The following is a 144,179-nucleotide window of genomic DNA, read 5'->3' as shown; positions in this document are numbered from 1 at the left end:
TAATTAAGAAAATGTATAACTTTTTATTGAATTTGAAAATGGAAAATGAACAAGTAAAAGAAACAATGATAACATGAGCAAAGAATTTTGGATACAATATAAACTTAGAGAAATGGCAAAACTTGTGGGAAAGAAATTATAAATTGACAATGTCAACCTCTTACAAAGAAAACCTATATAAAATGTTTTATAGATGGCACTTGCCACCAGCAAGACTAGCAAAAATGTTTAAAAATATGTCAGATAGATGTTGGAAATGTAATCACAAGTCAGGTACCTATTACCATGTATGGTGGACATGTATTAAAGCAAAGAGATTTGGACAAAAATACATACTTGGCTAGAAAAGATGCTGGGAAAACATGTAGATTTTAAACCTGAACTTTGTTTAGTAGTATAATGCCAGAAAAGTTTGGCAAACAAAGTATATATTTGATTTTACATGTGATAACAGCAGCAAGAATCACATTCACACAATATTGGAAAAATGAAGAAATACCACCAGAGGAAGAAATAATTAAAAAAAAATACTAGATTGTGCAGAAATGGACAGACTTACTCTGAAGTTGAAAGAAAAAGAAGAAACAGAATACTTTCAAACTTGGGACTTACTCTATCAATGGCTGGACAAAAGAATAAGGGATTAGGAATTCAATTTGTATTAGTGAATGATAAACTCAGACAACACGTTTGTTGAATAAGTACTTTTGAATTGTATTAATACACACACACACACACACACACACACAAGATTTAATATTTTTAACTGTTTTTGTTTGCTCTACTTTTGCATGCCACCCAGACTCCAATGGATAAATTTGAATAAATAAAACAATGTATGTGTTTATGTTTCCGCTTTTTCCTTATATTGCCTCATGTGTGCTTCTGCTTATGTGTGTACTGGGAAGCAAAGGACACATTGTGGTCTTCTCTAGGTTACATGACCAGAAGGGACTGGAGCTTAGAATGGAACAGTCACCAACATTCCAAGCCATTGGCCAAACGCTTTGGGGATTTTTGTTTCACTGCAGCCCCCTACTGTATGATTCTCAGTTGCTCTCTTCTTCTCTTGAGTTTGTTTTTGCTGATTAGATAGGTTTGTTGCTATAGAAATGGCTAATATATACTGATTTGTAAAAGTAAAAAGTTGAGGTTGTAATGTTGTTACCCTCTACTGTGCTAAAGAGTGTTGAAAGTCGGTGCCTTTTTCTTTCCTTTTCCCTCTAACACTATATTTTCTCTTTTTTCTCCCCTCACTCAGTTTTCTATTACTTTTTAAATTTTCTTTCTGTATTTTATATTTTGATAAACTAATAAAAATGAAAAAAAAGGTTGCTCTCTTCTTTACCAGCAGCAGAGAGTCTGTCTTTTCAAGTCTCAACAGTTACTCTGCTGACAAAGAGAGATGGAGAGAGTCACTTCCCCCTTCGCATAACTTCTTTCCAATATTCTATTAGGTTGAAAAAAATAATAAGGTTGGGGAAATTTGCAGAGCATGGCTTCTGGAATGCTTTCCTCTCCAAAATTTGTGATGCCCATATTCTCCTCTGTACATGGAGATCATGTTTTACATCTCTCTGTGTGAGTTTCTCCTTTTCCCTTGTGTTGCATCTATGTGTGCTTGTGCCTATATGTGGGAGGCCGTGGGAAGCATGGAGAAAACTGCATATATTCTGCTTTGGGGTTTCCCAGGGAGTTCATAGATGGGCAAATGATAAAAGAAGCTCTGTCTCTTTTGTATGTGAGTGGTGATGGCTGCTTTTATGTAAAAGATGGAGGGAGCTTGCATCATCAGCATAATGCTGCTTTCTTCATTTTGTTGAGGATACTAGATTCTACATATACATTTGCTTTCACCACCTAAATTTAATCCACTTCTGATCATTTTTGGATATTTATCCTGCCAACAGCCAGAAAAATAGACAGAGCTCTCCGCTCTTTTACATAATTTGTTTTGAGTATTTCGGTTGAAAAGATTTTTTTTAAAGGGTGGGGAGTGGAATCATGTGTCTTTGGATTGTTCATCCTATAAGCAAATTAAGTATCCAAGAATTTTCTCCCTTTGAAAAAAGTCTCTGCAGAACAAATACCACTTGTGATGTGGTTTTTAGTCTTGTCATGCTCTGCATGCTTTCCCTATTTTGTTACCTTCTGGAGGGAGATGCATTTTGATTTTTAAAAGGAAAGAAAAGGAAAGAAAAAAACTTGGACAGTAGAGCAAGCTCTGAATTCAAAATAGTGTGTGCAGTAGAGTATCATTAGAAGTTCATTCCCATCTCTTTCCCATTAGTTTCTCAAATCAAATATAAGTTTTATAAAGCTGTTATAAAACTGCAAATGAGCAGATACACCAAATGCAGTGTTGGCTCCACCATATCCCTTGAAATATTTCAAACCAGATCAGTTACAGTGACAGGGAAAATCATAGAAAGCACAAAAAAAAACAACAAAGTGGGCAAGTGCCAAACACAAAGACAGGGCCAACCACGGGTATGGTCAAAAAGACTGAGATGGTGACATTCCTTAAATTCTTTATTCATCTGCTCAGACATATCGGCCATGTCTTTAGTTACTCCCATAGCATGTTTATCCCATTCTGCCTACAATTCTTTTTTAAGTTGTTTATTAATTGTCCAGTTACCTCCATATCAGATGTCTGTGTTTGTGGACAGTGCTTTCTCCATTGGTTACTTCATTGCTGGGAAGTGGTAGCTCCTCAAAAAACCCCTCCTTTGAGTTTTCCAAATAAGCTTTCATCCCCTTTTCTTTGCATAGAGCAGTGGTTCTCAACCTTTTTTTTCTGGCGACTCCGGCCATAAGGAAGCAGCCCGCATGCACGATGGCGCCCCCATGTGCGGCATGCATGCATGGCGGTGTCCCCATGTGTGGCGCGCATGTGCGGCGCAGCGCACATGCGCAGTGCCACCAGCTGAGAAAAAATGGCGGATTGCGTTGTTTGGCAACCCCCGTGAAATGGTCGTTTGACCCCAAATGGGGTCGCGACCCACAGGTTGAGAACCGCTGGCATAGAGTCTCTTTCCTGAACATCTTGATTAAAGTATTTTACCATCTGATAAGATATTTAATAAAATAAACTGGCTATATTGAAAAAAAAATAGCTAGACTGGGGGAAGAGTGGAGAAGTCACCTCGCCATCTTTTTCTGTGGCTAGCTATCTCCCCATACTGTGTTCCTCTGATGATATGAAAAGAGCATTTTGTGTAAGTTAATTTTAGTGTCCACTATGTTTGTTGAAACTGTAGAAATTTTTGTCCAGATAGTTAAAGGATTTCAGTACTCCAGCCTGTTTTCCTTCAGGCATGCAATTTTGGTCTCTTTGCAAAGATCGAGATCTAAGTTTTGTTATAATTGATCTTGAGTGCTTCCTCAGAGGAATAATTGGCCAGAACATTCAGTGTTTATTTAAATCCCATTGCAATTGAAACATATTATAAAAAGAGATATTCCAATTATGTTTAGCAGGTTGAGGAGTGGTGATGGGGTGTTACAAAGATTGGATTGCATTACTGGTAATATTCAGACTGCTTGAATATTGTCGGTGAGGTTAGAACAAACAAACAAACAAAAAAGGAAATGTCCAATGTATTCCATGTCTCAAAACAGATAATACTTGCACAAAGGATTACTGTATTATTTCATCTAATAATCTTTTCTAGTAATATTTGTTTATCTAGCGATAAAAGGTGAAATAAGCCATGCTAAATCAGTCCTAAGTTTTACTTGGATGTCTTTCTGATTTAATAGGGGCCAGCCAGATGCCTGTGAAAAATCCACAACAGGGCATGGAAGCAATTGCAGTCTTCAGCTAGGTTAGGATTGAAAAACTAGCACAAGGACAGAAGGAAAGGCTGACAGCACATAAAGTTATAGAGCACCTGAAGCTGCAGGAATACATTTTTGAGAATTGCATCGTGCATCAAGAAGAAGGATAGCTTGGAGAGCCTTTAGCCATAGCAAAACCTAGGTTTCAGCTATGAACATAATAAAGACAACAAAAACCTTTTTATGATCCAATATGGAAATCATTGGTATAAATCAATGATTTCCAATCCTGGTGACTTTATGACACATTAATGTCCATTCTGTGCTTGTGGGCTATGCTTTCTGGTTGAATTCTGGGAGTTGAAGTTCATGCATCTTAAAGTTGCCAAATTTGGGAAGCGCTGGTATAAATAACTGTCTATCTCATGATCATGTAAAAGGAGGCAAAATGCTTGGTGAAAGAAAAAAATAATGTTTATTTGATTGATATACATGGATAGACAAAGCATGTTTGGTAACTTAAATAAAAACCTCAATCTACCAAATAGAATTTGTTGGTCCTGTGTTGTACTTTATTAAAGTATAGTTCCCAAGCTTTGTTTCAAAATGCTTGCCTCAATAAAAATAAAGCTCTGCATTTTGGAGTTAGCTCCTCAGCTTCCACAATAATAGTAATTATTAATTTTATGTTAATTTTCTTCTTCAGCATGTAAATATGACAGTGGTCCATCCAGTCCGATTTGGTTCAGCCACTTATTAAGAAAAGGGAAATTACTGTAGGGTCGTAGTTTGTTAATGTTTGCAGCAGTTAATTTTAATATACTGCATTATGTATTAAGCAATTCAAAGGGCCTGTTATAAAGAAACAGTTAACTGATAGTTTTATTTAAAAGATAGATTGTCTGTATAACTTTAAGCCTGTTGTTTTTGGCGCGAATGAGTACTTTAAACTGATTGGCCGCCGCTTAGTGGCGGTCCATATAAATATAAGTCAGGCAGCTGCTAGAGCTTGCTTCTGTGAGAGCCTAATAAAGAGCTGTTAATCCTACTATGTGTCTTCAATGCCTCGCTGTTCCCACTACACAATATACTATATCACCTATTTACCGTCCAAACTATTGTGAGAGTAGATATACATCTGTGAAATATTTGTGCCATTTTAGAATCCCAGTTGATTGACTGATTATTTGCATGAAGTCAGCGTTGATTCTTAGCCACCATATATGTAGATTTTGTCCATGATTTATATTTTCAATCCATATAGTTTTGATAAAAATACAGGAGTGGTCTACCATTGCCTTCCCCTGCACAGTACAGTATGAACTGATGTCTTCTCCATTGTCACTAAAGTGATCATCTGCCTCTAGCATTTTCCTGTTCAACTGTTGCCCTTTATAAGTTCTGGTGGCTTTAGGGGGCCAGCTGAGAAGACCTTCATCTTTTGAGTGACCAGACATCTGGGGGGTAGCCATCAGGGTTAGTTATTACATATTGCAAATGTGGATTAGTTATAACACGAACTGACTTATAAAGACTGAAAACAAAAGACACGGTGGCTGCAAGAGTCTTATGACTAAAAGAGTGTGAAATTTGGGGATTTGAATAACCAAGGGAATGGGTTGTACATTTACTTTTTTTTTTACACTGGCATCACAACACTGTTTATGCTTCTACCACTTTTATTCCCTTTTGTGTCACATTTAGCAGAGAAATGTCATTTTCCAGTTGATTCACCTCATTTTAGCAGCTCCCAACACTTCTTTCTTTGTCATAAAGAATATTAACAGATTTTTTTTTCTGTATTTGAGGTCATGTATCACAAAGTTACCCATGATATTTACATAGCAGATACAGTTTTACAGACTATTCCTGGAAATAAGGAAGCCATCTAAAATCTGGAGATGTTTTCAACCCCTTTTTAACTACTACAAAAATTGTTCAGATATTATATGACATTAAGCAATCAGGAAGATGGGAAGAAATGGTAAAGTTGTACATTTAAAATATTATGTAATATTATATTATGTTTCTTACCTGCTAGAAACTATAATGTGTTTCACTTGGATCAAAAGTAAGAAGTTACTTGCACAATATCAGCAAAGAGGTATAAAGCAACAGTATGCAGACAGTTGAGGAAGAAAATGCTATATCTGCATTGCATGCAATTGTACAAAATCTATTTGAGGAGAATGACATTCCATCTTGAACACTTATAGTAGCTGCAGAAAGTAGAGGTGTAAGAAAAAAATGAAGTTGCTAGTCTAAAGATTCTGTAGGTTTTGGTTGACATTTGAAAAGAAACATGGGTGAGATTTCATGCACATGAGAAAGCATGAGGCTTGGAGGACATATATAAAGAAAGGAAATAATTGTGCTGGAAAATACTTTGCTTGGCTGAGGGGTTAAAATAAGAAACAAAAGCACCTAGGTTGCAGATTATAAGATGAATGAGCAGCAAACAAAAAATCAGAACAGCAAAAAAATAAAGTTTTCTGATATCTTAGTTCAACTACAAATATTAAAAAATAAACAATTGCTTGAGAAAAAAATCTTTAGTCCACTTTTTTTTGCTTGCAGTTTTATGAAGCAGATGAAAATCTTACCTTGCAGGCATGGATGCTGAAAGTTCCCAGAAATGCTATCACAAATTATAGTTAATTAAATTCAGAGGGAACATCACACCTGGGGAAATCAATTCAATAGAAGACAATCTCTGAAGATTCTTGTTACAAATCTGTCACTGTGGCAGCACATTGGCTAACACCAGTAGTGTTAGAAGAAAGTATATAAAATTGCACTGTAGTAACTTAAAAGCCAAGGATCATTATCCATAGATGCATGGAATGTATCTGCTCGACATTTCAGACCTGTATTGAGATGTATGTTAGATCTTGTACTTTTAGAAAAAGCTCTTCACTATATGCACAAAACTTAATTAGGTCTGACAGTAGCTTTCTACTGATCATTCATAGTGGATGGTAGTATATAGAAAGCATTTCCCTATGTAATTTTTATTTATACTGAGGTGAACATTACTAATTATATTAGTCAGGCTCTAATATATTACAATGCTACCATTTGCAACATTAGCTGTTTATTTATTATCTATCTATCATGTTTTCCCGAAAGTAAGAACTACCCCGAAAATAAGCCCTAGCTTTTTAGGGGTCGGCCTAATATAAGCCTTACCGCCAAAATAAGCCCTAGTTTTTGGGTGAGGCACACACATAAAAATCAAGCTAGGGAGAGGGTAGGGGTATGGAGCTGCCCCACATATCCCGCACCCATTTACCTTTCAGCCAGGCCTCTCCTTGCCGGTCAATTTCTCCTGTGGCATCCCCAGGCCTGCATTTCATAGTCAGAGGCCTTTCTGGAAGGCCACTGCAGCCAAGAAGCTTGGTACTCAGCTGCAGAGGCCTTCCAGAAAGGCCTTTGACTGTGAAATGCAGGCCTCAGCTCCATTCTGAGCTGCAGAATGAAGCTGCTTCTTTGGCTGCAGAAGAAGTGGGCTGGCTGGGCGGGACTGTTGGTGCCAGAGGTGAGTGGAAAAGATACCCTCTCCCTGTAAATAAGACCTGGTGCCTCTTTTGGAGGCAAAAAAAAAAAAAGACTAGGTCTTATTTTTGGGAAAACATGATTATCTATCTATCTATCTATCTATCATCTAATTTAGAGGCTCCACAAGATTCTGACTTGTGGATTCATACAAGCAAGAAAACAACAATGAGAACAAAGATTATGTACATCCAGAAGAAAGAAATTAGTAGGGTCTCAGGAGCTGGGGCTAGAAGACCTCCAAGATCCTTTCCAATAACTCTATGATTCTGTTATTCAGGGAAGACGTTCTGGAGGGCAGACACTGCAGCAGAGAAGTCATGTTTTCTAGGTTGCAATATAGATGGCATTTTTTGCTTGAAGGAACTTGGGGTGCACCAATTCTGTTCAATACTATAATTTATATAATTTTAGGATAAGCACAAGAATATGGAAGCTATGATGATGACTCAGCATCTGCTCAATATCAAAAAATCATTGTTTTCTATTCAAAATCCAATTGCAGCGGGATATCACTGAATGATGGATGTGGAGCAAACTATAGCAAAGACAGAAGCCCTTGAACATTGCTCACTTCCCAATCAAGTAGTCAGTGCTGCAACTTACCTCTTTTCACAATGACTTTACTGTATATCAGGAGATCTCATTGAAAATGTTTTGTATTCCCATGACCTACATCTTCTATTAATGAGACTCTAAGGTCCTAGCTTAGCCCCGCCAGTAAATAAGAGAGTTGAATGATAGAACAGACATGATATTGGGATTATAAATCTATACTTCATTGAGAAATGTTGGCACAAAATTGGTATGGGAGATAAAGCTAAGGCCTTGTATTTAAATGCAAAAATCTACAAGATCTCCACCTCCCAAGCATCCAGGAATGTTATTTCATATGTCAGGGTGATAAAATTGCCATTTTACATTTCAATCAAGAATGGTTCTTTGTCAAGGAAAGGAGTCTAATTGCTTAGTACTAGGTGAACGTGCAAATCTCACCTCAAGTCAGTGTTTCTCAACCTTGGCAACTTTCAGATATGTGGACTTCAACTCCCAGAATTCCCCAGCCAGCCCTGCCTCAAGAACTGATTTAAAAACCAGTAAATAAAAAAGTAAAATTGACTGCATTTGAATCTGAAATGCTACCAGTGTGCCGCAAAGATTGTGGACTAGATAGAACAAATTATGAATCATTAGTTCCTTAAAGAGGCTGTCAGAGTAGGTGATGCTACCTTCAATGTGCAAACATTATTTGTATAGTTTAGTTAATACATTGCCGCTGCAAGTGAATGAAAATCCTCTGCTTGGCGATTTGATAAAATACGGAGCTGAATGGGAACAAAGATATCACGAACAAAGCTATGAATAGACTGCAGAATTAGACTTATGAGCCACAGTACATGAATATTTTAGCACAGAGAATCATAAAATTATGAAATTTTAGAAGAAGAAGGACTATTCAGCTCACCATATCCACCCCTATACAGAGCAGGAATCCATATTAAACATTCCTCAACAGATAGCCATCTGGCTTTTCTTTGAATACAAAGAAAATGGAGCTCACCATTTCTCTACATAGGTGGTTCTACTCTCAAATAGGTGTGCAATGGCTGAGCAGTTAAAGATGCTGAGCTTGTCAGCTGAAAAGCTGACAGCCTGGGTTCGAGACCAGAGGCTGTGCAATGAGGTGAGCTCCCATTACTTGCTTCAGTTCCTGCCTATCTAGCAGTTCGAAAGCATGCAAATGCAGGTAGATGAATAGGTACCAGTTTGCTGGGAAAATGACTGTGTTCCATGCACCTCGGAGTATAGTCATGCTGGCTGGCCACATGACCACAGAGGTGTCTTTGGACAATGCTGGCTCCCTTGGCTAAGAAACAGAAATGAGCACTGCCCCCTAGAGTCAGACATAACTGGACAGAGGATACCTTTACTTTACCTTTACTCTCAAATTGCTCTTAATGTTAGGAGAGTTTTTCAGACATTCCATTAGAATCTGATTTTCTGCAGCATAGGTTCATTATTTTGTTCAAAAAGACCTTGAACATCAGTGTAACATTCCTTCAAGTTGGAATGTGATGACATCCATACTCACTTTTCTCTTTTCAGAAGTAAACATTAAGTCTCTAAAGTGCTCTGGATTGATATTTGGAGCATACAGAAATGTAAATGTGTCATCTCTCTGCAGACACATCTTTAATTCACAGACAAGTGCTGTGCTCATGCTTAACATGTTCTGAAGCACTTATTCCAAACTGAATACCAAGCACTGCACTATACTAGTAAATGTGCCCAGTTCTTACAATCTCTATTCGTAGAAAATCATTCCTGATCTGAACATCCTTGTTGACTTTCTTAGAACATGCTTTAGTTCATGCTCAGGGTGATGCTACCTAAATTCTTGTTTGCCTTTTTTGCTGTTTTAACAGCTGCATCATGCTGCCATTTCATATCAGTTTGCAATCACCTATTATTCCAAGATCTTTTACAAGTACTGCTAGCAAGCCAAGTCTCCTCATCATTTATCTTTGCACTTGATTTTAGTTAAGTGAAGAATTTAATATTGTTCTCTATTGGTTTTATTCTTGTTCTTAAGAACATATTCTTATTTTTAGCTTGTTTCTCTAACTCTTTAGCATTTCAGTTGAATTTTATTTTTGTGCTTTGCATAATAAGCTGTTCTTCCCAACTTTCAAGACTGAAGCGTAAGGGAGCCACAATTGGATCTTTTGACATCCCATCCAATATCTTGCTCTAATGTGGTGAAAACGAAGTGAATTGTTGATGAAAATTCTTCTTCATCATACAGTTTTGAGCTACATTTCATTTAATGTTCATGCCCTCAAGCCAAAACTCTATAGTCTACAGCAGTGTTTCTCAACCTTGACAATTTTAAGGCAGGTGGACTTCAACTCCCAGAATTCCACAGCCAGCAATGCTGGCTGTGGAATTCTGGGAGTTGAAGTCCACTTGCCTTAAAATTGTCAAGTTTGAGAAACACTGGTCTACAGTATTCTACACTGCTGCTACAAGTTCATCTCCCATAGGTAAACAGCTGGCAATGAAGCTGGTTTAAGAAGCCCCTTTCTGGATTGCAAACACTTTCTCAGCTTTGACTATTAAACCATGTTTGCCACAGCCTCTGACTGATGAATTCCTTTATCGTTTACCCATTCTAGCTGGAAAAGAAAGAGAATGAAAAAGAAACATCAGTTTAAGGTTAACATTTTTCCTAATTCTTGACTTAATAGAGGAAAGTGTCAGAACCCTTATCAATTTGACATGATTACACTATGAGAAGGGGACCAGTTGTCAATGTTCCATGAGCAAACTTGTTTTGTTATTTGTTTGTTTTTTAAAGTCCAGCTTTTCTCTGTTCCATTGATGGATGGACATATAAATAATGGCATGGTCATCACAATTCAATGACTTGGGAGAGCAAGAGAATTCCAGCTATAGTACACAGTAGCTAATTATAATGGAGGCAATGAAGGTTTTGCAAACACTGGATGGAAGCAAAGTGTCAAGGTTCCGACTGATGGGATCAAATAAATCACAACTCCAAGGCTTGAGATTTCCTCAAAGAACATGTTTATTGGATACATAGTGTCGGCCCGGTCAAAAGGGATGGGTGTCACCCTTCACTAGAATGGGCCTGGTGCTTTTCAAGATATTGTTTTCAATGTTGACTCTGTAACTGGCTTTAACAAACTGCAATGGAATACCGGATGTACTTTTCCTAGAGCCGAGGAAGTTTAAGCGCAACTGTGTCAGGATTTATGATTTTTACTATGGGGAAAGGACCAATAAATTTAGGTCCTAGCTTTTTACAGGGTAGTTACAACCTTAGGTACTCAGTTGAGAGATAAACTTTTTCTCCTACATAAAATAGTTTTTGAGGGGATCGCCGCTTATCGGCTTGCTCTTTATAGACCTTAGCAGCTTGGTTAAAAGCTCGTTTGACGTTTGCCCAAGTGCTGTGCAGTGATGTCACCCACTCAATGTTTGTGAGGAAGGGGGTTCTTGAGGATACTCAGGCATAGGAACAAATTCCCTGCCAATAGCCACTTTAAAAGGAGTAAGTCCAGTGCTGCTATGCACGGCATTGTTGTATGCTACTTCAGCAAAAGGCAGGAGGTCTGCCCAGTTAGTCTGCTGATACCGTGTTTCCCTGAAAATAAGCCCCTCCCCTAAAGTAAGACCTACTCTTATTTTTGGGGGGCTAATATAAGCCCTACCCAAAAATAAGCCCTAGTTAGGACCCTGCCCACTCTGTCCCACCTCGCTGCCACGATGGGGCAGGAGGCCACATGGCACATCACACCGCTGCCACCACAATGAAGCGAGGCAGGTGGGGGAGGGGTGGAGTTGCCCCATGCACCCTGCACCCACTTACCGGTAGGCTAAGTGGGCTAACTAAGTGGGCTAACATGTCTTTCCTCAGGGGAGACGGTATATATTCCATGCTGACAGTGTTTAAGCCTTTAAAATCCACACACAAACTTAAAGTTCCATCTTTTTTTTTCTTTGAATAATACAGAGGCAGCCACACATGACTTTGCTGGCTGAATAAACTCCTAGCCAAGTTTTTGTCAATGTATTCTCTTAGCTCATTCATCTCCTTGGAGTACATCTTTGGCTTTGGGAGTTTTGCACCTGACAGTATTTCTATTGCACAATCAGTGGCTCGGTGAAAGGGAAGCACATGACATTATTTCACACTGAACGCTTCCGCTAGATCCTGGTATTCCTTAGCAACGAGCTGGACACTGGGTAATCATTCAGCTGTGATTTTCAATGGCTGGGTTGGTTCCCACCTCATCTCCCTCCTGCACTACCAGCTTGTCAGATTGGATCGCACAGGTTTTTGGCTGACTCCCAGCCAATGGAACTCCACTCCCAGCTTGGGCAATCATTTGCATTCTGGTTGTAGGAGTCGTGCCAAGATCAGCAATTCCTCTTTCTTCTCCATCCTGGAATCTTCCCTGAGTCTTTACTACCCTCCCAAAGGCAGTGAGTAGGTAGCCAGGGCTCAGGACCCTGGGGGAGAAAATTCTTTATGAGAGTTGGTTTAGTGTCAAGGTTCTGACTGATGGGGCCAAATAAATCAGAACTCTGAGGTTTGAGATTTCCTCAAAGAACATGTTTATTGGATACATAGTGTTGGCATGGTCAAAAGTGAAACCAACACTCTAAAAATTCCCTCCAGGGATTCAATGTGATTAAATGTAACAATTCCCTCCCCTCTGCTATGCTAGTGATCACATTACTCAATGAGACTAATTGGCAGGCTCTTGACAGATCTTCCCTCCACCTTCTGAGTCTGGTGAGAATGACCTTGGTTCCAACAGGACATGCTATGTTTAGTCTAGCAAAAGCATGCTCCCCCCCCCCCTTTTCTGTGGCAATTTAGAACAACAAAGATGGCTTCAGCCAGGTTCATTTCAGAAGTTGACACAAAGAAGATGAACCAGACAGCATCACCTGAACTAGCACAAGGGAGAAAACCCTACTTTGGATGGAGGTTGCCTTCCTGGTAGCCTGGGACATGTAGAAGATGATGTGTACTCCAGTCCTTCATAATAGTCAGTTGAGTGGTTTACAAGCCAGCAGTGGATCCAATGCATAGAGATAGCGTATATCCAGGGTAAGGCTCAGGAATTGCCATTGTCTGTCAGTGACTTTCATAAATTGTAGATCAGTATTAGTAGAAGAAACCTCCACCAATTTTTGTCACTGTTACAAAAGCCTTATTTTGCTTTGGTAACAAACCTTTATCCACCTTCCCAAAATTCAAGTATAAATTTCATACACAATAAGAGATACATATAAAGAATGTTAAGCAAAAATCAAAATAATACTGTTTTTAAAGCTAGTAATATAATATGAGAAAGCTTTCAAAAGATGCAACAAAACCTGCTCAATCAGAGCAATTTTTTGTTTAAAAAGCTACTAATGCATGTTACTTATTATATAACTCCATGCTTAGGAAATAAATACATTCTCCTAAAACTAATAATACAGTGAAGCTCGGTATTATATTGATTCTTCGCATGTAAATGAAATGAAAAACAAAAGAAATGTATTTAGAACAGAAATATCCCTTATGAAAAAGATTCCTTTTTTCTGACAGATCCCTTAAATCTGCTGCTGCAGTCGTGAAAAATATAAAAGCACAGTCTCCATTTTCAAAATTTATCATCAATATTTCAGAAGCTACTCAGCTGGAAGGAACACACAGAGGGTTGCTTTTTGAATTTTGATACAAGGTCCTTTTAGCAACATTGGGAGATGGTGTTCTTGGAACTAGTCAAGAGCAAAATTAAAATGTTGTCTCAATGCAACAATATAGCACCACAAATTTTTGAGAAGGCCAATATCCCCGTATAAAGTTTATTAGATATAAATTCCATTCAGTAAATTTCTTATACAATCACTACTAAAATAGGATTATTTGAATTTAATACATATTCAAGATCTAACTTTATTGCATTATTCTGACAGTTTTTATAAGACATTGTATATAAGAAGTTTTTCAATTTTATTATCGTGTATCTACTAAGGATCTTCCTATTCAATCTTGAGTTTATTTACTCATAAATTAAGTCTTACTACAGCTCTTATTTTTGTTTCTTTGGAGATTTTGTTTGGTTTGATTTGGCTTCCTACTATGTTTAAAGCTTAGGAAGATGTGGAGAAACCTGGCCCATAGAATCACCAGGAGTCAGACATGACTGAGTGGATATCATCATCATCATCATTTTTAAAGCCCTAGGATTTCCTAATGGCTCCCATTCAAGAATTATCCAGGACCAACCCAGGTGAACTTTTTTAAGATGTGTGCTGTCGCCTATTATGGATTCCTAAATTCACCCCATATTTCTGTTTGAAAACAAGCAATAGTAATAGCAATAGCACTTAGACTTATATACCACTTCACAGTGCTTTACAGCCCTCTCTGAGCAGTTTACAGAGTCGGCATATTGCTCCCAACAATCTGGGTCCTCATTTTACTGACTTGAGTCAACCTTGAGCCCTATCAGGATTGAACACTTGGCTGTGGGCAGAGTTTGCCTGCAATACTGCATTCTAACCACTGCACCACCAGGGCTCATTAAAGCACCTTTCAGAATTTAAAAGTACAAAAGTACAAAAAAAATGTAAGTGTGACCCCAATCTAAAGCATGTCCACATCAACAAATCTTACCTTTATTTTTCTTCTTTTCCGAATATACAGGTATCCCAACTTCATCAACTTCCCAACTCCTTCTTGTAAACTTTGCTCATAGAATCTCCCTAGACTTATTTAATCAACTGGATAAATTTCTTTATACCTTGCACCGGCTCACTTCATACTCTGTGTTAAGCTCCCCTGATTGAATTCCTGCCTTCTGGGGATCCTGTAATGAGTGTTTATCTACTGGCCAAAGAAACCATTTAAAAGGTCTCATGAATTTATATGTGTGTGTGTGTGTTCAAAAAATGTATTACTTGCCTGAAGATAAACTGTTGTGTATGTAATACTGTGGAGATACTCCAAGATAAACTAATGGGAAAACTTCCAGATCCCTCTTATTTATTTATTATATTTTTTATCCTGCAATTACTTTTTAAAATAAATAATTCAAGGCATTGAACATGCCATATATTCCTTTCTCCTCCTCTTTTCCCCACAACAACCTGTGAGATGGGTTAGGCTGAGAGAGGGATTGACTGGCCCAAATTCACCCAACCTGTTTTCATGCCTAAGGCAGGGCTAAAACTCACAGTCTTCTGGTTTCAAGCTTAGTGCCTTACCATTATACCAAACTGACTATCTGTTATATATGAACCAGAATGGTGTGTATGTATGCAGATCCCACTGGTGATGCTTTCTAATATATCCATAACCTTAAAATGTGATCTGAGATGCAGTCAGAGCAGTCCGAATCATCAGAACTTATACAACTGTAGTTATCTTTGACTCCAATCATTTGAGTGCATTCATTTACCTATTTATCGTGACTCTCAAAAGTCATTTTAAGAAAAGTAGGGGGAGGGACAACTTGGCAAACCAATAACTAACAGCAGCAGGAAGGCTTAGACCTTCTCAGCAGACACTGCTGGAGGTTCTTTTTTACAGAGTTCATTGTATAATAAGGAGGGCAAAAGAACAATAACTTTGCAGGAATATTAAAATCATAGTCCAACAGAGTTTGCTGAATCAATGGTCCCAGGCATCAGCTATCCTATTCCTCATATGGTTAAAAACAGAAAATGGAACTTCATGATTATTATTGATGGAAAGAATAGAAGAAATATGCCAATATAAAAAGATTATCTTTCTTGCAATTTTACTAATGCTGAATTTCACAGGGCTTTTTTAAAATCCTCCAGTAGAATGTTTAAATCATTCCTTTTGCTCTTTTAATCTCACACCTTGTTGGAAAAAAATGACTAAAATGAACATATTTTCTTACCCTAAAAATAGATAAGCAGTGGAATCAAAATTTCACCAAAAGATCGGGGACAGACAATATTTATATAAAATGTCATGGTAAAAAGAAGGCAAAGAGGGGGAGAACTAGAGTTAACAATCAATATTTTCAACTCTGAATGACCTTTGTGATCAGACCACATTAGTCACTCCAATCACAGCATTATGGATGACCAGGAACAGCATCTCTTGACATTAATTAGGTAATGTAAGGCCAGCTGAGAAAGGGCAGGGCAATAGTGGATCTCAGCCGAATTGTGAGCTCAATGCTTTACTGGAAATTGAGAGAATGTAATGGAAACAGTTGCTAAAATCTAAAGATTGAGGCAAATCATAAATGCTTTAGACATATTTTACAGGACTCAGAAAAAAATGTAGAGGAAAAAAACTGTAGGTGTTAGAAACAAATAAGCAGGAATAGGAGTTGTGTTCAGAGAACTAAAGGTTTATTTTTGCCACCTATACACAAGAATGTGAGCAACTAACAGTCCAAGTTAAATTGGCGCTAGATAAGTGTTGACAGAATTTGCCAGAGACTGGACTTGGGCCTCTTGTGACTGTGCAATGATTCCAAACTGATGACATGTGTAACTCCACCCTATAGCTCAGCCTGCTCATCTCCTAAATCAGGTCAAAACTGGATCTGGTTATGAAGAGACAAAGCCATAATAAAAGAACCTGGTGGGAAAAGCATCAAATGTCTCAGCACCCCATCCTCTAAAGAACACAGGAAATCAAACCTATGCATCACCCCAGAATTCTCTCATTATTGAAGGGAGCAGTAAAAATGCATAAGCACAATAAATAAGCATTAATGTATTATAAGTTGTCTTCAGAGATGTGCTGACTCTACAAATGGAAAGCTGACCTATCTACCTATTACCTATCTCTATCCCTATCCCTATTTCCAACTCTATCATCTCTAACTCTATTATCTGTAACTATCATCTGTTGATCATCTATCTATCTATCTATCTATCTATCTATCTATCTATCTATCTATCTATCTATCTATCTATCTATCTATCTATCACCTCCCCCAATACAAAATACATCTTTTAATTTTTCTACCTGAATTAAATATACAGGCAGATATCCTGGAAACAAAATAAAACACAATTGTAGTACTTTTTTTTTCTCCAAATACATCAACCACATTGTTAATATCTAGTCTAAGAAGATAAAAGAGCAACAATAAAACATTTCAACTTTCTATTTTGGGGCAAGGAACTTTTTAATAGCTGGAAGCTAGAAAAATACATTATTATTATGGTTGGTTGCACAATCAGCCAATGTTTAGACTGGATTTGGTATTGTCATTCAGCTACTGAGTCCTTCCCAAAGTAAAGTGTTGTTTGATAGTGTCACAGGATATGAGCTGTTCCAAATAAAGCTGCATTTGCAACTGGCTGATGGTGATTTCTTCAATGATAATGAAGATTTTTAACTGCCAAGGGAGGGCAAGGATCGTGATGATGATTCTACTAAAGCAGGGGTCCCCAACCTCCAGGCTGCAGTCCAGTACTGGGCTGTAGCCTGTTTGGAAATGGACTTTGGAGCAGTGCAGCTCCACTTACATGAGCAGCGGGGGAGCGTGCGTTCACACAAATCTCCATTTGCACTTGCACAAATAGAGCTGCTGGTGCACACTCACCCACCACTCATACAGAACCATCCCCTCTCCCTGCCCCCACCAGTCCGTAAAGCCAGAAAGATTGGGAACCGCTGTACTAAAGGAAGAGAGATGCAATTTTCAGCCCATTTTTCAGTTTGATGGGGGGAAGTGCAGGGAAAACTTTTATAGGTGCAAGAAGAAAACGTACCCTCAGTTTTAGTGATGCAATCTGTGGAGGATAAGGAGACTGTATAAAAGGAGTCATGGAAGTGCAGACCTCTTATTCTCTTTGGAATATCACAGAGAAACATCCTCTATCCATACCTCTTTCCCTTTCTTCCTTCTTCCCTTTCTCTCCTTATGTAATGCAATGCTTTGCTGCTTACCCAAACTTCATTTAATAGCTCTTGAATATAACAACAGAAATTGGGGAGATCAGCACTTTTTCTTGAACAACAAAATAGGAAGAACAAAACCATTCTTAATTTAAAGAAATCTGCTGATTATTTACTCCACACCCTTTAAACAAAGGAGCTGAATACAAGCTTGATCAAATAAATAAGAATGAATGAGAAAGGGCTGTGTCTGTGACTGCTTATTAAAGATGCATGCAATTATATCATTTTAGCAAATATTAAGGTGACCAACTTTTTTACAATGAAAAGGAGGACACAAATAAATTGAAGAAAAAAATATCGTAAATAAAAAAACATTTTATTCATTGTAACAATAATACAGAATACACTATAATATGATAAATGCATAATAAAAAAAATTTGTAACAATAACATTTTATATTGTAATTATGCTTACATGTCGTGCCCCTGCCCGCAGCCTCCCTGCCAGCACTGCTTCCCTGCCGTGTAGAGCGGGACCCACGGCTCCCAAAGCACCAGCTGCGCCGGCTCCAGCCCTGGGGGGCAGCCTGCTGTCAACACACCCCACCTGTAGCTGCCCCGCCAGCACCACCGCCCACCCTGCACAGCCCTGTGTAGAGCAGGCCCCGCGGCTCCCACAGTATGGGAGGCAGCCAACCACCACTGCCCCTCACACTTCCGCCTACAGCAGCCCCACTGCCCCTTCCTCTTGCGCCCGCAGCCATTATTGCCCTAGCAGGGCCGAAGATCAAGAGAAAGTTACCGTGGCGTCGCCGCTCCAGTCTCCTCCAGGTATCTTCGGGACTAACAAGGAGATGGTGTAGTTGGGTAGCAGGGAGGGGTGCAATGTTCCTGCCAATTCACCTTCGCTGCAGACAACTTACATGTGCAAAGTTTGCCAGCCAGGTGTTTTGGCGCACTCAGCAGCAATTCCTATTGACTTTCAAAAGCCAATAGGGGGAGTAGCACAGCTCATGCAAAAGTTGAAAAAAAAACCATCAAAAAAAGGTGCCGGAACGCTGTTCTGAGCATTCTATGAGAGAGAAAAAAAACCCTACAGATTAGTTTTCAAATATTGAAAAGGAGGACATGTAGGAGGACACTTTTTGAGGGAGGACAGAACTCACAAAAGGAGGACTGTCCTCCCTAAAGGAGGACAGTTGGTCACCTTACAAATATGCCAGTCAGAAAAAAGGAAGAAAGACTGTCCAAGAAGCTGGCATCTTTCTGATTTGGTCTTCTTCCTCTGCTAACAATCTTACTTGGAAATTTTGGAGCAAATTTTGCAAAGTTAATATATTAAATCATCTCTTTGCTGAATAAGTCAGTAGCCAGTTTTTGGCCTGAAGCATGAGAGATTGCATCCTTTATTTATACTATATAGTTTACTTTTTCTTCAACAAATACAAATGTCTAACTTTCTTGTTAATAGTTAGAGAATTTTTAGTGTGTATTACATATTTTTCATTTTGTGTTCAATTCTGTAATAACCAAGTTAACAAGAAGCAAGGACAGATCTTTACTATGTCTAAATACTCTCTTCCCTGTGAGTTATTTAGGAAAACAAAGATCATGGATTAATAGAGACTTGGCCGTATTTCCTTACAATAATTGGCTAATCAATGTATCTGTAGAGTACAGTCTAAGTTGCATTGGTCTTATTGGATCATACTTTATGCAGGCTAGCTGGAGTCCAGATAACATTTTTCATATGCTGTGACTTCAGTCTGTCAGAATTAAAGATATTGACAAAATCTTGAGTAAGCCCTATGGAACAGCATTGCTCATATATTTAAATAAGATCATTGAAATTACTAGACTTTTTAAGATAATTAAGTTTGGGAGTGGACTTCAAAAGGATATAATTCTGAATATGTGGCATTATAGGGTGAAATTTTAAATATTTGTAAATGTTTCCAATTACTCTATATATTCATATAGTTATATTGCTGGACATATAGTTTCTGGCTGAAAAAAGAAAGATGGCCTTAGACAGCAGCAAAAAAATATAAAAGCCAGGCAGGAAAGTATAATTATTTCCTATATCTTTTTGCAGCCATCTAGTGGCTATGTGAAACTTTCCATTCAAGAAACAGTAGGCCTATATCACTATATATCGCATCCTACTAGGCTGTCAGAAGCCTAGCAAATATTTTTAATATAAAAAAATTCTACACTCATATACTGTAGGCATGCTTTAATCTCAATGTACTTCATGCAGCTTTTGATATTACTTCTTCAATATCTGCTTTAAAATGTCATTTTTCTAAAACTAGGCTGTGTTTTTGTACCTCATAACTGCTTTTCCTTTCAGTATATAATAAAATAAAGAAGTAAGGGACACTGAGAAAAACAGTCTTGTAACTTTTTATTCTGTGTACAATCCTTAGCTCTTAGAATACATTTTGACAATCCCAAGCTTTGTCCTAAGAACTATGATATTCAGAAATTGTGGTTCAATTTGTGTCTGAACAACTATATGGAAAAAAAGCTCACTTATTAGATTGAATTGTGATTATAAGCATGTTCAGATATATCTCTGTAGCTTTATTTGCACAGTTTGTTTAGTGAAGATACTGAAGAATAAATTTTAAATTTAGTTTCTTCTCTCCCAGTCATCCATTATGCATTTGTTTTTATCACACTTTTAGAAAATTCCTTTTCTATTTGAGGAAAAGCAAGAGAAAGAAGGAAAGAACTAGTAATAAAATTGATGGGGAGGGGGTGTGCCTGCATTAGCAAGTCTTTTAATCCTCCTGAGAGCCCATCCTCTTTAAATTTATAAGAGCACGACATTTCTCAAGTGAATTCAAATCTTTAGCATATCGTTTTATACAAGCAAGGAACTAAGGACTGGACGAAGAGCATCTATTCTGGCAGAATGCAGCAAAGTAAACAACAGCTCACTGATACAAAGAACCTGGGGAGCTATTCAAATTGTTAAGAGAAACACTTCTGTTTGTATCTGATTACGCTGACATAGAAGTAATTACAAAAGTCAGTCAGTAACAAATTTGAAAAGTTCGATAATGCATTTTGTTAAATATATTAACAGGACTAGGGAGACTGCTAAGACAAAATAGGGGTATATATCTGAGCTAGATGGCCACAATCATGCCATAGCCTAAGGGAGACTACTCTATAAATGGGAATGGAATTACTCTTCAGCTATATCTGATTGTCCATCTCCATGTCCAACCAAACCAGGACATGTTTAATTGCTTTAAAAAAGCAATGTAGTTGAAGTAAAAAAGAAAAAGAGAAGCAACTGTAATAGATTCAGAATGCTCCTCACCTTTTCAAGTCAATTCCCTAATCCCTTGTCACATAAAGAAACTCAGATCTCAGAAACTGGGGCAGACACTGTAGAAGACCACTTTTGGAGAGAATGGATGAAGACTGTAAGCACAGGAAAACAGGGATTCAATTTCCTTCACTAGCACTCCTTTTTTGCTTTTATTCTGAGAGGTTTCACAGTGCCTCCCTCCCCATGAAGTAACTTCATGCTTAAACACTTAGATCTGCTTTTCTGTTATCTAGTTTGGTTCTCCTGTGACACTTCACCTCTGTTCTTAAATTTACATTCTTAAATAACAGGGCACATTGCAATCTATAGTCTGTTGACTGCTTATTATGGCATTGATGTCGATAAGAAAGACACCCACTTTTTATTTACCTCTCTTTGTGCATTAGCATATGCCCTGTGTATTTTCCTAATATGAAGCAAACACATTGATGAATATCTAAAAGTGGATCTTCCAAAGAGGTCCTCCAGGATCTCCAAGGATTATTTAATCTGAGCCAGTATTTCTCAGCAACCTTAAGAACTGTGGACTTGAACTCCCAGAATTCCCAGCCAGCATGGGAATTGAGAATTCTGGGAGTCCAAGTCCACACATCTTAAAGTTGCTGAAATTGAGAAACACTGATTTAAGCTGGTCAGGTTTGGAAGTTTGTGGGCAGCAAGGGAAAACACCTTATGTCAGTGGTTCTCAACTTGTGGCCATAGACCCCTGGGGGGTCATGATGTCATCATAGGGGTCTGTGAAGGCTTGAAGAAATGTTATGATTTAAATCTTGAGATAAGTCTTGGTGGTCTGTGCCCATGGTCCATGACCACAAAAGATATTTAAAGGGACTCCATGGTAAAGAAAAGATTGAGAACCACTGCCTTACATATTAACAAAGTCATCTCAATATACTGATTTTCGGAGCTTCCGGTACGGGGCGACGGCGATGGCGGCTAATTCTTAGCCGTCCAGCTGGGAAGGTGTCGGAATCGCGGAGCCCAGCGCGTATCAGCTGGCCCGCGGTTCGCAAATCCCTTCCCGGGCAAAGGGAAGGGATAGAGAACGCAGGGGTAGAGGTAGAACCCCTTCACCCCCTCTGGATTTATTCCTAGAGGGGGTGAAAGGAGTGTTCCCTCGAAGCTCCTGCTGATCTCCGCCTCCCAGCTGTTTTTGCTTCCTTTGAAGCAAAAGAAACCGCCGCCTCTATCTCTGTGAGTATAGCGTCTTGGTGAGTAACTTTTAAAACGGACGGAGTGGATTAAAGGATTCTTTTTTTATAATTTAGGGTTTTATTTGTTTTTTTCTTTTAGTTAGTTTTGGTTAGTTTTGGTTATTTCTCCTTTGTTCTTTTTTTTTGGTACGGAGAGAGGAATTAAGATGGCGTTTTGAAAGTGTCGGAGTTTTTCTTTTCCTTCTTTAGTTTTTCTTTATTTTTAAAGGACTGGATTTTAATGATTTTGCTTTTGATATTTTTGCTCTTGGTATTGGATTTTTTTTTGACTTTTTTCTTTTTTTCTTCTTTGGATTTTTTTTAAGGACTATGTTGGTGCTGTTTTTTTGAAAAAAATCTTTTCCTCCTCCCCCTTCTTTGGGGAGAAGGGAAGTGAGAACAGTGTCACATAAAATGGCTTCAAAGAGACAGCTGCCTTCGACAACACCTAAGGTGGTTTCTTCTCCTACAGCTCTTGCTGCACAACCACAACAACAACCTAAACATGTACCACCGGCTCAGCCACCACCTTCTCCTCCTCTGCCAGGCCTGTCAGCACAAGAGGTTAAAGGGATAATGGGGGATGCTATGTCTCAAATGAGAGATGAAATGAAGCAATTTGTTATGCAGATTAAATCTGATATTAAATCTGACATTAAAGAAGAGATAAGTGGGATAAAGGGCTTATTAGAAGCTAATAATACCATCTTGCGACAAGATATAGTTGCAGCAGTATCAGGCTTGGCTACGGTGGTAGTGAAACTGGATGCAAGATTGGAGGAAGTGGAAGATAAAGTTGACTCTTTTGATGACAAAATTCAAGATGTGGAAAGGAAGGTGGAGACTTCACAAGAAGATATGCTTATGTTTCAGTATAGACAGATGGAGTATGCCTTGAGGATTAGAGGCCTCAAGGAAGATATGAATCAAGATTTGATGGAGATGGTGCTTACTGACTTAGCTGTTGCTCTGAATATGGATAAAGGAGAGTTACGCAGAGAAGTTGAAAAAATTTATAGAGTCAATTCTTGGATTGCGAAGCAGAAGAACTTGCCCAGAGATGTGGTGATTTATTTTATAAAGAAGTCTCTGCGTAATGAAATTGTACAAACTTTTTATAATAAGAGATTCCAGATTGCTACTCAAGATATTATTATCTTAAAGGAAATCCCATCAAAGATTTTAAGAAACAGGAAAGATTTTTCTTTTCTGGCTAATGAGCTTAAAACCAGATTGATGCCATTCAGATGGGAAATCCCGATGGGTATTGCTCTGAGCCATGCGGGGACACGTTACAGATTGAATACGGTTGATAAAGCCAGAGAGTTTTACAATACGGTCCTGGGTGCAGGCTCAGCTCCACCTGTTCAGAAGTCTTTGAGTGGTAAAGAGTCGGAGCAGCAATCTGAGGCATTAGGTTTGGTCTCTGCTGGGATGCTGCAAGCTGAATGGCAACGTCAAACGGAGGTTAAAGAGCAGAGAATGACCCGTGCAGCTTATAGACGTAAAGAGAAGGAGCAACGTAAGAAAGAGGCTAAAGAAGCTTCTTCTGAAAGTGCATCATTGCCGGTGGGAGGAGCAAGACCCAAGAGTTATGCAACACATGCAGCAATGGCAGATCTTCAAGGTGTCTTCTCTGGGCTCCTGGCTAAGGGAGATGGCAAAGTTTCTGACCTGGAATGTTAACGGATTGAATTCTCCTCAGAAAAGGAAAAAAATCTTCTATTATTTGAAGCAACATAACAATGATGTTATTTGTTTACAGGAAACTCATATTTTACTTAAGGATCAGAAATATTTAGTTAATGCTCGTTGGGATCTCATTTTGTATCTTCTGCTCCGGGGAAAAAGGGGGGAGTTGTTATCTACGTGAAGCAAAATCTACCAGCTTGTCTGGTAGAATCGGATCCCCAAGGAAGATATGTGATGATTGAACTTGGCTTATATGGTAAGAAAATACTTATAGTGGGACTTTATGCACCAAATCAGCAACAGGAACAATTTTACAGGTTGTTACATCAAAAAATAACTTTGCTGGACTATAGATCCGTGGTATTAATGGGTGATTGGAATGGTGTCTTAGACATACAAAGGGACAAGAAAGGTTCTTCTCCCTTTTTTAAACATGCAAAATTACCTAAAGCCTTTTTTAACATGAAAGAGGACTGGGAACTAAGGGACTATTGGCGGGAATGTAATCAAGAGGAGAGAGATTTCACCTTTTTCTCAGATAGACACCAATCCTTCTCAAGAATTGACTTTTTTTTTATTACAACGGACTTATATAATAGAGTAAAGAATGTAAAGATTTTTCCTAGGTCGCTGACGGATCATAGCCCAGTTTGGATGGAGCTGACTCAAGAAAAAGAGGAGAGAAGATCCTGGAGAGTGAATGAAAATTTATTTAGACAAGAAAATAATGTTCAAAAGTTAAAGGAGTGTTTAAAGGATTATTTTGCTTTAAATATGTATAAGGGGACTTCAATGTCAATGGTATGGGATGCAGGTAAAGCATTTATGCGTGGTATTTTGATAAAAATGAACAATTATCATAAGCGAAAGCAGACTCAGAAACGTAAAGAATTGGAAGATGAAATTAAATTAAAAGAAAAGTCTTTGATTTTAAATCCTTCTGATGAAAATATTAAAGAATCTGTAAAGTTATTAAAGACACAATTTAATATGTTGTTAGCAGATCAAGCTGCAACCAACTTATTGTTTATGAAACAAAATACATTTTGTAATGCTAACAAGCCAGGGAGATGGCTGGCTTATCAGCTAAGAAAGAAACAGAGACAGAGAATAATAGATAAAATAAATTATCAGGGTAAATTAGTTTTTCAGAAGGAATTGATTAAGAAGTCTTTTTTGGAGTATTACCAAAAATTATATAAATCTACCAATGTTCAAATTTTAGATATAAATAAATATTTAAACGAGGCTAGTTTTCCCAAATTGACAGAGGATCAGAAGCAGGAAATTAATGGCTTAATTACTAAGGAGGAAATTACGTTAGCAATTCAGCAATTGAAACCAGGGAAAGCACCGGGTACGGATGGGTTAACAGCTGTTTATTATAAAGCTTTAATGGAGGAGATGATTCAGCCATTAGGTAATCTTTTTAATGATATTTTACAGGGTCTAGAGATTCCTCCTTCATGGCGTAGTGCTTTTATATCACTGATTCCAAAAGAGGATCAAGATCTTACTTTACCAAAGAATTATAGGCCTATATCTCTTTTAAATGTGGATTATAAGATATTTGTAAAAATTTTAGTAAATAGGCTTATGAGGGTTGTGCATCATCTTGTGCATAAAGATCAATCTGGGTTTATAACTGGAAGGTATATGAAAAATAATGTTAGACAAATTATTAACTTATTAGAATATTTAGACAAGAACAACCAAGTCCCTGCAGGGTTGATATTTTTAGATGCTGAAAAGGCTTTTGATCAATTGAATTGGCGTTTTATGTTAAGAGTAATGGAGGAGATGAATTTTGGTGAAAAGATAGTACAAGCTCTTACGGTAATATATCAAAAACAAACGGCACAACTTATTGTTAATGGAGGGTTGTCAGAGGTTTTCACAATAGAGAAAGGTACCACAGGGATGTCCATTATCACCGTTGCTGTTTGTTTTAACATTGGAAATATTGTTAATTAAAATTCGAGAGTCTCAGGAAATTAAAGGAATAGAAGTTAATAAAAAAGAATATAAGTTAAGAGCTTTTGCGGACAACTTGGTGGTTACTTTGTCGCAACCTACTCATTCTGTAGTAAAGTTATTACAATTGATTCATTATTATGGTTTGGTCTCGGGCTTTAAGATTAATGTTAACAAGACTAAAATTTTATCTAAAAATATGACTAGCCAGGAGAAGCAGACCTTGGTTAATTTGACGGGTTTTGAAATTGTTAATAAGGTAAAATATCTGGAGGTGATGTTATCTGTTTCTAATGCAAAATTATTTAAAAATAACTATGAAAGGTTGTGGGTTAGGGTACAGAAAGACTTGAAGAATTGGGAGAAATTGCAATTATCCCTTATGGGAAGAACTGCAGTGATAAAAATGAATATTCTACCCAAATTTCTCTTTTTGTTTCAAATGCTACCGATTTTGAAGAATGAGATTAATTTAAGCGAATGGCAGAAAGGCCTTAACAAATTTATTTGGGCAGGGAAAAAGCCAAGGGTTAAGTTTAAAATTATGCAAGACTTCCGTGAGAGGGGTGGACTCAAGGCACCGAATTTGAAATTATACTATGATGCGGTGGTTTAACACTAATCAGTGACTGGGTAAATTTGACAAATCCTGAGATACTCCATCTAGAGGGATGGGATTTACTTTTTGGGTGGCATGCCTATTTAATATTTAATAAAAAAATGGATTGGGTTTTTAAAGCTCATATTTTAAGAATTTCTTTACTTAGGACTTGGAGAAAATATTATAAAAGTGATTTTAAAGTACCATTATGGGCTATACCTTGGCATGCGATAGAAGGAATAAAAAGGGGTGCTAAAATGGATATGGTGTCTTATAGACAGTTACTTAGATGGGATGGACAAAACTGGCAGTTAAAATCACGGGAAGAGTTAGCACAAGAAAATATTATTTATTCTTGGTTCCAATATAGGCAATTAGCAGATAGATGGAAGGTGGATTGTAAGGTGGGTATTCTTAGAGAAGATGAAAATCTTATTAAGCAAGTGAAGGATCAAAGACAAACCCACATTAAGAGGATTTATGGGAGTTTAGTTGAATTGGATTCAGAAACGGAACTAATTAAAGATTGTATGATCAGATGGGCGCAGAACTTTGGTGAGCCAGTTTCATTGGACACCTGGGAAACCATCTGGGTCAGAAATGTCAAATTTACACAAGCACAGAATTTAAGGGAGAATTTTTATAAAATGTTTTATAGGTGGCACCTCGATCCACAAAAAATGTCTCTTATGTATCCTGACTTACAACCTAAATGTTGGAGATGTGGTTGCATGGATGCTACTTATTATCACATTTGGTGGTCGTGCAGAGAGATAAAAGCATTTTGGATTAAGATATGGTGGAATATCCAGAGAATTTTTAGAAGGAGGGTAAAATTTACTCCGCAATTATTTTTGTTGGGTATAGTTACTGATTGTGATACAAAGGAGGTTATATTGATGTTAAATTTGATTACAGCTGCGAGGCTGTTAGTAGGACAATTTTGGAAGAAGGAATCTTTGCCTACATTGCAGGAATGGTTTCTTAAAGTGTCTCATTTGGCGGAAATGGCAAAGATTTCGGCTTTTTTAAAGGAACAAACGCAAGAGAAATTTCTTGCTGTTTGGGATAAGTGGATAAAATTTATACAATTTAAACTGGATATAAAAAAATATTATATAGCCTTTTTATAATCTTCATTTTATATATATATATATATGTTTTAATGTTATATTTTCCTTTTTTATAAATATAATTTTTTAATTGTTTTTTAATTAAGCCTATATTCTGCTCTGGGAAGCTCTGGGGGGGGAAGGGGGGATGTTTGGGTGGGGGGGGGAAAGGGGGGTTTTGTTATGTAATGTTTAGTTTTTTTTTGTATATGTTGTTTTTTGTCTTTGTATGGTTTTGTTCTTTTTGTAAAACTTATAAAACTTTTTAATAAAAAAAAATATATATACTGATTTTCGTGGTCCTTGCTTTTTTTCAAAGTCATCAAATTACAAGGTATTACAGTAATCACATTTCAGGAGGGGTGAAATGTGCATCTCATTATCTTCTGTTCATTCTGCCTCTGGTGGAAGTAAGTCACTTGTGTGACTCTCCTACTTTTCCATCCTTTAAGTCATGGCACATCTCCTTCACTTATTCTCTTGTTCACCCATCTGTCCCAATTCCTGAGGTTGTGATCAAAAGACAAAGCATCGTCTTTCTCAGCTCTTTTTCATCACACATGTGCATCAAGTATTAATAGACAGGGCCCTGGGATTACAGCAAAGCTTTTACTCCAATTTTATTAACGAGCCTAATTTGGCAATTTTATAACTGCTTTCAAGTCCGTTTTGCAATAGGATAGAACATTTTTCCATGATTATATAAATAATATGAATTTTCCCCTTTGTCAGAGTATCCATGTGTGTTTTTCTAGGTCACCCAAAGATCCAGTCTGAACTGAGAATATTGTGGAATGATTGGAGAGGATTAAACTTCCTAAACTCTGCACTATAAAATAAAAATTACCATTAAAATTCTCTCCACCACTCCCCAAGCTTATTAACCTGTTCAAACACAGGCAGGGCAGCCACAGATTTAAATGCCGTAATTTACCAGAAAATCTCTTTTCCCAGACTTACAGCAATTCCAAACCAAACACCTCAGCTTTTCTTTTGTAAAAAAAAAAAAAGGTCAGTAGGTAAGAATTGAAAACATATGGGGTAAAATAGGAATAGAAAGGAAGCCACAAAACACATCTTTCCCAAGAGCCCCTCTTTTCTAATTGTGCCTCAATTGTACAGTTTCCTCCCACTGTCGAGAAATAAAGAAAAATAAATTATTGTTTCCCCTTTTATTTTCCTCTAAATATATTTTCTACAGTAAGAAAAACAATAAGGAAAGTGTTAGAAATATTATAAAAATAGGGTGTTTTCTTCTTTTTGGAAAGAGCTACTGTAAGAGAAAAGTAATTGTGGGTGCAAAAAAACTGGCCTTTGTACCCTGGGAATAAAACAGAGCTGAAGTGTGTTTGTGTGTGTGTGTGTGTGTGTTTCAGGACAATCCTGAAGTTCTTCAGTGGTAACAGTCCTCCATTCAGGAAAAAAAAACTAGTTTTGCTGGGAAGCTGAAAAGAATATTGAGGTATGAACAAGAAACAAAAGTTTTATTGTACCTCATTATAGCATGATATAACTAATAATCTAATAACTAATAATAACTAATCTGATAGCTAATAGTATAACTAATAATAATCAAGGATTTATCCCAAATAGAAAAACAATATAGTACATCAGAAGTAAGCAATCAAAATGGCTTCCCTTCTTGTTCAGCTGCTTTGTCAGAATAGCTGTTAGGTTTTTTGTTTTGTTTTTTGTTCTACTTTGTCTGGTAAGAGAAATGAAAAGCATGAAGCACAGGTTAATACAATGGTTTTATAAGAAATCTGGAAGGACCATGATTACCCTTACCCTGTTGAGGAGCATCAGAGAACAGCAGGCATCTGTGACACTTGTGGCTTCAGCTGTATTACATGTTGGACATCTACTCTTTACTAAAACCATCTAAATAGTTTAAGACATAGGTATCCATGCCATTGTTAGATTGGCTCACAGTCAGCTGAATGGCTGAATGGCCATACCCATTAATTTACTCCACTTCAGCTTGGAGGGAAAGTTTGAATAGCATGCCAGCGGGCTCTGTCCAGATCCCTGTGCTGTTCAGCATTTTTTATCAGTAAATCATATGAGGCAGTTGAGGAATACTATAAGCCTGCAGATAATACAAAGCTGAAAGTGATGGTTGATACTGTAATAAAACTACTATTAGATGAAGGATAGAAGATTTTAAAAGCTCTAGATAAGCTTGAGCAGTGAGCTGACATGAATAAGATGGAATTTAAAAGGTATGAAAAAAAGGCTCTAAACCCGGGTAGGAAAAATATTTAACACATAAATGTTGGAGGGAGGGGCACCTGGCATGGCAACTGTGCATGCAAACAGGATTGAGTTATCCTTGTTGATGACAAAGTAAACAAAGCAAACAAATAGCAATGTAATGTATTTGCTAAAGTGACAATTCCTGTGTTGAGGTAGAAACATAGAATTATTCTAGGTCATGAAAAGCAATATTTCCATACTATTCTAGCTTGGTAAGAATCCAATTAGAGTACTAAATCAGTTCTGGGTAACACAGTTTTAAAAGGACAAGAATAAATTGGAGTGAATTATCCTTTTAAGATAGTGAAGATGGTAGAAACCAAGTCCTATGAAGAAAAAATAAGTTTAGCCTACAGAAAAAACAACTGAAGAAAGATATGAAAACAAGCTTTTCAACAATCTATCACAAAGTTGTAAATAAAAGAAATAATGGACTATTCTTTATACTGTCTCAGGGAACCAGACCAGGACTAATAGGTTAAAATTACAAGGAAGGAAATTCCAACTAGACATCAGGAGAACTTTTTTTCAAGTAATTTTATTAAGAATTATAATTACAATAGCAAAAATTAATACTAACTAAAAGAAAAATAGAAAAATAGAAAGAGTAAAAGGCTCAAAGGAAAAATAAGAAAGATGTAAAAAAAGAAAGAAAAAAGGAAAGAAAGAAAAGTAAGAATATAGTAAAAGAAAAAAAAGAAATATATAAATAAATTATTTCAAACCATCACAAGAAGTATAAACAATTTCAGTAACTGGTTCACCTCTTTTTAAAGTATAACAAATGATCTTCTCATATCCCATCTTTTATCTATAAACATATCCATAAAGCATTGTCATTTTAGTCCTGGTATCAGCAAAAGTCCATTAAGAGTTTCCAGAAATAACATCATATCTACTTCAATCTTGGTCAAATAAACTAACTTTATATTCCTTCCTTTTACTCCTAACCATCCTAATCTTTAGTCTATCCTCATTCATTCTGTATATGTCCCTTTTAATTATTAAAAACATCACTTGATCTGTTTGTAACTTTCTAGAATCAAAGTTTTAACCAACTTTTTGCTGCTTATTTTTTAAAAATTAAGTTCTTTAGTCAAAACTTTATTTCATTTATAATTGAAGACAAACTCACCCATTGCTTTCAGACTAGTTGATCCAAAGGTTTCTAATAGCTGAAAAGTAGTTAACAAGCAATTTTTGAAAAGAATTAGAAAAAGAATTTTGAAAACCTAGTGACCTTTTAAAGGCACTGACTAAGCTTTGAGCAAGATGGTTATTCCTTTGTCTCTCAGTGATCAAATCCAATTGTCTAGGGCACTTATGAGCAAACTTTTATCCTCCTTTGTCTGGAGAGGTTTGAAGAGCCAGTCTACTTGCCAACTCTTTGTTCTTCCTCCCAAACTAGTCAGAAGAAACTTCCTGACTGTACAAGCTGTCAGCCAGTGAAACAAATTACCATGTGATGTGGTGATTTTCCTTTGACAGAGACCCATAATCTATTGGATGCCCTAATGGATCATGCACTGAGCAGCGGGCCTAATTGAATGGCCTCTAAAGTTCCTTCCAACTCTAGAATCCTATAATGTGCAAAACAGAAATGCCAAAAAAAAAAAAAAATGGCAATCAGTTCAGGCAAAATATTTCTGTTCAATGTTTTGTTCATTTCCAAAACGATCATCATCATCACCATCACCACCACCACCAACTCACACAGCATCTGGGAATGGTGGGTCCCATTCATAAATCAGCTGTTGGAGAACTTGACAATAGAAGGGATAAACATTGTGTAGTGGCAGTCTGCATTATGTCATCCCCAGGCCCTTTCATTTCATATTGTAATAATACTTACAGTTGGAGAATTGGGGAAATGTATATCTTTAGTAACTTAAAATCCTTTAATGTAATTATTCAAGTAATATGATTGATTGGATACAATAAATTAATAAAAGAGTCCTTTGGAAGAATTATAAATTCTTCTTCCATAGCATCAGTATTGGAAAACATGAGATCTTAGAATGTGGCTTATCATAAATTATCTAAGGACACTTTATAATTATGAAATCAAAAAGAAAGTAAGAACATCTCAGATCTTCTCATTGAACAATTAGAATCAAACATAAATTGCAGACACAGACTCTGCAGGGAGGGAACAAGCAGGAGAGCAAATGACTTCATACACATCATGACATTACACATCATGACAGTACACAAATGCACTTGTAGCTCATTCAAACATTGATGTCATGATGTGCATTATTACATTAGTGCAGCTTCTATCAGATACCAATGATTGAAGTCAATCTGCCAAAAGGACATTTATTTATGTAAATCTCATAAATAATTAAAACATATAAGAGAACAAAAGTATATGAATACTACTCTCAATCTTTTCATATAGTTTTTCTCCTATCTGGGCTCATAATTTGAACCATGTTTATAGCTTATAATGAAAATCTTGAACATTCAGGATAATTTGGGAATTTAAAAAGAATGCTTAACAGAACAGGAGTTGAAAAGCAACTTCTCTTGACAATGAGTTTCAAAGCACTTATTTATTTCTTTATCAAAATTTATACAGCCTCCCATATCATGGATTAACTTTTTGATTTGCGGTTGAGAGATCCTATCTATAGTTATACAAAAATCAAAATATTGTTATGGCTAAATAATTATGCAGAAATTCAGTCTTAATTCTGCTGATGTCAATAAAGTTCTTTAACCGAGAGCGTGTGTTGAGTTTGTGATGAGATGGGTGGCTATATACATGTTTTAAATAAATAAATAGTTCAATTGAAGCTTCTGTTCTCTTGCTGAAAGAAGTAGTTATTATGTAGCTTTTTAATTTAGAAGCATAATGTATAGTTACGTAGTTTTCACAGTACTTTCCCATTGATTTTGGTCTTTGATCTTACTTTAGTCTTTCTACATATCATCAACCAGTGTTGATACAGTAATAGATCTCTCTAGTGTGTCCCATTTATATATGGCTTCCTATTCAAATGAAATTGGTGAGGTTAGTGGGTTGAATGAGGGACATGAAAAAAGCCTCCCCAAAGATTTCGTTACTTTTGGGAACCGGGCATCCCCTGGGAAATGGAAAACTCTTTCAATCCAGCAGCAGCCTTTGGTTAGCTTTGTAGGTGCTTCTGACTGAAATACAGACAGACAGTGGGTAGAGTGTTAGCTTAGATCTGTGGATACTTGGGTTCAAGTCCCTGCTTAGACACAAACTATGTTAAGAGACCTTGAGCCAGTGCTATGTTTCAGACTAGCTTGTAACAGTTGTTCTAGAAATAACATTATTGGGATCGTGTGAGAAAAAGATGGGATAACAGTGCAAATAAATAAGGTCAGATATTTGGCAGGGGCCGGCATTGCATGGAGGAAAGGAGAGCATGCTGGTTTTTCAAAGCTTTTTAAAAATAATTTAAGTTTGTTGGGTGGCCTTGGGCAGGTCATTATCTTTTAGTCTAAGCTATCTCAAGGATGATTTGAGTAAATAAAATTAGGCAGCATGATAGCTACTGCCAAGTGCTGCAGAATATATATATCCACAGTACCTCATTTGGCTTTCAAACAGCTCATAGTCATGAAATTTAATTGTCAGTAAGTATGGAGACGCAAGCAGCCCAACCTTTGACATATACTTATTTTAGTAATTTGTGGCATGTAAGAAATGAGAATGACAGGGGAAGTTCACTTCCTTTCTCTACTTAGTCAGAACAAATTGGCATCAAAGCACCAAAGGTAAGTGGCTCCTTGCAGGTCTCATCATTCATCTGCCACGTATTGATTGGCCATGACTTTCATTTACAAGCATCAAGAACATTTCAAGTGATTCCTTTCATTGAACTAAAAAGCAAGGGGAGTCTGTTGTACTTGTACACACAGGCTAGGGCTGTGTAGTGGGTGCAAAGACAACTATTTTGAAATGTAGGGGGGTTCCTCCCATAACATCTGTTGGGATTACTTAATCCAAATGCATTCTTCTAGATCACACATTTGTGGAAGTCGTCTGTGCGATCCTTGGAAAAGCTGCAACTGCTTCGAGGAGCTGCAGACAGATTGAGATTTGCTGCATCACCTGGATTCCTGCCTGGCTACCCTTCTTCTAGTCTGCCTGTTATCAAACCTTCAAAAGACCCTTGGTGCTGTAGTGCCTCATTATAAGACACAACATTCACCTGTTGACGCATGGAGCTTCTAGCAGGGGAGGGCAGCTACTCTATACTCTTGCGAATGAAGGCAAATAAATATGTGTCCCAGGATAATGTTTCAGGATCCAATCTGGGTCAATCACTAGAACCAGAGGTTTTGCATCCTGAGCTTTCACTGAACAAGCAGCTTCAAGAAGGGAGCACATGGAGTCCCGAGGGAGGAAGGGGATGTCTGCCTAGCTAGTCAGATCACCTCAATCAAACCTGACAATCAATGGTGTGAAACCTATCCACCCTGGATGAATACAAATCACTGGACAATCTTTCAAAGCTGCTTTAGCACAGGGGAACTATCAGACTGGAAAAGATGTAGTGTAATACCAATCCAGAAAAAGGAGAAAACTGGATCTGGGAAATTATAGGCCAATCAGTTTGACATCAATACCTGAGAAAATCCTGGAATAAATAATCAAGTGGAAGATTTGTGAAAACCTAGAAATGAACAAGAGGATTACTAGAAGCCAGCATGAGTTTGTTAAAACAGATGTAGAAACCAGATCACTCTCACACCTCCCTGTTGGTATATGTGTTTGTACTTTCTGTGGGTGGTTTGCTTTGCTTTATTGTTGACTATCTTTAGCTTGTTTTATTTTTCAAAAGTATAATCTTTGTAACTGCCTAGAATTGCCTCAGCAAACGAGGCAAATAATAAATTGATTAAATACATAAATGTAAAGAACAGGACTTGGTCTCTTTGTTGTCAGCAAAAATTTCAGCTCAAGGTTACATCTGTTTCCTGGGACATTAACACAAAATTATCCTGGAGCTGTGACGTCACTGAAGGAAGAAACTGGCCTGGGTGTCCCTAGAGGAGAAGCCAAAGGTATCCAAAGCTCTTTTGTGTACAAGCAGCATAGGACTTCTGATGGAGAAGGACTGCTGCTTCTATTTGCACCAAGTATTAAGAGAAACATCAAGAATATGGGAGAGAATGAAGGTAGGAAATGGACTTCATAGGAATTTTGAAAGAACAATTTACCAGGAGAGAGATGGTGAATGACTGCAACATGGCCATTTTTTTACTTTGAGAATGCAGTTTAATTAAGGAAACAAAAAAGGTTGCCCCTCCACTCTTATGATCCTCCTCTTAGATCAGCGGTTCTCAACCTATGGGTCGCGACCCCATTTTTCGGGGGTCGCCAAAGAAGGCGATCCGCCATTTTCTCCCCTCAGGGGGCGGCGCCGTGCATGCGTGCCGCGCATGGGGGTGGCGCCGCACATGCATGCTGCGCATGGGGGCTGCGCATGCGCACCGCGCATGGGGCGGCACCGCCCCATGCGCACAGCAGCGCGCATGCGCAGAACGTTTGTGTGACGGGGGTCGCCATCACACAAACGTTGAGAACCACTGTCTTAGATCCTGCTTGATTAGTGGCTGATAAAACGACTGGTTATCCAGAGATCCTGGATCTCTATGGTCATTGAGACATGGTCCAAAGATGAGAAGTAATTCAACTTCCCCCCTTATTTGCCAACTCTGCTATGGAGCAGCAGACCCAGAGACTGGAGAGCTTGAGATGGAAGGACTGTCATCTATAGCAATTCTATCTTGTTCACCATATGATCCATGCTGCTTTAAGAAATCACTGCCTGGTTCTTCCGGTGGATCTGCGCGTGCGATGGCGGCTACTTTGTAGCCGTCCTCCTGGGTAAGTGTTTGAATCGCTATGAACAGCGGACATCAGCTGTTCAGCGGTTCAAAATCCCCCTCCCGGGGGATTGTCTGAATAGTGGTAGAGCCTCTTATGCACCCCCAAGGCTTTTGGGGGGGTGAAAAGAGTGCTCCCACGGAGTTCAGACTGTCTCCGCTTCCCAGCTGCTTTTGTCTCCAGGGACAAAACAAGCCGCTGCAACCACCTCCGCGATTAAAGTGATCTGGTGAGTTTTTCTTAGAAGCGGACAGAGCTGAGTAGAGGATTTTGCTTTTGCTTTCTCTGATTTTATTTGGATTTTAAGTTTAAAGATTTACTTTTATTCCCTCTTTTTGCTTTTTTCTTTTGTTGAAAGGGAAAGTAAAATGGCGATCGGCAGGCTTTTTGGCGTTTTTTTTTTAGCTGGAATGTGTATTGGATTGATTATTCATAATGATTTGTTGATGTTGGGTTTGGATTTTAGGAGGATTGTTTCTCCTGTTTAACTCTTTTTATTCCTTGGAGGTTTTCTCTATTTATTTTTATTCCCTTTTTTTGTTTTTTTAATGACTGGAACGGAATGGAATGGACTTGTTTATTTATAATGATTTTTTTTTTGATGTTGGGTTCGGATTTTAGGAGGATTATTATTTTTGTTTAACTTTTTTTATTTTTTGAAGGATTTTTTTTGCTTTGTTTTTTGTACTTTAAAAAAAATGGAATGGATTTTTTCTATTTAATCATTTTTTTTTCTCTTCCCTTTTTCTTTTTTAACTTTTTTTTTATTATAATGATTTCCCTTTGAAGGATTTTTTGGAGTTAATCTCTCTTTTTCTTTTGTTTAACTTTTTCTTTCTTTTCTTTTTTTGGGGGGTAATTTTTAAGAAGGTGTAAAGATTTTTTAAGATTGCTCCAAAGCGTTCAGCAATTCCTACAGCTCCAAAGGTGGTTTCTTCTTCGGTGTTATCATCAGTCCAACAACCTAAATCAATAGCTTCACCCTCTTCTTTGGCACACTTAATAACGGTGAAGGATTTGCAAGACGTAATGGGAAATGCTATATCTCAAATTAGGGAAGAAATGAAAGAGTTTTAGAGGAAAATAATAGGATTTTGAGACAAGAGATAGTTTTGGCTTTAAAAGGAGTTGCCTCTGTTCTTGAAAAGTTGAATTCTCGTATAGAAGAGGTTGCAGAAAAAGTGGAAATGATGGAGGGAAAATTTGAAAGTATGGAAAAAGAGATGGAAAATTTTCAAAATGAGTTTCTTATGTTTCAATATAGACAAATGGAATATGCTTTAAGAATTAGAGGATTGAGAGAAGCTTTGCAAGGAGATCTGAGAGAGATGGTTGCAAATGACTTTGCTGTGATTTTGAATAGAGAAAAAGAGGAAATACTTAGTGAAATTGAAAAAACATTTAGAGTTAATTCTGTGGTGGCAGAGCAAAGGAATTTTCCAAGAGATGTGGTAATTTATTTTGGGAAAAGATCCCTGCACAATGAAATTATACAAGCTTTTTATAAGAAGAGGTTTCAAATTGCTTCACAAGATGTTATAATTCTAAAGGAGATCCCATCTAAAATTTTAAGAAGAAGAAAGGAGTTTGCTTTTTTAGCAGATGAACTTAAAAAGAGGCGAATGTTGTTCAGATGGGATGTTCCGACTAGAATGGTGGTGAATTACCTGGGGATATGTTATAGACTTAATACAGTTTTTAAAGCAAAAGAGTTTTACACTTCGGTCCTGGGGGTATGTTTATCGCCATCCATTACGTTCAAAGCTTTGGAAGAGAAGAAGGTAGAATTGCAGTCTGAAGAGCCTATATTTATGAAAAATGGGGAGGGGCCTCAACAAGTCGAGATGAAGGAGCAGAGGACAACTCGTGCAACACATAAACATAAAGAAAAGGAGCAACAGAATAAAGAGGTTAAGGAAGCCTCACAAGTATTGGTTTCTGAGTCTGCGGGAGAAGCAAGATTTACAAACTTTTTGGAGCAACCTTTAAGGGCAGATTTCAAAGCACTTCTTTTGGAGGTTTTTGGATAAGAGAGATTGATAAAGAATGCATAGATTGTTTTTGGGTTATTGATAGATTATAGTTTTTAGATAAGAAGTTTATGTTTACAATCATGGTAAACATAATATGTTTATTTTTGTGTTTTAGGATAAAGAAAGAGGGAGAGATTAGATTTTATATTGTATGCATAGATATTTAAGGAATATTTAAAGGAATATTTTGTTTTAAATATGTATAAGGGAATTTTAATGTTTTCATATTTGTGTTTTTGAGGGAGTTTATAAAGAATGATGGATAAATATAACTATGATATTCTATTGATAGATTATAGTTTATTGTGGATGGAATTGGTTATTGGTAAAAAGGAGAGAAGATTATGGAGATTGTATGAAAATTTTAGATAAGAAGTTTAAGTTTAGCAATTTAAGGAGTATTCAAAAGAGTATTTTGTCTTAATGGTATAACGAATGTTTATATGTTTATTTTTGTGTTTTAGGATAAAGAAAGAGGGAGAGATTAGATTTTATATTGTATGTATAGATATTTAAGGAGTATTTAAAGGAACATCTTGCTTTAAATATGTATAAGGGAATTTTAATGTTTTAAGTAATGTTTACATTTGTGTTTTTGAGGGAGTTTATAAAGAATGATGGATAATAATATAACTATGACATTAGAAAATGTTTAGAGTATATTATAATTTGTTTATATATATATTATTTAGTTTTTCAATAACTTATACTTAAAATTTACTATTGTTAATTATTTTATAACTTGTTTAATTAATGTATTTAGATTTGCTTAGGATTTATATGTGTTTTAAGATTTTCTGAAAATTTTAATTAAGCCTGTATTCAGCTCTGGGAAGGTTGGGGGAGGGTATGGGAGGTTGGGGGAGGTTGGGGAGGGTATAGGAGGGTCGGGGGTGGGGTGGGGAAGGGAATTGTTTTGTAAAACTTAAAAATTTTTCAATAAAAAAAAAGAAATCACTGCCTGGTTCACAAGCTTTGGCAATGAAGTTGGCCAGATGTTCTGTCTGAGTGGCTGTTCCCACTGCCCATTCCCCAAACTGGTGGATTCCTCTGCTTCTTTTACCTGTGCTGGGGAAGTAAGCACCAATTGTTTTCCATTCTGTGGGCAGGTCCTTGTGGAGAGGTTTCTATTGATTTACACAAGCAAATAATTTGATGACAATATAGGTCATCTAGTCTAATGACCTGCTCAGTGCAAGATCAGCAGAAAACAAAAAGCTACCACTGTTTGGCTCCTGTTATTACAATTAGAACAGGGAAACTGGCAAATTCTTTTCAATTTCACTCCAGCACTTATTCTTCAAAGAGCTTAGCAAGCCAAAAGCATTACTGAGTTCTAATGTAGGAAAAGTGGGAAGTGCAAGCAAGTGGGAGTTGCTCCCTTTCTTACTGTACTTGTTCCCTGAAACACAAATGGATGCACTCACCCCCATTCACAGGTTCCTTTCATCCTTGTCCTTTCTCTCTTGCAGCTTTCCACTCACTCCTCTCAGCTATCCCCAGTCTCCTGTCTCTCCACCACTTCTCTTTTTAGTCCATTTGAGAGGAGATCCACTGTTTTACTAATTTACCAGTGGCACATTACATTATACAATATGTATTTTTTTTAAAAAAAAACAACACCAATCCAGAAACCAAGAATGAAATGACCATACGGCCTACAGATCACACATACTAAGCAGTTAGCGCAGGAACATTGCCTAAAATTAATTTAAGCATAGCAGATGGACCATACGGCATTGCTTGTACCAACAGAAGCAGGGAAACAGAACTTTTGCTATGGAGCAAGAAAAGATGAGGGTAGGTGTCTTCATGGTGGACTGGGAGGGGGTTGACCATAGCCTTGTGTATTTCTGTCTTCCAGAAGCAATTAGTGAGCCATTCTTATGCTGGGGCAAACAGGGCATGCATGCACTCTTAAGGAAAGAATCCATACTAAAATATCTTTGAGAAATAGCTAAACATATGTAGTAAAAGTAACTTAATACTTCTGTTATAATTGATTACAGCACCAGAACTTACTTACTTACTTACTTACTTCCTTTCTTCCTCTCTCTCTCTCTCTCTCTCTCTCTCTCTCTCTCTCTCTCTCTCTCTCTCCCCCTGAAGAAAATGCATCTTTTAATTTTTCTAGCTACTTGAATTAAGCATGCAGGCAGATACCCTGTAAAGAAAATAAAATGCAATTGTACTACTACTGAATATGTCAACCACATTGTCAATATGTGACCTAAGGAAGTAAAAGTTTTCTATCCGTCCATCATCTAGAAGTTTTACCTAACAATCAACCAGAATCTGCCTTCTGTGTGACAATTGTAACTCCCGGTAGGTATGTGCAAGAGGCTATTATATCCTCCCACAGAGCTGGAAATTTCAGTAACTTTTGGCTACTATCAAGGGTTCATGTTGATTTTTGCTCCCCAGATCTGGTAAGCCTATGCCAGATTGTTGCTTCTCTATTACTTATTCTGTTTCAGACCAAAACCAGTTGGTGCTAGGATTGAGTACGTTTGCTCAAAAAGGACAACTCCCTTAGTTGCACATAAACTTTCCTAATACTATGCTTATCATCTTTGATGGTAGAGTGATATTCTGTTTCCTAGCATCATCAGAAGTATGTAGATAATCTGGACACATAGAAATTTGTTGCCTTGTGGCAGGAGTCAAAATTATGGAAATTCCCATCGTCGTCTGTCCATACCTGGAATTTTTGCCGTGTCAGTAGCTCAGCCAGGCCTACCTCAAATTTTGAAGGCATGAATGGGAAAGAATAAAACAAAAAATTTATATTAAACTACCTGAGTGGCTTTCAATAATGGAAGATTTTGCTTACCCAAATTTAATTAACTACGACAAAGTCGTCACTTACAAAGATATCCTGGACAAGAAAATTGAAAGAAAGACAAGATTTACAGCGACAAGGTATTGACTTAGCATGGTGTCCTTATTTGCAAATTCAAACAAGATATAAAAAAGATGCAAAGACAACGGGATTTAATAAAGAACAGATAGAATTTGATCAAATATTGTTAAAAACAGATGAAAATTTGATTAAGAAACTACAGATTTCTTCTAAACTTGAAGATGGAAGAAGAACAAGTAAAAGAAACAATGATAACATGGGCAAAAAACTTTGGATATTCTATAGGTTTAGAAGATTGGCAAAAGTTATGGGATAGAAACATTTAATTGACTAAAGCAGCTTCATTTAAAGAAAATTTGTATAAAATGTTTTATAGATGGCATATGACAACAGTAACACTAGCAAAAATGTTTTAAAACTCTTTGAATAATTGTTGGAAATGTAAATAAAAGCCAGGTACTTATTACCATATCTGGTGAATATGCCCTAGAGCAGTGGTTCTCAAGCTTTCTAATGCCGCGACCCCATAATACAGTTCCCCATGTTATGGTGACCCCCAACCACTTATACATCACCGGGTGCCAGGGGCGTGGCCAAAGAAAAGGGGGGAAAAATGGCGGACAGCCTTGTTTGGCGACCCCCGTGAAATGATCGTTCAACCCCAAATGGGGTCCCGACCCACAGGTTGAGAACCACTGCCCTAGAGCAAAAAAAAATCTGGCTTAAGATTCATATATGGTTGGAAAAGATGACTAAAATACAGATAGAATTTAAACCAGAATTGTTTCTGTTAGGAATACTAGAAGTCAAGTATGAGAAGGAGAATGAGTATTTAATATTGCATATATTGACAGCAGCGAGAATAGCATTTGCCCAATACTGGAAAAATGAAAATTTACCAACTGAAGAGATCCAAATTAAGAAAATTTTAGAATGTGGAGAAATGGATAGATTAACTTTAGAGATTAAAGAGAAAGAAGATTCAGTTTATTTCAAAACATGGGATAATTTTTACCAATGGTAAGGAACACAAACTAGTGAGAAATGAATGTGATATGTTATCATGAATATATACTAGTAAGATGAATGATACGTATTGACTAACTGATACTGTTTATGACGATTGTTTCTCATATTCATTATAGCTATTTATTATATTAATTAGTGTTATTGAACATATGCACCCGGACAATAGTCTGTTTGCTAATTCTTGAAAATGTTAATGGGGGGCAACCACATTGTTATTCCCATCCCTGTCCCAATCCTGATTCCCATCCCGAACCTCAATTCCCATACTGACCCCCTCCCTTCCCCAACCTTATAAAACTCAATAAAACTTTATAAAAAAAATATTGAAGGCATGAATACAAAGGCAAAAAAATAATTATGGGTATGCTAGTTAAAAAAGCATGTCAGTTAAAAGAAATTCCCAGAAACCCTAATCAAGAGACAGAGCATTTATGGTGGAATTTTGGCAATATAATGAAACTTGTGCCCTTTGTAATTCATATATGCAAATTAATGTATTAAACATGATTGAATTTCACAAAAATGGATGTCCCAGTTACAGTACTAGAATTTAGCTTTTTTGTTTGTTTGTTTTAACCTGTTTCTGTACTATCTGCAGTTGAATCTGTTCATAGCAAACGATCCATATCTGGAAAAATATTCACATCATAAATATGTATCAAGCCTAATACAAAAAACAAACTAATATGTATATCTTTAGGAAATAATATGCATATCCTGAGAGGTACTGTATATGTAGGATTGATATGATAGCTTAATATTACAAAGGTGAAAAGTTATGCAGGAGAATCACAATGTGATGTTATTTAGGAGAGCCTGATGTAGATAAACATGACATGCAGCACAATAATATGCATAGAAGTAACAGATTAACATACTGAAATTAAACTGGATTTTTTTCCCCCATCATGAATGCCTGGCATAAGCCACTTAAGCATCTGCCTTCCTTTTGCCTGCCTGCCTGCCTGCCTTTGCAAACATCATTTTCATGTATGTACATTCTGAAGGAAGTGTTGCTCTAAGGAAATCTGAGGCACATGTGCTGCAATGCATATGGATTAAATTTATTACAGATAGTCCTCATTTAATGATGGTTTATGATGGCTTTTGAAAAAGGTTCTTAATGACCTGTAATCACGATTATGATTGGCGCACCACCCAAGTCATGTGATTGCAGTTCAGGTGCTTGGCAAGTGGTTCACATTTATGACCATTTGCAGCATCCTGCAGCCACATGATTGTGATTTGCAACAAAAAAACATCCATTGTGGAAGGTGGATCCACCTAATGATCATGTGATTTGCTTAACAACCATAATAAAAATGGTCATAAAATTGGATTCAGTTATGTGATTACTTGCTTTACATCCACCCTGACTTATGACAGGCATTCCTGTCCCAACTGTGATCATAAGTCAAGGACTGCCTGTAATTCCCACAAAGTTCAGTGGGATTTATGCCTAAATAGGTATGCATAAATTGCCACCTTGTTGATTGAATAAACCTCTTAAAACCACCCTGGCTCTCTCTGCTACAGGACAAAGTGAAAATCCAGCAAATGAGAGGGGAGAAGCCATTGTCAAAGAGGGGAAGGGAAGTGTATTCAAGCGTTTTTTTCCCCCCAACTTAATCCCCAATTTAAAGAACCCAATTTAAAGAACCCCACCCTAGGCATCTTTTATACCACTTCATCGCCCAGATTTCCTCTGAAACTCAAGAGTTGCTCTGGGATCCATGTATACAGAGAATCTGCAGGAGTGCAACTTTACTTCCAAGTCCAGGCTCCCATTGAGTTTCAACTGGGTCCATTAGATGCCTGGGGGTGCACCAGCGGACCTTCACTGCTGGGCAGGGTGTCATTAGGGAGAACTCCAAAACTCCAAAAGATTGAAATAATTGTGACAAAGGGCTCATCGCCCAAATTCATACCATATCATGATCACCCTGAGACAACACTGCAGTCTAGCATGCGATCCCTACTGTGAATTAGTCCCTTAGTAATCTGGGTCAGGGCTATGGTGGCCATAAAACTGCCAAACTGGATTTGAATCTGTATATAGATAAGGCATATTGAAGCCACCCCCCCACCATCACATATTTAGGGAACTCCCCTGCCAATTTCCTCACAGCACTGAATTGTTTACATGAGGAGGCCTCTGGTATACTAGCAGTAATCCCACGTGATTCCTACAGCCTAGCTTATTTATTTATTTATGAGACTTATATACTGCTTTAAGTGCAAGCACTCTCTAAGCGGTGTACACCAGTAAGCAATGTATATATATATTTACATTGCCCCCAACAATCTGGGTCCTCATTTTACCTACCCCGGAAGGATGGAAGGCTGAGTCAACCTTGAGCCGGTGAGATTTGAACCGCTGACCTGCTGAACACAATCAGCTAAAGTGGCCTGCAGTACTGCACTCTAACTGCTGCGCCACCTCGGCTTCCCAAACATAGACTTCCATGTCTATGCCCATGGAAGTAACTGGAATTCCTTTGGTGACAACAGCCACTCTACTGCCCCTACCGCAGAACTGCAGCTGATGCCACCCATGAAACCCTTGTGGATTTCCCCTACTGAGGCCCAACCAGATTTTGGCAATGCATACAAAGTGAGCCTTCTCATCCACAACTGAATCATGGAGAGTAGCTTTGTTATGGCCAACTGTGTATTCAGTAGCAATAGCTGGAAACAAGGGACTCTGAGGTTTTGATGATTGGGCACTAAGGTGGAGTGGAAGGGGATAAAGCATAGGATTGACACTAAACAACATTTCCTTCCTTATCAATGGCCTAATCCAACTTCACCATTTATTTTTGCCCATCACCACTAACTCAACAACCTACCTGACCCCCATCCTCCCCCACATCCTGATCAAAGGCTCCATTATACCACCAAATGCCATAATTAATCAGCAGGTCTAGACAGTCAGGTCATTTCTGCCCACCATCCGGCCAAAGACCAACAATCTAATGCAAGCTCTACTCCCCAACCACCCCATCTAAACCAATATTTATCACCTCAGTAACCTGAAGATGTGTGGACTTCACCTCCCAAAATTCCTCAGCCAGTACACTGGGGAATTGAAGCATGCTGGGAATTGAAGTCTACACGTCTTAAAGTTGCCACGGTCTGAGAAACTGCTACAGACACTTCACTCTTCTCTGGGCAGCCAAAGGGGAGCCAAGAAACAAACCATTCCTACTAGACTAATAAAAGATGATACAAGAAGCAGAAATCCGGAACAGAAACACAGTAAAATACTAATTGTTTTTCCAAATGAAACTGTTTGATTCTTTATGAAGTTCTTATCCTGAAGGTAACTTGATTGAGCTTTGAAGAGTTAGAATAGAATAGAGCTTGGAGGGATCTTGGAGGTTTTCTAGTCCAGCCCCCTGCTCAAGCAGGAGAACCTATACCATCTCAGACAAGTGCCTGTCTAGCCTCTTCTTTAAAATCTCTAGTGATGGAGCGCCCACAATTTCTGGAGGCAAGCTGTTCCACTGGTTAATTGTCCTCACTGTCAGGAAGTTTCTCCTTAATTCCAGGTTGCTTCTCTCTTTGATCAGTTTCCAACCATTGTTTCTTGTCCTGCCCTCTGGTCCTTTGGTGAATAATGTGACCCCCCCCCTCTTCTTTGTGGCAGCCCCTCAAATACTGGAATACTGCTATCATGTCACCCCTATTTCTTCTTTTCTTTAGATTAGCCAAACCCAAGTCCTGCAGCCGTTCTTTGTATGTTTTAGTCTCCAGGCCTTTGATCATCTTAGTTGCTCTCTCTGAATTTTTCCCAAACTCTCAACATCTTTTTTTGTGATATGGTGACCAAAATTGGCTGCAATATTCCAGGCATGGTTTTACTAGGGTTTTATAAAGTGGTACTAATACCTCGCGTGATCTTGATTCTATGCCTCTGTTTATACAACCCAGGATTGTATTAGCTTTTTTGGCTGCTGCTGCACACTACTGGTTCATGGTTAAGTGATCGTCCACTAGGACTCCAAGGTCCCTCTCACAGTTACATGGGTCTTGCCCAATCTGTACTTGTACCTTTTATTTTTCGTACCTAAATGTAAAACTTTGCTTTTCTCCACATTGAAACTCATTTTGTTGGATAGGGCCCATTGTTCAAGTTTGTCAAGATCTTTTTGGATCCTGAGTTTGTCTTCTAGGGTGTTGGCTACTCCTGCCAGTTTGGTGTTATCTGCAAATTTGATGTTCCCCTTCAATTCCCTCATCTAAGTCATTGATGAAGATATTGAAGAGTATTGGGCCTAAGATGGAACCTTGTGGTATCCCACTGCTTACTTCTCTCCATGTAGATGTAGTCAGTGGTGGGATTCAAATATGTGAACAACTGGTTCTCTGTGTGGATGCCGCTTCCAGAAGTCCATTCTGGGCCTGGGCAACAAAAAATTAGCTACTGGTTCTGCTGAAGTGTGTGAACTGGCTGAATCCCACTACTGGATGTAGTGCTGTTGAGGACTACTCATTGAGTATGGTTTGCCAGCCAGCTATAGATCCATCTGGTGGTGATGTCGTCTATTCCACCTTTTTCTAGCTTACCAAGGAGTAGGTTGTGGTCTACTTTATGAAATGCCTTACTGAAGTCTAAGTATACTATGTCCACAGTATTGCCAAAGATTTTTGAATGCAGTCAGATTAAAAATATAAGTTCTTCATCTTTCCTATGAAATAAAAGTAAATAAAAGTTTCTATTAAACAGCTACACAAATTCAATTTCTTGCTGCTAAAAATAGATCTGGGCAATTATGAACTGAGGTTCACTCTTGCCCACAGTTAGGCAGGCTGTATGCAGAACTGTAATCACAGAATAGAGCTGTAGATTTTATTCAATTTCCTCCTTATTCTGATTAATTAATTAATTAATTTCTATAGCTTCCCATTTCAATCAATGACTTTGGGTGGCTTACAGCTAAGATTATTTTTTCTCTGAGGGGAGAGTGCCTTTGTTTTGCAGTATAAGAAGCAAAACTGTAGCTAATTGGTTGGTACGAACTCCCTATATTTTCAATCCCTTCTCAAAATCTCTCTGTGAATTAAGACAAGATATGTGTGGGAGTGTATCTGTATCGGTATACATAAACATGGGAGGGAAAAAAAGTAACAGTTCTCTCACCCTTCAAGAAACCTTCCTATTTTTATATAAATTCACTTTCATAAGCAGTACTGCCAAGACACTGAGGAAGAAAGAGAGGGGGGAAGGGAGGGACGAAAGCTTCACATGTCTGTCAAAGAGTTACCCCTCCCTCCCATGGACATGCTTGCTTTGGCAAATTGGTTGGATAACCTACTAAATGGATTTTAAATTCCTCTACGGGGCACTTTGATACTGGTATATCACAAGTTCAGGAGTGGGTGGATGGAGTATCATTCCATTCATTGTGTCAGCATGGGGGGCTATTACCACAGACAGCTGGTCATATGCAAGTTGGATATGAAACAGAGTTCTAGTTAAACCAGCTTCTGGGACTTTATCCATCATCAAAGCAATCTCCAGTCTGGAATCTTCTCCTGCTCTTGCACCCATATTGTTCAAATCAAAACTAACACTTAGTGAACTATTATCCCAAAAAACAAGATTAGGATGTACATCTTGCTTCTCTACTTGATTTTTCTGATTTGAAGTTGATGATTAAGCCCAACATTTCCATAACATACATACAGCTTACAGTTCCCACCATGATCTAACTCAGAGATAGGGGTTGGGCTTATCATAAATCTTATCACGTGAGAGGGTGTATAGCCACACAGTGATTGAACAAACTTTTCAGATTATGAGGCAAGGCAATGATAAATCTGTTTACTTCTTAGATAAAAGCACATTGTTCCCAATACTGAAATGAGAATATAATCTGAAGTCAGAATGGATGCCCCCTTTACACCTGAAAACTGAAATCAATGCTTTCCTTCCCATCCCACTGATTACTGAAATACTCTAGAGATTATGGTATGCCAGAATCACGTGCATCCCTTTCTTAGACTCATTACCATTGTATGGCTTAATCCCTCTTAGATGTATCCAAAGACTCAGATTCACCATGTACATGTTATCTACAGTGTGTTTGTATGCTTAAAAGTGAATCTTCTTTCCCCATTTTATAAACAATCGACCTGTCCTCTTCTCCTTTACAAATAGTTTTTGCCTCTTAAATCTTAAAGGCTTGCCTTATCAATATTTATCAGTAATTTTGGCTACTCACTCTCTATCCCACCATGCTCACTAATCACAAATGCTGTATATATAATGCTCTGAATAATTTCTTATTTACCTATAACTATTGTTTTCCAAGTGATTATTTGCACAGCTTCCTATTTATTCCCTTGCAGAACTTAATAGATTCTCCACAGGCACACCATCCATTTTCCTGATGCACAAATAAACCATCTGAAGAACTAAAATTCCAGGTAAGCAATACATATATTTCCAGAAAATATTGCTATTGGCCATGCTGTCTAGAAGTTGTGGTGAACGAACCTGGAGGATACCTGAGGCAGAACTAGGTCAGTGATACTTCCTGTCCCTGTGATAATGGCTTAACTCACAGAAGTCCATTCTTCCTTCAAAAATTCATATTTCTCATCCATAATTTATTTTAGGACTGGTCATTTTGGCTCATTAGGACTCTACTATGATAGATTTCATCTCCTAATAATGATTAAACTTCCATTCCATCCTCATGAAAAAGCAAAAGACTTTCATAAATCAAATCAGCAGAACATAACACCTATGAAATTGAGCACATTTCCTCCCTCATCACAATCTAATTTTCCTAGAAATCAATGCTGATAAAAGTTATTATATATCTGCAGCATTAGGTATTTATGCTTTCCCCCTGCTGGAAAATGTGAAGGCAGACTCTGTTTTTTCTGTTTTATTTATTCTGCCTTTATTTCTGTCGGCTCAGGGCATCCTATACACCCAATGCTCTCACCTCCTCACATTCTCACAGCTTAACCTACCTTACAGGGCTATTGTAAGAAAACAGGAGGTGGGAACATTAGGAATGTATGCTGCAGAATTAAGACAATAAGGTAGTGCTAACCCTGGAAGTGACACTTTGTTGAATGTTCAAGTGAAGTTCTCATGAAAGCAATGCTTCAAAGCTAAATGATGCCCTGCTTCTAACTGGAAGAGTAGAGAGGACATGCTGCTTTGCTTGTAACCCCATTATGTCTTAGCTGATTGAGACAGAGTGCCCTGCCCCAAAAAACTTTAAGGCAGAGCAATATTCCTTTGAGAGATGCTTTATTATAGCAAGGCAGAGTGACATGCCTTCATAGGGTGAAGTGCCTCCTTGAATGGATTACTTGCAATCTACTCCTGCAAAATGATTATCCTGAAAACACCACAGGATGGTTCTATTGACCTTTGAAGCTGAGGCTCTAATAATTAAATAGATCAAGTAGTCCTTCTACAGCTCTGCTTCTTGTCTAAACAGGGAAATCAAGCAGGGGATTTAGCAGCAGTGGAGAAGAAAATGTGAAATTGATTTTTGGAGTTGTGAAATAACTTCTGTCTGGTCTATACATTCAAAAGATAGAGAATAAGTCCAACTGAAAGAAATCTGTATTTTGCAAAGCTTACTGGCACTGTAATGTCCTAAAGCAGAAAAGATTGGAAGAAGACTTTTTTTTCTTAAGATATATTCTCTTCCCTTCCAAAGCCAAGCCTCACATGCGGTAATTATACAGGCAAAATAAAAAAGCTGACTCTGATAAGGGCTGTAAGGTGCTATACTTACGGATCAATGCTGACATTATTAAAATATTTCTTTAACATATTTGCATCATACTTAAAGTGCACTCACCATTAAACAAAAACCTCAGCAATTTGCGGAGCCCATGAATCAGATGGAGGGCAGTAAGTCTGCCCATTTGGCATGCAAGATGTAGTTCATCACAGGGTTCATTTGGGAACATGTTTCTATTTTGACAAGAAATGGGAAAAGGTAGCTGGATTCTTCATCTGCTTAGCCAAGCTGTGACTCATAAGCAAAATGCAAAGACCTTTTTAATGTGTGTGTACATGTGTGTTGTTTTCCTGTAGTATCAACCCCAATCAGACCAGTGTGTTGACAGTGATCCTTTCACAACATAATTAAATAGTGCTTAGACTTAAAATGATGGGAAGACTTGCAGTCTGCCCAGACAAGAAAGGCAGGGAATGGGGATAAAGGTTGGCATCTTTAAAAGAAAATCATTGTTTCTGCTAAATGAGGATTTTTGCACTCAGTGGCTAACTTCCAGAATCTTCCTATTTGAAAAGTAATTTGGAAGTTGGAAGCTCACAGTAGTACCCAATTAAAATAGCCAATATATAGTAGCAATTAAATCTCAAGTGAATCTCTGTCTATATCATCACTGCAAGGTTTATAATTTTCCTTTTTTTTTAATTAAAGGAAAGGGGATGGCCAATTTTAAAAACAAAATACTATCCTTTCCTGAGAAAAAAAAGTGTTGCCCATTTTGTTCAAAGACTTGAGTACACACAGTCCTTCAGCCTAAATATGAACCTTATTTCAGATATGGGGTTGAAACAAATATCTGCAGGAGCTCTTCAAATGAGAGTTATCCAGCTGTGATGCAAGCACTCTCCACATCCTCTGGGTCCTGTGGAAGTGTGAGATGCAATTATTGTGCACAATGCCACACGTTCAGCTCCTAATCACTAGATATTCACATGCATAGTTCCACTTCTATTCCCTGGTGCCTTCAAAGCACCTTGAATCTGACTGTGCAATTATGTTCACCCCTGCAGACTTCAAAATACAGAGATCAGGTAAAAAAAAATATCACAAACCCATCACTACTTTCCCCCTAACTGTGAGTAAGAGAAGGCAAAAAAAACCAACAACACACACACATTCAATTACTGTCATGTTGCAGACTATTGCAGTTCCTGCAGCAACAAAAATCCTCTACTTTCCACTAGGTTAAAAAAAAATGGAAACACAACAAAATGTTATTTTTTTCTTTTGTTGCATACTTCTGAAAAAGAACCCTCTCAGCTCTAGTTATAAAACAGTAAGTCCGAAGCAGCAATGCCACCATTCCTTTGTTTCATTTAAAAGGTCATTGCTATTTGCAGTGGTGTAAGAAAGACATTCTGGCCATTTGCAGTCAGATACTTTCTGCCAAAGTCATAGTTTTATTGCTCTATTGAGCATAGGCGCTCACTCAAATGGCTGGATCTAATAGATCAGTGTTTCCTAAACTTGACAATTTTAAGGCATGAGGACTTCAACTCCCAGGATTCCACAGCCAGCAACGCTGGCTGTGGAATTCTGGGAGTTGAAGTCCACATGCCTTAAAATTGTCAAGTTTGGGAAACACTGTAATAGATGATATAATTAATTATCAAGTTAAATTAGTAAAGCAAGCAAAGGAAAAATACACAACGAAACAAACACCACACTTGCAAATTTGACATATTTTTTTAGCAGACAGAACTCTTGTCCTTTGTATTATCCCAGCTGACACCCAGTGGTTAGGTAAGGTCAGAAATCCTTCAGTGGGAAAATAGGTTGCCCAAAACCACTGCTTCACATCACGGCTGCAAACAGAAATGTCGTTTCTTCAATGTGATTTTCAGATACCCCAGAAATAAATCAGCTGAGCAAGAATCAGCTCAGCTGCTGAAAATAGATGATGTTGTGAGGAAACAGAGATGCAGAGCTGATTTGTTAGCACTGCAAAGAGCCTGTGTAGAAATGCCTGTAGAAATGCTGGCAACAGGACAGAGGCTTCCACAGAAGAGTTTGTTATTGACCAAAGAATCATTACAAGGCTTTAGTTCAGGCGCCTGATGCCTTAATGCATCACATCATGTGCATTCTTTGATTTGCAAAATCAAAGCAGATAAAAGGAAGTTCTTCTAGTCCCTGCTGCCTCCAAGAGTATATTGTGCTCAGTCCCACAGTAGAAGATCAACAAAGATGATTAGGGGAGTGGAGGCTAAAACATATAAGGAACGGTTGCTGGAATTGGGTATGTCTAGTTTAATGAAGAGAAGGACAAGGGGGGGACATGATAGCAGTGTTCCAATATCTCAGGGGCTGCCACAAAGAAGAGGGAGTCGAGCTATTCTCCAATGCACCTGAAAGCAGGACAAGAAGCAATGGATGGAAACTAAGCAAGGAGAGAAGCAACCTAGAACTAAGGAGAAACTTCCTGACAGTTAGAACAATTAACCAATGGAACAACCTGCCTCCAGAAGCAGTGAATGGTCCAACACTGGAAGTTTTTAAGAAGAGACTGGACAGCCATTTGTCCGAAATGGTGTAGGGTTTCCTGCCTGAGCAGGGGGTTGGACTCGATGACCTCCAAGGTCCCTTCCAACTTTATTATTATTATTACCACTTGACAGACAGAACAGAATAAGCCTGCTAGCCTTCCACTGATCTCTCTAAGACTCCCTACCCCTGGCAATTATTATGTTAACTTCCTACTATGGCCAGTTATATCAGATGGTGATGGAAACAGCAACTTAATTTGTTTCAAATGTAAACTTCTGAATCAACATATAAAACACATCCAAGAAATCTGAATATCTAGAGCCCCAGTATGAGAATCTTCTGACCAGCAGATGGGTGCAACCTGTAATAATTTCCCATTCAGTTCCCTGAGCTTAAACTATCACTTTTTACCTTCCCTGAAATCCTGGCCCCTCAGCCAAATCACTCCAACTATTATACACCAATTCAATCTATTTCCTTAGATGCAGGGGTGTCAAACTACCGGCCCGTGAGCCGGATGCATGGCACCAAAACTGTGCCCAGCCCATTGCCAGCAATGGGAAAAAAGTCGTGATACGTCCTGACACATCACGTGACCTCATGAGTTTGACACCCGTGCCTTAGAGTAAAATAAATTTCAGCAAATTTATGTCTTTTTCTTGGCATGTTGCTAATCATTTTTCAGATTATCTTTAAAATGGTGCCCTTGATTTTAAAATAACATTTAAAAAAAGATAGGGATGACAGTCATGGCCCCAAGCCAGCAGGAAGCAATAGATTGTGGAATAAGAGAACTGATCACTGTTGTAACATTAGTCCTTTTTGTGATAAAAATTGCCAAATTCTGCCTACCATATACAATCCAGGTTGCTATTCCAGAGACTGGCTTCTTGTTATTCCCAAAGCAGAAAGTTCAACAACCATGTATTAAAAAAAAGAAAAAAATGGACACACAGCCCAATTAATTTATCCATAGAAATTCAGAAGATCAGTCCCATTTGAGACACAAGATTTCCTGTATCAGATATTTCAGTCCAAGACTGCTGAAAAGGACAATTTAGGTTTTTAAATAAGGTTTCATTTTAGTTCCAAGTGAATATAATACTATAAACTGCTGAATTCAGTGCTGTAATGAAACGTAAAAAGAATGAGAGAACAAGGCCTAGCTGCTAACCAATAGAAGGCACAGAGCAAATTACATAATATTTGCAGAATACAATAAGCTCCTTTTCCTAATGATTAGTTTAATTACTGAGGACCAATTTGGAGGCTGTTTATTCATGGTTATTCATACTGATCATACATAAACTGAAGAGGACTTTGGTCGCAGATGTCTATTTAACGTTATGAGAATACTTGGGAGCAAAGTATGGAACACTTTTCCATTTCTGCCACCCTCAACACTGGAAATGAAACAGATATGCGAAGAAGAAGAAGGAGGAGGAGGAGGAGGAGGAGGAAGAGGAGGAGGAGGAGGAGGACTTTATTGTCACTTTGAAAGCACACCAATCGGCATACATCAAAATGAAATTTCGTTGCATACAGCTCTCAAAGTGTCACCACCTCCAATATACACTCCTTGTTCGTGGCCAGCTCAAGTTACAGATCTTCCATTTTAGTCTCTAGGGAGCGAACGATAGCAAACAGGACAGATGGAAATGGAGCTCCATGTGGATTATCCCTCAAATTAGCTTGTATTCCTGCACGACAACCTCGCCTCCTTTTCTGATGTCTGTTTCATTATTTGGTACAATCAATAAAATAGAGTCTGTTTCTAAAGCCTATTTCATTCTCTGTTTCAAACAGAAAAAGAAAAAAAGAAAGAAAACTAGGTAATAATGTAGAAGTTATCTTGATTGGTAAGGATGTTACAGGCCAGAGCAGCGTTTCTCAATCTCAGCAACTTTAAGATGCGTGGACTTCAACTCCCAGTATTGGAGATGGCTGTTTGGGGAATTCTAGCAGTTGAAATCCCCACAACTTAAATTTGTTGAGGTGGAGAAACATTGGGCTAGAGGAAGGTAGGAGCTTAAATCTACTTTTTCTCCTGCATGCAGTAACTACCCCTCTCACAAAATACAGCTGAAGTCTTTGTGAGTGATGGTGAATAGGCTTTCACTTCCTACACTGCTGATTATATATAGCAAGAGTGTAGGAAACTAATGAACTACTCATCACAATGGTTTCTCTGACCTTCTATGTCAGGGGTCTTCAAACCTGGCCTTTTTATGACTTGTGGACTTCAGCTCCCAGAATTCCTCAGCCTGTTCTATGTCATGCTTATTTCCCAGTAGAGAGATCCTTATAGCAAACGGGGGAAAACAAATAGGGGGAAGGAAGGATCTGGCAATACAAACCACCAAGCTATTTCTGAAAGTGGGAGTTATTTTGGATGATTTTCAGTTGATCCTTGAAGTGATTTCCTTTTCCCCCTCCATTCTTGTCCCACCAGATACATTGTTAGAAAAGGCTACATTTAGAATTTTGGAATTAAACTGTGGGGAATTCAGCTAGATTGCCCAACTATTTGCTACTTCATTGTCTCTCAAAAATAGCATCTCATTCCAGATGGAGGAGGAAAAATAGCAGCTTCCAGTGTGTCAGCATCAAGGGCCTCCTGAGGGACAACTGTTCAAGTAAGAAATATTATTCTGAAATGCTGACAACAGTACCAAATTTGAAAATCATTATTCCACCTCTCTTCCCTCCTGCTCCCCTAATGTACTATAAAGAGGTAAAATTGCTCTCTGTTTATTGAACTGTGAACTAGCATCGTGATTCTTGCATCTCTGACAAGTTACTTGAAGTCTCTCCATGAAGCTTCTTTCAGCAATTTGCGTTTCATTAAAATGTTGATTAAAATTGCTCGCGGGCATGCATCTGCGTCTAATTTATAACATACACTCACCCAATTTGCAAAGTTTCAGATGGGACTTCTGAAATCTATGATATACAACCTATACACAAAAGTAAGAATTATTTTCAGTGGGGCTTACAATTAAGAGTCTACAGAGATTGTAGCCTGAAGCTTGATTTAGACTTGCCCGCAATTACATGTAGGCGTCGATGCATACATATGCTGCAAAGGGGTAGATGGGTAAGTGTAGGTTGCGTATTGTTGCAACCTGCCAAATCTCAAATATGTGTTATGTGGAAATGCAAGTCCTGCACTCTAAATGGTTGATCTGACTTCCTGTTGGGAAGCGATGGTGGAAGGCAAGGAATGTTGTTTGAGTGCCCCCTAGCCAGAACGTTAACATTTGCAGAAGTATAAATGCAATAGCTATGCAACTGTCTCTAAATGATGGACACATACATTCCCTGGTGTGTAGTGATGCAGAAGTCTAAATCAAGCTTGAGGCTAGTAACTCATGAATGTTTACTTGTATTGATCATCTTTATCCAGACTCTTGATTTTATTTCCATATTTGTTCAGTTTTCACTATTTTCTCCTATTGATGGTAAAAGTTATTATTAATTTTTTGTGTATATATTTTATTGGTTTTTAACAATGATAATCTCCAGTGCCTGGTGTACAGCGTGTTGTCTTGGTTTACATTTTAAAAAGAAAAAAAAGACAATAGTAATCAATTAACATCAGTAATGATTAAATTTGATAATCCCATAATTAATATATTAATAATATATTTATTTGATCTTCCCTTCTGCCATTTATATTTTCCTTTGTCAATTTTAAACAAAATGTAATTCTTAATACTTTCGGTATATGAATGATTAAATATAGACATTTTTTATATTTATACAAATAATAATAATCTTTATGTAAAACACTTTTTTCAGCTTATATTATTCTTACAACCATCATCTCATTAATTCACCATGCATCCTATTTTCGTAGTTTTTGTTTAAGCTTTGTTTAAGTTTCCTTTTATATTCAATCCATTTCTTATCAGTCATGATTTCTTCAAATATTAGTCATCTTACTATCCAAATTTTCCCATTTAGGTACACCATCCCAATGTTTTCATATTTCATACATTATAAAAATACTGTACTTCTTATTTATTTTATAGCATCAAGGTATAACATCCTTTTTAGTCAGCTTATATTTCATTTATATTAATAAAAGTTACTTCAACCCACTATTTTTATGTCTCATGTATTATAAAACATAATATATTACTTAAATCTCTTATTCCTCTTGTTACAGAGCCCCTTTATGTTCAAACATGTTATGTTTATGTTCTCTATTGTTTTAACCATATTCAAACAAGTGTTTGTTTGTAATACTCCATCTGATAGAGCAAGTCAAATCTCTTGAATCTTTCTATAGTCTTCTTCTTTTGCCAAATAGCTTTCCAAGTTGATATAATCCACTTATCCAGCAGTTCCTGTGTTTTTGCAAGTATTGTTGGGAATACAAAAGATGACATAAGTAGAATATCTAATTTCTGTTTCCCAAATTCTGATGATTCTCCTAGAAATTCTATAGTCCATTCTGTTTTTACTGCTGTATTAAAATCTTGTAGATTTTTTCCTGTTTGTATTAAATTGTAATTCTTTTCATTTGTTGCTTCATCAATTTGATCGTGTTCTTCTAATTTGTGTTCTGTTATCTGATTTGTTTGTTCATTCGTTGTTATTTCCTGGGTGTTTTTTAATTGCAGATTTAAATTAGAGATGTGCTTATTTAAATCCTCAAAATTGTTTCGGATTTCCTTGTGGTTTAAATCTATTGTCATTTGTATCTGTCATAACATTCTGTACATTTCCTCTTGGAAAGTGTTTGTCTTGCCTTGAAGTATCACTTCTGGAAGTCTTTGATATTCCAGGCTAAATATTTCAGGAAAAAATATTGAATGTGGCAACTTGTCATTTTTTGATACTTGTACGATATCCATGTTGTCTCCCCCCTTCAAACAATCTTTCATCAATGTTTTAATTCAAGGGTCAATTATCAGTCAATTAAAATTGCAATTCAGTATGTTAAGCCACTTTAAGTCCTTCCTGTAAATTCTCCTCTAAAAGATTAGCTAAGAGCCAACATTTTTCTTTTTCTGTAAACCAGTGGTTCTCAACCTTTCTAATGCCGCGACCCCATAATACAGTTCCCCATCACTTATACATCACTGGGTGCCAGGGGCGTGGCCAAAGAAAAGGGGAAAAAATGGCAGACAGCCTTGTTTGGCGACCCCCGTGAAATGGTCGTTTGACCCCAAATGGGGTCCCGACCCACAGGTTGAGAACCACTGCTGTAAACAGTTCTTAAATTTACAGCAGTCCAAGTATTTTTCTTTCAGACACTCTTTAATCTTATGGCTGGCTCTTCCTTTGTTCCCAGCTGTCTTCAAGGTTATTTACAGTTTCAAGGGAACAGATTATTCTTTGTTTCCGGGCATCCTGCCAGTTTCTGAACTCTTATAGTTAGTATTCTGATTCTCCACTAGATGTCAGTAGTCGTTCATTTTTCAGTTTTTTCAAACAGAAAGTTATTGTTGTTATATATTTTTTATAATTTCATCAAGACTCTTTAAGGTGTAGTCTAAACAGTTTTTTTTTTTAGTTTCTAGATTTATCCAGACTGTAGTATTTTAAGTTGAATTTCAATATGTTTCTTTCTCCCTTCATATTAATTTGCCGCTTCCATCTATGAGGGACTGGGGATGAGATCACCTCCCTTCACTTTCGGAGATTTTCTTGCTTTGGGAGGCTTCCCAAGGATTAAGTTACGAGATAGAATAGAGAAGATTAATACTCTCACCAATTCCAAGCACATTGTTCACTGATGTTCAGGTTTGTGCTCTTGGACTTCGGCTGCAAATAGCTTGGGCTAGACTCTGATATCGCGCTAGCCTTTCTCCTGTCGTGTTGGAGGGCTTCCCCCTAAACAAATGAAGCAACTGCCATCGTTTTGTGATCATGATCACCTCTAAGGGGCAACTTCAGACCCATTTAGGGTCCCCCAGACAGGACAAAACTAGCTGTGGGGAGCGGAGCTCTGCTATCCTACGACCATGCACCATGGGCATAAAACCGGAGGTCCAGGGTTATTATTATTTAAGAAAGGGCAGAGCTTCTACCATTTTGCTGCCATTTTGATTTTTTTTTTTTTTACACTTCCCTGCAGACACCACAGCAGTGCAATCCAATTTGACTTGAACCCCAGAGCAGGAGTGAGAAAAACAGAATTCAATTTTTCCTCCTATAAGAAAAGGAAAAACACAAGTGTAATACTTCATGTTTTACCGAATAGGGTGAATGTTGCCTCATGTCCATTCTTAAATGTACCATTTTTGACAAAGATGATCAATAAAGCAACTGTTTCAAAACTCAGACATAGTTGTAGAATACAGATTATTTGAACATATTTGAATTATACTTTCAAATGGGATATCAGATTGGATAGTGCTAGGCATTGTAATGGATGACCTAACCAAATAGGGGAATGAAGCTCCTTTGACTGTTTCAACATTATTGACCACAAATCCTTTTGGACTGGTCAGGGATAGAATAGGCTTTGAAAACCTTCTTTTTATACTGATTCTATTTTTCTTGTCAGGCTGTGTCTGGAACTAACAACATGCCCTATGATATACAATCAGGACAGCCATCAGTTAGGCTTATTTATATTGCAGATCATTCATACAATACGATTATAAATGCAGTGAAAAGGAAAGCTAATCATTCATCTCCCAAGATGTCTTCCCACTCTCAGAGACATTGACCAACAGTAGAACAATACTATTATTATTGTTCTACCACTGTTATTCATTGGATTTAACATTCTTCCTCTCAATCCAGGACAAGGCTTTACATAAATAATGAAAGCTTTTTTTCTTTTTCTTTTGCTTTTTTGACACAACTGCCATAGCACTGTATTTGGTGACGTGCCAGAATTCTAAAAAAATAGATGAACATTGGTCCTTTGTAAAAGAATTTCACTCTGAAAGGGGCAAGTTAGAAATCTGTTCCAAAGTACCTGGATACGTTGTGGAATCAACTCCAGACAGAACTTCTGCATAATCTTATCTCTTATCAACTACGAGGTCTGCAAATCTGATCTGGCAAAAATGGCCCCTCTAAGAAATTTCCATAGTCTTTTTGACAACTTTCTCCTTTAGAGAATAGGGAAAGCAGAAAAAGAGCTTTTTAACTGAGGAAGTGGCAGTTAGGGCTTTCAAATTTAAATTGTGAAAAATTGGACTACAACTATGTAGCAGCAAACTCTCTCTCTCCCCCTCCCTCCAACCCTGTCTCCCCCCCCCTCTCTCTGTGTGTTTCTTGCTGGACATCTGTTTGCAACGCAAAATTTGAAGTGTATATTTATCAGTAAAGCACAGAAGTTAGTGAAAGTTGATAAGAATAATAAAATTTGCATTTGTTTAGATGTGTTTGGCAAAATAATAGATAACAAAGAAGAGTCAGAAATCCTTGGCTACTGTTTTGATTCTATCAGGAAATTGTGAAAAGCAGGAATGAAGCTTGAAATTGACTGAAATATTAACAGCAAATACCTTTATGCTTTGAATGAGTTGAAAACTCCAGGATCATTTTGGACTATTGAACGATCTAGCAAAAACCTGAATATGTTATCTCTGAGACACGTGGAAGAACTGATGAGGTGCCAAAATACTGGGAAAAAGAAAATATTGTTAAAAAGGGAGGAAAGGAACTCTGGCAAACTAAAGATCAGTTAGTCTGATATTGATACCTTGGAAAATTCTGTGTAGATCATAAAAACATTGATCTGTAAGTCTCTTGAACACAATTGCTAATTACTAGATTTGTCAAAAACAAATCTTGCCAGGCTATATATATCTAATTATTTTGATGAGGTAACTCCAATAACAATTGTGAGAATAATACATCTTGATTTCAGGAAATTGGATGACAAACCCATTTTGACTTCTAATTTTGCAGCCCATTATTTAATGTGGCAATTAAAGTCTCTCATTCCTATAGTCTCATGACTCTTAGATGGCATGGCAATTAAATGGATACATAGCCTCCTTGCAAATCATACTTGAATGCCCATCTATGATCTAGATCGAATTGGAGAACTATGGGGTACCAAGAGGATCAGTTCTGGAATCTCTACTTTTCAATATGTTCAGTAATTATTTAGAGAAAGAAAGGGAATGTTTTTCAAAACTACAGTTGATACAAGATTGGGTCAGACAGCTAGTACCATAGAACAGGGGTCCCCAATCCCTGGTCTGCGGACCGGCACCGGTTCGCAGCATGCCAGAAACCAGTCCATGCAAACAAGCAAAGCCCCATCCACAGGATGCAGGCAGCACACAAAACCATGCCCCCTCCAGTCCGCGAAAAAACCTCTCTCCACGGAACCGGTCCCTGGTGCCCAAAAGATTGGGGACCTCTGCCATAGAGCACAGGAAAATCGCTAATTGCTCCATTTCAAAGTGTCCCATTTGCAATCAGTCTCTGTCTTTCTCCGTCCAGGCAAAAAGTGTTTGAGTGCCTATGAGGCACTTGGAAACAGCGATACAACCTTCCAATTCAGAGACAGAATACTTTTTAACAACAGCTGTTGATCATCTGCAGCTGGCTAATCTCATGCTTTTTGGAAACAAAATGCTGGACAAGATCATCATTTCTTAAATTGCATTACTTTTGGATTTATTTTCCTCTCCTCTGTGAGATAAAAGAAGTTGCAGGTCTTTAAGCTGGGTACCTGCTGCTGCTAACAGGAGGGAGGTTAGGGGAGAAGAACTCATCAAGGGTTAATGGCAGGATGTAGACCTATTAGATCAGTTTAAACCAAGTGATTAATGGATTCTGATGGGGTCCAGAGAGAGTTTGGGATTTCCCCTGAGGATCCAGTGGGCAGTTCAATAGAGAACATGGTGACTGCTTATAATGGGTATATGATAAGAGCCATGGATCAGATTGAGACTATGTGCTTCTCTCTATGCATCAATCCAGGGGTGTTCCTTGCTTTTTGGGGGTGCTTCAAAACTTAAATTCCAGAAGATATGCTTAGAGAGCCATTGGAGAATCCTGAACCATGAATCCAAACAAACATGACTAAGAGCATGGGGATTATATTAGGGTCATAAGAACAACATTTTTGTTGTGAAACACATCCACCGTTCTCTGAAAAGGAGAGCCATTCTGAATGTAGAAAATCCCTGGCAGCACAATCTTTGTTATTCACGAGAGTACTTTTAGAAAAAAGAATTTTGCCCTGCTGACATAATTAGGATTCTAAAAGTTTCCTAACCGTTTTCACACTTAAGGGACTTAGAGCCTGCAAGGACAAACCAATGTTTCCTGTTTGAACAAGTATTATTAAGGCCTTTTCAAACACGCATCACATTCAACCTGCAACGGTATTCATTTGAACCATAACTAGGAAGGTGGTTGCTCCAAGCGAAACAAACGTGAAGAGCTGCTGTGAAGTATCGACAGAAAGAAGGTAACCAAGAATAAAGAACTGCCTTAATAGTTGCTTTGCAGGGAAAGAGAAAATGAGCTTCAGCTTTCTTTCATTCTCTGTTCACATGGGAATGAAGATATAGCACATTTTCCTCATTTTGCCCTATAGGCTTTTTCCTTTATTTTGGAGTGAATGAACCAAATCACCATGGACTGAAGTACCATCATTTGATCATTCCTATCTATTCTGCAGGGGGGTGGCAATTTTATATGTATGTATGTATGTATGTATGTATGTATGTATGTATGTGTATATGTATATATATATATATATATATTTAAACTTGAGGGGTTCCTCAGGAAGAGTTCAGAAAATCAAGATGGTAGCACCATCGATTTTGATTGATGAATGCCATCTTGATTTTTTAATCCCTTTCTTCCATTCATATAACTGCCCTCAGCCTTGGTTTGTCGCCCATAGCTGGGGGGGGGGAATGGAGTTTGTGGGAAAAACTGGATTCATTTCAACTTCTATGGGGAAAATAGGAGGAGGAAGGAGTATTAGGTATGTTCACGAGTTACTTACAAAGTAATAAAGGAGGGATAAAAAACTGATATTATTGTCTCTCAGCATTTTATTTGTATGCTGTCCTTATTCAGCATTTTTATTTCTTGAAATGTATTATGTGATTTAAAACAAAAAGCATTTTATAGGTTATCTGAATTGGATTCAGAGTCAGAGAAACTTAAAAAAAAGCAACACAAAGAACAAAGATGCAAAAATGAACATAGTGGGAGAGCAGTGGATTTTATATTTTTAGTAAGAAAGGAAAGCTAATGCAAGAGTGCCCTCTTTCTGTGGCAAGATCAATAAGAGCAAGAAAGATGAATATCCTTAAAATCCTTATAAACATTTTGCATTTGACAATTTTTTTGTTAAATACCGTATTCTATAATTTCCTTGCTTCTCATTAGGTAGTGAATATACACAAGACGGATCTAAGCCAATTGTAATTCTCATGTACTATATAATTATATGAAATCCATTCCTAAGACTGTCTCCTCCCCCACAAAAAAATCCTAAAAAAAATTGAAAAACTTGCATATTTGCCTAAGCAGAAATCCATAATAGAACAGTAACAGTGGTATGATAACAAGAGATTGGAATCTTAAATAAAACAATTGTAGTATAATTCACTTGGCACAACAGTCTGTAAACCTGATATGCACTGAAATATTATGTAATAAGTCTCTCTCTCTTTGTGCGTGTATGTGTCTCTGTCTCTGTTCTTGCCTTCAACTCAGCTTTGATTCTTGGCAACTACATGGACTATTTCCTGCAGTTATCAATATTTTCATAAGTATTTTTACACTTGCCTGCTTCATAAGGCTGAGAGTGACTGACCCAAAATCATCCAGCTGGCTTAGTGACTAAAGCAGAACTAGAACTCACTGTCTCCTGGTTTCTAGACTGGTGCCCTGACTACTACATCAGCCTGGTTCTCAATAAAGTACGTATTATAGAACTTTAGATAAATGACACCTTTATTCTACAGGTATTGCCCAATCAGTAATAAGTGTAGGGTTTCCTGCCTGAGCAGGGGGTTGGACTCGATGACTTCCAAGATCCCTTCCAACTTTATTATTATTATTATTATTATTATTATTATTATTATTATTATTATGGATCATCGCACAGTCAGCCAGATGTTCAGACTGGATTTGGCATTTTGTCTACCTATTGAGTCCTTACCCAGGACCTGGGATAGGCAGATGTGGATGTTTGATGGTATTACAGGTATCGTCGCAGGATGGAAGCAGTTCCTAATAAGGCCGCCTTTTGCAATTGACTAATAGCGAATTTGTCAATGCCAATGGTGTTCAAGTGGTGCTCCAGTTGTTTTGGGATTGCACCCAAGGAGCCTATTACTATTGGTACTACCCTTGCTTGCTTTTGCCACAGTCTTTCTATTTCTATTTGTAGGTCTTTGTATTTTGTTATCTTCTCCAGTTCTTTCTCTTCTATTCTGCTATCTCCAGGCACTGCCACGTCCACTATCCAGACTTTTTTGTCTTTCTTATCGACAATTGTTAAGTCTGGGGTGTTATGTTGCAGGTGCTTGTCTGTTTGAATTCTGAAGTCCCAGAGCAGTTTAATTTTATCATTTTCTATGACTTTCTCTATTTTATGATCCCACCAGTTTTTGCTTACAGGCAAATGATATTTTTTGCAGATCTTCCAATGCACCATTGTTGCTACTTTGTCATGCCGCTGCTTGTAATCAATCTGTGCAATCTTCTTGCAACAGCTTACCAGGTGGTCCACTGTTTCTTCAGCTTCTTTGCATAGGCGGCACTTACTGTCTGTTGCTGTCTTCTCAATTTTGACTTTGTATGCATTTGTCCTTAAGGCTTGGTCTTGTGCAGCCAGAATTAGTCCCTCGGTCTCTTTCTTCAATTTTGTTTATGATTTTGTTTGTTTGTTTATGAGACTTATATACCGCTTTAAGTGCAAGCACTCTCTAAGCGGTGTACACCAGTAAGCAATGTATATATATATTTACATTGCCCCCAACAATCTGGGTCCTCATTTTACCTACCCCGGAAGGATGGAAGGCTGAGTCAACCTTGAGCCGGTGAGATTTGAACCGCTGACCTGCTGAACACAGGTCAGCTAAAGTGGCCTGCAGTACTGCACTCTAACTGCTGCGCCACCTCGGCTCTTAGCCATTGCCAGGTTTTATTATTATCTGCTTTCCCAGCTATTTTTTTCATGTATTGGCCATGTAGTGCTTTGTCTTCCCATGCCTCTATTCTGTTCTTCATTTGGTCTTTCTTGTAGGCCAGTTTGGTCTCTCCAGTAGTTAGTAAGCCTTCCTGATATACTAATTTCAGTGCATCTTCATCATTGTTCTTCAGATATTCTTCCAAAGCCATTTTTTCTTCTTCAACCATCTGATGTACTTGTAGCATTCCACGCCCACCTATTTGCCTTGGTAGATAAAGTCTATCAATGTCACTGCGTGGATGAAGGGCATGATTCATTGTCATTATTTTTCTGGTCTGCCTATCCATTGCTTTTAGTTCTGCTTGAGTCCAGTCCACTATTCCAGCTGTGTACCTAATGACTGGGATTGCCCAGGTGTTGATTGCCTTTATGGTATTTCCTCCATTGAGTTTGGACTTTAAGATCTTTTTCACTCTCTTGATGTATTCACCTCTAATCTTTTTCTTGACTTCAGTGTGCTTGATGTTGTCAGCTTGAAGGATACCCAAGTATTTGTAGTACTCTTCCTCATCCAGACTCTTAATGTTATTTTCGTGGGGCATCTTGATTCCTTCAGTTTTCACTATTTTTCCTTGTTTGATAGTAAGTGTGGCATTATTATTATTATTATTATTATTATTATTATTATAATACAGGGATGACAGCTCCAACCTTGCAGCCATGCCAAAGCTCTACCTTGGGACTGAGTGAACTTCCAGTTTTTGTTCACAGTTCAGAAGCATGGTTAGTGATTTGAAAATACTGACATGTGATATGCCGATTTTATTCTTTTGTTTAAAAAGTACCATGCCATACTCAGCCGCCCCCCAAAAACCAGCTAAACTCCCTGCTGAACTGGTTATATTTTTAAAAGCAGAAACTATTTGCACAACACTCAAATGGAGCGGATGCCCTTTTCATTGTAGAGGGGTGGCATAGAAAGAATTCAAGAACATTGGTTGACTGCAGAGCGCAAGTTTAAAGTACAACATATTATTAGGCTGAGCATATTTCCACAAGGTGGTGGTGGTTGTTGTTGTTTGCTAAATAAACCCTAGGGAATGCACTCATGGCTGGCTAAGGCAGGAGAAGATAAGGAACAGGAACAAGGAAAGTCTGGTGAAGATGTGCTAAAATATATCTTCCCAGAAGGCAAATGAAGGAGTCCTTCAACCCTCTTCTGTTCATATTGAGCAAAACATTGTCTCTGTGCAAGTTTACCTTTGCTTTGAAAGAAGAGGAAGCTTGCCTAAGCAGCACTGAGGAAACAACCACCAAGGAACCTGGAGATGGCAGAAGTTCTTAGCCATGGGATTCCAGTCAGCTCTGGAGCAAACACTGCAAAATTCTTCTAACATCTCCTCTGGAGGAGTAGCTGAACTGAAAGATCATTGGTTCGGCTCACAAAAATATCTGAAAGCAGCAGAGCATTGTTGAGATCACACAGGCATGGCACCAACCTCATGAAACAGGCCTGAATTTTTACAGACTGATACTTACCTGAGAAAGACATAGCTTGTAGTTTTGATACTTTATTTAGAAAACATTTGTCCTCTTTTTTTAATGTGTAATTTTCTAAATTATAATGTCCATATATTTCAGTTCCCATAGAAAGGATATTCCCATAGTATTTGTAGTTTCAGTGTAATGTAATGAAGGAACAGCTATAGACGTCTTCTGTGTGATATATTAAAATGAACCAATAACCTTTATTGTCATTTTTGACTGTGGGCACACTGGCACACATTAAAATGAAATTTACTTGCTTGCTCTCAAAGTGTGTAATCTAATAGCACCAAAGGTAAATATTTAGGGAATTGTTCCAGCAACCACAGTGACGAAGAGGAAGAGTTAATACTCATTCTCCTTTGTTTTCATAATTTCTTAATTTTAATTGCTTACACAAAATTAATACCATATAGAGGTAGTCCTTGACCTAAAAGGTTATTGGGACCAGAAATTTCCAATGCTAGGCAAGGCAGTTGTTAAGTGAGTCATATCCAATTTTATAACCTTTTTGCCACAGTTAAGTAAAATGTTAAAAGTAATTGTATATTTCTTTAGGCAAGTACTATGTTTTTTTAGTAAGAATAAACTTTATTGGCACAACTGGTCATATAGGCCATTCTCAATTACTAAAAAAAAAAACAAAACAAAAAAAACCCTAACAACTTCATTGCAAAGTAACACAATTGTTAAGTGGGAAATCACATAACCATGATTTGTAATTTTCTGCCACCTTCCCCACTGATTTTGTTGTTGGAAAGTGGCTGTGAAGGTCACACATGGTGATCACCTAATTGCACAATGCTGCAACCATTGTAAATGTGTGCTGGTTGCCAAATGTCCAAATTGTGTTCACATGACTGCTGGCATCCTGCAATAGCCACAATTTCACAGACCACTGGTAAGTCTCTTTTTTCATCATGTGCCATAATTTTGAACAGTTACTGAATGTGGTCAGTAAGTGAGAACTACCTGAATTATTTTAATGTTGTCAATGAACATACGATTTCCCCACAAAAAGCATGCAGTTGATCATGTACATTTGACTGCTGTTTAAATACTATGAAAATGGAGCATTTCTAAGAGCAGTTTAGTATTAAAAATACTGCTAGCATATTTTAACAAATTATACATCAATAATGAAGCCTGAGAAAAATGTAGTTCATGTCCCTTGAAAATCTAGCCAAGTCTAGAAGAATTTTTCATTAACTGAAATCTGAAAGATTTATTCACTCATGCATACACATTTTGCAACACATATTTTGCATCTTTGCTTTAATATTTCCAAAATAATTTCAATACACCGCTGATATAGTTCAATAATTTTTGATGTGATAGTTGTAGCTCCAAAGTTACACTGTATAAAAACTGCTACCAAAATCTTAAAGAAAACTTTGTGAGGTTTACCCTCAAGGAAATTGTCCTGAAGTAACATCAGGATTGGCCCACCTCAATCCAGATTCAAAGACAATCTCTCTCGGATCACTAAAAGGGCTAGCTATCTTTCATGACATTTTTCTAAATGTCTTAGTATAATTTGGTTAGATACTCTAATACATGAAATACTGGATCAAATGGAATTTTGCTTTGATTATAAAACAGAATTGTGATAACATAATGAAAATAAAAAGATCACAATGACAGATGAAGAATGCTACATTACACCATGGACATACCTGCCTTGAAAATTTATTAAAAATCAAAGAATACAAAACTTCACATAAAAATATGTATTTTTTAGCTTCCCACATTGTTATTACACACAAAAATGAACATATTTTATCAGTCATCCACAGAGGCATAGAACATAACCAAAGTGGTAGCCAGTGCAATTTATGGTTAATCATGACTGAATGGGACATGATATCTGCTTCTTTTAAGTCTATCCTGCTTTTAAATGGAACTATTTAGAACATCAATATTCCAATAATGTAGATTCATAGTCAATATTGCTAGCATGTAGAACGATTATAGGTTTATAATCAGCCCTTGAATGATTTATTCAAGTTTAGATCCCTTCCTATACCAGATTCTACTACGAGCTTTTCATAAGATTTGAAAAATAATCAAAACAAAAATACTGATTCCACTATAAAGCAGAGTTGAGGTTTTGGCAATTCACCATCTGTTTACTCTTTATTTGTTGTCCAATTACTGTTCATCTGAGTACTAACAATCAGGGGTTGACAATATTATCAAATATTGTTTTGGGGAAGGAAGGAATTTTGGAGAGAAGTTCTTTTTTAAAAGGTGGGTAGCATACTTAAGGGGCTTCAGTATGGGGATGGGGACATAAAAACCTGTGTATGTATAGAACATAGTTTGAAGGTTCAAGAGTTGTTTCCAGAGGAAATAATATATAATATGTGATAAGGAGTATGACAGGGCAACTTGCAGGTAGAGATAAACAGCCACAGGGTACATTTTCAATAACTTTCACGTTCATATTTCCCTTAAATTTGCAAACTTTATACATCTTTCTATACAGATGCTGGCTAGAATAGTAAACCTTGTATTTTATGCCTGTCTTTCTGATTATCTTACAATCAATTTAAAAGAGAATACTAGATCAAGATGAACTGTAGACAAAATATGTGCTACTATGCTTTGGAATGTCGCAATCTTTTCGCTCATGATATTCAAAGGCCTTGCATTTGTTTTGAAAAAAATCTCTAGCATATGCTACATCAGTTTCTGACCATTCTTTGTCAAACATTCGCTGCTTAAGAAAATTCATTTCCATGTACAATTTAAGATGTCAAGATACAATTTCTTCAAGCAGAATTACTAAACTCGGTGCTTTCCAAATTTTAAAAACTTTTTTTTCAACGAAGAAAAAAAAAGCATAAAAAGATTCAGTAAGTGATATAAGAAACATGATACTTTTTAAATGCAGGGTAAGCTATACACACAATTTCGGGTTTTAAAATAAAACAAATATGTTGCCATGATGATACACACTTGCATAGTATATCTGTATGCATCTTTAAATCAGTTGCTTGCCATACAGATTATCTCAATACCACTGGGCTGTGTCTTTACAAAATAATAGACTAATACTTCAGAATGCATAGAGAAGCCAGAAGATACATTTTAGGTAGTTGCTCTCAACAGAACTAATGCAGGCTGCTAATCAGATTCCTTAATGGAATCACTACACATTCCTTTCTCCACATTCTTCAAGTTGGATGCTTTATTTAACAATGGTCCAAGCAATCAGAAGGGAAATGAAATTGACAAACTGGTATCTGTAATTTGCAGTTAAGAGTCAGGGAGATATAGAAACACACACCTCATACATACACACGCACATTACATACACACACAAATATATCCCTGACACTTAACTGAATATATATATAATCGCAAACTTGATTTGTAATAGTATTTTTGTCCAGCTGTAGCAATTAAACTGAAGATTCAAATTTTTTACATGATCCCCACTAAAATAAATATGAGATCTGTAAGAGCATTAGATGGCATTTTATCTCATAAGATTGAATTTAGCATTACATGCCAGACTAGTAAGATAACTAGCCAAAATGCTTTTTAACTCAATCATTATTATAAATACTTAAGCCAGACCAACTGTTCCTCTACAAATTAGGAAGCTTCCGATATTATTTGTTTGATGTGTTAAATTGATTGCTTAGCTAATCTACCAGAAGCATGAACCCAACTTAGAAAATGCAACTTGGGAAAGGATCTGTAAAAAAAAAGAAAGAAAATTTCTCTCTCACACACAGACATAAGCAGATGTGTGTGCATATGTGCACACCTGTTTCATAAATATATTCATGATTAAAACATTCCAAGTTATTGCACGTTATGTTTGATGTGAGTAAGGCAACAAAACCAATTGTAGAAGAAATGGGAAGGTGGTGAACAATACCACAAATAAAGTTTTGTAATGGAAAATAACATTCAAGCAACCCATTCTCCTTCCAAGAAAACAAAACAACCAATTATGAAGAAATGCAGCTACAGCAAAGTGCCACAGCATTTATGGTCCTCCCAATAATCTTACCAGAGCTGTTTCAGCACTGTAATAATCATGGATAGGCAGAAGACAAACTTCCACAGTTAATAAGGCTTCACGATAAGCACAATTATTTCTTTTAAGATGGACTCCATCACCACACACGAAACATGCAAACGTTGGATGCAGATATTTGGCAACATCCAGACAGATGTACTCAGTGCTGGTCTCAAATCCTCCCAGAGCAGTATCACACACACTGCATTAGTCTAAAGAGGACTCTGAAGTTGGCCATTATCTGCTAAGGCTAATAGGCAAACTGTCCCTGTACTTCTTTCTCCTCCAAATATTACGGTTGTGTTGGTGATGACCTCTGTTGCTAACTGGCTGCCTTACAGCTCCATTACTGGCAGAATTGTATCCGCTGCCTTGATTATGAGCTCCTTTCACAGTAAACTTCACTCCATTGTGCTGCTGAAAACAAAGGAAATATTTAGTATTACTGCCAACTATTTAATATTATTGCCAATGTTTCATTAATGTTGTCTCATGCAGTTCTTAAATAATGAATTTATACTTATGAAAAAGCAATACAGCATTCAGAGATCTGCAACCAAAATTTAAAGGAAAGTTACATTCAAGAAAATTAAAGCAGTACTATATTACTTCGACAAATTCCATGAGAAGTGCCAATCAAAGAAGATATTAGGTCTGCTCTTTCTGAATTTTAAAGGATCATTTCTCACCTACTGCCCTGCAAAAGAGATTTTGAGGAGAGGAGATAGATGAGACTAATTCCAATATATTCTACACTAGGAATTTATAAAATGTTTTATTTTTGAAGCATTCTGAGTTTGTTTTACATTTTAAGTATGAGACATTTCAACTACGATAGGAACAGTCCATCTTTAGCACAAAACAAGGTACTTTTGAATTCACAGTGATCTAACATGTACCATTCATTGTTTTATGAGACAGATTACTTTTTATGCTAACATTCATTGCTGTGATTTCATTAATTTATATTTTTCTTACTCATATGCTGACTTGCAAGGAACTTACCTTCAAAGACAAGATACAAATAATTGAGGCAGAGTGGCATCCTAACTCTAACCCTGTGATCTAAATTACTTGACAACTTACAATACAACATTAATCTGAATATTTTAGATATTGTTTTCTGAGTCCAATGACATTATGAAATGGATCTATTGATGCTGTATATGCTTTTGCTTTAAAGAGTTAGAATACATTTATATTATCCTAATTCAAAGATGAAAACTGAAGAGACTTGCATGGCATAGACTGAAATCTGAGAAGTTTTTTTCAGATTATGATGTGATAATATGGTTTAGAATATTCTGAGTACTTTGAATATTTATTTTTTATTCAATTACTAATAAGAAATCATGTCAGAAAGATGCTTTTGGTATTCTATACATGTGCGTGCCATCCTCACACATGGAAATACAAAAACATTTTTTTAGAAAATGGGTATTATGTTGTAGATGAACAAGTAATAATGTCGTATTTTGGCAGCTTCTAGACCACTGTCTCTTTCAATATTCCTAGCTGAATATTTTTCCCATCTCTACTGCAACTTTTCTCTTTTCTTAGCTTGATCATATTTTTGGGGCTATCTTAGAACTATAGCTTGGCAAATCTAACACACTTTTGGAGAAATGTTCACTTGATCTAAAAACAGCTAGGAATCTGGTGACTCCTCCCCAAAGTGGCTGCTGAACAATAAGAGGCTTTTTCTCTCTTATCAACAATCTACTGTTTCTGCTGCCAAAGCTGGTTCTCTGGCAGTGCTGTTCCCTGGATTTGAATGGGACACTCAGGAATGACCCAAGACGAGTTTTGGATGGCCAGGGACCTATTTGGGAAGGACAGTCTTGAAGATTCCAGTTCCCTCTGGAAGCAGTAGGAAAGTCACAGGGGGAATCTATCTTCCTTTCAGCAGTTTCATTCACGCGGATTTTTAATTTTCACTTTTTGAATTTATTGTTTTACTTTGTTTTTTGCTCTTAAAAATTGACCAGTGGTTGGATGCTGATTTATTTCAACCCCTTGCTGTACTCTGTTTTTTCCATTTTCTTTCCCTTTGATTTATGTATGTTGTTTGGAATAATCTTTTTGTTCTTTGTATATTTGCCTTCATCCGTAACCTTTGTTCTCTCTTTAAGGAAGCATGCCACATTTCTGTATAGTGAAGTGCTTTCATTTGATTTACATTAATATTGGACTCTCAGTACAGGATTTTTGGACTTTTTGAATTTACAAAATATTTGGAGTTTATCTCTTTTGAATTTTTCCTTTAGCCTTGGATTGAACTATCCCGATAATATCATTCTTGTTTCCATCTGCTTCAGGTTTTTTCCTTCTTCCCTCATCTAGTTAACAAACATAGATATTTGATCCAGGATGAATTACTTTTAAGTTTTGGGATGATTTGGGATAGACAAGATGCTGTGGCAAACCTTTTATGGGTGGATTACAATAACAGTTTGTTAACAGAGAGTTTTGAAACCTTAATCTTTTTTTAAAAAATATTATTATTATTATTATCATCATCATCATCATCTATTTTGTCATTAATATAATATATAGAAGACAACTCAATAATTTGCAAATAATTTTACTAGTTTAAAAATTGGGGGGCTGTTTACAAGGGGTGGGAAACAATATTTTAGTAATGTATTAATCAGTATTCAGTTGGGGGGATAACATGTATATGTGTTGGGTTTTTTGTTTTTGATGCACTTTTTTAATGTCTTGATTGCTTTGTTTTTCTTTTGGGTTTTGTTTGTTTTTGAAGTTTTTGGAGTTTTGGTATTTTAACTTTCTTTTGAATAAAATAAAATAGAATTTAAAAAAAATAAAATCAGCTAGGAATCTTGAAATTTCCAGTAGAGTGGCAACTATTTAAAATGCTTGTTAGTTAACCCAGCTAACACGCTTTTTGAGGTTTTCCATATTAATGATTTAAAATTATTTTTCTAGGGATTGCTACATTTTCATCTTTTCAATCATCCTAAAAATTGCTCTTTTTCTCTTAGGTAGTGTTCTGGTTTATTATTTTCAAAATGCTTGCGTGAGCAAATTAAACACAGAATTTTTCACATACCTGATTATTCGTGGCCATAATCAATGCTCTTGCAGGCACAGACTGATTTTTACCACTTGGCATAGTTAATGCCGGATGTATTCCAGCCGTAAGTGGAGATGGTGCTTGCAGGCTGAAGTGGTATATATTAGGAGTTGTGCAAGGTGGAGTATCAGAATCCTTAATGTTACACAAAAGGAGAAAATATGGGATTTTAATTTATTTTATATGCATATATGTATATATATAAATATATATATATATAAAGAACCTGTAATGACACATTTAAAGCAGGATGATTTTGCACTGAACATGTTACAGAAATAATCTCTCTAGAGGAGGATCAGTAAAAAAATATTTTGGAAAAAATAACTGTTTCTGACCTTCCATTACTAGACTGTAAAAATAAGTTAAATAAGTGCCTTGAATAAACAGTTCTTAACACTATCCAGTTGCTATTCTTCTGATTAGGCAAAACTGCAACTGATTTTTCATGCCCAGACTGAGCTAGCGAGGCAATTTTTATAGCGTGTGCTACTTCAATCAGCAGTCATGATATCATTTGTGGAGAAGTCACAATTTATCTAGGCTTTTTTGTTTTCTGTGGTATCCATCTGTCTTTAAGGACTCAGTATGTAATTAGTTCCAAATATGTAAATGTTTTTAAAAACTAAAAAACATTTTAGAATAAAATTGTAAACATTAGATTAAATCTAAGTATGAGACTAAAATAAAAATAATGAAAAAAGTTTTTATTTTTTAATTAACATTCTAATCTACTTTCATTTTGAGAATTTCTTTAAAAAACCTTACAATAAATAAGATAATGGTTTCAAATCTATGTTCTGATTAGTTACTTGTGGTAATAATTATATTTTTAGATAGATTATATATTATTTAACAACAAATTTAGAGGAAGCTTGGCAAGGAACAGTGATTTCAAGCTTATATATATTTCAATATGAATATTACAGTAACAACTGTATTTGTGATCTTATAAAAGAGCTTGTAATTCAGATACTATTCAGATATTAATTTCCACATGTATGTAGATAGCAGTTTAAATAGAAAAAAGATAAAACTTACAACATCACTTCCAGAAAGAGATGATACTGATGAGGCAGATGAACCTGATGATAATTGTTGCATATCAGTAAATGACAAAGTCAAAGGTTGGTTGTAAAGCAATTCGGTATCTCTATTCTGGGTTGCACTCTCTGAAGATATTGATTCTCTCTCTTTCAGCTGAACATCTAGTGACACATAGATGTTTATATGTCAATATATTTCCTTTTCACTTAAAACTCTGTTTTGAGTTTTGTTAGTGTTAAAGTTTTGTTTGTTTTACTGAACAAAACATTGCTGATTAAGTCAGCTATTATATCAAAGATGTTTAAGACTGAAATAACATGCAAAGGAACTACAGTGTGTATTTTATTAATCTCAACAAATTAAAATCAGGAATCAAATAGCCTGACAGGCATGGATTCACATGTTTATGTCAACAAATCATAAAAAAAGAACTGAGGGAAACGTTGAGGGAGGTTGAGTACTGAACTGGATAGCACTGAAACATGGCATAAGAAAATAAAAATAAGAAAAGTATGATTAAAAATAATATGGGGTTTATTTTTAGGATCAATATATTTACTTACCAAGATCAGATGAAAAGTTAGCTTTGTTTCCCCATTTTTTTTTAATCCATGCTCTGTAGTCAATCACCTCTTCTGTCACTTTAATAATTCTACCTAAAGTACTAGAAGAAATGTTGACCAGGATAAGAAATCAAGACCACAGTGATACATTTTTTTAAAAAAATCTGAACTTCACTATAGACAACATAAGAACAAAAAAACTTTTTTTAAAAGATTTGCACACATTCAGTGTTGATCTTTTCAACTGATATTAGCTCTTCTTTCCAGGGTGCTGTATTACAAGAGGATAAGTATTATGTAGCCCTAGAATTGAATACATATTATACTTCCTGTAAGTGCCATGATGAGTGGATTCCCTGCTGCCTTTTGTTAGCTAGCAAGACAGCTTTGCAAGAGGAATTGCTACTTCATGCTGGATCCCAGTCAGGTAATCTTTCCAGAACAAAGGTGTGATCAATGACATTATCCACATGACTCCACACAACAGCTCCTCATGAGTAGACCATGTAGACCCGTCATTTTTACAGCTGGCCCATGAGTAGAATAGCTGCGAGTTGGGATTTACATCAAGCTCAAACTTGCAAAACAGCCTTTATGGACACATTTCTTGGCCAAGCCTTATATCTTAATCACATATAATTTGGGGGATTATTTTATTATTTGCATATTGGAGAAATCAAGACCTCTTGGATTGGCAAGGCACTACGGCATTCATCAGGCGAGTTCTCCTTTCCTTAAAAGATGATAGTGTAAATTTGATTTTCAAGGTCCAAAATTATAAGATGTGTTTTACTAGGGGCTTAGTGATTGGATTTTGTGACGTTAATAACTGATTAATGGGCCAGAGGGATTTGGAAATACAGCTCTGAATTGTTTAGAAGATACTTTCTCATCAAAAAATGGAGACTGTTTTAGAGTGGATTTTTTTAACCAGGGGATAAAGAAAATGGAGCAAAAAATCCTTACTGCAATAAATTTTGGACAGAATGGATCAATGTTTGATAAAATTGATAGAGTGAATTTTTAAAAGAATGAACTGCAATAGATGTTTATGAAACTAATTTGAAGGGGAATTTAAATGTAAATTCAAATGGGATCTGATGGATACCTGGAGGAGATGAACAGATATTAAATCAGGAAATTGATTTGGATTTTTTCTCTGCATATACAGAAAAAGCTCAATTATGACTTGAAAGGATTTTTTTTAGACGTGACAAGAAAAAGGATACATTTTATTTATGGGTACAAGAGAAATCTGTATAAGTTCTAAAGAATTTTTGCTTTGAAACACAAATGAGCAGCAAACTACCTCTACAACTTTTTTTTAAATAAGTGAAGATTTATAAGATTGGTTTATTTGACCAGGTGTAAAAGAAGAAAATAGTTTATCAGTTTGCTCTTATTGGAATTTTGCTGATAGATTAATATAGCATTATGATTTTGTTTTCTTTATGTAAGAGATGACCTATGGGGAGAAGACAGGTTATGTTTTAGTTAGAGACAATGATAGCTATTAAAATTGTTTTTACTTCCTGGAATGAAGGAGGAAGTTACTTCTTTTTTCTTTTGCTTTTTTCTTTATTTTTATTTTTCAAACCTCTCCCCCCTTTTTTGAAGTTTGTATTAATTTTATTCTTTACACATGTAATTCTGAATAAAATTAATTTTTTTAAATGAATATATTCTTCTTTGCAACATTCAGAGTTCCTCTTTTGATCATACTTAAAAATTCTGGAGGTACAATGTGAAGTTTAATTTCACACTGCACTTCCAGTTTAATTTTATATTTTGAAGCTTAAATGTATATTCCTCAAAAACCTCTGGGCTCCTACTGGCCTGCTCACTTTTTAAACTGCAGCACCTGGCATGCCACTCAAAGCCTACATGCAGCCCTGACTTTTAAAAGACTATATACCTCAACCTATACAATGAATACATTCTCAAATAGTTACCTTTCTGAATCTCTATTAGGATATGATTTTGCAAGTGGTGATACTGCATGGCTTAGAACAATGTAGGCATAGTCAAAAACTTGCTTTACTTGCATGGCACCATAACAACTTCTTCCAACATCATTGCCTGTAATAGTCAAATTTTTAAAAATCACACTCATTATCCAGTTGACTTCACCTTGTCATGCTTACAATGCTTAAAATTCTTGGAATAGGTAAGATATCTCAAGGAGAGATGAGCACTCTATACACTTGCATATGTACTAAATGGTGCCTGATCTTCCCGGTTACAGTAATCTATTCTTTAAAATAACAGTATGCTGCATCCCAGTTTTCTATCTACCGTTCTTAAAATTGAAGAAACTCCAACTATATCATTTTTATTCTGCACTGGATTTGGAACCTCAATACCATGTTTCCCTGAAAATAAGACCTGGCCTTATTTTTTTTTTGCTCCAAAAGAGGCACTAGGTCTTATTTTGGGGGGATGCCTTACCCGCTTACCTCAGATCTCTGCGACCAGGACTCCCATGCCCTGACACCTGTCACACCGCTTCCTGACTTCTTCTGCAGCCGCTTGCGGCAGGAGGCCACATGGCACTTTGGTTGGTGCCGCTTGCGGCAGGACACATGGTGTATCTCACCAGTGCTGCTGCTTGCGGCATGACGCCATGTGTTGCGTTGTGCTGGTGCCGCTGCTGGTGTGTGCCACAGTGCAATGTGCCATGTGGCCTCCTGCCATAGTGGCGGCACCGGCGCAATGTGCCACATGGTCTCCGGCTGCGAGAGGTGGCACTAGTGCAATGTGTCACATGGCCTCCTGCCACGAGTGGCCGCCAGCAACCAGAAGTGGGCCAGTGGCCACGCAGGCTTCTGCTGGATGGGTTGCTGTTGGTGGTGCCGCTGCTGCGAGGTGAGCCAAGACATCAGGGCATGGAAGGCCTGGCTGCCAGGGCCCTGAGGTAAACAGGTTCAGGGCACATAGGGCAGCTCCACCCCTGCACCCTAGCTTGATTGTTACACATGTGCCTCACCCCACTTCATACAACCAGACTGTGGGACGGAGTAGGCAGGGTCTTAACTAGGGCTTATTTGCGGGGTAGGGCTTAATGTCATAAATGGAAATCATGTGACCCATAGGGATGTTGCAAACAGCTGTAAATGCAAGTCTGTTGTCAAGAGCTCGAGGCCAGCCATCGGAACTTTGGAATCAGGTCACAAGTACCATTTGGGGGTCAGTTGTAACTTCAAACAGTTGCTAAGCTACTGGTGGTAAGTTGAAGACTACCTTTGTATCACTGGTTGACAAACCAAAAGGAAATAAAATTATCTTTGTCATACTGTTTCCCGCTGCAGACTAAATACATGAAAAATATGAGATTTGTAATCCCAGAAAAGTGTTTGTCATATTTTGTACTATGGATATTGACTAGTACAATACAAAACATGGAAATACACCACTGTTGTTTAACGATCAAGTTTGGTTCCAATGACCACGTTGTTAAACTAAATGGCTGCTAAGTGATTACATGACTGAAAGTTACTGCGAAGATCACTGGCTCCTGCAATATCATTCAGATAAAAGGTCTATCCTATAGCTATGCCAGCATTACTCTCACTCCAGTATGCTTCGTTATCAGACGTGTGATATTTGGCTGTATAGGCACCCTGGAAAAACTGATTCCAGTAAATATTCCACAGCTTTGTTCTTGTGAATGATAATGCCTTCAGCCTCTCTTTCCCCCAAAAAATTATGCTATAAATATTGCATAACAAGATCTAAGAGTATTCTTTTAAACATTTCTTTCAAAGTTTCTGGGCTAAAAGTTGAGAGTAATATATGTCATCTTACCAGGCAGAAGGGGATCTTCAATACATAACATGGATGGTCGATATCCATTAGTCATGGTTTTCATGATTTCTTCTTTGGCAATATAGGCACCTCCATTTTTTATTCTAATACCAGTTTTTAAGTAATTAAAATTCCTTCCATAGAGTTCAAAAAATTCTATTAGAAGCATTCCTAGATTTTCATCATATCTTCGAGCATCAATTCTTGGGTGCAACTATTATAAATGAAAATCACAGGATTTTATTTTCTTACATAGCAAGTAGTATTTATATATTATCTTCCTTTTTTTAAAAAAAATATTTTTTTTATTTTTACATTGCCAGATGATAGTATTTGCCAGTGTTCAAAAAGTACAAAATGTCTTTATATGACTTGCTTACAAAATGTATGTTTCATTGCATAAATATGATTCTGTCACATCTCATTCCCACATTTTAAAGGATAAATCTTCTAAACCAGGATGAAGATGGGATAGATAGTATGCTATATCTAGTATTATCAAGGATCTGAAACCTCTAGTCCATTACAGATTTCTCACAATTTATTGGTAAATACTAGAAGTGGTAAAAACCAAAAGGAATATTACCATAATAATACCTTAAATAGGTACAATAATTACCCAACAAGAAAGTAATTATCTAAAAATTATGGATGGGTGGCCTGTCTTATATTCATAATAGAAAATACTACTGAAGACACAATTAGTATCAGATACAAATGGCTGCAGAAGAAGTAGTGGGGATAATTTACTGCCACCAATAAATTCTAGACCAATGGGGCTCAACCCTGGTGTCCACTTAATGAATTTTATGCCATCCATTACTATCTGTTACATAAAATATATTTTGCCATGTTTCGATAGGTATTCATATATGTAATATTTTATGTGCTTTCATTAAACTGCCTCACTATGACACTATTTTCATAGCTGCTAAGTGTTTATGACAGCAATTTTTATGCCACCCAGAAGATGTATGGAAGATGAGCGGCATAACAATTTAATAAATAAATACATCTGAAATTCTCTGTCAAACCAAATACAGTTTTTGGCCCCTAGAAAATTGTCCACTTGTGCTGCAAATGAAAAAGAAGAATTATTTCCAAACTTCTTAAAATACAGTGGATTCCCCAAAGAATAACATACCACAATCAATCATTAAATAATTAGTCCAATTTAATAGATTAATTTACCTATATAAAATGTATCATTCATGTAACAGTAATATAATAAGCATTTAAATGAACATTTAGACAATTGATGATACTTATGAAAAAGGACATACCTGTAAGAAGCTAATTGCCATTAAAATTAAGCTATAGGAGCTAATTCCACCAGTAAAAACCTCATTCAAATCCCTCTGAAGAAGGAATTGCTTTAATACTAAAATCAAGTAAGGCAGCAAAGAATATTTCTGTAAATGAAAAAAACAGTCAGTTCTAAAAGGAAACATTTTTGCTTATGAATACAAAAGATCACACACCAAAATAATACACCATATACTATAACAGGTAGGAAAATGAAATAGCAAATGTTTATTATCTATGTGTTTATTCCTTATAAAAAATAGGCAACTGTTTCACTCATTAAAATTTAATAAATAACAAAAATACAAGGCAATTGCTACAAACATGACATGTAATTATATGGTACATAAAAAATGAATAAGCACAAGATAAAAATGTTCTTAATCTTGGACAAAAATCACTAAGTGGCAAACAAACACTCATGCATATACACTCTGTGTAGGCACAGAAAATTTAATTCTGTTTATTGTATCAGGAGGAGCTTGTTTCAAACTTGTGAACTAAGATCACTTCTCAAAACCAAAGCAGAAGAAAAAGGGTAACACGTGCTACAGTTAAGCAGGTGTGACTTGCAAAGTAGTTTATGACTAAATAATTATTTTTGTAAGAACAATTAAGTAAATAATTTATTGTTCATTAATACACAAATATAAAATAGTTCTTTCAATAGAGTTCTTAGATTTATAGGTAGTCCTTGCTTACCAACTGCTTGATTTAGTGAATGTTCAAAGTTATGACAGCATAAAAAGGAACCTTTGAAACCAATCCTTGCATTTATAACTGTTGCAGTGTCCTACGATTGTGTAATTGTCATTTGTGTGCTTTGCAACAGATACATATTTATAATAGTTGTAGTGTCCCACAGTCACATGATCACCATTCACTTGCTTAACAAATATGGTGCTTTATTTAATGGCCGAAGGGAAAGTAAGTTTGTAAATCCTTCAGTCACATGATTTTCTGTTTAATGATTATAGTGCTTAACAACAGAGTTGCCAGTTCCTGTTATGATCACTAAGCAAGGATTACTTGTATTAGCTTCAAAAATTTAGAGTTACAACAGCTAATAAATATACTGACAACAAAGGTTGGAGCCTGCATGTAGATCTAGATTCTTTGTTACAGCAAAATATCCTGTTAAGTGTAAAATAGATCTTTCCATTTATGTCACTATTCTGTAATCTATCACTAGGTTTGCTCACTAGGAGAACAAGTCTGAGCAAGACTAAAGTCACAAGAAGGATTCCAGAAGATTATAAACAACTAGAAACACTTTTGTATGAAGCACAGTTTGACTAATTCTGGTGAACTACTTTCAGCAATTACCAATCCACAGTCCTAGAAAACATCTGAATTACTTTGCTTTCCAATCTGGTTTGTTTCTCATGAACCAAAGACCAGAACATGAACATCCAAAGCATAACAGATATGCTTTAGGCACAAGCTCTTTTAGGCACAATTTCAGAGATTTTATACAAATAATCCAAAGAGAAATTTACTATAAATTGTTATTTTTGTCATTATGTTGGTACTTTAATGAAAATGTACATATCTTGGAAAAACACTACTTTTTGGAGGACTAATCATATATATTATTTTAGTAGCTTGGAATTGGACATAATAGGCCTGATAGAAAGCAAAGGAATCTATTAATAAAATTTTAAAAAGCTCATCATGTCTAAATGAAAAGTCTAAAATGTTTGAATTACTACATTTTGCATTTGATCTGAACATTCTACTTTCAAATATATAGCTAAAAATTCTTGAACGATTATGAGCAGATATGAGGAAATATTTCAGAGAGTTTTTGAATATATTTTCTAAGAGGACCATGAAGAATATAATCCATCAATATCTGCTGTCTGATATTCCAGATGGCATTTAACATAAGCACACAACCTGTTAATTTTGCTTTTTTTCCAAATTTCAGTTCTAAAAGCAGTAGATATATCAAGACGTATTATTTTTTTCTTGTTCTGCTTACTTTACCTTCATGTAGTCTTTGATAAGTCGAGCTGCCTTCACACCAGTTTCTACATTAAAACTAATATCAACTTTCACCTCTGTAGCCTGGTCTGTAAGTTTAATTATTGGTACCTGCAAAATAGTAAAATCAACCATTCAGTGGATGCCAATAATTAATATGACATTTGCAGAGAGTAATCAATGTTTCAAATCATTTAAAATAACCAGTTCATTTAGACAGCACATTTTACATTTGTTAACACACAGCTAATGTAAATATAAATCTATTTCAACCTTTTAAATAATTATTTAATTATAAGATGGACATTTAGGGAATGATTGTTCTCTTTATGTTTTATATTAAATGTTATAAAACTTCTTATAACATTTCATTTATTGTTGTTACTTTTTATTATTATGTTTATATATTATAAATTGTGTACCATGAACGTTTTGTTATTTTGCATATTGTGTCGTGAGTCTGGAAGATAATGATGGTATACAGATTCAATAAATACTCAATGTGTTTGTATTCTTTCATTTTCTCATATTAGTGTTGCAGATGCTAAGATATTTTCTTGCTAATTTAAATGTCTATTATGATTCTAATATGGCAGGTTCCATTATACTGTACAGTCTCAATTACTTAAGAACATTTTATACATATTACAAAATCTGTCACTGCCAATGGCAACTATTCATATAACCCTTGTTGCCATTTCTTTAGTGTGGAAGAGCCATTGGCATTTTGAAAGAGGAAAAGTAACAAACTCTTTTATGCAATGTTTAATTAATTAATTTCTATATTATAATGCAGATATCATGAAACTCATCTTGGCAAAGGTGATGAGGTCATTATTAATAAGGCATTAAACATTTTAAATATTTAAACTATATCAATTATTTACTATATGGCCAAAAAGCAGTTGTTTACTGTACTATCATTTAAAAAAATATATTACTAACCCATCTTGAATACTATGTTATTAATTAGAAAGCTGAAATATATGTGGGTGAGTTGCAAAATGTATTTTGATTCTAACACTGGGAGAGAAAGAGGAGAGAAATACACTATTTATCACAATCCCATATTGAAATTACCATATTCTTTAATATCTTTTTGGTTTTTGCCTCTAGTGTAATAACAGAACCAGAGAACCACCTGCTTACAACAGCAGATCTAAAAGGGTTTCTTAAAATAAAACTAGAGATTTGGTATCTAAGGCATGGAATGTTCACGGATCTATTCACATCAATGGCAAACATTTCCAAGTGCACTTAAGTTTAGGTTGTTAAACTCTATCTCATTTATAGCAATGTGCTAGTCTAAAAACAGCATGTGTATCTGTTTACTTAGAATTCAAATGGCATACTGAAGCTCTGAACATTACTGATAATATTGGAAATTTAAAGCAAAAGGGAAATGTCACTTTTACTTGAGAAGAAAATGACAGAGTAGTAAAGGAAGAATTAAAGTCATATAGATATTTCAAAATAGAAGCAGCACAGAAACTAGGTATTTTAATAAAGTTTCTACCTATGCAAAACAAGTTATGACTCACAAGCTAAAGTCAGCTTAGTTTAACATATGCCAAGAGAAATTTTCAAATGTCAGCACCAGCAAAGCTGGACACATCATCTGTCAGTGATGTTACCAGGACTTTAATTCAAATTTAAAAGGATAAAAAATAGAAAAGCAATAGTGTATGAAATGTATTTCAAAATGAAGATTAATCAGGACACACGCATGATTGTTCAGCAAATATTAAGAATAGCTCAAAATGCAATCTTTATTGATTGAAATAAAATTGTTAAATTGATTTAAGTAATCATTATATTAACAAAAATAAAACTTTCCAGGCATTCTTTGTCATGCCAGATGTTGAAATGGTTTGAAAACAAACAATATGAGCTAATTTAGAGCTAATGCCAAGAAGTCAGGAAGGCAGGAAAACTGACAACAACTGGGAAGAACATTTTCACAAACAATACCTATTATTAAATTGCAGTTGAGAAAACTTGACAAAAACACAATATAAACAAGCAAACAATGAACCCAAAGTACAGGTAGTCCTTGATATACAATCATAATGCAGCTTGCCTATTACTATCATAAGTCGTGGCGGTCATTCAGCAAGGCGCCCACCTGACTGACTGTCTTAATGACTACAGTTCCTGCTCTCTCTGTTACAGTTGTTAATCAAACATGTGGGTTATTAAGCAGAGCCTGGGATGCCTCAGGGGATGGAGGCGGGCTTGGGACTCCAGGAACAGGGCCCCATACTACAGCACTGAATGGTCGTAAATTGAGGGCTACCTGTAAAATATAAACATGTCTGACAATATAACTTTCCCTCAATAAGGAAAAGTTCAGGAAAACTTGTTTTAAATTACTTACTGTAGCTTTGTCAAGTACTTTAATCGAATGTGGCTCGGCCACATTGTGTTTCCTTAGGGCTTGTTCTAGCTGCTGGAGAGGTGGGCTCTCCCATTTTCCAAAAACCACTAAATCAATATCACTGTAGATATAAAAACATAGCTAAAGTTATTAGAAATTTAGATATTATACAACAATTCTTTGACAACAAGGTAAATAACATAATTTGAGAGAGTTTGAAACATACATACAACATAAATATATCTCTGAACTGTCAAAGCATCCATGACCTTTGTGAAACTTGCAAGCTGGTTCAAAATCTGTCTTAACTGTATCTGAAGGCTGATCGACAATTCAAATGCTTTAACAATTTGAAGACAGATCTTTGTTCACACTATGCATGTTGCAAAATACCTCTTTCTAGTTATTCATACAGTCCATATACACTACCTCCTTGATTTAATAATATTTAATCTAATTATGTTAGTTATGTTAGAGCAGTGGTTCTCAACCTTTCTAATGCCGCGACCCCATAATACAGTTCCCCATGTTGTGGTGACCCCCAACCACTTATACATCACCGGGTGCCAGGGACGTGGTCAAGAAAAGGGGGAAAAAATGGCAGACAGCCTTGTTTGGCGACCCCCGTGAAATGGTCATTCGACCCCAAATGGGGTCCCGACCCACAGGTTGAGAACCACTGTGTTAGAGTAATATATACAACAGCCTTTCCCTGGTCCCAAGTCATATTGGATTACAATTTCATCATTTCCCAGTCAATTTGGTTGTTAGGAATCCTACTCCAATACATCTGGAAGGCACAAAGCTGGGGAAGGGTAATATAGAAGTTAAAATGATATAGAGCCTCAGCATAAAACAAACTTTCCTGACAGGTAATACTGATATTTTTGGGTTTTTTAAAGTTTGGTTTAGAAGTTCTTTCATATCCGAGTTGATTGTTCATAGTTTTTTTGTAACTGAAAGTTGTAGAAGGAGAATATTAATGTTTCTATATGTTCACACTATTGTACAAAAGATAATAAATTAGAAATGCTAGCATCCCTAGAGATACAGTACTCTAATGTGTTGATGTAAGATTTTTTTCAGGTTTGCAGCTAAACCTGAAGAATCAATACACAGTTAAAATTAAACCAGATGTCTTTTCAATTATGTCAATTTTAAAGAGACACTAAAATACAATTTATGTAACTTACTACACATAAATCTAAGTTAATGAAAATTCAATAATTGCATTATTCCTTCTCAGTGTTTTTTTTTTTTTTACTGTGCTCAACATCCCTCTTTTTCCTGTATTGACTTCTTGATAACCAGTGAGGTTGGGATGGTAATATAAGTCTTTTTAAGGTGCCATGTAATCTTTTTGCTACTATTACATAACGTTAGAGCCAACAATACAGGTGAAAAATGTCCAGACTCACCTTGTTGGCAGATAAAGTCCTGTAGTAAAACTTCCAAATATCTGAACCTGGAAAAGAAAAACATTTATACTGAATTAATTGCTAAAAATTTCTAAAATTAAAATATTAAGTTAAAATCGTGTGCAGAGCACCAACTTGAGGCAAGCTTACATCAGCTGTAGGCCAAAGATCTTTGATGACAGTTTCTATTCTTTTCACAACTTCTCGTCTCATAACTGCTTCTTCAGGACATGGGGACATAAAGTCATAAAAGTCAATTATTTCTTCATGGAGCCTATGGGAAGAATAAAAAAAAAATCAATAACAACAGAAAGAGAACCAAATGAGCTAATCTACTGGTGACTGTGGATGCTAATCTGGATTTGCAAGTAGAATATTTCAATTTCAGTTGCATAATTATTCTAGGATTCCATCTCCATTCATTTTTTTCTAGAAGTTGAACAATAAAAGGATTATAAAGAATAAAAATCAAATTTGTTTTTGTAGTAGACACATTAAATCAAAATCAAGCCTAAGATTTCCATACTTTGTCTCACACAAGCAATATTTCTCTTCACTTACCTCTAGCATGCTTGAGATCACTTCACATACATATGTAGATAAGCAGAAAAGTATCTGTCCATGTTAATCATCCATCAATCTGCATCATCATAGTCATAGTTATTACTACTAAATAATTATTTAGATTTATATCCCACCTTTTTGTTTAGGAGCAAAAAGCACTGAACATATTGGTCTCTCCTCCCATTCTTTTCCCTACAATAACCATATGTGAGATAGATTGGGCTGAAAGAGCATTAATGACTGGTAAAAAGTCACCCAATGAGCTTCTATAGTCAAGGACAGAATAGTATCTGGGTCTCCCTAATGTTATATAGTGTAGAAAATGCTTTCATTTTCCTTATATTTCTTGAAAAACATACACATAAACTAAACTATATAAAAAGTAAATTTATGCATGGGACCTGCAAAACATTAGAAGTGTGGAAGAGTAGTTGGACTTGTTGTGAAATACCTTTCTAATCACAAGAAAAGGGACCCAATACACACAAAATTAATTCTACCTCATTCAACTAGGAGATGGGGCTTAAGACTTCTTCCTGTTTCATGGAGGAAATCCCATCCCTTCAATTAAATGTACTGATTTCAAATGAGTAAGTTCAATTCTTCCTTTATCATGAAGAGCAACAAGGATGATGGGGGGGGGAGGCTAAAACTTATGAAGAACATAAGAAATTGGGTATGTATAGCCTGGTAAAAAGGACTAGGGGAGACATAATAATGTTCCAATATTTGAGGGGCTACTATATAAATGAGTAGGTCAACCTATTTTCCAAAGCACTAGAAGGCAAGATAAGAAGCAATGGATGGAGAGAAGCAACCTAGAACTAAGGAAAAATTTCCTAACAGCGAGAACAATTAACCAGTGGAATGCCTTGCTTTCAAGAGTTGTGGATGCCCCATCTGAAGACTTTTAAGAAGAGACTGGACAGCCACTAGAAATGGTACAGGTAGGGTCTCGTGCTTGAGCAGGGAATTGGACTAAAAGACCTCGAAGGTCCTTTCCAACTCTGTTATTTTATGTATTCCACTTGTAAATGATAAAATACATGGGAGCAACATATAACAATCAGCATAGTAAAGTCATTCATATATTGCTGCCTGGATAATCTCTTAATCTACTTCACCTCTTAAATATGTGCATCTTTCTGTGAACAGTAAGATACTTCACAGTAAGTTTAACTATTGTCCTTGTTCATCAAAAATTGAACAAACAGAAAAAAGTATATACTTAATTTAACAGTATTTCCAAGCTAGAACAGTTTATAACATTCTTTGTGATCAATCCATTTAAAATCTGGATCTGAGATGAATTATCTATTTTAAAATTGCTTTTAAAAATAGATGACGGTCCCAACCTAATTTCTATTAATTGCTCTTCTACATTAAGTCTGCTCCTTGCTGCCTGCTGAAACTGGGCAGGCTGGGGGACTAGGCAGCATTGCACTTCTCATCAGATTCGCGCCGCCCGGTGCAGCCTCTCAGCGCTGTGAAGAGAGCGCCCCGCTGCCTGTCAAGACCATACTTAAGAAAGAAGGAAGAAGGAAAGGAGAGGGAGGGTCTGAGGGAAGTCCTACCTTAGTCCTGACCTGCTGCCCTTTCATCATCTCCTTGCCCCCTCCTCCTGGCCTATCCTGGGGGTCTCCCAACCTATTGCTAAGGAAGCTTTGGATACAAAGCCAGGTCTTCTCCCATGGAGAGGGAATGGGCCTCTCTCTGACTTTGCCCTTGTACCCATCATGAGCAACCTGGCTAAGGAGAGCAAGCACAGCAGCAGCAGCCTTGAGGAGGTAAGGGCAGCTGGGCGCCCCCTTGGGAAAGTGGGGCTGGGTTTGATGCCGCAGGTGCTCGAGGGCCAGGCTGGGCGTTTGACCTCTGCTGCCCAGGGCTCCAGGCAGTCTGCACCACCATCCAGCCCCCCCCCCCCCGGCACGGTCTGAAAGGAAAAGTGAGGCTCCTCCAGTGGACCATGCCTTGGCACTTGCCCTGGTCCCAACCTCTACTGCCAGAGATCCTCAGATCTGTCCCACTCCTGCCCAGGCACCCACAGGCACCCTTGACGCAAACGATGTAGAGCTGGCCACGCCCACCCAGTAGGCCACACCCACTCTGTCCACACTCACCCAGTAGGCCACACCCACCGTGGCCACATCCACCTGGCCCCTGAGAGCAACCGCAATGCTGATGCGGCCCTCAATGAAATTGAGTTTGACACTCCTGCACTAGTGGGAGATTCTGACTGAAATCTTTAAATGAGTCTCTAACAAACCTATGAATCTAGGAAATAGGATGGCTTTCACTGTTGATTTCAGTATCTTCATCCTAAAGTTTAAATGCCTAATAAGTTTATTCTAAGACCCAAAGTTAAGGATAGCTTTCCAATATCTACTGTTCTTAGCAGTGTGAAAAAAAAACCCACAATGAAGACATTTGAGGTATGCAATTTGTCATGAGACGTTCTTGGAGACATGTAATATTTACTTTATTTTATTTATTTCACCATCATTCACATCGATGATGATGGCTACTATTTGTATGCAAGCAAACAACCAGGTTCAAAGCATCAGTGACTCCGCTGTTCAACCCTGGGTTACCTATGTTCTAATGAATGTTGCTTTCCTGGTCTATTTATTAATGTCCTTTCTACCAGCTCTTCTGTGAGATCACATACACATAGCCTGATATTCTGATGATAACTGAAATTGCTACATTTTTTTTTCTCCAAGAGGATTCCTAATGGAATTTCCATGCACTGGGGACTACAAGCACTTTTCTTTCAGAACCACTTTCAGTACTGTCTTCAGGATTTTGATGCTAAATATAATTACCCATTCTATAGTCATTTGTGGTTTTTGCTATTAATGGAGCTTTATCTTGGCTGATTCTACCTACTCCCCCTTGGTTACTCTGTGTTGCCCTTTAGGAACCTCCGTAGACACAAGCTATTATTTTGCCCTTGCTTGAAGGTAAGTGCCTAATTTATTAAGCATCATTGAACAAAAAAATAATAATGTCAAACAGTTTCTAATGTGGAGATGCAGAATGCAGGAAAAACAATATCCTGAACCTAGGAATGGGTCTTAGGAATAAGTGATCTTCAATACCCTTCAGGGCTTCTGAAGCTGCAATTTGAACATGAAATTGTAACCTTCTCCTTTCTCCGCTCACCTGTCTACCTATAAATAAGGTGATAAGGATGAATGGGACTTATTAGGCAAGCTTCTGGAAATGGAAATAGATGGCTCTTTATGAACAAAAGTAAGAGGTTTGCCATCATTGCTTAGAACAACTTCAAATTCTCTTCTTGGAAAAGAATAATAGACTTTAAGCTCGCACAAGCAGCTGCTAGTGTCTAGCCAAAATATCCCTACTTTCTCGTTCTTAAGCATTTATGCTGAATATGAAAACTAATTTGGGCCTTTCCTTGTTTCTTAAGGCTTGCATAGTAGCCAGAACCCAAATGAAGCTTATTCCCACTAAATTCCACAGTCCATACAGGTTGAGCTTGACTTATGACCAAAAATTTAGTCCAAAATTTCTGCTGCTAAGTGAGACAGTGGTTAAATGTATTTTGCTCCATTTTACAACTTTTCTTGTCACAGTTGTTAAGAGAATTGTTGCAGCTGTTAAGTTAATAATGCAGCTGTTAAGTAAATCTGGCTCGCCATTGATTTCGTCAGAAAATCTCAAAAGGTGATCACATGATCCTGGGACACTGCAATTGTAAGAAATATGAGTCAGCTGCCAAACGTCTGAATTTTGATCACATGTCTATAGGAATATTGCAACAGTCATAAGTATGAAAAACGGTCATAAGTCACTTTCTTCAGGGCTATTGTAACTGAATAGTCACTAAATGAACCGTTGTAAGTCAAGGACTATCTGTACTGGCATCATTAAGATACTCTTAGAGCTGTTTACCCATTTATGTATCTCTACATTAAGCGTGATGGGAGAGGGCTTCCACTATGAAACAGGAAGATAGTAGCTTTGCTTTTTCTAGTAAAATGATTTTTTGAGAAGTCCATTGTCAGCAACCAAGAAAATTCTCAATCAACTTCTTCCAGAATACTGTCCTATTCCTCATACCCAGTTTGCATGCGTATAAAAAAGCTAGAATATAAAATATAATATCCATCAAATAAAGCATTTATGAAAAAAGTATGATGGTTATACCTTTTATATAAAAACTTTCCCAAAAAAACACCCCGCATGCAGATGCTAAAATATACAAATTGAATACAATATAAATACACTGCTAAATTATGATAAGTAAAAAAATAGCTTGATAGATTAAGTTTTATTATTTGTAAAAATTTATTGACTGCCCATCTTATCACAATTTTACAGGCATTACTGAACCTTTCTTCAACTAAATATCTCAGTATGATGCACCAAGAATATAGTTTGGAAAGGTAGTACTATATTAAACTAATAATATATTTGACTGTTAATACTCAACAATAGTTTCCATTGAAAATCAATAGGAATTTAGGCCTTGGATAAAATATGAGACAACTGTTTCAGAAAATTAAATATAAACTTGGGATATCACATTCAGATTTGGATTATACGTCCAAAGATAAATCACAGAATATTGTAATTTAATAATGTACATCAAGTGCATCATTTTCCATGAACATGAGGAATATGATTGGTGCTACCAACACATTTATTATGAATGCACTGAACGCTTGCAAAGATTTTATGACACTCCTACTTTGTACATAAGGAATCATACACATACTCAAAATAATATTTAATCCCCACTAATTGGCAAACTTTACTACTGAACTCATTACATCATATCATCATCTTAAGATGTTTTAGGGGATAATGGCTGTGCATGTTCAGAACATTCTTAGGAAAGTATTGTCTAGATTCAAAACTAATTACAGCCCTGAATTAGTCTTAACTGGCCTGATATGTGGCTGTTGAACTCTCAATAATTTACAAGTGTTGTTTAATATGAGAATATTTTACTGCTTGTAGTTTATATTAAATTGTTTTTAACACTGATAGGGTAAGACACTAGAATATAAACTGAGAGCAAACCCCATTCCTTACTGTAGCACTGATGATGTTATTTAGTTTGGGTAATGAAATATCTACAACAGTGTTTCTCAACCTTGACAATTTTAAGGCATGTGGACTTCAACTCCCAGAATTCCACAGCCAGCATATCACACTGGCTCTTATAAATGCATTGCATGCAGTAGTATCAACAGCAATAATTTTGAGATAATTATCACTAGCATATTTACAATTGCTAAGTAACAGGAGAAAATAAAACATATCTGGTCAAGCATAATCCAAATCTAAACATAAAACAATGATTTTACCCACTTGCAGGTCAAATCAAAAACAAAATCTTTTCCATCTCATTTCTTTTTTCTTCACTTTCGGCAAACACACAGAGCAGTGCTATAAAAAAAATTAAGCTGAAGAACTTTGCCATATGTTATGGCTGTTTAGCTTTTAGTGCTTATAATTATGCTCTGGGCCCAATCAGTCAAAGAACTGCTGCCATGGCTGCTGCCCTTTGGAACATATTACCCCCGGGGATGAGATCAACTTCAATCCTTGATCTTCCGTAAGGGCCTGAAGACCTGGCTCTGCTATAAGGCTTGGGGCTCCAACTGGGGAGCATCACACTGGAGGCGGTTGATGAATTAAGACGCAATCACCCTCCTGCACATCCTGATCCCTCCTCCTTCTATTTTTGATTGTAATTTCCATGTTTATTGTTTTAGAAATATTTATCTTTTATGATTTTAATGCTTTTAATGCTGCAAGCAAATAAATTTAGCAAATAAATCATGCATTGCAAAGATCGAATCACACATTACAAAAATCGCTTGGAGGTGGGAGATATTTCTAATGTAATCTACCAGATCCTCTGCATGGATTGCCCTTGTGACTTATGTAGGACAGATGGGGAGGAAGCTAATCACTAGATTACAAGAACACAAGCGATTGGTCAGATAAAGAGAACTGAACTCATTGGTAGCTTCACACTGCAATGAAGAAGGACATACATTCAATTTTGTAGCTACTAATTTTATTGGATGAGCAAGTACAAAATCAGCCAGGGAAATAATTGAAGCCTGGGAAATGGACCTTTGTCAGTCAACAGGAGTGCTTTTTTATCAAGTATTTAGGAGGGGAGGGCTTGGCAGCACAAGGAAACAACAGCTAATGTTTAAAAGCCAGCCATCAATAACCCATCAACAACTAAAATGTCCAAAATGGTATAGGTTTCCTGCCTGAGCAGGGAGTTGGACTAGATGACCTCCAAGGTCCCTTCCAACTTTATTATTATAAAAAGCCCCACATAACCATACACAAAATAGCCCAAAGCACACATTTTGCTAGCAATAAGTTCTCTGAGGATGGACTCCAGTACGAGTCTGAAAGCTCAGAAGACTAAACCTCTGGTCCCAGTGACCGACCCAGATTGGATCCTGCAACATTATTCTGGGACACGTATATTTGCTTTCATTCGAAATAAATTACTTTGAAAGTGTCATATAATACCTAACCATTAAAAATTAATGTGACCTATCATTACAGTGAAGCCAGGAAGGAAAGAGTAATTTATAAATATTGTGAGTAAAATTATGCTAACTATGCCATAAGAATCAAGAAATACTTGTTAAAAAAAGAAACAATCTTGAAACTATATAATAAAAGCAATATACAGAAAGTTAATAATTCCACAAAGTTAAATGAGCAATTTGTTAAGGTTAGTATTTTCTCAAATGGTCTTCTACTATTTTATTGTATTTGTTGTCTATTATCTGGCTTGTTTTTTTAAAGATAATTTTCAAATACTGCATGTTTATTTTTATGATTTAATTACAACATATTTTTTAAAAATTAAAATATTTAATACTATTAAATACAAGAAGCCCACAAAATTTTGTACAAAAGCGTCTGCCTCCTTGCATTTGGTAGAAGAGACACCAAAAATCTTACACAATCTAACAATAGAGTCTAGTAAAATAAAGAGCAGAAACAGAAAGGGGAAGAGATAAACATATGAAAATATCATTGTTCTTATTTTATATTTCATAGTTGCTTGTTATAAAAAAGTCACAAGCACTCTCAGTCTGATGGATTCCGTCTGTACGGACTATGACAAAACTTTTTTTGGGGGGAAATAATGTTATTTGAAACAGAATTAAATAAGTGACTTTACAAGTAACAACAGTAGAACTGGTAGCATTCTTATTACTTTAGAGGGATGACTGGAAATCGTGGCAAATTGTTTTAAGCATATTAAAATCAATCCAAGAGAGAAACATGTCCCATTGAAATTAAGAAGTATAAGAAAGTAATTTATTATGAATTTGTCTGAAACAATATTGAATGTGGTATTATCAAACGTGATATTACAGGTAGTTGTTCATTAATAATTATTCAAAGTTATGATGACACTGAATAGGAGACTTGTATCTGGTCCTTGAAGTGATGGTTATTGCTTCCCCAGAATCACATGACCACAATCTGGGTGCTTGGCAATTGGTCGTAGTGTCGTAGTGCTTGGCAATTGGCAATTGATGCTTGGCAATTGGTCGTAGTGTCCCACAGTCACATGATCACAATCTGGGTGCTTGGCAATTGGTCGTAGTGTCCCACAGTCACAGACTGCCATCTATGATTTCATTGCCAGCTTCTGACAAGCAGCATCAATGGTGAAGCCATTAGGAGGTTACAAATGGACATGTTAATGATAATGCAGAATTTCTTTAATAATTGCAATTGCCAGAAATGTTATCGTAAGTGGGAAAGTCATGTGATGTTGCAGTTTACAACCAAATTGCTTAGCAATGGAGTTCCTGGTTCCAATTACCATTACTGTCTGTACTCTTTCCTCTAGGGCTGATCTAAATTATTTATTAAATATACCTGCCATCTCCCAACAACTCTGGACAGCTCACAAGAAAAAGTATCAAAAATAAGAAAAAAAATACAGTAAGAAACAAAATAAAAGATGGCAATTATAAGAAACTTAAATAATGAAAAAGAAACAAACCAACATAATCCAAGGGGACTCCAGTCATCATTGCCAAAGGCCTGCGCAAAGAGCTAGGTTTTTGAAACATCAGCAGGTTGGTGTTGGAGTAAATAATCTAGACATAAAACAAGTCTCCTGTTTATGAGTGCCTCATGGGTCCACTTTCTCCCATTTCTCATTATATTGATACTCAATTGTGTAACTCTTCTCTTAGCTGACCAAGCGTTTGTCAAGGTTTTGGCCCAATGTCTGGATGTTATAGATGATTGAATGGAGAACAGGCTTCAGCTCAACCCTAATACAACCTGTGGTTGGAGCCCCTAATTCTAGTGGAGATTTTTCTGTATTTGGTCCCAGGAAGGGGATTTATACTTCCCCACTTAGAACTGCATGTAATTTGGGGGCTCTTCTGGATTCATAGTCCTTGCTTGAGCAGATGGCAGCTGTGGCCAGGAGGGCTTTCATACAACTTTGTTTTGTGTACCAATTGTACCATTCCTGATTTGGCAAATCCTGTTTGTGATCCATCATTCTTTATTGCTACCAAATTAGACAGTGCAATTCACTGAACATGGAGTTACCCTTGTAAACCATCCAGAAGCTAAAATTATTTCATAATAAAACAGCCCAGGTCCTCATGGGCATACCTCCGTACATCCACTTAACTACTTTATGAACTGCTCTAGCTCCCACTAGGCTTCTGAGTCCAATGAAAGTTACCGATAATCACACATAATGCCCTATGTAATACAGGGGACTAGGGTACCTGCAGGACCATCTTTCTCAGATTATTTTCTACTGTCCCACATATTCTCATAGGAAGGGCTCACTTCCAATTCCTTCACTGAAACAATAGTACCTAATAGCACAAAAGAGGTGTGCCTTTTCCAGTGCAACACCTATCTCTTCCTTCCTCTAGCATATATTTAATCCCAATCTTGTTGGCTTCTGGAAAGATAGTAAAAACTTGGTTTCCCAGCATATTGGGCATAGGGTAGCAGAAGATCCCACCTACAGCTGGAATTTTAATTGAGCAACGATTTTTCCTTTCTTGAATTAAAACATTTTAAACTGATGTATGCCACACAGAATCCAAGCTATGCTACCATATGTATTAAATAACCAATAAATAGTAGTTTTGTAGTTATGCTTACGGACCTAGCATGAGTTATTTATATTTTGTTTTTAATAATAGCAAGAGTAATAGACACCCTTGGATGCAATCTGAAATCATCTGGAGCACTACTTGAACACAATCGGCATTGACAAAAACACCATCTAGTTCAGGGCTTTTCAATCTTTTCACCCATTGTACCACTTTTAGGATATGGCAACATCCGAGTACCACTAGTCGCCTAGCAAGGTGTCAAAAACTTGATGACTAAAAAAAAAAAAAGGAAAAAAGTTTTAAAGTACAGGTAGTCCTCGACTTACAACAGTTCGCTTAGTGATTGTTCGAAGTTACAATGGCGCTGAAGAAAGTGCCCCCGGCCGCGCTCTTCCTCCTGTCCAAGGTTTTCATTGTTGTGAGCATTTCTGTTGAGGATTGGCAGTGGGGATGGGGTGGGGAGGTGTTTTGGTTTTTATTCCTCCCATCTGCTGGGTGGTTGCAGCAGGTTTTGGTCACTTCACATGACCCTGGGACACTGTGACCGTCATAAATATGAATCAGTTGCCAAGCATCTGAATGTAAATCACCAGACCCTGGAGATGCTGCAACATTCCAGCTGATTGGCACTTCTTCTGGGCTCAGCAGAAGCACCAGGATCAGTGCTGCTTTCCAGCTGATTGGTGCTTCTTCAGGGCTCAGCAGAAGCGCCAGGATCAGCGCCAAGCTACAGCTGGAGCCTGGCGCTGATCCTGGTGCTTCCGCTGAGCCCTGACAGCCCTGCAGCTCCAGCCATCTCTCGTTCAGGCTTGTGTGGTGCTGCCACCGGTTCAGCTTATTCTCCTCCCCCGCTACCACTTTTCTAGGATGGTCGCGTACTACCTGCCAGGTGCCAATGTACCACAGGTGGTACCCGTACCACTGGTTGAAAAGCCCTGATCTAGTTAATTACAAAGGCAGCTTTATCTGGAATAGCTTACATTCTGAATAATACCTTACCATCAAACAATAACATCTGAATATCCCAAGTTCTTGGGAAGGACTCAAATGTCAAATTTAGTCTATCTATCTGGTTGACAGTGTGACCAATCACAACAACTTAAATTTCTGTCACCCAAGTATAACAGAAGTTTGCTTTAGATCACACTCCAATGAGGACATTGTATATTTTACTTTTTACACATACTGAACTTTCCAATACAAATTAGAATTTTCAAAAGCCCAGGTGGCTAGTTAGGTATTTAAAAAGTGTCTCAGGAATTACACTTAAAATACACTTACACTTTTAATTACACTTAAAACTACATGTAAAACATTATTCCTGACTATACGTTTCAGGGACAGCAGGTTATAATACCTTGTTTATGTTTTATGCCACCACTAACTTTAACTATTTTAGACATCATATTAAGTACAGGTAGTCCTCAGCTTAGGATCAGAGTTGTGACGGACTCTCCCAAAAAGTACTTACGACCCAATTCCAAAGTTCCAATAGCTACTCCCTTTTCCATGATCAGTTCAGGTGCTCATCAGCAGTTTACAGCCATCTTACTGTCACGTGATTACAGTTCACATTTTTGCCAAAAACTGAAGTTCACATCCAACTTTGGGCAAAATATAAGGTAGCAACTGATGCAAAACAGGGTCAGTCACCTGATACCCTGAATTTACAATCATCATAATTTATGACGGTGATGGACAGACTCCATTACAGTTATAAGTCAAAGACTACCTTTACGCTTATAAAAAATTAATATGCATTCTGAACAGAATCTTGAATTGAGCAGTATAGAGGACGGAGCCAACCTCTTCCAGGCTTCATCAACTACTCAAATTATCCCTCCAAAAGTATTTCCCCAACTCTTATTGGAACTAGTATTTCCCCATAGGACAAACAGCATTTAAATACTACCTATAAGAACAACCCAGAGAGGAAAAGTTAGCTTTCTCTCCATCACAACCCCATCATTCCAATGCAAACTGAGTCTTCTTGCTGGCAGAAAGAAGAAAGTCCATTCCCCTATTTCCTCGACCCCATCTGACTGTTCGCCTCAATTCGGAAAACCACAGTACCGATAGGACAACTGAAATGGCAAAATGAGAAGGTATGGCAACGTGCGCCAGTTAGAAAACCCCGATACTCACCCTTGTATACCTGAGCTGTATTGCCTATTTTTCCAAGGCGTGCCTAGAGCAAGGGTGCACCCGGCCTGCGCTGGAGAGCACGGGCCATTTTCGCCACCTGGGGCGGTCCCCCTGCGGACGGTCCCGACACAGCCGCCTGAGAGCAGATAGTTCATCCCATACGTGCTGGCCTTGTTCTCTCGTTTCCTGCGCCCAGGGTGGTACTGATGGTGGAGGTGGTGATGGTGGTGGTGGTAATGGTGATGGGGAGAAGGGGCGGTAACGGCCACGCCGGAGGCCCACGGGGCCTGCCCTCTTCCCTCCTCCCCCAGCTCTTCTCGCTTCACTGAATTCGCTTCAGCGGTGCTTGCCAAGATTTTGACCGAGGCCGGCGGTGGCGGCCCAAGTCCGGGCCGGACGCAGGAGAGCGACGAAGAAGAACCACCCCCGGGGCTGTCAGCGCCAGACTCGGCCGAGGAGGAGGAGGACGCGGACGGGGCCTTCTGTAGGAGCAGCAGGCGCGGCGCTCGTCTTTCCGCGCTCTGGGCAGGGAGAAGGCGCAGGGAAGCCGGCTTGGAGATCAGCTGAGGAGACGACACAGGTCCGCCAGCGGCAGCAGCAACGGCCTCGGAGTAGGGCGGTGGAGGCGGCGCCACTGCCGCCGGGCTAAACCGGCAAAAGGAATAGCGGGCGGCGGCCGTCGGCGGGAAGGCAGGCGAAGACGACGAGGACGGCGAAGACGTCGAAGAGCCGGCGCCGCCGATCCGGCCCTGCGAGGTCTCCCAGATCTGCATCCAGAGCGCATTGGCGGGGCCTTTCTGCTCGGGCTGGATCCAGGCAACCCGGGGATCCATCCATCCGGCCCTGCCTTGCAGCCGGTTCCGACGGCCCGTCAGACACGCGCCTGGAAGAGGAGGAGGAGGGGCGGCGGCGGCAACGGCATCTGAGGCGGGGCGTTTAAGCCGGAGAAGGAGGCGGACGACGCCAACGAACAGGACCCCGTGCAACCCCCTCGCGGCCCCCCTTCTTAAAATCAACGCTGCGCCTGCGCAGTGGCAGTTTTCCACGAGGACAGCTCTCCTCAATCCTCCCTGATTAAAGAGAAAATATTAACAGGCGCGGTACGAGAGCGACGGTCGGATTGCTGGGAAACGAAACTTCCGAGATGCGATTTTGTTTTCTTCCTTTTGGGGGCGAAAGCGTCTGTAAAGCAACATTTAAGACGTTCGGCGGTCAAAGCAGCTGTTTTTTGCCAGAGGGATCGGAAAGTTTCAGAAAAGAATGCAATGCAAGTTCATTAAAACTCGGTTGTTTCTTTGATAACGAAAAGTCAGGCAAACTTTAAAACGCGCTCAAGACGACCCAATACGTTGTAACAAAAGAGCAAAAGGCAGCTTACTACATTCCTTTTTCAATCGGGCGACCTTAGATGTGTCGAAATACAAGATCCCAAATTCCTAGCCAGATTCTAACACATCTGGAAGACCGCTTTTGGGGAAGGCTAAGTCGCTTAAATAATAACCTAAATATTACTTAAATTATTACTGGGAGCCCAATTCCAGCGGTCCTTTAAATTGCACACAGCTGTTTGACCGAGAAATGGCCTATTTTGCTTGCAAGGTGGTCATCTCTTTTTCTGCAGTTGTGTTGGATTTTTCAGAATACACGATGGGTGGGAAAAGTTTGAATTAGGCAGAAAACTTCTTGCCTTTTGTTAACCTGTTAGCGATATTATAAGAAAGGGTGTTAACCCTGAATATAAAGCATCCATCCCCCACAAAAGATGAGAAGACAAAGATCCTACATGTAAACAAAAAAAGTGAATGGTTTATTTATTTATTTATTTGTGAAATATGTATGGCTTTAAATGTTGTTTTACAGATACGAAAAATCCAAATGGACTTTGGTTAGAGTAAAACATGGCCAGAAGCAAAAATATTTATAAAACTCAAGTCCAGGTAATTAAAAAAAAATAATGAAACGCTTAACACATTATGGGCACCATTCAGTTAATCTAATCAAAGGGCCAAGTACCCACTGGAACAATTATACTTTGTCTTGTTTTCAAAACACCACTAGAGTAGGAGCCATCAATATCTCTTGGGAGAGAGAATTCATAAAATGAGGACCTATTGCCAAGCCATGTATCTTGCAAGGAAAGGAAACTTGCAATAAGCGCTCTCTTGATGATCAGACCAAATAGGAATATTCAAATTTGGTAAGGCGTTACCTGATGTATCTGCAGTTATAAATAACCATTAAAGGATTTAACGGTAATAACTACATTTCTGAATTTGGTCCAGAAGCCTTCTGGCAATGGATGCAGTGATTCTAAAATAGGTGTTATTTTAGCCGAATGGGTGTGGTGTATCAGAAGTTTAGCCAAACTTTTTACACCAGTTGTAGTTTCAGGCCATTTATAAAGGCAACCCTGTTGTGTTTTCTGTTCGCTGGCAATTGATGAAGACACATGGTGAAACAAGCTCTTTATTACTCTTCTCCTACAACCAAGCAAACAGCAAAAGGCATGCAGGCCTTTTTATAGGGCCCTAAACCCCGACAAATGTTAACCAATAGGAACTGGCCATTTTCGCGCCTTGCGCATGCGCACAAAGCTGGTTCCGACCAGTCTGGTCCCAGGCAGCTTTTGGTTTGCCCGGGACCGTTTGCAACATTTCTGAGCCTGCTCACCACTCCAGCAGGCTTAGGACATAACAAACCCCATCTAGCATATGTTACAGTATTGATTAAAGCATGGGCTATTGCAACTGGAACAACTTGGTCCAGGTAGTGCAACAAATGGTACACTGGCCACAGTATGTAAAGCTATCTTAGCCATGACTTCTACTTGCTGTTTAAACAGGACCTGAGAGTCCAGGAGACCCCTAGGTCACAAACCAACACCTTTTGGAAATGTATAATCCTATCCAGAGCAACTATCAGAGCCAACGTTAGTAGATTGCCCTTGTATCGATGGATGACAACTCCATCTCGATAAAATTTAATCTGACCTTGTTTATCCATCCAGATCTTCATGGCCTATTGGTATTTTTACTTTTGAAAGGATACCTATTATTTCTGGTAAAATATTTTTTAAATATTATCTTATTACACAACTTGGGAAGATCCGTGGCAATACTAGAATAGATTTCCATAATGTCAAATGCAATTTGGAGTTACATGGGAATGAGAGAAACAAGAAAAAACAAGAACAGGAAGTTTTCCGAAGTTAGCAAGATCAATCCTAGTATGTTTTGTAAATTATATACCTGCAAATAATTTGTGATATGATAGATATCCTGTTATTAGTAGTTTGTAGACGAGATGCTTATTTTTTTAATATTTTTTCCAAATTTTAGAAATAGTCCCACAATAGGATTAGTTTTAATTTTTTCTATTCATTAAAGACTGGAATATGATCATTTCATTTTTTTAACTTTGCATTTTTAAATGCTTTTCTGTTCAGTTTTAATTATAACTATGCAATAATTAAAATTCACTAGACTCATTGAAAACTAGCTAACATTTTGGTTTGAAGTTAAGCTAGTATGCTAAATTTTATCACAAAGTGACTTAGTCCTTTACACATAAGTGTCCAGCCACTACCCAGCCCTTGATGAAGCAGAATAAAAAGCCCATCCTTTAGGAATGATCATTTTGTACAACTATAAACATCCTGAGCTGTGGCCTGCTCTATTTTGTCTGTATCACTGGGCAGATTCCAGCAAAGCTTAGATCTTAATTGTTCCAAAACTGATCAGTTCATGAAAACATCTGTCCTCCATCCCAAGTCAGGCTTGCTATGTCAGCCAAATGGTTAATATATATTTATACAATTAGTTGCTTGCCAAAGGAAAAAAAAATGAAAAAGATTTGAAAAACAAGGCAAGTGTATGTGGCTGACACAACTACCCCAAAGACAGAAAGGAAATACAAACTACTGGTTTTTCCCTCACCCAAATTCCCAGTCTACTAAATTGCAATCTTGTTATAATTACAGCAATTAGACATTTGGCTCAGTTAAACTCTGAAAGAGGTTGAAAGGGAAAAGAGGGTGAGTTTTTGTGTCAGTGTTTTTCTGTGTGTGTGCTTGGTAGGAGGAGAAGTTAACTTTCATGGAGAGCATTATAGGTGCCCATACATTAATGCCATGAAGAGTGAAAAGGAAAGGAAGGAAATGTGCTCTAAAACTGATCTTATTATATCTGACCCCCAGATACTGCATTCTAAGAAAGGAAAAACATTTTTTTTAAATCACTGGGCCTATAGATGTGTATTAAAAAATCCTGTTTCTTTAACTACAGGAAGTTCAAATGGAAAAGCCAATTTACACATGTATGAAGGACTCTATCATATAAATGGCATGCAAATAGCCAAATAGCCAGAGAAGAGGGCCAACAAAGCCCTTAAGAGCTGCTATATATTATTCATGCAGGAAAACTCGTAATATAATGTACAAACCAGGTCAGAATGTAACCTGGAAATAGTTTTTGAATTAATTAGAGAAAGAAAATGTTTACTGGAGATGTAGCAAAAAAGAGCAATCCTTGTGCTTCTTCCTCTGCCTTAATAAGTCGGGATCTTGTGCCAAAACAATAAAACAAAGATTTTCATAAAAACACGATATTATGTATCACAAACACCCCACCTCCTCTGTTTTCATCTCTCTGTCTCACTTTTTCTATTTAAGAAAAAAGAAAATAGTGTTTGGTATGGCAAATAGATAAGCCCTCCCTAAATCTGCTTTTCCAGGAAAAATAAATTGTCAGCCAGCTGTAGAAAAAATGATTGATTAACCTTGCATGCTGCCCAATGCCCAATGACTCTGGGAGGCTTACAACACTCAAACAAGGAATTGCAATAAAGCTAATAGAAGATGGCAAGAACAATACACCAGATGGAAAGAAGCAAGGTGCCTTACTTCCCTTCTCAAAGGCCTGGGTGAAGAGCCAGGTTTTTATGGCTCTTCTAAACAACAGCAGAATGGGGCCCATCTGGATCACAGGGGGAACTGCTTTCCAGAGGGAAGGCACCTCTTCCAAGAAGGGGTGCTTTCAGGGTCCTGATGGATAACATTATTTAATTGATGGAACCCAAGTGCATCAAATCTATAAGATCAAATTGGCTGGGCAGATGTTATGGGAGACAGGCAGTTCCTAAAACAAACAGGCCATATACCAGTAGAGCTTTATAAGTAATGACCAGTAACTTAAATCATACCCAGAAACAAACTGGCAACCGGCGAGCTTGTAAAGTAGAGGTCTTACATGGGCATACTGAGCAAGTCCATTCCTGCTTGCCCCATTGCATTCTGGACCAGACAAAGCTTCAAGGTGGTCTTCAAGGACAGCACCATGTGGTCAAGTCACAAGGTCACTAGAGTGTGACAAATTGTCTGAATGACCCTGTAAAGGGCACAACTGGCACACCACATAAAATTGCAAAGGCCTTCCTAGCCACAGTTGACACCTGTTCATCAGGCAAGGAGCTACAAGTCCAGGAAGACACCCAGAATGTGTACCAACCTTGAGGGGGGGGGGCTATTACATCATCCAAGATCAAAGAGTATCCCCCAAATCTGGGCAGTTCAAAAACCTGTACCCACAGCCACTCAGTTTTGAGAGGAGTGTGTCAGAGATATCTTCGATAATGTAACAAAATCACAGAGCTCTGGTTTTAATGATGGTAGACCAAGGGAGAGTATTTCCCTGTCGTAAAAGCTGTTGTTTTTATATTGATAAAATCTGAAAGGTAGAATGGAATGCTCTAATTCTAAACACTGCTATTAATTTTTTTCCAGGAAGAATACACCACTACTAATGGATTTGGGGCCTAGAACTGGCTCACATCCCTGTCTTCTAATTTAGGCACTTGGGGAAAAAAGAATTCTGCAGAAGTTTGTAGCAATAATTTTTGGATTTTTCTGTATACTCTTCAGTATTCTATGTGGGAAATATATATAAAAAACTACCTGCAAGGAAATGGAAAATACACCCAAACCCAGTGGTGGGATTCAAATATGTGAACAACTGGTTCTCTTGTGTGGTTGCCACTTCCAGAAGTCCATTCTGGTCCTAGGCAACAAAAAATTAGCTGCCGGTTCTGCCGAAGTGGTGTGGACTGGCTGAATCCCACCACTGCCCAAACCACAAAATAGAATTCCAAGACAGGAGCTCTGCGGATGTTGATCAGGAATAGAAATATCACTGGACCACAGTGGTAACTTTTATTCAAAGAACACGGCTTTTGTCCCATTTGGTATTGGTTTTTGCACTGTAAACCTCATTACCTCTCTAGCCTTACCTCAGCATTATCCATGTACTGCTATATCCAATGCTTTATTCTGCTGTAGAGATTACAGGTATAATCCTAATTTGCAAAACTATAGAGAATTTTCATCTCTGTCCCTTTTAGAATTTGCTTGGCTGCTTCCAATATTATAATAAAGAATCTATGCTTCACTGGATTTGTGAGATGGTCTCTAATTTAAATAAACTATAGGGGAAATTTTGAAAGAAATTTCTTCTACAGTTTATGGAATAGTATCCATGCACCTTTGAGTCAGTTTTTAACTGCGGGTGACTGACTGGTTGAGTCCCTGCATTTTTTTTTGGCAATATTTCAGAAGTGGTTTGCCATTATCTCCTTTCTAGAAGTAAGAGAAAGGGACTTTCCCAAGGTCATCCAGTTGGTTTTGGCCTAAGGCAAGACCAAAACTTCTGGTCTCTAGCCTGGTGTCTTAACCACATCACCAATTGGCTCTCCCCTATAATTGATTATAAAATCATCCAAAATATAGATTTCAAATAGATACCATTACACATAATGGCTTCTTCTCCTGAATTTGAACATTTCCTGTTGATCCCTATTTTTTTTTTCTTAAATAATTCAGAAGTTCTTCAACTCCTTCAGCTATTGCTGACTTTATTCAAAGAATTACTTTCGGCTTTATGTGAATTTTAAAACTTGTTAGAAGATAAAGATGTTGGACTAGTACAAATCAGCATCCCACCCACACCTCTTGAAAGAGCAGTGACTGATTCCAGTGCTCTTCCTGCAGGGAGATAATAGCAGGAAAGACTTTGGAAATACACCAGAAAAGAATTGAAGCCTGTTCAATGTTAGTGGGAAAAAATAAGGCATCTAATTTGAAAAAGCACAACATACTATGGTGAAAAGCAGAGTCTGAAAAAATGGGATGTAGAGAATTTGAGAGCAACGGGAGATGTGAGGGAGGTTATAAAGCAGTGGTTCTCAACCTGTGGGTCGGGACCCCATTTGGGGTCGAACGACCATTTCATGGGGGTCGCCAAACCACGCTGTCCACCATTTTTTTCCCTTTTCCCTAGCTGTCCTACTCCCTCTTATTGCCACACCCACTTGGGGGTCACCACAACGTGGGGAACTGTATTATGGGGTCACGGCATTAGAAAGGTTGAGAACCACTGTTGTAAAGGAACATGATGGTAGGATGAGTTTCATAAGCATATGAATAAGGAAGATGTTTTTACTTATATATACAGTTGTATGTGCTCTCATAAACAAGGAAATAATCTGAAATAAAAAGTTGTGGGTTTCTATTTTGAGGTTTAGAACTCTATTTTATAGGCAGGCTCTTACCGTAGTTCATTTACCTTTTAGTATTAGTCTGCCTTTCTGGAGACAGGTGGATTGTAATTGGCTACATCCCAAGGAAGTCATTTTGTGATGGTTTATGTGGAATAGCTAAACTCCAAATGTGCATGCCATCTTTGATTATTTAAATGAATGTAGAAAATCATTCATATATTGTAATATTCCATTTAGATAGTTGAACAACGTTCAGCAATTCTGTATCAAATTATTATTCATTGTTCTTTAAATAGCACTGCTCCCATACTATACAACAGAAGAGATTTGTGTTACTGAATAATACAAAAATAGCAACAAATCCCAGACACCTGAGGCAGCGGGGAAAAACATTTGTCATTCATATCCATGAAAACATGCTGTTTTTAGTATATCATTTATTTATCTTTTCAATATACCTCAAGCTTTCATCAACTGTCAATGCAAAAAATCCCGTCAGGAATAGATTTCAGAAGACATAAACATTTAGATGACTAGGCTGTTGGTTTGAATTCTGAGCTTGGCAATTTGGTTGCAAACTTTTTGTCACCATTCGAGGAGACATCGTCAGTGTGCTTTGAATTGTGCTTGTCTGTCAGAACACTGGCCTTTAAATACCTTTTTATGTGATGCAAATTGGTATGAATGTTTTTTGTTCTGATATTTATGAGTTACGGTCTGATTTTGGGCTGTTTGATTGGATGATTGTTGTTACTGGGCCGCAGGCTTTGGTGTTAAGTACCATCTGTGTGATGCAAATTAGCATTTTAGTGTTGTTTGGATGCTTCTGAGTCATAGTCTGGTTTCGGCTTGTTTGGCTGTCGTTATCGAGATATCAAATTTCTTGTTCAAATACTGTACTTGCAACTGAAACTCCATTTAACCAATGGCAGAGGGATATCTCTAAGTTTATATGGCAGGGGGAAAAACGAGAATTAGATATACATTATTGCAAGATGCTAAGGAAAGAGGGGGTTTGGGTTTTCCTGATTTGAAACTGTATTTTGATGCTTGTTGTTTGGTCTGGCTAAAAGAATGGGTGAATTGGAAGGTTACTGGAAGGCCATGAATTAAGGTTTGGTTGGCATGGCTATCTGTGGTATGACAAAGTAAATGTTGATTTTAATAATCATTTTACCAGGCGTGCCGTTTTGAGAGTTTGGATCAAATATAAAACACTTTGGGTTTCCCCACAAGGAGCCTTTTTTAGAAAAGAGATGGTGATGAGGCCAATTTGGTGGACTTATAATAAATGGATTCCAGAAGATGGTAGAAGACAGGAAGGCCTGGAGGAACGTTGTCCATGGGGTCGCGATGGGTCGGACACGACTTTGCAACTAACAACAACAATATCTTTCAACCTGGGTGAACCTACCCTCAAATCCAAGCAGGAGCTAGAATCAGAAGATCATGTCTGCCATTGGTGTACATATATGCAATTGAAAGAAAGATTTCAATTGCATATATGTACACCATATATGTACACCATCACAGGTTTAATTTTGTTAAAAATGAATTGGAAAGCCTACTGTGCGGTAGTGATGAACATATTATTGCTAAAGTTTACAAAATGTTATTGAATTTAAATCTGGAAAATGAACAAGTAAAACATATGATTCAGTGGGCAAGGAATTTTGGGTATAATATAATGCTTGAACAATGGGAAAATATTGGAATAAAAGATTAAAACTTACATTACAATCTAAAAGAAAACGTTTACAAGAGGATGTATTGTTGGTACTTAATACAAGTTATCAAAAATGTATAAAGTTATTTCAAATGAATGTTGGAAATGTAAAGGCAAAGAGGGGACTTTTTACCATTTATGGTGGATGTGTGATAAAGCAAAAAATATTGGAATAGGATTCATATATGAATACAGAAAATTCTTTTTTTAAAAAACAAGTTTTATTTAATTTTCCATTTTTACCTTTGGGTATTTGAGGAAGCAACATGGTGGTTGGGTAATACATACTCCAATAACACGCTTATCCATATATATATCAGTTTACATCATCAAAAATTTCCTCTCTGTTTCCCTTAGTCATTAAACTAAATTCAAATTAGTAGGTTGATAGTTATAACTCAATCGTTTAAAACATTTATCAACAACCTTTAGATTATGTATCTCCAAATCCTGTTTTTAACTTTTGTCTGGTTTCAATTAGAATATTCCAGTTGGCTTACTGTCCAATAATGTTTAAGTTTCAGATAGCCCACAGTTCCCTTAATTCATATAAAATAATATCATATCTAAAATACACTTATTATTTATTCCAGTAAATTCTTAATTTATTTCACCATCATATTCTAATTCTCATTTTAATATCATCGCTTACTCATAAAATAACCTTTATCCTCTAAATCATCTTATATTTGTAATTCAAAACAATTATTTAAATAACTAATTTATTTTCCTTATAGATATAGATCCTAACTATTAAATCCAATAATATCTTTTAAAATCTCCTTTGCTCATTATATAAAGTTTAAAGCTCTTCTCTTAGGTATCACACAAGGAAAACCATTTTTTTAAGTCTAACTCTGGCCTTCCTTTTATGCCAAGCCGGCTTCCATAAAAAAGCTTTTAGATCCTCAAGTGGCTCTCCCTTCCTTCCTGGATGTATCATTTGAAACAGGGGAGACCATCCAATCATCAGCCTATCAAGGAAGCCAGTCGCTTCACAGTCGTTGAATTGTTGGCCAAATGGTTTAAATCTCCATATCTGAGCTATTGTATTTATCATACATTCAGGCTGGTCTTCTTCTGATTTCAGCTGAAGTAGATGAAAATTCATGTTCGATGTTGTCATTGTTTTTAGATCATCTAGATTATCTAGAATCTCAGTGTACTGTCGTAAATCCTCTGCAAGTTCTATTTTAGCATTGCTTTGTTCAGTTTCTGTTGCTGTTGTAGTTGTAAAGTCTTTAAGTGAGGTCAAAATTTGGGTATTAAAGTTCTGGGTAAGTTGTTCCTGGCATTTTTTAAAATCCACTTTGTTATTAGTTCCTTCTTCTGTTGTTTTTTGAAGTGTAGATTCCTCTAATGGGGTTAAAGCTGTATTTTGTGGCTTTAAAGTGGCACGTAAGTCTTTCATTCTAGAATTCACTAGCTCAGTAGCCTCTAGAATTATTTCAAGTATGAGTTTGACATTAGACTATGGGTGGTATTCCTCAATTTCTGTAATGTTTACAGGCCTTTAGTGGAGACTATTTTTTAATAAGAGTCAATAACTGTCCACCTCCACTATAAAGAAATATTTTCACCACCCAGCTGTTTCAAGTTCTTATCTTTTGGTTGCTGTTAAGGACAAATTTTAGTCTCAGAGATCTCCCAGTCAGAAAATTTTTTCCACTTGCTGTACCAAATTTCACCACTAGATGTCCCCAGTGACATACAAAATAGGGCTTTTTTCCTGTTCAAGAGAGGAAACAAAGAACATTCCCTTTTTTTTCCCAAGTTAACAAAAAGGTAAAGCAATAAGTTTTTGTCGAGATACAGAGCTTTTAGGGAGCCCAAATATCCAGATATTACAAGTCCAGGTAAGTGGTCATTTAATCTTGTTGTTCCTTTTTTGTGTGCGTGTATTTCTTGGCTTTATATTCCCGGAGTGAGCAAAAGCTGCAAAATTCAGCTGGGGGAAAAGGGTATTTCGAAATTTTTACAGAACAGTAGTTGGGAAGGAGAAAAGGAAAAATAGGGTCTCACCCAACTCTCCCAGTTGCTTCTTCATACTTAGTTGGTGCTTTGGGCTTTTGGCTGGTTCAACTAAGTGAGCAGCCATGTTAATGACCGCTCTTTTCCTCTTTGGTCCTGAGGAGTTACTACAGATCAAACGGAGAGGCTGACACCCCTCTGCGATCCAGCAAGAGTCCCCCCCAATGGTGGTTGCCCCTCCAGGGCGACTTTCGAATCTTTCCAGGGTCTTCCGAAGGAGAAAAACTGGACAGCGGGGAGAGCGGTCTCTTCGCATGTTCGCCAGCATCAAAAACCGGAACCGGAAGCCTGAATACAGAAAATTCTTAAACTAAATATAGAAAGAAAACCAGAGACTTTTCTCTTGGGGCTAATGGATAAAAACTGGGAAAAAAATATGGAACTTTGATGTTATATATGTTGACAGCAGAAAGATTACTCTACGTTCAGAAATGGAAGACTACATCAATTCCTACAATGGAGGAATGGTTACAAAAAGTGATGGAGCTAGCAGAATGGCTAAACTGACTGTACTGATTAAAGAAAAAAATATGAACACTTTTATTGCCACATGGAAACTGCTTCTAGATTTTGTGTGTGAGGTGAAAAAAAAATGAAATTTTGATTGTGGCCTTTACCAATTAGATAGATTTGATGTTATTGAAATGGCTAGTTTATATTATTTTGTAAAAGTAAAAAGTTGAGGTTTGAAGTTGATACTCTATTGCACCAAAGGAAGTCGGAAGTCAATGCCTTTTTTCCCTTTTTTTCTCCCTTATCTCACTTCTCTACTCCCTTTTCCCTTCCCTATCTTTTCCACTATTTACTTTGTATTTTGATTGTATTGTATATTATAAACTAATAAAACTTTGTAAAAAGAAAATTTCTTGTGAAGGGTTATGATTTCTGTTGCTGCGTGGCAGGGTGCCTGTTTGTTAGTTTTTAAATGCTATCTTTGGGATCGCGTTTGAAGTAGTTCTTTGGTTCTCAGCGATTGGTAGACTGGGTCGATGTCAATGTGTCTGTTTATTGAATTATTGGTGGAAAAGCAGGCTTCAAGGAATTCTATTTCTCTCCTTGATTTTGCCTGGGTTACAACTGTAGTCCCGATTAGATCAAATTTGTGTCCTTCTGATTCTTTGTGGACGGACATGAGGGATAGTGGATCATGTATTTTGATAGCCAAGAAGAGTTTATGCAGTCTAGTTGATAGCTTTCTTCTATTTCCTAGGTATTTCCTTGAATTCCAAGAAAGTCCAGGGGCCTTTTGGAAAAAGCATCTTTGAGACACTGGTCATAAACATACAATAATCAGTGTAGACTATATTGTCTTGGCTAGACAAGAGCTATTATCAAATTCAGCTATTATCAAACAGTTTGTCTGATGCTTATACTATAAGCATTTATAGAAAGGCTACTCTAACATCTTCACCACTATAACTGCAACATTATCTGATTCTAAAACTTGACCTGAAACATCAACATGATATCAACTCTGAACCAAACTGGTACCTTTTGTGATACATGGTTTGGTGGCATTTTGCCAATGGAATAGTAAGGGTGATTAGCCATATTGATTCACTCAGAATGAATACTTACTAGTTTTGTTTTTTGCTAAATGCAAATATATATATATTGTAGAGACCATTGCTGATAATATTGAGCTACGTCTTTTGCTTATACATTGCTAAAAGTAAAAACTGGATTGTGTTCCTGGATTTTCCGGGCAGGTTACTAAACTCAAGAAGCATAGTACTGTACACATTCATTATTAACCTGGAGTATTTGCAAAACTTTATTATTTTTATCTAGATTTTGTCGGAATCAGAGATCAGTCATAGCAGGATGCCAATATATCTCACTGCCTTTCGCAGCGTTTATTGCTTTATACAGTTTTCCAAGCAGCAAAAGATAACATAGCAACAGCATAGCAATGCCATTTTTATTGGTAGATTCTCCTTGTCAATCCTTAAGAATATATCAGCCAGGGGCACCAAGCAGGGAAGTTTTCTGCTACATCCTGTTGGTGTGAACGAGATGAGATCATGTGAACCAGGTGAAATTATGTACCAGCCTGGGGTAGTTTCCTACATCACCATGGCGATATGAACGGGGTGAGATCATGCAGGGATTCAGGCATGTGGCATTTGAGGTAGTTTGCTGCTCACGACCTCTACCTGACCTCTATCTCTACATCTCACTGTTTTTTGTTTTGTTAGACGAAACATCGCCGTAAGAGGGGTTAGTAAAAGGATCATAATCAGGAGAGGAACATCCTTGCAGTTGTTTATATAGGGCAAAAACATGACCCTGAGGCAATGTGGGAGAGGGTTTAGGGTGAAAAGCTGTGATACATATGTTGCAAAAGGAAGGAATACACTGAATAAAGCAGCACCCATTAATCAAAATAGCACAAATAATGATGAAATAACGTAGGACATTTCCCAATAATCCTGTGGGCAGCCAAGCCCAAAGACTTTCCCACCAAGATCCTAAAGTATCAATTTTCAAATCAGAGGCCAAATTGTGTAAAATATTGATCTGGTGCTGGATTGTTTGTGATTCATCTGAAATGTTGAAACACATTCCTTCAAAACTTTCACAACCCAAATGCTGGCACAGAAGCAAATAATCAATAGCAGCACGATTTTGCGTCAGGGGGTAGATAGCGTCAGGGGGTAGATAATAAGCAGCGAAATCCCAATTAGATATAGTTCCATAATTAAAGTTCCCATTTAATAGAAATTCACCCAAGCCAGTGAAGTTTTGAATTACTGCAGAAGGGGTACAAACAGGAACTAAACATGTAGAAAGCAAATTTTCCATGTCATACGCTTCAGATAAGCAAAAGACATCATTTTGTGTGATGTTAGCTAGCTGCACCCATAGGTTTTGTTTCATTCGTTGTTCGAGCGATTGTTTGGGTGGGATGGCAGCTGCTGTTGCCAAAGGGCAGCTGTTAATAATTAAACACAAGCAAATGATGGCTAAGGAATTTGCAGTTAAAACCGCAAAAATGGCAGCGCATAAATTCTCAGGGGTTTGTTCTACTTGCTGCTGCTGCAGCACTGCCTGTGCTTTGGCGGTCAGCTTCTTCACATCTCCCCACGTCACTGGCCGACTGGCACGATGGATCGGATTAGTCGCTGTGCTGTCTGTAGAGTCACTATTCTGGAACGTATAGCTCTATGTAACCCTAACTAGAGAGCATGTATCAGTATGTTATAATATCTGGCACTTATTGGGTTAAATGCTAGGTATGTTGATGGGTCAGTGGGAGGAGTCTCAAAGGGTCATTGGGAGACTTCCTGGACACAAGCCAGATGGGAATCCTTTGTTCATCTAGCCTCATGTCTCCTAGCCACATGGCTTGGAGATCCTTTGCCAACATGTGATGCTCAGAAAGAGAAGAGGGGAAAATCCAATATCAATTTACCTGTGGAATAAACCAATATTGCAAATATACTTCTGAACGTATCTACATAACAGCGAGTTATTGTTTAGAATTCCTAGAAATAAAAGCAATATTTTCTGTTTATTCTTCTGAGTTATCTATCTGTTCGGATTGGATGGAAAGCAGTCTGTTCTGTCTGGAACAGAATAGTCACCCTTGCCATTTCTGGGACCGGATCCAGGGACTGGTGCCACGACATCCTTGGCTGGGCGGACGCAACATGCTGAAACCCACAAAGGTCCTATAGGAGCAAGCACAGCAGCATAGCCTCACCCCCAAGTAATCAGAGGGACTGGTCCCAACCATGTTTTGTCTGGTAATGCCCGATAATATACCAGAGGCGGAGGCAAGCTTGTTTTCTGTTGAAAGTGTCTCTGATAAGCGGTGGAATTTTGAATGGAAACATTCAATTGGTTTAATGTAAATAATACTTTTTTAACCTGTTGTGTTAACCACGACAAATTGGGTACCCTAGAGCCCTCCTTTTTTATTTGTTTGTGGAGGCAGTCCTTAAAGGACCGATTAGCACATTCCATGATGGCTTGACCCGTGGAATTATAGGGGAGACCACGAGTAAGAACAATATTCCAGGTTGTACAAAATTGCAAAAAGGCCATTGAAGAATAGGCTGACCCGTTATTAGTTTTTTAAAAAGAGGGCTTACCCAAGGCTATAATGGCCAAAAAAAGATGAGAAATAACATGATTTGCTGTTTCCCCTCTTTGAGGCGTGGCCCAAAGTGCTCCTGAATAGGTATCAATAGATAAATGAATATATTTCCAGGGAGCCAAAGAGGGAACATGGGTAACATCCGTTTGCCATAGTTGATTAGAGGTTAACCCATGGGGATTAACTCCCGTGTCCCCCAAAGGAGATGCCCCAGAACATTGGGGACAGGATGAAACAATCTGCTTGGCTTGGTCGAGTGGAACATGGCAAACTTGTGCCAGCCCCCTAGCATTTTGATGAAAAAAAGAGTGACTGAAAAAAGGGTCTGAAAACAAAGTGGGTAAGACATGAACTGCAGCGTCAGCATGACTATTGCCTTCAGAAAGAGGCCCAGGAAGGGAGGTGTGACTGCGTATATGAGAAACAAAGTATAAGTGCTTTTGATCTTGTAGCAGCTGCTACAAAATTAAAAACAAAGCCATGAGTTTGGGGTCAATCCTGGGCGTGATACAAGCACCTGGAAGATTAAAAATAAGTTGACACACATACTGAGAGTCAGAGATTAAATTAAAAGGCTGTTGAGAAAAGTTGTGAAAGGCTAAAATAGCAGCAGATAATTTTGAGCATTGCGGTGAAGATTGCACTGCAGTGTAGGACACTTTTCAGGTATCATCATGAGAATCCTTATAAGCAATTGCTCCTCTCATTCGCCCTCCATCAGAAAAAACAGTAGGAGCTTGGGACAATGGAGAAGGAGAAAGCAGTGGGCGGACAGGAAAGGAAGAAGTCATTAAACAAGCAAGCCAAGGATCTTTAGGCAAATGATATGAAATACAACTAACATAGTCAGTTAAAGCACACTGAAGAGATATGTTATTCTGAAAATAAAATTGAAAATCAGATTTAGGGAGAGGAAGAACAATATTCATTAAATCGGTCCCATTTCTATGGCAAGCTCGAGTGCGTCTTAAGGTTATTATTTCAGCAACAGCCTGGATAAATGGTAAAACATTTTGGGATGGGGGATGGGGTAAATAAAGCCATTCAATACAATATACTTTGTGCTTCTAATACAGCTAATACTCCTGTAGGTAGCTTACTAGTAGGAAATATCAAAAGGGTTAACTGACAATTTTTATGTGGAATTTGGTCCACAAATTGAGTACTGCCATTAAGATGCCATTAATTTGCTCCACCATGGCAAGTGCTGCAGGTGGAACTAAAATGAGATCTCCAGGTTGTTTTCCTTTGGTCAATAAATCAAATAATGGACTAAGTAAATGTGTAGGCAAAGAAAAATATGGGCGGACCCAACTGAGGGTGCCCAGCAATTGCTGCAAATTGACCAACGAAATAACTTTGGGTATGCTCAAGCGAGGAAAAGCTGGAGCAGAATAAGATTGCAACATTTTATGCCCTAAATAAAGATAGGGAGAATGCAACTGTATTTTTTCCGGGGCAACCTGCAATCCATAGAGACCTAAATCATTTTGTATTTTGGAAAGCCAATTAGGTTGTATCTTTGGTGCTCCAATTAAAATATCATCCATATAATGATATACCAAAGCCAATGGATGACGTTTACGAAAAGGGGCTAATGTTGTAATGACATAAAGCTGACATAATGTGGGACTGTTCAGCATACCCTGTGGCAAAACTGTCCAGTGATAACGTTTATTACAGTGGTTCTCAACCTGTGGGTCGGGACCCCATTTGGGGTCGAACGACCATTTCACGGGGGTCGCCAAACAAGGCTGACCGCCATTTTTTCCCCTTTTCTTTGGCCATGCCCCTGGCACCCGGTGATGTATAAGTGGTTGGGGGTCACCACAACATGGGAAACTGTATTATGGGGTCGCGGCATTAGAAAGATTGAGAACCACTGGTTTATTAGGTTTTGAATGGTTCACTGCAGGCACAGTAAATGCAAACTTTTCCTGATCAGGGGGGCATAGGGGAATAGAAAAAAAAAACAATCCTTTAAGTCAATTACCATTACTTCATGATCTTGAGGAATCAAATTAGGGTTAGGTGTCCCACACTGCAAAGGACCCACAGGTTGAATATAGGCATTAATGGCCCTAAGGTTGCACAATAAGCGCCACCTGCCACTTTTCTTTTTTATGACAAAAACGGGTATTCCATGGACTAGTGGAAGGCACAATATGACCAGCAAGCAGCTGGTTGTTAACAAGCTGGTGGAGAGCCGTCAATTTTTCATGTGACATGGGCCATTGATGAATCTACACTGGCTCTTTAACCAGCCAAGTCAAAGGGAGGGCAGTAATCTCAGTCTTCCAAAGTGGGGGTGGCACCCAACTTACTGAGCAGGTCATGTCCCCAAAGGCTGACATGAATATCCAATATAAATGGGCAGACCTGAATAACCAAATCTGAGTTAGGCAAATGGGCTGAAAGAAATCGTGCACTTTGACATGCACTTTGACAATCCCCCACATCCCACACACTTGGACAGGGCTCAGTTGGCCAGGCGTCAGGCCACTACTTGGCAGAGATCACTGAAACATCCGCTCCAGTATCCAAAATTCCCTCAAAGGGCTTACCCTGCAGCACAATGATCTGGGCCATTGAAATGTGATCATGGTTAGTGATGGCAGCTATTACGGAAGTGGCCAGGTTAGTAGAACTGAAGCCTCCTTCCCCTCTCTCCTTTAACTCTCCCCCTGCCGGGACAAAATAAGGCAAATGCAAGAGCTGAGCAGGGCTAGTGTAAATGGGCAAAAATTGAGGCAAGTTGGTCCACAATTGAACATAAATAATTCCAGTATAGTCCGAATCTATCACCCCAGGGATAACAAAAATATCTTTTTTACCCATGCTTGACCGTGGAAGGACAAGCTCTACATAATTTTGTGGTAGGGGGCCTGATAATTGGGATGGAACTACTTGAATCTCCCCAGGAAATTTAAATTTAACTTCCTCCTGCAGTATCAAATCAATTCTGGCACTACCTCTGGTAGCTGCAGGAGTATTTCCTATTGTTGGTCTGTTGTCTCTGTTTGGACTGGGGCCGGAGACTGGCCTGGTCAGCTGTTTCCCGACTGACACTCACTTGCCCAATGATAACCTTTCTGACACTTTGGGCATTTTGTTTTTGGCTTCGATCCTAGATGGAAAGAGGAGCAAGATGCTACAGACGTACCCCCCCCCCCGGCTTTCTAAATTCCTTTTCAAAATGACCAGGTTTGCCACAGTTGTAACACTTTCCTGGAGGCTTGCTGCCTTGAGATAAAGCATCTGCCAATAAATTGGTTTGATAAGAGGTGATTCCTATATCTTGACACGCTCTAATCATATCTGCCAAATCAGGATCTTTCCCCAGACCAATAATTGCCCTTCAACATTCAGAAGTGGCGTTGTCTTTTGCCAGCCTCATCAGCAACTCCTGCTGAGCTTCAGGATTGTCTATCTGCCGCCATAAAGCATCCTGTAGTCTATTAATAAAATCAGGATACGGCCAGTAGCCTTCTGCCTGATATTAGAGAAGGCTTGATGAGGCTTGCCAGAAACAGGCACTTTTCTGAAGACTGTATAGGCACATTCAGAAGAAATCTGTAAAGTGGCAGCCGGTAGAACAACCTGTGCATCAACTGGGGCAAAGGGGCCAGAACCATACAATTGATCACGAATAACGACCCCCCCTCCGAGTTAAGAGCACGTACAACACATTGATGTTTAAACTCGCTGTCCCAAACTACATATTGCGTTGGAGTAAGCAACATGCGAAAGGTAGTTTTCCAATATTCAGGTACTAAGATATGATTTCTCATAGTGGCTTCCAACATTACTTGCACATAAGTACTTCCCAACCCCATATCTCTAATTCCTTTTCTAAGTTCTGTTAAAATTACATAGGACAAAGGGCGATATTTCACTATTTGAGCTCCATTCTGATTTAGTGTACTGGACAAACAGAAAGCATATCAGTAATTTCTTCTATATTCCCCCCCCCCTTTTTTTCTAATTGTTCTTCTAATATTTTCCTTATGGGGGTGTACGATGGCTGAGAAAAAGCAAAAGAATTAGCTTCTTCAGAAGGAGCTGAAGATACAATTAAAGATGCTTTAAGAGGGATAAGTTTTACTTAGTTGTAATCAGGCGGGAGGCTGGTAGTTAATTGCTGCCCTGCCGAAGGATCGGAGCCAAATTTTTCTACTGCTTGATGGCACTGATACCATCGATGTAATATCTTTACTGGAGCCCGGGGTTCAAGGTGTAAAGTATGCCCTATCTTTATCCAATCTCGTAAACGAAGCGTCCTGCACTCAGGATACCAGGGACAATGTTTCCCTACCTCCTCCACCAGCTTCCTTATGCCTGCCTCAGGTGCTGTCACACCTGATTTATGTAGCAGGAATCGAAGTTCCTGTACATGTTTTTGCTGGTGCTGAGATAGATTGCAACTCATACCTACCACTGAGGGTCCTAGAGGACAAAGGTGCACCTAGGGGTCTGTTCCAGATGCAGGTAAGTATGTTGGCTGTTGCTCCCATAGGGGGTGATCTCACTGGGGCCTCCAGCTGTCAGAATCAGAGACCAGTCATAGCAGGATGCCAATATATCTCACTGCCTTTCGCAGCGTTTATTGCTTTATACAGTTTTCCAAGCAGCAAAAGATAGCATAGCAACAGCATAGCAATGCCATTTTTATTGGTAGATTCTCCTTGTCAATCCTTAAGAATATATCAGCCAGGGGCAGTTTTCTGCTACATCCTGTTGGTGTGAACAAGATGAGATCATATGAACCAGGTGAAATCATGTACCAGCCTGGGGTAGTTTCCTACATCACCATGGCGATATGAACGGGGTGAGATCATGCAGGGATTCAAGGCATGTGGCATTTGAGGTAGACAGTTTGTTGCTCATGACCTCTACCTGACCTCTATTTCTACAAGATTTAATATAAATATCCACTCCAATGAACATTCCATTTTCAAATCTATGTTCTGATATCAGGTATGGCTTTCTAATTCATGTTTAAACAACATGAATCTCTCCTTATCAAAATTCAAACTACTAATAATCTAATAATTACTAACTACTAATAATCAACAGCAGAGTTTTCTGCTGATTTTAGATTTTAATATTAAAAAAGGAATTGTTACATCACCCAATGTTAGTATTGTGAAGAATTTCCCTAGAATTATCTATAAAAAGCCTGTTTTAGCTAACCACCACCCACCCGCAATTTTAATGCATTGTACAGAATCAAAGTACAGAATCTGATAGAGAATTCAGAAAACAAATGGAATTAGAATTTTTCTGGAACGTGGATAATCTTCAAACTTGTTGAGATACCATCTGAAGAAAAAGAAAAAAAAGTAAAAAATGGTTTGATTTAGACATGTCAAATTCTTAACAAAGGCAAATAACTCTATTTTTTTCACATTATGTGTATAACATTATGATAAAATATTTCTTACCAATCACAAAAATCAGTTATTTTTTAAATACAAAGTATTATGATTTTCAGTTTATATCTTTGCTTTCTGCCTATATGGCATTCAAAAGGGCTAACAGTCAAATAAATACAGATAAGGAAAAACCAGTATAAATCACCAAAATGATCCATTTTAAAAAGCCTGACTTTTTGACTTTTGAAAAAAGGATGTAGCTGGTTTAATGAGTTGAAACATTAAACAAGCATATCATCAACTGAACTCTTAAAAGCAGATGCATCTTTTTCCAGTTCTTATGAAAATCTAAAAAGAAGTGTAAAAGTTTCAAAGAACAGCAGAAACAAATTGATTTAGCTGAGATCCAGAGACAGAAGGTACAAATGTAAACAGCTAAAATCATCAAATAAAAGTAAAATAATACAAGCAACCGTAATAGCTGATTTAAATCTGTTACAACTGGTATATAATATTTTCAAAACTCTTTTAACATTAACCAGGAAATATTTGTTCAGTTCTCAGGCATCTTAAATTATAGAATATAATTCAACACAGAAAGTTGGAGCTATTATTTAAAATAGATATTTCTTAAATTTTAAAATATGGATGGCAGATCATTATAAACCTGGTTCACATTTCTTTCATATGTTTCTATATAAGTCCATTCCTTCCACATTAAAGGCATAGAACCTAACAAATTCACAAGGGAAGTTAATGGCTGTCTTTTAATTATTTTAAAAATATTTATTGCAAAACCAAAAGTCTGGATGTTTGGCAAGCTTCTTTGCTTGAAAATGTGGCCACACAAATTCATCAATAAAACATCATTTCTACTCCATCAAGAGACATTCTGTGAATAAACGTTTACTGATTTCCCCCATATAATACCCACAGAAAAGGCGGGACATCATCCATGTCCCATTGTTTCCAGGGGTAAGTTGTGGCCTGTTTACAATGTATCTCAAAGTTTAATGGAACTGTAAGGTCCCACCTCAGCTAGCAATCCCAAGAAAGCAGAACTCCTGAAACTGGCATCATTTCAAAAGAAACTTTTATTGGGCCATAGTGACAGTCAATCCATAGATGGAAAGTTGTTATAAGAACCGGAGTCATAAAACCGCAGTTCTCAGATGTTCCATGTTCCTCCTGCTTTCTTCCCAGCGGAGCAGAGATAAGACAGATGGTCCCAAGCACATTCCTCCTCCCTTTCATACCCAGAGCGATGCATCAGTGTGAAGAGAACAAAGTAAAGGAAATACATCTCAAAGCCCACAGAGTTTTCCCTCTCCCAACAGAATGGCAGTACCCGCAAATGAAATGAACTTAATAGATAGTTTGAGGGTCTGACATGCTGCCCCCCCCAAAAGAAGAAGTCCACCAAGGGTTGCCTTCATAGTCGCTTCCAGGCGTCCCTGGTTTGTCTTCAGGTGGGGTCAGAGTTCCCCCTCCTAGTTTTGGGGCTAGATGGAACTCCACAACCTCTGCACTCTTCAGGGCTGTGTCTTTGGGGCGTTGAGCAGGTTTCACCGATTTCCCTCCAGATAGTCGGTCTCCTTTTTTGGCAGGGGTCTTTGTGCAGCACTCCAAAGTGTGATGGCCTTCCTTGCCACATTTGAAGCAAGCGTTTCAGCGCGGTTGAGCTGTTGTGGGTTTGCCTGCCTCTCCTTTCTTCTCTGGCAGAGACCATTTTCAAACCCTGCCTGACCGGTATTGGTTGCGATTCTGGTCAATCTCTGTTTCTTTGGCCAGGATGCACCAGTCATGCAGGTGGGCTGGGGCTCCATGGGCGATGCAGGCATTATTTAGGTCATCATTAAGCCTGTCTTTGAAGCAGCTCACCAAGATGTCCTCTGGCCAGTTGAGTCGGCATGCCAAGTCTTGGAACTTCTCTGTGTATTCGGCTACAGGGCAGCATCCCTGCCTCATCGTTTTTATGTGGACTCACACCTTCTGATTGGCTAGATGGTCTTCAAAACGCTGCCTCAAGGCAGTCATGAAGCAGTTAAAGTTTCGGAGGTCCTGGGTGTCAGAGTTTAGCAGGGTTACCATCCACCGGACTGTGGTGCCTTCTAGAGCCAGGGTGACAACCCTGACTTTAGCTTCCTTGCTGGGGAGGGTTCTTCCATACACTTGCATGTAGGTGAGGACATGAGCAAGGAAGAATCCTAACTGTTGCAGGTCTCCATTGAATTTCATCCGAAGGGATACCAATTTTGGTTCAGGCTGTAGGGCTTTTTCCCTGGCTACTTAACTGGACGTTCAACCCCTGGAGCTGGGGAGGCTGGGGTGGTTGCCACCATCTCAGTACAGCCATCTGCCCCCACTGCAGTTTCAGTAATTACCAACTCGCTCTTGCTGCGCACTGCTTCCTCAAGTCTGTCCTCACTTCTCCCTCTGAACTGCTCGGATTTCACCTTCAAATCCTGAAAGGCTTCCACTATGAAGAGCAGTGCTTGTTTCAGGATCTGGTCGATGGGGTCCTGTTCTCCCTTGGTTTCCTCTTTGTCGTAGAGTAATTCCAGTTCACACCTCCAGCCCTATTTTTGGCTGCCTCGGGTGAAAGTTGGGTCCTTCTGTCCCAGTCTTTCCTTTTCCTCACGCCAACCGACCACCTGGGCCTCATGGATTCCTCCATGGCAGCTGTTTCCTCCATCCATCCGGAGGGCTCTCTTCAGGTGGTGGACTCTTCCTAGTACTCAGTCTCATCCTGCTCGCTGCCATGCTTGCTGCCATGGAGCGACATGGTATGCACGGTCCCTACAGTAGAGTGGATGCCTCTCTAGGCTGACCACTTTACAGATTGTGCCTAATGTAAGGTTCTGTCTCAACTAGCAATCTCAAGAAAGCAGAACTCCTGAAACTGACATCATTTCAAAAGGAACTTTTATTGGGACATAGTGATAGCAGAATAGCAAAGCAAGATCTGAAGAAATCCCATGCAAAACATTACATTAAAACTCTCCTTTCAAACCCCTCTCCAGTGCCCAATGGTCCAGTATGATTTCGGCCAATCCATAGGTGTGAAGTTGTAATGGGAACTGGAGTGCTAAAGGGGCGTTGGTCTTACCTGAACGCCTTTTCTCAGTACGGAGATGGATAATCCACGGATGGGTTTTCTCTGTCTGCCTGCTCTTGAGACCAAGTAGCCAAAGCTTGACACGCCCCCACTTCCTGTGGAGTCCATTCTTAACGAGGGCGAATTGGCTGATGATTGACGAGGTATTGGCTCTCAGCTCCCTACTAGCGGCCTGCTGGCCTTGGGGTGGGTGTGGATTATCCATCTCCGTACTGAGAAAAGGCGTTCAGGTAAGACCAACGCCCCTTCTCCAGTACAGGAGATGGATAATCCATGGATGGGACGTACCAAAGCCTCACTGTCCCAAGGGGTGGGAAACAGATAAGGCCGGTAGATTGATCTCTGAGACAACTTGCTGGAGGACCCTCCTACCAAAGGAGGCGTCCGCCGATGCAAAGCGGTCTATCTTGTAGTGTCGTATAAACGGGAAAGGCGAGGACCATGTCGCAGCCCTGCAAACTTCCTCGATTGACGCCTGGGTAGCCCATGCTGCCGAAGTTGCAGCGCTTCGGGTGGAATGGGCTGTGAGATGACTTGGGGACGGCAGGGATGATACATTGTAAGCTTCTGCGATACAGCTTCGGATCCACCTTCCAATGGTGCCCACGGAAACTTTCCACCCCAAGGTGCCCGCTTGGAAGGACACAAATAGGGCCTCCGATTTGCGGAAGGGTTCTGTACGCTTTATATAACGCCGCAAGGCTCTGCGGATGTCCAATGTATGCCACTGCCGCTCCCGGTCATGTGTTGGATTTGGACAGAAGTTTGGGAAAATTACTTCCTGTGTCCTGTGAAAGAGTGAATTCACCTTCGGTATGAAGGCAGGATCTAACCTAAGGACCACCCTGTCCTTGTGGAAAATGCATAGGTCATTTCTGACTGACAGTGCGGCCAGTTCCGAAATTCGTCTGGCCGATGTGATGGCAATCAGGAACGCCACCTTTAGCGACAGGTGTCGCAAGGAAACGGTCGCCAATGGTTCAAATGGTGACCGAGTGAGTGCGTGAAGGACTCACGGTAGTTCCCAGGACAGGTACCTGTGAATTACTGGAGGTCTGGTATTATAGGCGCCCTTGATAAAGGCGCGGATCCTGGGGTGGTGAGCTAAGGGAACCGAATCCGTGCAGGTGAGGAGGGTGGACAAGGCCGCCACTTGCCTGCGGATGGTCGCGGGGGCAAGGCCTCTGTCTAGTCCCTCCAAGAGGTAATCTACTATCTGAGGGATGTAGAGTTTGTGTAAGTCAAACTGCCGTTCCCTGCACCAAAGGCAAAAATTTTTCCAAGTGGAGTCATAAATGCGGTTTGTTGCCGGACGGCGTGAAGCTTGAATTATGGTAATGGCCCCGGGAGAGAATAGTTCCTGTGCCATTATCTGGCGCTCAAGTGCCAGGCGGTCAGTTGTAACCATTGGGGTTCCGGGTGACTGATGGTTCCCTGGTGTAGGGACACTTGATGAGGGGGAATGTTCCATGGGGGCGACTGAGACAGGTTCATCAGGTCGGCGAACCACGGTCTCTGTGGCCAATATGGTGCTACTAGGATCACTTCTGCCCGCTCCTGAATCAGCTTGCGGATGACCGCCGGTATGAGTGGTAGTGGGGGAAAGGCATAAAGCAGACCGTGAGGCCACTGAGTTCTCAGAGCGTCCGTCCCCTCTGCTCGCGGGTTGAAGTAACGAGAGTAAAATCTGGGGAGCTGGGCATTGTCTGATGATGCGAACAGATCGAGGATCGGGTACCCGAACTTGCGGGAGATGTCTAGGAACAAGTTCAGGTGTAGCCCCCACTCCGAAGGGTCCACTGTGGTGCGGCTTAGGAAGTCCGCTTGCTGGTTGTTGACCCCCGATATGTGTTCCGCTTTTAGTGACTTCAGATTGGGCTCTACCCAGCTGAATAGGAGTCGTGACTCTGTCATCAGGGTTTTTGATCTGGTCCCCCCCTGCCGATTGATGTGCGCCTTGGCTGCTACGTTGTCTGTTAGGACTAGAACGTGGTGGCCTCTGATTCTGTCTTTGAATTGTTGCAAGGCTAGGTGGATAGCCCTGAGTTCTAGCCAGTTGATGTTGTTTCTCAGATCCGTGGCGGACCAACGTCCCTGTACAAACTGGGAGTCCAGATGGGCTCCCCAACCATACAGACTGGCGTCTGTAGTGATGGTAACTCTGACTGGTTCCTTGAAGGGTGACCCCTTGGTCACGGCCCGAGAGCACCACCAGCGTAGCGCCCTGCGGATTTGTGCCGTGACCCTGACTAGGTGGTTGGATGCGCTGGTGTTCTGCCGTTGGTAATGGAGCAGAAACCACTGTAGTTCCCGTAGGTGGAGCCTGGCCCAGGGTACAATGGCTATGGCCGATACCATCTTGCCCAATAATTGGGAAAGTGTTAGTATCGGAACTGAACGTTGCCTGTGAACCCAGCGAGCCAGTTCCCTGATGCCGGCCACCCGGTCTTGGGAGAGATAGACCCTACAGTTGGTTGTGTCTATCATGGCCCCCAGATGCAGCAGCCTGGACGAGGGAACTGTCTGGCTCTTCTGAAAGTTTACTGAGAATCCGTGTAATTGGAGGACGCGAATGACGGTCCTTACGTCCGCCTGAGCTGTCTGTAGGGATGTTGCTTGGATTAGTATGTCGTCTAGGTAACATTGGACACGTATTGGGATTTTTCTCAGTTTGGCGGCTACCGCTGCTAGTATCTTGGTAAATACCCTGGGTGCCGAAGATAGACCGAAGGGGAGAGCTCTGTATTGGAAGTGTTTTCCCCCGTAACAGAAACGTAGGAACCGGCGGTGGTTTGGGTGGATGGGGATGTGAAGGTAGGCTTCCGTGAGGTCTATCGATGCCAGGAAGTCTCCTTCTCTGATGCTTCCCAGGATGGACTGAAGGGATTGCATCTTGAATTTTTTGTATGTGATGTAGCGGTTGAGGTTTTTTAGGTCCAGGATTGCCCTCCATCCTCCTGAAGTCTTTGGAACCACGAAGAGGATGGAGTAAAATCCTCTGCCTCTGTATTCCGCTGGGACCGGTTCTATGGCTTGAATGTCCAACAGGTGTTGGATGGCCTCCTGCATGAGTTTGCGTTTGGTGGGGTTCCTGGAGACCGAGCAGTTGATGAGTCGGTCTGGGGGTGTGACCAGGAACTCCAGGGACAGCCCGGACTGGATGGTTTGTAGTACCCAGTTGTCCGGGGAGGTCTGCTCCCACTGGTGGAAGAAGTGAGCTAGTCTTCCTCCAATGGGTAGGTCTATGTAGGAGTCATTTTGTCTTCCGGTACGGACGACCCGTTCCACGAAAGGGTCGTCTCGACTGGTTTTGTTGTCTGGGCTGGAACCCCGGTCTGTCGTAGGGGCGGCCGTACGGTTTGTTCTGCCTGGGAGTGAATGGCTTGGGTGCCTGACTGATAGGCGTGGTTGTCGGTTGGCGAAAGGACTGCCTACGAAAGTAAGGTGTGGTACGTTTGTCTGACCTTTTGTTCAAGTGTGCCATGACCTTCCGCTTGTCTTTGTTCTCTACAAGATAGGGGTCCAAGGCCTCCCCAAACAGACCGTTGCTTGAGTAAGGGGTGGTCGCTAGCCGCCACTTAGCCTTGGTGTCAGCTTGCCAGTGTTTTAGCCCTAGCATTCTCCTGGCAATTATGTTGGATGCTATGGATCTGGATGAAAAAATGGCCGATTGGAACGTTGCGTCTGCAGCGTATTCCGTGGCTGCTACCATCTTAGCCAGGTCCTGGTGTGTTCGTATGTCCTCCATAGGAACTATGTTTTGTAGTTGTTGCAACCAGATGAGGGTGGCCCGGACAAAAAAGGAGGCCGAGGTGGCTGCTTTGATGGCCCATGCCGCTGTCTGGTGGGTTTTGCGAAAGGCTTGTTCCCACTTTTTGTCATCTGCCTTAAGGGCCTCCATTAGGTCCCCAGCCATGGCTGTCTGGGAGACCAAGGGGGTCCAGGCTTCATCTACTTTAGGAATTTCTAAGGCCTCATTGAGGTCTGTGGCAGTGCTGTATAATTTTTTGTCCGTACCACTCACTGATGGGAAGGAAGCGGGAGAGTCCCATGGCTTCTTGATCCCTGTCAGGAAAATGGCGGGGCAAGGTATATGGTGTTGCGTTGTCACCTTTTCTACGAATACGGTCTGGATGTGGTGGCCGGTGTCGCTTGCGGCTGAGAAAACTGATCCGTCCCCATGTCCGCAATGGCTGTGGCCTTGCGTAGTATCGTGAGGAAGCTGTTGGGATTAAATAATCCCCCTGAGGGGGGCTCAGGGGGAAGTTCCTCATCCTCTGACATAGAGATCCCAGGTTGATCCTCCTCTTGTGGTGACGAATAACCACTCATGGAGGACTGGGCCGGGGAGACGGGTTCCTGAATGCCTGAGGACTCTGAGGGGAGTTCCGCGTGTGGCATGGCTGAGATGGAGGGCCCCTGGTCGTGGTGGGCGGAGCGCTGTGCTAGGGCTCGGTCCACCACTTTGGTTAATAGGGCCTCTAGCCGTCCATCTGCCCAGATGTCCCCTATGTCATTACCTTTGGGTGTGGGGACCGCAGGTGGAGAGTTGGACTCAGTGGTTGTGCCTGCCGCCGTGGTTGTTTGTTGGGCTGATGTAGATGGCGGATCCAGTGGTTGCGGTGTTCCTGGAATGGACCACGCGCTCTGGGTTGATGTGGATGGACCCAATGGTAATTCCATCTCGGTGGCCGCTATTTGAACCAATTCCAATTGGGCCTGCCTCTGCGCTCTGGAGAACTCCTTCTCCAGGGCCTGGTGCCTATGGCTGGCTTGCTTTTCCGCCAACTTGGAGGGCCTCTTGAGCGAGTGTTTTGTCTTCGCTTTGCACTTGCCTGCCGCTTTCTGGTCAGAAGGTGTGTTGCAGCCGTAATTGGGAGGTGGAGGGGTCGTGCTCATGGATTGAGGCAACGAGGGTCCCTCCATTCCGCTTGAGCAGTCCCAGAAAAACTGAGAAGACGCTCAGGCATGCAAGTATTGGCGGGAGCGAAATTGGAACAAGTACCAGGACTGTTCCCCTGATCACCCGACCACAACAAAAATATTCTCTCTGGGCTAAGGTCACGGTAGCTGAGGGAGGTACCGAAGGCACATTTGGAACCACTCTTTGGGTTCCGCCCGGAGGCCTTAGGTGACCAGGCAACGTGCACCAGTAGAAAAAGGAAAAGGGAGGCAAAAAATATCAGTGGCGACCTCAAAAGGGTCTGTAGGCCTGACTTAATACACAACAGGTATCAAATGGCGGTCACCTAGAGCGGAATTTATTCTTATTAATACTATTACTATTATACTAATAATAGGAACAACAACAATAATAAAATAATAATAATAATAACAACAACAACACTAATGGTGATGATGATAATATTGTGTGTTCTGCCTTTAGGCCTGTTGGCCCTGCAGTCGCTTAATTTTTAGCTTTAAAAAAAAATTTTTTTTTAAATTATTATTATTATTATTATTTTTAAAATTTATGTATCTATTTTTATTATTATTATATTTTGTCCTATTATTATATGTGTGTATCGGGGGTGGAGCGCTGGTTGTGCGCTCCTATTCCGCCTCTATCAGTGATTCCAGATATGATGTAGAGCTTCCTTAAGCTCGGTTTGCCTTTCTCTGGCAAGAGATGGCAGCCGCAGCTCGTTTCTCCCTGAAAACGGGCTTTGCGGATCCCAGGAGGGTTCTCTAGCCTCCGTTTCTTGGTTGGGGCTTACTCCCTTCCTGTGCTTCTGCTTTTTAAAAAGGAGGGTGGCCGCGGCTTGTTTCCCTCTGAAAATAAGCTCCGCAGCCTCCCAGAAGCTGCTTGTGCCCGGGGATTTAAATTTGGCGCGCTGTGACGTTTTAAGGGAATCCCAGCCAGGGATTGCCTTTGTGGTCTGAAAACGGCAACTAAAATGGCGCCCGCGGTTGCCCTGGGCTGCTAGGGAATCTCCGATGATCCGAATTCAAGTTTGAATCCGGACCTGGAGATTGTTATTTTTTCCCCCAATTTGAGGAAAAAATCCCTTGGAAGGTTGGGGAGGAAAGCTCAGCAAGTGGTCTCTGCTGATGCCTTTGTTCCCCCCCTTTTTCACCTCCAGAGCCCTGGGGCTGACTGGGATCCGTGGGGAGTTTTCCCCCCCCACACCCCCTTTTTCAATTTTAATATAGGATCAGGGATGATCCCAAGGAAAACTTAGTGGTTGGGGAAAAGGTTCAGCAAGTAGTCTCTGCTGATGCCTTCTTCCCCCCCTTTTCACCCCCCAGAGCCCTGGGGCTGTCTGATATCTGTGGGGAAATTTCCCTCCCCACCAATCCCCTTTTTAATTTTAGGTTTGAGATCAGGACTGATCCCCAGAAAATTTTGTGGTTAAATTCCTATAGGTGGAAAATATTTTTTTTTTTTTTTGGGAAGGGGAAGCCAATTATCAAGGGATAATCAATCAATGGATTTCTTGTCTAACCTGATAAGCTGAGAGCCACGCCAAAACGAGTCTTCTTCGAGCAGAGACCAAGTTAAGAATGGACTCCACAGGAAGTGGGGGCGTGTCAAGCTTTGGCTACTTGGTCTCAAGAGCAGGCAGACAGAGAAAACCCATCCGTGGATTATCCATCTCCTGTACTGGAGAAACTATAGTTCTCAGGAGTTCCATGTTCCTCCCAGTCTCTTCCCAGCACAGCACAGATAAGACAGATGGCCCCAGGCACATTCCTCCTCCCTTTCATACCCAGAGTGATACATCAAAGGTGAAAAGAACCAAGTAAAGGAAATACATCTCAAAGCCCACAGAGTTTCCCCCCTCCCAACGGAATGGCAGTACCCGAAAATGAAATGAAATGAATAGATAGTTTGAGGGTTTGACAGCAACTGTATGAAAGCAGGTAGGTTTACTTTGGAATATTAATGAGAACTTTCTTGCAGATGAGCTATCTAAATTACATGATGTTTTTGAGGTAATTAGTAGTAGTTTTAACAGTTCAGCTGTGTCCGACTCTTGACTTTATAGGCAAGTGCTCTCCATGCTACCCTATTAAGCACAGCTTCTTTCAGTTGTTGGATGTTCATCTTTGTATCTTTGCTACCCTATTAAACACAGCTTCTTTCAGTTGTTGGATGTTCATCTTTGTATCAGCTTTGATGGTATCAAGCCAATGAGTTCTTCGCTTGCTCTTTCTTCTTGAACCACTAACCATTCCTAGCAACATTGACTTCTCCAGTGAATTTGTATGCATGATATGGACAAAGCAAATCAGATGCAGTCTTGTTATAGGCAGGGGGAAATAGGAAAATAGGCAGGGGGCATGTTGCGGTGTGTCTGTGGTTGGTTTGTAAGGGTGATTATGATTTGTACTCCTATTCCTTCAAGGGACATTCTCTAGATAAAAGATTACTGATTTTCCTTCATGCAATACCCATGGAAGAGACAGGGCATCATCCATGTCTCACTGTTTCTGGGGATATGTTGTGGGCTTGTTTATAATATATCTCAAAGTTTAATTCAAGTGTTTGAAATCAAGCAGGTTCACTTTGAAATATTAATCAGAACTTTCTTGCAAATGAGCTATCTAAATTACATGATGTTTTAAAGATAATTACTGTTCTTTATTGAGAAATAACTTTAATAAAAAAACATAATTTTCAAAAACCAACCAACATATAGATGAACCGAATGTTTAGCTTAACTATATTTTCCTTGACAAATTGTACAATAAATGTAATATTGTATGTCTACAATAACTTCAGGATATATAGACAGCAAGTATTTGTGACAATCATCATATAAACTTAAATGAACATTCAAGAGAAATTAAGATTTTGGAAAACTCACTGGTGATGTATATATGCTCGGCTTCCTAATATCAGCAATGTACTGATGGCAAAAGCTGTACTTTCTAGTGTGTTGCATGCAAGAGCAAATCCACACCACTCAACAATCTCCCCAAAATAGTTAGCTCCACTTACATATTCAAACATTCCTCCTACAGAAAAAAAAGCTGAATTATTGACTTGGCAAATAAAATGCAACAAATGCAAACTGGAATTATCTTGAATATTGTTCAACCACATCGATAGTGAATAATGAAATAAATCAAAGAAATTAGTTAACACCAAGATTTTCAAGCTTTAGGACCTCTCTAAAGGAGAGGAAACCATACCTTTAAAGCAAAAGAAATAATCATAAGATTATCATTTTTATTCCAAACGTTCAAGATCCTAATTCTCCCTAGTTTTGTGGTACTGTCCTTTTAAAATGGAATACTGTAGATCAGTGGTTCTCAACCTGTGGGTCGGGACCCCATTTGGGGTCAAACGACCATTTCATGGGGGTCGCCAAACAACGCAGTCCACCATTTTTTCCCGCCTTTTCCTTAGCTGTGCTACTCCCTTTTATTCTATTGGCTTTTGAAAGCCAATAGAATAGACTCTCTTGAATAGAGTCTAATTCTATTGCTTTCAAAAGCCAATAGGAATTGTCCAGGCTGTCTCTGCCCTGCTGAGCCCGCCAAAAGTCCCATTCTGCAAACGGTGCTGCACCAGTTGAGTAGTCCTCGACTTATGACTGGTTGAGTAGTCCTCGGCTTACGACTGGTTGGGGGTCGCGGCATTAAAAAGGTTGAGAACCACTGCTGTAGATTAAATTCTGTTGATAGACAGTTTTGCCAGTTATAACTGTATTTTAGTTTGGGGAAGAAGGCTTCCCCCCACCTCTTTTTGGCTTCATCCTCTGTCTCAAAAAAACATAATTCTGCATTATTTTTATGGGATACCAACCAAGCCCTTGGACAAAGAGCAACGAGGTTAGGAGACATAGTTCAACAGTATTATTTTGGGTTTGTTGTATATGACTTTTTTCTCCATCTACTGCATTATTCTTTATCAAACCTGCTCTAATAAAACCCTGAACTTTGTTCAGATGGGCATAAATGAGTGGAAAAATAGGCAATTTTCAGCTAATTCCTAGGTAATAAACTCCTCCTTGCACCCAATATTTGGCCTTCTACCTGCAAAGCAATGAAGGAAAAATCTAACTAAAATCTGCTTGGTCAAACCAGAAGCAGGTGAGCTGTTATTGTTTTTTTCCACTAAAAGCAGAGAAACACAAGGCCTTATTATATTCCAGTTTTTCAAGAAGCCAATAGCAGGCAGGGCCACTGAAGCCTTGAATTTGTCAGATACATTCCAGGTTTTCTTCACAGTCTTGCCATGAAAAATATTGATTAAAACGGTATCAGTAGAACAAATAAAGGAGAACACAAACATTGAGCCCGAGCGGACAAAATTTGAAATGGCAGCAAGGCAAAACATTCTCACTAAATTATGGAACTTAACACCGGAATAATCTCTTCTCTACTAACAGATAAAGAATATGTTGTTCAGAAAGCTGATGAATATTCCTCTTGGTTTGTTGGGGTAAATGTTGTGCTATATCCTTATTTCTACCAGCATTTCTTGCAACTCCATATTTAGTTTAAGTTGCTTTTTCTTAGGTATTTTCTTAATACCTTTAAAAATGACAAATTGGTTCATGCATCTAATAACACAGTTTAGTTTTGGCTTGCCATCTAAGCCAACTCAAACACTGCATCTTGTGTGCTACAGTTTATAACAAATTATTTGGATCTGGTCAATTGTTGTTTAATGAACAAATCATGGTATAGTGTTATGCATGAATCCAGCCATACTGAAAATACATTGAATGCACCTTGTGGTCCCTTCTCTTTAAGAAGAGTCCAAATAAACTAACATCATATATTTTGGAAGAACGTGGAGTTATAGACCAGGAATTATCAAATATCACCTATCTTGTTACGGATAAATTTTTGGAAAATATGTAATATTCTCTACTATATGTGTAGCCTTACTCTTCTCTTTAAGAAGAGTCCAAATAAACTAATATCATATATTTTGGAAGAACCTGGAGTTATAGACCAGGAATTATCAAATATCACCTATCTTGTTACAGATAAATTTTTGGAAAATATGTAATATTTTCTACTACATGTGTAGCCTTACAGATAGTCCTCAGCTTACAACCATAATCAAGCTGGAACTGATGGTCATAAGTCATTCCAGTGGTTAAGCAGGTCATTATGTGATTAACTCAATTTTATGAAATTTTTTTGTAGTGGTCATTAAGCGAACCCTTTCTGTGCAATGGCTGGGTTTTTTTACTGCGAATTGAAAGTTAACACTGATTTCTGCTGTAATACATTGTAAATCCCTGCCATATGACCATGAAATGCTGAAACAGCTGTAAATGCAGACTGGTTGCCATACTTCCAAAATATGATCACGTGACTACGGGAGCCAGCTGTCAAAACTTTGAATTCAGATCATAAATGCTTTTTGGGAGGTCCATTTAACTTTGAACAGTCACTAAGCCAGTGGTGGGATTCAGCTGGTTTGCATTGGTTCGGGGCAGAGAACCAGCTAAACCCATGTTGCTTCGGAGACCTGGAGGAGGCCTCCCAGGCCTAGAACGGCCCACAGGAAGAGCGTGGATGTCACTTTGGGAAGTCCATTCTAGGCCTTGGAGGCCCAGGCCTGCATCCACGCAGAGAACTGGTTGTTCAGGTATTTGAATCCCACCACTGCACTAAGCAAACTGTTGTAAGACGAGAACTACTTGAATCTACAATATATTGAAAATATTGGTGTGATTATAATGAATTCAAGAGAGATTTCAACTCTTTTTTCAGGCTTATTTTGTGAACTCATTATCCTACAAAACAAAGTAGCCAGAAATAAGAAAGCAGCAATGACAAACCATTTTCATATGATGCCAGATGTATGATTGTATCTATCCAGGTCACAAGGGATGGAGATTAACTGAAAGATGATTCTGCTTAGCACGCATAACACTTTTTAATTATTTAATCAACTTCTGTACCAATCACAATTAACAAAGAAATTGTGATTCAAGCTTTGGAGCTCTGGCAATCAATAATTAGAATATTTAAATGCAAAAATATTTAAATATTAATTAAACATTTGCAACCCTTACCTCTTGGAATTTTATATCCAGTCTCTCCTGGTTTTCTTAGGTTTCTCAAAATATTATCAGAGTGCACGTTAATCACGAAGCCACCTAGCCAGGCTGCAATTCCTGGAATAAACATATTAAAGCAATGAATTGAAATTTAGAGTTTAATCTTTTAAAAATAATATAAGTAGTCAATAATTGTTGTGTATAAATGCTAGAAAAAGTGGTTCACTGAACTGAGTCTAAAATTTTCATTGCTAAGAAAGACAGTTGTTAGTGAGTTTTGCCCCATTTTATGACTTTCTTGTCATAGTTGTTAAGAGAATCATTGTAGTTGTTAAGTTAGTAACATGCTTGTTAAGTGAATTTGGCTTCCCCGTTGATTTTACTTGTCAAAAGATCGCAAAAGGTAATCGCATGACCCAGGGACGCTGCAGCCACCATAAATATGAACTAGTTACCAAGCATCTGAATTTTGATTATAGGACCATGGGGATGCTGAAATGGTCATAAGTGTAAAAAAATGGTCACAAGTCACTTTTTTCAATGCTGTTGTAACTTTGAGCAGTCACTAAAAGAATGGTTATAAGTCAAGGACTACCTTTATTGGCTTTATTCAATCTGATTGAAGTCCCAAGCTGGAGAGAGTCCTTTATACAATGCTACTGTGAGTTCTGAATTCTGGTCCAATTAATAATCAAAACTATGAATAACTCAGAATTGATGATACGCCTGAAAATTTCATTCAATCCTGCCAGATATTGATGAGATTAGAGCCATTTGCTTGTTTTCCCTTGCAGCTTGGCAGAGACATAAAAACCAGAGATTTCTGTAGTGAGATTCTTTTTCAAAACAAGCACATTACATGTACAGAATTTAGTCCAAATTGCCATCTAGGTGGCATGAAAAGTGGTAGTTACTCTGAGGATGTGGGTGAGAATTAAAAGAATTAAACAACCAGGTGAACAAACAGTCTTACATAATTTTTTTTGTAACGAAATAAGATAAGCAATAGTTCGTAAACAAATTGGTTATGGCTCAGACTAAGGCCATTTCATAGGATACATGAAGGTTATAAGAAAAATTTGCAGTTTCCTTGCCCCAGAGCAAGAACAGACCACTAACTATGCTAACTTCCATAGGATAGTAGCTAAGAGATACATCTGCTTGCCCACTCCCCCCACCTCTTTGCTCATGGATTTCTTAGTTTAATTATTCTCGTTCAACAAAGCCTACCTTAGTGGTTGTTTTAGGGGTAAAATTAAGATATGGTGCCATGCAAGCCATTTTGAGTGGGTCAGAAACACAAAAAGAAATAACACTGGGGAAAAAAATGTTGTGACTACATGTTCTGATGATTTAAATAGCTAAAAAAATATGAATCACTTCTTTCTCTAGGACTTTTATTTCACTACAGTAGTAAATGGGGATGCGTTTCTCAAGAAGGTACCATTTCAGCTTGACAAAAGGGGGGGAAAAAAGCTTAACAGAGAGAGGATTTAACCATTCAGGATAAGAAACAAAGCTCAATTGTTGACAATCTGACATATATGTATTACTTGAACTGACTCACCAAGAATGAAACATGGTTCTGTCAGCCAGTTAGATGAATATTCTGCATAATTAGTTAAACTCCGGCCTTGCAAATATCCATTATATGAACAGAATATAAATGCTGACATAAATATAAAAAATGGTACTGATTTTCCTTCACGAATTAAGACAGAAAAGATGAATGATCTGGAATATGAAAAATAAAATTTTGATTTAATTGAAATTTTGAACATACAGTAATTCACACACATTTGCATAGGCATATGTTCAAAAGCAAAACACTATCATTAGATCACTTTCCATTTTAAAAAACTCAAAACAAGCAACCCTAAAAGTAAATACATATGCATGCACACAAACATATCTTCTGCTAATATTTAAATTTCTGAAATATGTAGTGCATATTGCTCAAGCAGGAGACCTATACTATTCCAGACAAATGGCTGTCCAGTTTCGTCTTGAAAGTCTCCAGTGATGGAGCACCCAGAATTTACCATTTCCTGATTGAATATATTGTTTTGGGGTGAAAACATCCCTCATCTCAGCCTATCAGGCACACTTAATAACTTGTCAGCAGTAACTACAATAGTAGTAATAGTGTTAAAATATTGATACATCTAGACCAGATGACATAACTATTTCGGTCATTGACCAATAAAAATACAATCAATAAAATGAGCAACACAAAACTATCCCCTAACAAGAAGAATCATTAGCAAACATTTGTGGGCAAAGCTTATGCATAATATAGCAAAATTTTGCTATTTTCGAGAAATACATTTATTTTAACAGTGCAAATAAAAGCTATCAGAGTGCCCTGGAAATTTAAATAAAAGGGGGGTAATCAACTAGATGCAAATGTCCTATAGAACTGACAATACAAAAGAAGATGGGCTGTGATTTCTATAGTACCCATATAGGGGCAATATGGGGTTTCATATGTTTCCCCCCCCCCTACATTTCCATTCCCAGAGCTGTGGGGAGAACATTACATGGAGTTAAGAATAAAACTCTCCTAAATTTGACAACTGTGATATGATAGGAGGCTAGTTTGGACACTAAAATGTGGTTATTTACAATTATATTGTGAGAGAAATCCACAATTTCTGTTTGACCTTTTATATCTAAGACCCTTTGTCTTAGTATTGATCTAGCTTGATCGAATTCTAAGGTTAAGATGGTTAAGGAAGCATAAAGGCTCACTTTCTTTGGGATTGCTGTTTCCCAGGAAGATTTGTAGGTGTCTGCAAATCACTGCAGCAGAGATAAACTGTGCTCCTCTGGAAAAATGAGAAATTTGTATTGTTTGGCAGCTCTTTATGTATTGTGGAATACATAGTCCAGGTTGGCACTTCTGTTTCCTGAGGCTTGAAAAATTATTCCTACTTACACATCCCTGTCTAATTCCTCTCCTTATGTGTGTCCATAATTACTGCACCTGACCTTCAATTTTGTGTTCTCGTGCATTTTGATACACAGCAAGAATAGGTGTTTGTCACTTACGGCATTTTTTAAAAAATTATGGAATTTTAGTTCTAGATCAGTGTTTCTCAACCTTGACAATTTTAAGGCATGTGGACTTTAACTCCCAGAATTCCACAGCCAGCATTGCTGGCTGTGGAATTCTGGGAGTTGAAGTCCACATGCCTTAAAATTGTCAAGGTTGAGAAACACTGTTCTAGATATTGTGTCAAAAGCTGAAATTGATAAATGTGGCATAGAGGGATTGTCCTGAATTGTGAGCATAATTTTCCACTTGGTATTGCAGCACCAAGGCATGGTGTAATATTAATTGTTGTGTTCTAAATCCAGCATACTTATTGCTCAGAACTTCCTTGGATTCAAGCCGATCAGTTTCTCCTGTAGAAGTTTGGCATACATTTTGCTGATATGATTTAGGAAACTGGTTGGGTTAGCTCAGGGGTAGGCAACCTTGGCTGTTGAAGTCCACGAGTCATAAAAGAGACAAGGTTGCCTACCCCTGGGTTAGCTGAATCATCTTTCTTGCCTTTCTTATATATTAGTATTAAAATAGCTAAGCCCCAATCCTTTGGTATCATGTCTGAACAATCTATTGTTGTGAAAAGTGAAACTAACATTGGGATCCACCATTTTTTATTACGTCATACAAAAGAAGAAACACGAGTGACATGATAGCAATATTCCAGTATTTGAGGGGCTGCCACAAAGAAGAGGGCATCAAACTATTCTCTAAAACACCAGAGGGCAGGACAAGAAACAATGGTTGGAAACTGACCAAAGAGAGAAGCAACCTGGAATTAAAGAGAAACTTCCTAACAGTGAGGACAATTAACCAGTGGAACAGCTTGCCCTCAAAAATCATGGGCACTCCATTACTGGAGGTGTTTAAGAAGAGACTAGTCACTAGACAGTCACTAGTCTGAAATGGTATAGGTTCTCCTCCTTGAGCAGGGGGCTGGACTAGAAGAACTCCAAGGTCCTGTCCTATCCTATCCTATCCTATCCTATCCTATCCTATCCTATCCTATCCTATCCTATCCTCTAACCTATCCTATCCTATCCTATCCTATCCTATCCTATCCTATCCTATCCTATCCTATCCTAATATCTGAGTCTGGACCATTACTTTGTTTAAATTATTTAATTATATTTCTAATTTCTGAACATGTGACCATGGGTGAATGGGGAAAAGAGGTCATGTCCAACTTCAAGTCTATCAGGGAATTCTCCATATGCCCATGTAGGGTAACAAAATAAGTATTCCCACATATGCTGGCTAGTATATGCAGTGAAGAGCTATCAATGTTGTTGGAAAAAGATGGGACTATCATCCTCCAAAAGATGGCAGGAGGAATTCTGGGAGTTGAAGTCCACACATCTTACAGTGGCCAAAGTTTAGAAATACTGATCTACATAAATTGTGAATGAGTACAATGAGGACAAAGGAAATAAATGATATCACGTTGTCTGTTTGGGTCAAGCAGTACACATTGTTGCTAGGGATTTTGAACAGTCTAATAACATTAAAGCTACCATCTCACATGCTCAACAGTGAGAAAAAGACATGACATAAATGATTTAAGAGTACTATAAAAATAAATTTGCAGTTTGTCTAGATTAACGTTGAATGCCCTGTACTATTTTACAAGTACATTTATATATCCCTTTATTGTTCCTGAAAGTGCTGTGTGATAGGTGGGCAATATATTGGTATTCAGAGGCAACACTTGGCTGTTTTTTTTTTTAAGGAGGGCTATGTAATATTAGCTGATGTAATGATGTAAAATGGGCTGAATCCATCATATATAAAATAAACCAACCTGCTTGGATCTGTACATATACTATGCCGATACATTACAACAACCTAGATTCTTGGGAAGAACTTGACACAGACCAAGCTGAAAATATTGAACAAAAAATAATAAAAAAAATGTTGACTTCCAGTTCATGTCATAGAGACACAGCCAAGGGATTGTGGGGCTCCGTACCCTACAGCTGGTTTCATCCTGCCAGGGAACCCTAAATGGGTCTAAAGTCACCCCGGAGAGGCGATGAAGGAGGGGACCCCTGTCGATCACAGAAAGATGGTGGTTGATCCATTTGACCCAGGGAAAGCCCTCCAAACTGGCAGGAGAAAAGCTAGTTGCACTTCTGTGACTAGCCCAAGCCACCAACAACCAAAGCAAAAAAACCAACTAGAACAGATTGTGAACAACGTGTTTGGAACTGGGTGAGAATATAGATCTTTTCTCTTCTATTTTACAACTGGATTGCCTGGAAAAGACCCCCAAGAAGCAAAAGAAAACATCTGAAAGTGAGAAGGAAGGGGATTGCAGCCCCACCCTTCCATAGATAGAAGTGGTATTTTAATTTTTACATTGAAGTGGAACTAATATAAAGCTATAGTTGGGACAAACCCTGAAATCTGAGGAAATTATTAAGACTTTCTCTTTGAAAGAGCATTGGGAGGAAATTACAAGAAACTAATTTTCTGTTTTAAAAGTTGCGAAACCTAGGTATCAGTTTTATGTTTGGGTTCCACCACTTCTCACTATAATATACTCACGATGCAACCCAAACAGTCATAACACAAACAAACAAACAGATAAATAAATATGGAATTATTATTCTTCATATGCACAATACAAGAATGAACTGAATTTTAAAATTTTGTCAGATGGCCATAGTTGCTGTAACTTCTTATAAACTGCAGCTGGTGCTTATAGTATTATGGCTTCAAATTTCAAACCCTCTGTGAGACTCCATAGAAGGTCATCCAATATATAAGCCCCAATGAATTAGTGCAATGCATAGACCCATACAGAGTTTCTTTTATCAGTCCTCACAAAATGTAGGGTTTTATACGCATCTGTTGTTGACTGAGCTCTTCTCTGAACTTTACTTTTTATGAGTTTTGAAGAATAAACTGACAATGATGAAGAAGAGGGACATGGACAGTAATCTAATCAAGAGAAAAGGCAACAAAGCTTTAAATAAATCCAGGATTTAAATTCAGATGTTTAGCTTAATACTTTCAGCCCTACCCAAATCCACCTCTGAAAGATGCTGTCATCTATGTTCTCTGTCAAAGATGCTGTTTTAAAATTCTATCTATAATAATTGGCCAGAGCCCCATTGAAAGCTCCTCAGAACTGACTTCAACAAATAAGCTACAGCCATACTGGCTGATCTTTTTTATGTAAAACTGACTTCTATAATATTTAACTAACTAGTCCTGTTCCTGGTTAAACTTTATTCAAAGGTAATCTAAAAAAGTAGGAAATTCCTTTGAAAATAGGTTTTTCAAACTGTATACCACAACATTAAAAAAAAGAAAGACTAGAAGAAAATAATAATATTCACTCCAGCACAGCCAGTTTTTGCAATTAGAGCTCTGATTCTTGATGGAGGTTCATTTATATATATAGTCATGGCCACATGTTTGATCTTGCCAATGCTGAGGCCATATCTCGAGATGCCACCAAGGGGGCAAGGAGGCCTGGCTGTCTGACGAGAACTCAATCAACTGACATATAGACCTCTTACCTGCTTACCAGACACTTAGGGGGTAGGAGGGACAGCACTGAAATTCACGACAAATGCAACCACCCCACTCCTTGGAGGATCGGAACGGCGGGGCTGTAGGTGAAACAATCGTGACCATCAAGGACTATGAGCCTATAGCGTGCCCCGAATTCAAATGAGAGAGGGGGGAGGAGGGCGAAGAGCAAAAGCGGCTGGATGGCCAGCCTCTGGCCGTTTGCACGCGGCACTAGGAGAGCGACTGCGGGCGGAAAAACAGCTTGTGAACCCATTAACATGCTGATAGATGCGGGACGACTAAGAGCACTAGGGCCGATTGAAGCGAATCGACTGGTGACTCGCTCAAGGAGCAGGGTGCAGAAGCAGCTGGCCGTATAAGTAAAGAGGAGGGGGACAACTAGAAGCGGTGCAGCATACTCATGGAGGAAGGCGGCGTCCCTGGGTGGAAGAACATAAGCAGGAATGCAGCCGCCAGGGATTGCGCCGATAGACATCCGGATCGGCTTGATAAACCCCGCTCCCCTGTCCAGCCAACCTGTAGAAGTAGTGGATGAGGAAGAGTCCCAGCAGAAATCGGTTGGGCCAGAAGCTGAGACGGGCGCCGTCGCTGCACAGTGCGAGCATTACAGGGAACAGAAAGGAAGGCGCTTCTTGTACCATCCAGGCCAGGTTGGCAGGAACAGGGTAGCCGTAAGAGGCTGAAGCGTAGCGGCCGTACGGTGCCCCTCTCCGGTGGAGTCTGAACAACACTGCCAAACTTACGAAGCCCACCAACGCGCAGCTCATCAGCTTCAGCAGCCGCTCTTCTTGCGGGCCGGAGATGCGCTGCCAGAAAGCTCCGGAGCACAGCGAGCTGCTCGCGAATACCGCCGCCGCCTCCATCGCCCCTAAGAGGAAGCGTGTGGAGAAAGCGCTTATGCCGCCCAGCTTTTTATTCGGCACCCCGGCCGCTCTGGAATCCAAGGTCGCATGTCGCCATCTCTCTTTCCACGGTGGGCTGGTAATTGCTCGGGCGTGACATAAGGACCGAAGGCCATTCGCGGGGTGGAGTGGGGTGTTAGCGTCGTAAAAGCGCCGAGAGGTCGGGAAAATCTGGCTCACGGGGCGGAGCTTATCTCCGGGACGTGAAAAAGGTAACAATCATAGAAGGGTCAGCTCAGCTCGTAAGAATTTGGTGACTCGTTGCTTCCCTTGGTTCCCATTTCACGATCGTTGAAATTGCTCGTGCTGCTTCGAGCTGTGCCGTATCTACAGGAAAACAAGGCACCAACAGCTCGCATTATCCACTTGCGGTTGCTCCGGCTCTGTAAGAAGGGAAGCTTTAGCCCTTGATGCTACCCAGAAGCAAACCTTGAGCAGCTCTTTTCTTTGGCTTGCTTAATATTCTAGTTCAGTTGTACGATCACTCACTGAAGCCGCACTTACCTCTTTTCTGCCTCTAATGGGAAAGTAGTGTGGATTGGATCCATTGATTCTCTGGGGAGAATCATAGGAAAAAGCCCCCCCCCATTTCATCTGGTTGGCTAAATCCACTCCTCTGTGCTTGCATTGTCCAAAGAAAGAGGATGAGTTAGCCAATAGTCTTGCAGAAGGAAAGAAAATGTTAGACTCTGAAGTCTTCACTTAATATTGCATGAAGAGCAAAAAAGGATAGATGAATGAACAGATTAGCTTGCTGTGGTTTACTCGTTCACCATTTCTCTTGAAGAAAAGAGAAAGGGAGCAAATATGTACTTTCTATGTTGTATACAGTGGACCATACACTGCTTCCTGACTTTCTTCTTTCAATAAACATGTTTTTCAGCTCTGATTCAAAATTGTTGCTTTCCCACCTAAGTTGGAAAGATTTTTACTCTGGGACAAATCCCTGCAGTTTTCTTGGCAATATTTTTGGAAGTGGTTTGCCTTACCTCTTTCATAGGACAGAGCAAGGGTGACTCACCCAAAATCACCCTGCTGGCTTTGTGTTTAAGGCAAGAATAGAGCCCATGGTTACTAGCCTGATGCCTTAACCCAGGAGTGTCAAACTCACGTCATGTGATGTGTGTGTCACGATGTATCGTGACTTTTTTTCCATTGTCGGCATGGGGTGGGTGCGGTTTCACCATGACGCATCCAGCCCACAGGCTGGCAGTTTGACCACTGCATCAAACTGGATGTACACTTCATAGCACTTTGTGTTAATATTAGCCTCTAAAAGCCCACTTCAATGAACACAACATTTGGACTTATCCAAGAGTTCCATAATGGATGTACCTTGACCCAGAACTGCCCCCATCACAGGACAGAAAGGGCATTTGAAAGTATCCCTATGTGTAAAGATCTGGGAAAGCAAGGGAACGGCAGAAAGAATAGTGAGCAGGGAACAATCCCTGGCAGATAAAGGCAAACCCTGGTAAGCAAACAGCAAGGCTTGCTTTCGCTACCTGAATGAGAAAGGTCGAGAAACGGGAATGACCAACCAGGTCTTGTCATGACCATAGTCCAGATTGAGCACTAATCTGATTCATTGCCAACTTATTACAAGCCAGATGGGAATTTTAGAAATTGGCTTGATCAACAGCTGGAAGCAGGATAGAAAACCATTTAAAATTGCTCTTAGAATTGCTCTTAATTCACTGCTCAAAAGTTTGAGTACTGTATTCTCTTTCAGAAGAATTAAGGGGAACAAATAAGAAGATAAAGGGACTTCTTCTGCCTTAGTCCAAAAGTAAAAAAAGAAATAGGAACTACAAATGAGAAGCAACAAAACTTCACAAAATAGAGTATAATGTAAACCTTTTAAAACAAAAAACACAAACCATCTAATGCTACATGGACTCCCAGAAAGGGCATGCCAAAAGTAGGACACCCCCATGACATCCTCAAATCTGATTGTTTAAATATTTTATCTTAGCAATAATCATGGCAGAAGATTTATCTTCCATGTCTGGGACTTCTAGAAACTTAGAATAATTGACTACCAGAAGAAATTTATCTCAGAAATATCTGCAGCTTTTTAGACAAGGTGTATCGGAAAACTCAAGAATGAAAATAGAATTATTTTGCATTGCTGTGGTGAAGCAACTGGGCTATAAATTTCTCAATTTGTTCGTTCATTGCTGTCTAGTACATCAGGTATTAGACAGGTATCTGAGTGATTAACCTGCAAGTTCTAATTATTATAAATGACAACATTTTCTTCCTACATCTAAAGAGACTTACTTCAGTACTGGGTTGTCTCTAGTACTTTACTGTAAACACTTTAATTGAAGTTCTGTTGTTGATGTAAGCTACAAACTACGAATAATTTTTTCATCTCATGGTACATTCTGTTTCCTAAAGATGACTTTGGTGCCACTCCAGATAGTGTATGTGCTATCAATATCTCTCACCTTGAACTCTCTTCAGGTCATATCTTTGAAGCTTTTTGGAAAGATGTTTGCTCCACTGGCTTTATATTACAGGTAGTCTTTGACTTACAACCATTCATTTAGTTACAATGACATTGAAAAAAGTGACATAACCAGTCCTCCCATTTATGACTGTTGTAGCATCCCCACAGTTATGTGATTAAAGATTCAACGCTTGGCAGCTGGCATGTATTTACAGTATATGATTGCAGTGTTGTGGAGTCATACAATCACCATTTGCAATCTTCCCAGCCAGCTTCCCATAAGCGAAGACATCCTGGGTGGGGGAGGCAGATGTCAATGCACCTCGGTTAATATGCCGATACCATCGCAAACATCCCCAGAAACCAGGGAGGAGGGGAACTACACCGAATTCCACAACGCCAACCTAATTATATTTTTCCTACTTCCAGAAGGACACCAGGCTTGACATTCAAGAGGGGGAAGGTGGCAGGCCAGCACGGTGGAGGTGGAGGAAGAGCCAGCACCGGGTCCAGCACTGGGTCCAGGGCAGCTTACCATCTGGACTTTGGCAGGGCGTTGTTCGGGCCGTCAAACAGCTGAGAAGCCGTGCCTGCACAAATGGAGATCCCAGGAAGTCGCACCTGTGCAGGAGGCTGTGGGAAGCCACGCCTGTGCAGAAGACGCTGGAGCCACCAAATAGCTGAGGGGCGGAGGCCCACCAAATAGCTGACGGCCAGACACACCGGAGCGCATTTAGGAGAACAAACAGAAACAGATTGAGACTTTGATTGCTGCTGGGTGCTGGTTGGGTGATAGGAGGGTGGGGTGTCTGATAATTGCTGGGTGGGGTTGTGGTTTGTTGGGTGGGGGTGGGGTGGCTAATTAATGGGGTAGAGGGTGGGGTAGCATTAGCTCAAATGTATTTAAGCAACGTTGGGAGGCGGTTCCCAGCGCAAACTTTGTATGGCACAGAATCTGATTACTATAGGTCTGTGTTAAGTCAATACTTTACCTTAGAGTAAACCGGAGCTGATTGAATCAAGGTGTCTTCGTGTCTTCCTTTCTTCAAGATTCCAGTAGGAAAGTTGACACTATTTCTGTCAATGCTGCGAACGTTGGATGTTCTTGCTTTGACAATGATGGAGATTCAGCCTTTTTCTTTCTGTTGTTTTACTCTTAGAGTTAGATGATGCTGGGGGGAGGGGGAGGAATGCAATGGGAATTAGTTAGACATACAATATCATAACAAGAGCTGATAAAGAATGGTGGGAGAGGAAACTGGTGGGAACCCAGCATTTCAAACTAATTGGAGAATGTGATTTATGACTGTTAGTTGTAGGAGGGAATTGTGCTTTGATCTATGTGCTGAAGGGAGGGGAAGTCAGATTTTGGCTTCAGCTATGTACGTACCGAAGCTATGCTGCTCAATTAAAGATTCTTTAAGGTAAACAATGCCTCAAAGTTCTTTGAAGAGTTTAATCTTTCAGAACCATGACATTTTCATTGTAGCTGTATAATAAAGAATTGTAATTATTTGACATACATCCTCTTTCTTGTGGGTTTTCACGCGCCCAGCGGGTCTCCCATGAGTGTAGAAGAACAGACACGAACACATGGTTTCCTCGGGATGGGAGCCCCGAACAAAGCCGAAGCATCCCTTTTATTGCGTTATCAGAAGGCGGGTTTATATGCACCTCGTGACCACATCATACCAATCACACTGTTGCAACACAGCATATTAGCATATTACACGTGCTACAGCTTTGTTCTGCACACATCCCTATACAGCTGTTACACCCGGCACCAATAACGCACCAAACAAATTCCTTTGCACCGCACGGCATTTCTTGGTATTCTCCCGAACTTCTTCCGACTTTCTTATACCTTGGCCTACTGCAGCTGATGACTCAGGCCAGATAACCCAATAACTCCAACATCTCCTCCTTTTCTGTTTTATTTAAAATAAGGAGGGAGCGTTTTATACAAAGTCATTCTCAGTGTCGCTTGGCAAGGTGAAGGCCAGTTTGATTAGCAGGGGTTGCTGAGCTGCAGTGATAGGTGTAGTCACTAAATTGATCTGTTGATGGGTGACAGTTCCTGAGGGAAAGTTTTTAAACATCATAAACAATGAAGGCAAACCTTGAATACAACAACATATCAAAACTAAAATAACCACAATAGTTATAATAGCAGAAACCAATGATCGCAACCAGGTTCCGTCGGATAGCCAAGACCATAGCGCATCCCAAATGTTTATTGCGCCAGATCTGTTGGATTGTAACG

At 38.7% G+C, this 144,179-nt stretch overlaps 2 protein-coding genes across 3 annotated transcripts; both read right to left on the bottom strand.

Annotated features, from left to right (window-relative positions):
- Positions 1-66,887: 66,887 nt before the first annotated feature.
- TENT4A (terminal nucleotidyltransferase 4A) lies at positions 66,888-102,796 on the bottom strand. 2 transcript variants are annotated; one of them, XM_039329262.1, is made up of 12 exons: positions 97,095-102,796; positions 85,411-85,534; positions 85,261-85,307; positions 83,843-83,963; positions 81,469-81,576; positions 79,458-79,586; positions 78,175-78,388; positions 76,323-76,449; positions 74,371-74,471; positions 73,802-73,968; positions 72,737-72,895; positions 66,888-70,077 (listed from the first exon to the last, which is right to left on the bottom strand). In XM_039329262.1, the coding sequence occupies exons 1-12, from the start codon at positions 97,925-97,927 to the stop codon at positions 69,901-69,903; spliced, it is 2,307 nt and encodes a 768-aa protein (XP_039185196.1). In that variant the 5' UTR covers positions 97,928-102,796; the 3' UTR covers positions 66,888-69,900. The 2 variants fall into 2 exon arrangements, with proteins under 2 accessions (XP_039185196.1, XP_039185195.1); XM_039329261.1 differs by having other exon boundaries at positions 66,888-70,080; positions 97,095-102,795.
- A 14,277-nt stretch (positions 102,797-117,073) lies between these two features.
- On the bottom strand, positions 117,074-140,072 carry SRD5A1 (steroid 5 alpha-reductase 1). The gene is made up of 5 exons (XM_039329295.1): positions 139,076-140,072; positions 133,535-133,701; positions 131,983-132,084; positions 128,806-128,956; positions 117,074-117,823 (listed from the first exon to the last, which is right to left on the bottom strand). The coding sequence occupies exons 1-5, from the start codon at positions 139,420-139,422 to the stop codon at positions 117,757-117,759; spliced, it is 834 nt and encodes a 277-aa protein (XP_039185229.1). The 5' UTR covers positions 139,423-140,072; the 3' UTR covers positions 117,074-117,756.
- Between the last annotated feature and the right edge of the window lie 4,107 nt (positions 140,073-144,179).

This window comes from Crotalus tigris, unplaced genomic scaffold, assembly GCF_016545835.1.
Source record: "Crotalus tigris isolate CLP2741 ecotype Arizona unplaced genomic scaffold, ASM1654583v1 scf7180000024391.5723578, whole genome shotgun sequence".
NCBI lineage: Eukaryota > Metazoa > Chordata > Lepidosauria > Squamata > Viperidae > Crotalus > Crotalus tigris.
The sequence above is the reverse complement of the archived record's forward strand: the minus strand, read 5'-3'. Positions and strand labels throughout refer to the sequence as shown.

Coding starts and splice junctions, on each gene's coding strand:
- TENT4A (XM_039329261.1), bottom strand. CDS start 97,927: ATGGATCCCCGGGTTGCCTGGATCCAGCCCGAGCAGAAAGGCCCCGCC. Junction 73,969..74,370: donor TAACTTTTCATCTGATCTTG/GTAAGTAAATAT, acceptor ATGTGTCACTAG/ATGTTCAGCTGAAAGAGAGA. Junction 72,896..73,801: donor CTCTTTCTGGAAGTGATGTT/GTAAGTTTTATC, acceptor TGTAACATTAAG/GATTCTGATACTCCACCTTG.
- SRD5A1 (XM_039329295.1), bottom strand. CDS start 139,422: ATGGAGGCGGCGGCGGTATTCGCGAGCAGCTCGCTGTGCTCCGGAGCT. Junction 133,702..139,075: donor CTCATCCACTACTTCTACAG/GTTGGCTGGACA, acceptor TTCATATTCCAG/ATCATTCATCTTTTCTGTCT. Junction 128,957..131,982: donor TGGATATAAAATTCCAAGAG/GTAAGGGTTGCA, acceptor TTTTTTCTGTAG/GAGGAATGTTTGAATATGTA.